The sequence below is a fragment of the Lemur catta genome, chromosome 1 (genome assembly GCF_020740605.2).
Source record: "Lemur catta isolate mLemCat1 chromosome 1, mLemCat1.pri, whole genome shotgun sequence".
NCBI lineage: Eukaryota > Metazoa > Chordata > Mammalia > Primates > Lemuridae > Lemur > Lemur catta.
In genome coordinates this window covers 232,574,871-232,719,049 of record NC_059128.1, presented here as the reverse complement: position 1 = coordinate 232,719,049, position 144,179 = coordinate 232,574,871, and the positions used below count along the sequence as shown (strand labels likewise).

General features: G+C 36.0%; 1 protein-coding gene across 2 annotated transcripts; it reads left to right on the top strand.

The window, feature by feature from the left end:
• Positions 1-22,992: 22,992 nt before the first annotated feature.
• Positions 22,993-134,540, top strand: NECTIN3 (nectin cell adhesion molecule 3). Of its 2 annotated transcripts, XM_045540335.1 has the most exons (10): positions 22,993-23,229; positions 64,461-64,802; positions 68,311-68,607; positions 71,652-71,769; positions 75,440-75,591; positions 93,224-93,362; positions 95,554-95,635; positions 125,443-125,505; positions 126,270-126,469; positions 133,880-134,540. In XM_045540335.1, the coding sequence occupies exons 1-9, from the start codon at positions 23,070-23,072 to the stop codon at positions 126,447-126,449; spliced, it is 1,533 nt and encodes a 510-aa protein (XP_045396291.1). In that variant the 5' UTR covers positions 22,993-23,069; the 3' UTR covers positions 126,450-126,469; positions 133,880-134,540. The 2 variants fall into 2 exon arrangements, with proteins under 2 accessions (XP_045396291.1, XP_045396290.1); XM_045540334.1 differs by lacking the exons at positions 93,224-93,362; positions 95,554-95,635; positions 125,443-125,505; positions 126,270-126,469; positions 133,880-134,540 and adding an exon at positions 81,803-83,589.
• Positions 134,541-144,179: the final 9,639 nt, after the last annotated feature.

Here is a 144,179-nt window from a genome sequence, read left to right as displayed (position 1 = left end):
CCCCATTTTATAGGAAACTGAGGCCTGGAGTGGTAAAGGACTGTGTTTCAATTTTCACATCTAGTTAATATCAAGGTTGATATCAGTATCTAGCTTTTCTGACTCTTCATCTAAGGTAATTGCCACTAAATTTTATTGTTTTGAGGTTGCAACAGAAAGACAAAGACAAAATTAAAGAACTTAACTAGTGCTCCTAACCACATAAGTACTAGTTGTGCCTTGATGCCCCCAGCATATATAAAGCAGGGTTCACTCTGCCTGGTGGCAGTTGAGTCACTGACAGAACTAGAGACTTGGAGAGAGAATTTTTCCGGGGAGAGAAGATAATAAATTAGAGTTTTAACCATGGTGGTATATAGTGAAACATAATTGGCTACATCTAGTAAGTACTTGAAAATCTTTGCCAGTAGCCAATTTTACATAAGATATCTCTTGGTTTATTGCTGCTATAAATTAATGTCAATTTATTTAGTCTAATTAGTTTACTGGATCTATTATAACAACAACAACAAAAAGAGAGAATTATCATTATACATTTGTCAAAATCTATAGATGTCACAACATAAAGAATGAACCCTAATGTAAACTCTGGACTTTAGTTAATAATGTATCAATATTGGCTCAATTGTAACAAATGTTCCACACATGGAAGATATTAATAATAGGGGAAAATTGGGGAAGGAGGGGGAGGAAATGATAATTTTCTGTACTTTGGGCTCAGTTTTTCTGAAAACATAAAACTACTCAAAAAATAAAGTCTGTTAATTATTTTTTAAATTATATTAGTGGAAAAATCTACCAGTAAAATATTTTATTTTGAGGCTACAAAATATCATCAATTCGTTCCCTCAACAAAGCTCTACTGAAAATGTCTTCTAAAAAAAATGCACAAATGACTAAATGCCAAGCCAGATTTAGAGTAAATGTTACATTTTGCTTCTGAAAAAAAAATTGTAAGAATGCTTTAAAAATAAATTTTGAAAAATAAGTGAAAATTTTTTGAAAATTAATTTTAAAAAGAGAATTGTTTGAAACAGATACACAGTTTTTGAGCATTATTCCTGCTGGAATTTGACCTATTGGTCATTGACATTATCAGGAAAATCAGTCTTTGTACCTGACAGAGGTTTTACACTATAACGTAGATTGTAACATATGCTCACTGATACTACAGTGAATGGCTGTACAATGTATGCATAATACAAGCTTGCTGAAATGAGTCATATCACCAACCTAAATGTTTAAATCCTCTAGGAAATAAATACTGATATCCAAAGCTGTACTGATTATACAGTGGTCCACTTGGGTCATTACAGTCAGAGTAATTAAGTCAACCCAGGGTTAAATGACCTTCACATAATAATGTCATCACATTTTTGTGATTAATTTATCATTCATGTTTGTTCTCCACTGCCACTCCAAAAGTACTTCTTTTTCTCCTTCTCCTCCCCCTCTTTCTCCTTGTTTATTATGTTTTAAAAATATGTTGCTTTATAACCACAAGGAAGTGAATGAGAACATACATAGACACTGGCTTTGTTATGGCACAGATTTAGAATATTGTAGTGTTACAACTTCAAGGGAGTGACTTAATTTATTTTTTTCCAGTGGGTCTCAACTGAGAAGCTTCCACTCACCCACCCCCCTTTGACAGTCATTGCTGTAATCCAAACTTTTCATTTTAAAATAAGGAAACTAAGACCCAAAGAAATTGGCTAATTTGCTCAAGCTCTTTAGTGATAGGTCCTGAACTTGAATCCATTTCTCCTGTCCTGTATAGCATCCTCCCTTTTACATCATGTTATCTTAGGTCAATTGATTCAGTTCTGTGTACACGTGGCCTATGTCAACAAAAAGCAAACGTATTGGAATGGGATGATTTCTATAGCCCGTTACAGATTCTAAAATTCTATGTTTCAGTAAACTGTGTGTGGGTTTGTGGAAATGGATGTTGGGGGAAGAGGTGGAAGTATTTGGCTTCAATTTTTTCCCCTTTCCCTTAACTATAAAGCAAACAAGGACATAGAGCATATTTGATCCAGCATACCTATGGAAGTTATACTGTAGCTGGTCCAAAAAGTGACTCGCAGAGTTGTTCTGCATATTACCTCAGGCACCATGAGACTTTCATGAGATTTCATGCTTTGTAGGTAGACTAGTCTACCACTCTTCACCTTCTACCTAACTATTCCCCAAGGGTTTTCAGTTAATAAAATATAGACTGGCTTGAATATTCAGTCTCAAAGTTCTACTTGTTTCCAGAGCACTCAGGCTGTAAACAACTGTTAGAAATACCATTACTACTTCACATGGGGTTAGTTTTAGATAATTCTCTTTGTACAAATTAAATAACTTCTTTATGACTATCTTACCTCTCTCAATTGTTATGAGAAGATCTCATCTACCTTTTTGCCTTGTCAAGTCTGGGAGAAGCTTTAGGAAGCCTGGTAAATTTTTCTTTCTTTTATACCTGCCTCAACTCCATGCCTTATATTCCTTCCTCATCATACAAGGGAGATTCCTTTTCAATATACTTCCAATTTTGATAAAAACAAACTGCTAGGAGCTGAATTGCTGCCCTGTGACCAACAGGCGATTTCTGGCTTCTGGCTCTAGCTTCTCTCTGTGTATCTCTTTGAATTGTAAAGATTAGTGGCACAGTAGGTCAGATAGAAAATTTCCAGCTCCATTATAATCTCATGGGACCACCATCAGATATGAGCTCCAGTATTGACTGAAACACTGTTATGTAGTGCATGACCGTACTTGGTGTTTGAGGCATGCCTTTGTCCCTAAGAATTCCTGCCATATTGTTTGGTTCAGGGGATAACTAGGATGATACATATACCCAATGGCCTTCTCACAAGGTAAAACAGCCTGCTCCCCTCAGTTTATTAGCATTGGATCATATGCCCTTTGTCCAACTATACTTCTTCATGACTATCTACTCTATCAAACCTAGCATAATGTATACAGAGGTTTACCTGTTTCTTTGGGTCTTCACTTTTTTAGGAAGACTCCTGTGTCACGTATAATTTATATTAAATAAATTTGTTTGCTTTTCTCTTGTTAATTTTTCCTTTGTTATAGGAGACTCAGCCAAAAACCTAGTGATGGGTGAGAAAAAAAAATCCTTTCTCCCTAACAAGGCTGTTTCCATGTGTATAAAGTGGAAGCAGAAGATTGAACTCTTTCAGATAGATCAAAGAATTCTCTGATTCAAAAAGTACATTGGCCCTATTGTGTCAGAAACAAATTTTGAAAAGATACTGTATACATGTCAAGTTTCTGTTAATTGTTTAAATAGCATTATCTTTGTAGTGCCATGGGAATATGAAACAGTACATATTTTAAATATATTTTGCTGTTATTTGCTTACTGTTTAAATGGTTACATAATTTTAATGCAAAATGCTTTGTATTTTCATAATTCTTCAGAAGTGTGGGTCCTAGTCAATGCAATGGGACTTTTCCATTGACCTATATGGAAAGCCAAAGAATTTTTGTTGCTATAAGAATGTACAATTTATATTCCAGCATACAAATACATATAGAACTATTGGCCTAGCACTGAAGAATACCTATTTTAAGAGCACTAAGACTTAATTACAAAAGGATTATCAACCAAATCCTGAGTCTGAGCCCAGCACAAGGAAAATACCTTTTTCAATGACAACACTGAAGAAGGCTTTTTATTGTTGCTATTTAAAGATCACTATGGGAGATAATGCTTGGTCACTAACAAGGAACTACCTCTGTGGGGCTTTTTAAAGCACTTCCTAAGAAGAATTTCAAGGACAGACTTTCAGGGAGTGAATATTCAATATTCACTCGTTTTCAATAGGAGGGCATGTTATCATAACAAAAATAGACTATTGTGTCTTCTCACATATAATTTTAAGGGTTTTAAGTAATAGAGGAGCCTTAGCTATGACTGAAGATGAAGTTCCTGAGAAATTCCATTTCTTTTTAATCTCAAAAATTAGGATTTTTCAAAAGCAGTTCTATTGAACAGAATCAGAGTGCTATATTCAAGGTGGAAAGCTTAAAAATGTATTATTACTTTTATGTGCTTCAATTTTTAACAGTTTAGTGTGTCAAGAACAGTGAATACACACAGTCTTTCTTCTGTTAACATTTTAACAATGATGGATCAGCATGAATCAGGATATAGTTCGACTTCTAAGTTTGGCTTAAATGGTAGGATATCTTAAAAATTCAGTTTATTATACTATTCTTTTTTTAAGTACCTTTTATAAACCTCTCAAAACAGATTCATATTATACTGAATTTAACATGAGTAACAAATAGATAAAAAAGAGTTTGCAAGCTGACAACCTGTTTATACATGAAGCTTGAACTAGTCAGGATCTTACAAAATGTCTGAGAACTTAAGAAAGTCAAATAGGATTTGTGTAAGCAAATCCTTGTAAATTTGTTCTTGTCTCTGTGTGACAGATGATGGCAAACAGTCAAATGGTACTTTTCCCTACCAGAGTGGCATTTCCTGGCACCTTAACCATTGATTCTTAGGGTGTGCTTCCAATCACAGAGATCATCCCATCCTCAGTCTTTCTCTTAGCAAGAAAAGTGAAAAGTTAAACATCTCATTTTCATGAACCTTTTTGTCTCACCCCAGCTAGCTAGGACTTGATGGAGAAATATCAGACAACTGAACAGGTAAGAATTAGTTTGGATCTCTAATGCCCAGCTTAATGTTCTGACCCTTAAACTGCCTTGCAATTTTACATTCCTACAGTCAGCTCATCTCCTACACTCATAATAATTACTTCAAACTTCTACTCTTCTCACACACCATCTTTGCTGTACTTCTTATACTTTCATGACTTTGCATCCTCCCTTAACAACAAAAAAAGGCTTCTTCTATAACATTTTCTTAAAAATAAAAGCTCCCGTGAAAAAATCCTTCAACTCTTCAAGCTCCTGCACTAAATCAATGCTTCATTTACCCTCTCTTCTTTCTGATCTGTAAAAAGGGAGGGAATGTTTTCTCTTATTATGCAAGGCCAATCTCACTACATATTCTTTAAGTCTCCAGTCTCCAACCCTCCGGCTGCAGACTAGTACAGGCTACTGGTCTGTATCTTGTTAGGAACTGGGCCACACAGCAGGAGGTGAGTGGCTCATGGACTAGCAAAGCTTCATCTGTATTTATAGCTGCTCCCCATCGCTTGCACCACCTCCTGATTCCCGCCCCCCGAGCTCCTTCCCCTCCCCCAGTTCATGGAAAAATTGTCTTCTGTGAAACCAGTCCCTGCTGCCAAAAAGGTTGGGGACCACTGTTGTACATTCTTTGTATGTTTACAGGAAACTCACAGGCCTTTTATCCTCAAGTTTTAATTGTGTTGAGTAAGCAATATATTTAAGCAGTTCCAAGTTCAAAAATTACAAAAGGGAATATGATGGAAAGTCTTTTTTCTATTTTTGGCCCCATTCACCTATCTTCTCCTAGGGGTAGGTGTCCTGCCAGACATATCCTATGTATCCACAAGTAAAAGTATACAAACATTTTTTCCTGATTTGGAAAAAAAAAAAAAATAGCAACACACTGTACATACTGTTATGCATCTTGCTTTTTTCATTTAAAAATATATCTTGGAGATGGTATTAATTCATAAAATATTAATTAATTCTTTAAACTGCATAGTATAAATTAGGATTATTCCATAATTTATTTAACCTGATCCTGTTGATGGACATTTAAGTTGTCTCCAAACTTTTACTATTAGAAACAACATTGCAATGAATAATTCTGTGCAACGTTTCACATGTGAAAATATATCTATAAATTTGTAAAAATATATAAATCTATATAAATATAAATCTATAAAAATATATCTATAAATTCTTATTAATGAGATTACAGGGTTAAAGGGTAAATGCAATTGTAATTTTGATAAATATTGCCAAATGATCCTCCATAGAGGTCAAACCAAACTACAATTCCACCAAAAATGTGTGAGAGTGTAGGGTCCGAGGGAAAACTTATCCTTCACCTCTGCAGGTTCACTGAAAATCACTAACAAGAGGTAGATTAACAAGAAAAAAAGCATACAAATTTATTTGATCATAGTTTTATGTGGCACAGGGGCCTTCAGAATGAAGACCCAAAGATACAGGGCAAACTGTTCACTTTTATGCTTAGGTTAAACAGTACATACAGTTGTACATACTGTACAATATAATTGGACAAACAGTATATAATCTAATGCTAATAGACTGAGTGGAGAAAACCTAGTAAGACCTGTTTGTCTAGATTCTTTCTGGCCTCTCTGAACATGCATTCCTTCCTCCTGAGTATGGGGCAGGACCTTCTCAGGAATGGAGGTCTTAAGATCTGCAATCAAAAAGGTAGGTCAGATAATTTCTTTATGGACAATTTTTACACAGAAAGGATAGGGGAGTTAGAGTAATATTTTTAGGTTTTATGGCTGGTTTAGGGGAAAACGGGGTCTGGCTTCCAAGACCTTCTTTGGGAAAGAAGGATTCTAGTTTCCATGGCTCATTTCAGGGAAGAATGAAAGGCCAGAGACAGGAGAGCAGGAGGTCAGAGAAAAACTCTTGCTTCTGGGGCTGCTTCTGAGGCCTTCATTTATGAGATTGAGTATCTTCAAGTATTTAAAAGCCATTTGTGATTCCTTTTCATGGTTCAAATCCTTTCTCTATTTTCTCATGTTGTATTTTTTAAAAATTGATTTGTACAAATTATATGTATATGTAAAAATAGCTTTTGTAATTTTGGGTTGCCATGCACGAAAGTCTTTGTAGTCAAATGATTTATAAAAGTTTTACTTATACGGCTTCTGGCATTTGTGATAGAAAGTTCTCCCCAAGCCCAGGATTATGAAAAAAAAATTCTATGGTTTCTTCTACCACTTTTATAATTTCTGTTTTAAAATTTTCTTCATATAGGTTTTATGTATTTCTTGTTAAGATCATTTCTCAATATTTTATCATTTTTATTGCTATTGTAAGTAGATCCTGTCTTTTATTAGATCTCCTAATTCATGGTTGTTTCAATATATGAGGGTTACTAATTTCCATGTATTAATTTTGTAGTCACCTTACTAAATTCTGATTTTAATAGGTTTTTAGGTAATTGTCTTCGGATTTCCATATATTTCCATATATTCCATATATATCCAAATAGTGATAATTTAACCTTTTCCTTGCTCATATTTAAATCTCAAAATTCTCTTTTTGGAATACTATATTTATTATCCTCAGAATAATGTTAGACAATAGTGTGATAGTGAGAATTCTTGTCTTGTTACTCAAGTAATCTTATATTTTAGTTTATCTTCTAAATTCTTAATATCATTAGCTTCTCTCTACTTTCTAGATCCTTCTAATCTTTTTTTTTTTTTTCTGAAACAGAGTTTCACTCTGTTGTTGCCTGTGGTAGAGCGGAGGAGTGGTGTGATTATAGCTCATGGCAGCTTCGAACTACTGGGCTCAAGGGATCCTCCTGCTTCAGCCTCCCAAAGTGCTAGAATTATAGGCGTGAGCCACTGCCCCAGCGATCTTTCTACTCTTCAAAAACTTTCTGTGGATACCATACTGCCCTCCAGCTACTGCTCTCTCACTTTTCTTTCAAATGCCTAAAAAAGGTATCTACATTGACTCTTGAACAATGTGGGTTTGTACTGCATGGGTCCACTCATACACAGATTTTCTTCTGCCTCTGATACCCCTGAGACAGTAAGACCAACCTCTCCTTTTCCTCCTCTTCCTCAACCTACTCAACGTGAAGATGATCCACTTCCACTTAATGAATACATATACTTTCCCTTCCTTTCAATTTTCTTAGAAACATTCTTTTCTCTAGCTTACTCTATTGTAAGAGAGTATAATATGTATAACGTACAAAATATGTGTAAATCCACTGTTTACGTTATCGGTAAGGCTTTCACTCAACAGTAGACTATTAGTAGTTAAGCTTCAGGAGAGTCAGAAGTTATATGCAGATTTTTGGCTGTAGGGCAGGGTGGGGATGGTTGGCACCCTATCCCCCACATTGTTCAAGGGTCAACTGTATTCTTGTTTTTTCATATCCTCATCTTCTATTCATTCCACCGTTAGTTTCAGTCTAACATCTGTTTCCAGCACTAGGCAGGTCAGATGCACTGGCCTATGAATCATGTGGTGCTCAAGAAACTCTTTGGTGTGGTGATGGTGGCAGCAGTGTAAGAGGTGGTGTCTGATGTACAGTTTAAGTCTTATCCTTGGTGCCAAATGTGGCAGCTAGTGTTAAGTGGTTGCATCAATATTATCTTCTCTTGATTACCTCTGCAGCTACCTCTGCAGTGTGATTTTGGGCATTGTTTCTGGTTTGTGGTTTACCATGTGTGGTTTACCATGCCTTCTAGAGATTTAATAAATTCTAGGGACTTATTTAATATCGTTTAAATAAATTCAGTGTCTGCTTATATTAGCCACAGTTGGTTTCTGTTACCTTGCTGAGATTACCAATGTACTTATTTAATCACAGCATTCAACCAAAGTGATCATTTCCTCTTTCTAGAAATATTCTTATCTCTCAGTTTCTATGATATCACATTTTCAGTTTTCTTTTTCATCTCTGGCAACTCTTCAGTTTCTGTTGCTGACACTGCCTTTTCTTCAACATGTCATTTAAATATTTCCACTTCTCAGGATTAGGCCTTATCTTTTCACAATATGTTCATGTCCTAAGCGATCTCATATACTTACAGGGTTTGAAATAAATCAATTGGCTGATCACTTCTAAATTTATTTCCCCAGCATAAACTAATGTTATGAGTTCCATATCTGCTTATTTAACTGTACTCGGTATATTTGCTGGGATTTCTCATATGTAACTCCTAATTAAAGTTATGATATTTGCTCCTAAAATTATCTTATCTCAGTGAATTACATCATGATCTAGCCAGTGGTCATGTCCCAAATCTTTGAATCACCCTTGGCTTTTTATCTCATGCTCCCTAAATTCAACCTATCCCCAAGTCCTACCAATTCCTTTTCAGCTCTGTTATCTTCTCTGTTTTCATCACTTTGGATCTAATTACTGTCACTTCTTGCTTGAATTCCTATATTCACTTAACTGATTCCTGAAGTCACTCTTATTCTCACCAATCCATTCTCTCTAGGGTAATCAGATTGTTCTTTACAAAAATGGAAAACTGATCACGTCACTTCTCTATTGAGAATCCTTCAATGGCTTCCCATTATTGTTAGATGTTGTCCAAAATACTTAACCGATGACAATCTCCATTATCTGGCCTCTTTTGACCTTTGTAGCCTCTTTTGCCCTTCTTCTATTCTGTATTAGTCAGCATACAGCTAGAGAAACAGAATCGAAGAACCATTTCAATGAGTGAGATATTACCTGGAGGTCAAGAAGCTGCTATTCCCTCTTGGCTAGAACTCACTATCCTTTACTTTTCTTCAATGTGCTGGAGGCGCTGTACCTGCTCCTGCTGCTGTTGGAAATAAACAGGCACCTTCCTTTATGCAGACGCTGCTAAAAAACTTTTACTGACTACTGGATCCCAGAGCCTTCTACTTCTATTGCTGCTACCAGAGGCTCCACTATAAGCAGAACAAAAAGGTTTCTTCATTGCTCTTACTTTCTAATGTCCCTCCAGTCCTGCCTATTGGCAGAAATTAACGGGAAATGTGCTTATAAAAGAGTTGCCAAAATATAGTTTGCAGGTTTCCAGTCCCTGTGACTGAAGGAGAACACAAGTAATTGGCACATGTTCCTACTCTAATTTTTCAAATTAACTAAACTCTTGGCTTTTAAACTGAATGCTATTAAGACAAGACACACACACACACACACACACACACACACACACTCACTCATCCACACAGTTTTCATAGCATTAATACAAATTTACATTTTGGGTCTTAGCTTAACAGTTCATCAATAAAGCTATTTTTGGCCCAACATGTTAATCTGGGTTTCTCAAAATATACACTATGGCACCCTGCACCTTTCTTTATAACATTCATAAAATTGAGATTAAATAGGCTGGAGGCAGTGGCTCAAACCTGTAATCCCAGCATATTGGGAAGCCCAGCTGGGAGGATCTTTTGAGGCCAGGAGTTCAAGACTAGCCCGAGCAAGAGTGAGACCTTGTCTCTACAAAAAATAGAAAAGTTAGCCAGGTGTGATGGCACATGCCTATAGTCTCAGCTACGTGGGAGGCTGAGGCAGGAGGATCACTTGAGCTCAGGAGTTTGAGATTGCAGTAAGCTATGATGATGCCACTACACTCTAGCCAGGGAGACAGAAAAAGACTTTGTCTCAAAAAAAAAAAAAAAAGAGAGAGAGAGACTAAATAATTAAATGCATAATTATTCATTCAATATCTACCTCCCATGCCAAACTGAAAAGTCATTGAAGAGAAAGACATACATATATGTTTTCTTTATTGCTACATCTCCATTGGATGGAGAATGGACGATCTGGAATAAATATTTGCTAAATAAATGAAGTATATCTTTGATTATAGCATTCAAAAGGGTGGTTCTTTCATTCATTGTCAATAATCCCTTTAGGGAAGAAACATTTACTAATTCTGAACAGTTATTTTATCATTAGGCAAAAGAGTCAGTTTCTCAGGGATTTCTCCCATGTTATAAATAAAAAGATTGACAAAAATGACATATTAGTTACTCTTGGTAAGTTGTTGTGGTGGTTAATTTTAGTTGTCAACATGACTGGATTATGTAATACCTAGAGAGTTGGCAAAGCATTATTTCCAGGTGTGTTTGTGAGGGGGTTTCCAAAGGAGATTGGCCTGAGTCAGGCTAAGTGGGGAAGATCTGCTCTCAATGTGGGCAGACACTATCTGGGCTAGGGGCCCAGAGAGAACAAAAAAGGAGAGAAAAGTATTTCCTCTTTCTCTGTCCTGGAGCTGAGACACTCTCCTCCTCCTGCCCTGGAACATTAGAACTCTAGGCTTTCTGGGCTTGGGACTCCAGAACTTACACCATCCCCAACCCTGGGTTCTCAGGCCTTTGGCCTCAAACTAAGAATTATGGCATCAGCTTCCCTGGTTCTGAGGCTTTTGGGTCTTGAACTGAACCATGCGACTGGCATCCCAGGGTCTCCACCTTACAGATGGCCTGTAAAGGGACTCCTCAGTCTCCACAATCACATAAGCCAATTCCCCTAATAAATCCCTTCTCATCTACCTACCTACCTATCTATATATCTATGTAACCTATTTATATATCCTGTTGGTTTATTCTTTTTATGAAACATTAACTAATACAATTGTATTGGAAGTATGAACACCTAGATATTTTTCAATAATCTAATATATTTCACAGTAATTTAAGTAACCCATGAAGATAGTTAGGGCAATAGGTAGGAAAAGACAACTTGGTCATTGTGAATGAACTGTTAAATTATTGCAGAAAGAGGAAAGGAAGACAAAATACGTTAAATTAGAAGGTGATTGATGTAGTTCTTCTAGGAAGACTTCATTATTTTCAGGGAAATAAGAAGCAATGTTATCCAATGAGAGTTGATGGGCTAAAGAAGATAGTAAAGGCTTAAATAGAAAGGGAAAATTTTGAAGCAGTCATTGCAAAGGCTTCAATAAAGATAACTATAAGAATTTTTGCATAGCTTTGAGAACCTGAGGAGATGTTTGATACCATGAAATTTCAGGAATTATAATTGGCACCCTGTTGACATTTTATCAAGTAACTCCTGATGTTTGGCAGGAATGCTGAATGTCATTAGTGAGGGTTAGCAAGGCAAACAAGGGCTGGTGAGTGCATTACTGAAAAGTTTATCATGAAGTCCAGTCTGAATAAAAAGGCAGAATGGGAGTAATGGATTTGGAGATAAGTGGTATATGACAAAAATTGGAAGACAATAAATTCAACAGTGATAATAAATTGGTAGGAAAATAGGAGGCTAGGTTAGAAAAAAAGCTCTTCAATGAGAAATTCCCACTAAGACCAAAGGTTCACAGAAGGTTGAAAAGTACTGATGTTATCAAGGACTTCAAGTAGAAGCAGAATAAAAAAGTATACACAGAGGTTCAAAAGATGAGAGGTTCTCGATTAAGGGCTACAGAACAATGCTCTAGAAGTACGCATACCTAGCCCTGTTCTAGACAACCTGGGTTGAACTAAGTGGAAAAAACAGAAGTTTTCTTTTAGAAAAGGATGAAAAATATCTTACTTTTTTACTGATACAAAATATTTTACATGTTTATGGGTTACATGTGACTATTTGTTACATGTACAGAATGTAAAATGATCAAGTAAGTGTACTTGGGGTATCTATCACCTTGAGTATTTACCATTTTTATGTGTTTGTAAAATTTCAAGTCTTCTAGCTACTTTGAAATATACAATGCATTGTTGCTAACTACAGTCACTCTACTCTGCTATCAAATATTGGGGTTTGTTTGTTTTTTCAAACTGTATATTTATACCCACTAACCAACCTCTCTCTGTTCCCCCTCCCAACCATATGCCCTTCCTAGCCTCTGGTATTTATTATTCTACTCTCTAGCTCCATGAGATCAATTTTTTTAGCTCCCACATGTAAGTGAAAACATACAGTATCAGTCTTTCTGTACCTGGCTTATTTATCTTAAGATAATGAGCTCCAGTTCCATCCATGTTGCTTCAAATGATATGATTTCATTCTTATTTATGTCTGAATAGTATTCCATTGTGTATACATACACACCACATTTTATCAATTTGTCCCTCAATGGACAAGCTTACTTCCCTAGCTTTGCTATCATAAATAGTGCTGCAATAAACATAAGAGTGCAGGTACTCCTTTGATATACAGATTTCTTTTCATTTGGATAAATACCCAGCAGTGGGATTGCTGGATCATATGGTAGTTATACTTTTAGTTTTTTGAGAAATCTCCATACTATTTTTCATAGTGTTGTAGTAATTTACACTGCCACCAACAGCATATAAGAGCTTCCTTTTCTTAGCATTCTTGCCAGCATCTGTTGTTTTGTTTTTTTAATAATAGTTATTCTAACTGGAGTAAGGTGATATCTCATTGTGGTTGTGGTTTGCATTTACCTGATGTTTAGTAATGTTGAGCATTTTTGATATACCTGTTGACCATGTGTATATCTTCTTTTGAGAAATGTCTTCATGTCCATAGCCCAATTTAATGGGGCTTTTTTATTTCCATCTTAATTTCTTCATTGACCCAGTGGTCATTCAGGAGCATGTTGTTTAATTTCCATCTATTTGTATAGCTTCTAAGATTCCTCTTTATGTTAATTTCTGGTTTTACTCTATTGTGGTCTGAGAAGATACTTGATATGACTTCAGTTTTTAAAAATTTGTTAAGATTTGTTTTATGGCCTAACATATGGTCTATCCTGGAGAATGTTCCATGTGCTGATGACAAGAATGTATATTTTGCAGTTGTTGGATAGAATGTTCTATAAATGTCTGTTAGGATTATTTGGTCAGGAATCCAGTTTAAACCCAAAGTTTCTTTGTTGATTATCTGTCCAGATGATCTATCTAATGCTGAGAGTGAGTTGTTGAAGTCCTTCACTATTATTATATCAGACTCTATCTCCCTCTCTAGATCTAGTAATATTTGTTTAATGACTCTGGGTGCTCCAGTGTTGGGATATATATATATATATATATATATATATATATATATATATATACACACACACACATATATATATATAATTATATAATTATTATATCCTCTTGGTAGATTGATCCCTTTATCATTATAGTGATGTTCTTTGTCTTTTTCTTTTTTTTTTACAATTTTTGACTTAAGTCTGTTTTATCTGATATAAGCATAGCCACTCCTCCTTGCTTTTAGTGTCTGCTTGCATGGATTATCTTTTTCCATCCTTTTACTTTGACTCTACATGTGTCTTTGCAGGTAAAGTGTTCTGTTGTAGACCGCACATAGTTGATCATGTGTCTTGCATCCATTCAGCCAGTCTATGTCTTTTAAATGCAGAATTTAATCCATTTATATTCAAGGATATTAATGATTATGTGAGGTTTTGTTACTGTCATATTGTTGTTTTCTGGTTGTTTTGTATGTTCTTTTTTTCTTTCTTTTTCTCGTGTTGATTGTCATTGTGGTTTGGTGGTTTACTATAGTGGTAACATTTGAATCCTTTCTCTTCCTCATTTGTGTGTTTGGTTTACCAGTGAGTTTTATTCTTTCATGTGTTTCCATGGTGGTAAATTTTGTCCTTTCACTTCCAAGTTAGGACTCTCTTGAGCATTTCTTATCGGGCTGGTCTGGTGGTAATGAATACCCTCAGCATTTATTTGTCCAGGAAAGACTATTTCTCCTTCATTTATGAAGGGTCACTTTGCTGGATATAGTATCCTTGGGTGGCCATTTTTTTCTTCCAGCACTTTGAATATGCCATCCCATTCTCTCCTAGCCTTTATGGTTTCTGCTGAAAAATCTCCTGTTTTTCTGATAGTGGTTCCTTTATAGGTGACTACACACTTTTCTGCTGTTTCTCACATCCTCTGTCTTTCTGGTGGTACATTCAGGCACTGGCTGTGATAGGCAGGGGCAAGATGTTCCCAGGCTGTTGGTGGAATGTGAAGTGTGAGGGCAGTAGCAGCTGCTCTGTGGGTCTGCCACCAGGGACAGTGGGGCTACTCTCAGTGGGAGCAGGGTAGGCAGGCAGCTGTGGGATGCATGGCTGACTCAACCCTAGGTCCCACAGCAGCCCACAACAGCAGTAGTGGAATTTGTCCTTGAAGTGCATGAAATTTCTTGGCCTCCCTTCTTTCTCCTTGGCCCAGTGGTGGCAGTAGCAACCCCAGGCCCTAAGGCAGTATACCAGCTCTTAAATTTCAAGAGACAAATTCATGTTACATTTAGTTTGAGAAAGTGGGAATGTTAAAGGGAAAGATATGGGAGTGTTTTTCATGGTGAAATAGGGTCCTAAAGGGTCTCATGAGGAAAACAAAGAGACTGGTCAGGGATAGAGTAGGCCTAGGACCTAGAGAGGCAAGCTAGATAAGGTGATTAGAAATGAGCTGAGTTTTATATTAAGGTCTTTCAGTGTTGGTCAAAGGAATTAAGGTAAGAGGGTGAGGAGATGTATTAGTTTTTTACTGCTACTGTAATATTGCCACAGACTTAATGGCTTACAACAACATAAATTTATTATCTGTTCTGTAAATTAGGAGTCTGACATGAATCTCATCTGGCTAGAATCAGGGTGGGGGGCAGGATTGTATTCCTTTCTAGAGGCTCTCAGGGAGAATCTGTGTCTTTGCTTATTCAATCTTCACACTACCATATTCTTTGGCTCACTCTCCTGTTCCTCCATCATCAAAGCCAGTAATGTTGCATCTCTCTGACCATTCTTCTGTAGTCGCATCTCACTCTGATTCTTGTCTTCTGCCTTCCTCTTTGACTTTTAAGGATGCTTGTGATTACATTGTGTTCACCTGGATAATCCAGGATAATCTCCCTAAATTCAGCTAATTAGCAACCTAAATTACATCTGCAAACTTAATTTCTTTTTGCCATCTAATGTGGTATATTTACAGGTTTGGGGGATTAGGATGTTGACTTGAGGGGTGGCATTATTCTGGCAGTAAACTGCAAAGGTTTGTAAGCAATAAAGAAGGATGCTGAATTAGCACAATCTAGTTAATAGAAGGAAAAGTTTATCAGAACTGGTTTCAAGCTTTCTATTGGATTGTTGGGAACATGAGCCTTATCAAAAGCCCACTCCCAGGCTCCTACAATTGATATGTAATTCTTGAATGCCTGTTTAAAATACTATTACTACTGACTGCAACTACTACCACAACTAACACCTCTTGGGCTTTATATGTTAGACCGGTTCTAAAGTCATTTCATGAACTAATTTTATCTTTAAGCAATACTGTGAGGAAGGAGTAATCCTTTTCCCTATTTTCACATGAGGTAACTAAGACAATCAGCAACTTGCCCGAGGTTAAACAGTGAGGATTTGAACTGAAATCTAGGCAGTGTGGCTCCAGGGCTTTTAATATTACATCATACAGCCTCTTATGTGCATCTTTCTGGATTGGAGGGCATGGAGTGGGTGATGAGTATGTTTTGGATTAGAACCCAAGAGATACAGGTTAAAAATAATGCTTTAGGTGATTAATTAGGGTTGGATACATTGAAATACCCATGGGGAAAAAAGTGGCTCTTCATTGTACTGAACCTATACAGACAGCAGACTTCTTCAGTTCAGTTCAATCTAAATATAATAGCAAAATCATTTACAAGGCTACTCTTTCTTTTCCCTCTCTTCCTGCCATACATTTAACAAATATTTAGTGATTATTGACAATGTAAAAGAAACTGTACTGGACATTACACAGACCTGGTTACTGAGACATGAGACTCAAAGTAATATTCAGTGGAAGAAAATTATAAAATTTGTTCCAAAATTTTGCCCAATAATTTAAAAATCATCAGTTGCATTATTGCAGCCTTTGTCATTTGGATTTTACTTCCTACTTTCTTCTCCATGTTCTCTCTTCTTTTAATATCCCTCTGCATCTACCTATATTTTCATTACCTTCTTTGACTCTTTTTTCATTCCTTTTTCATCTCTTTGTCCCTTTTGCCTCTTGCTTCTCTCAGTTGCCTACATTATTATCTCCTAGCTAGTCACGCCATATTCAACCCACTTTGGAAAGAAATTATTTTATTTTAAAATACTAAAATTCTTCTGAATTCGTTTTCTCTTTTCCATTCATTTCATCACTTTATTCCATCCACAAATGAAAGTTCAGACCTTTATTCATTCTACTCCTTATAACTTGCTTAATAAACTCCTGCTTATAATTCTCCTAAATCCCCTGAGAATCCACCCATCTTCACCTTCACATTTCTCTCTGACTTTTCTAGCACATTTAATCTTGTCATTCTCCTATTCAAATTCTTCAGTTGTTCTCATGATCCACCAGATAAAATCCAAACTTCTTTACAAGGTTTAAAAAATTCCTGTCTACCCATCTAATTTCATTTTTACCTTATCCCCTAACTCCCCTTTGCATGCTACCTTCTAGCAGCGCAGACATACTTGTGGTTTCCAGAATACATCATACTTTGCCATGCCTCTGTAACCTGCCATGTATCATTCCCCTGTTCCCTCTGCTGCTTTCCCCCCATTCATGTGGAAAACTCCTAGTCATTCTTTAAGATTGTTTAAATGTTATCTCTGCTCTGAGGCCTTCCTAGTCTCTTTTAGGCAGACCTGGGATTCTCTGCTCTCTCCTATACTGTCCATCCCTCCAATGTTTGCAAGAATATTATTATTAGCATTTGGAGTCAGGACTTGGGGTTTTCTATTCCTAACACCTAACATAGAATCCAGCATACAGTAGCTTAATCACCTTTGTTCAATTAACCTACCCTATTATTTAACCTACCATAATGGTATAGTATAGCTCTTCTTTCTGCTTCATTATCAGTTTCTCAAACTATACTCTTTGGAACACTAGCACCTCTACAAAAGAGTTGCATAGTATAAACAAAGTTAGGCTCCAGAGAGTTATGTAAAATGTATGTTTGTTTTCATTGTAGGTATAAGAGAGAAGTCCAAATCTTCTTTTCCCAAATAATCCTTTTATTTAAAACATTTTTTACTGATACATAAGACATGCATATTTTTGGGAGTACATGTGATAATTTAATACATTCATATAATTTGCAAAGATCAAATCAGTATAATTGGACATCCATCACCTTAAGCATTTGTCTTTTCTTCCTGCTAGAAATATTTGAATTATTCTCTTCTAGCTATTTTGAAATATACAATTGGTTATTGTAAACTATAGTCACCCTACTGATCTATCAAATATTGGGTCTTATTTCTTCTATCAAACTGTATATTCCTTTCATTTTAAATTTCATAATGATTCTCAAGTGCAATCAAGGTCCATAAAAGAAATAAATCAGCTAAAGCATCTAAAATGAGAAATTTATGTTTGTTTTGCCATGGAGGAATGTCAACTAAAATACAAAGCATACATATATATGACTGAAATGATAAAATAATTACTTCCAAATTTACTTATTTCAAACTCACCTCAGCTTAACCTGGATTATTGCCAATGAAAGAACAAATTTTGCTCATTTGCCTTATTGCTTTTATTTACACTAATTGATAGAGTGATGTTGTTTCTGTGATTTTAAACAGTTTGACTTAGAGAAAAATAACTGTAACAGCGAAGGTTTGGGGAAATGAGCATTGAAAAACAGAGCATCAATTGAAGTTCAATCAGGACTACAGAAATCATATGATGTAACCAAGGGAACTTAATATAGGGAAACGTTACAAAGGGGTGGGAGTCGGTCTCCAGATCAAAAAGGGAACACTAAGGTGACCCAGAGATATTAACTGTAGGAAATTGTCACTACTTTTAGAGCTGGGAGAACAAAGGGAAAAGTTGGGTTATTAGAACTCAGAAGGTCAGAGAAGGGATCCTTCTTAGCTGGCTCTTGGACCTCTAAGAAATAGGAACAGCCTGGCTGGGCCTGGTACCTTTGAGGAGTCATGATGAGTCTGGCTTTTAGAGTGTAAAAGTGGGAGGCTGAAACCAACTGCTAAAGACAGGGTGACAGGCTATTACTGCTGAGGTGATGCTGAAAGGAGCTAGACTCAAAGTCCCTTCTCTCTTACTTTTGCCTTCAACACTCCCTCTGTTGATAGAACCTATTGACAGAACTCATTAGGAAGCCAGTTGGTAAAGGAGACACATAGTTTACAGAGTCCTAGCCCCAGCATTACAAAACCAGTGTAGAACTATGAATATGGAGTGGAGAAACAATAGTTTGATAGCAATTATATCAAGAGTTTTAAGCAATGGTCAGCTTAAAACTTCAACGTGATCAATCATATACTCACGACCTTAAAAAATTAATACACTTCTATTGAGTTTCCATTAGACATGCACTTGAGTATGGTATGTCACAATAATTATCATTAAATCACCAAATATGAAACCTATATGGTAGACATTATTCTAGGTGCTTGAGTTTTAACAGTGAAAAAAATAGATACCTGCTTGCCCTTGTGGAACTTTCATTCTAGTGAAGGGAAATAGGACAATAAATAGAGACATAACATGTCAGATGGCAAGTACAATGCAGAAAACAAAGCAAGGGGATAAGGTTAAGGGGACAGGGATTGGGATGAAGGCAGCTCTTTCATATGGGGTGGTCCTAGAAGGTTTCAATGACAAAGTGAAATTTTAGCAAAGATTCAAAGGAAATATGAAGGAGAAAGTAGTATGAATATATAGGGAAGATCTTTTCAGTAGGATATAGTTATGATTGATAAACGTGAGTGTAGTGAAAATTTTGCAAGTAGGTGGACTTTTTCATGGGTTTGCAGTTTGTCTTTAAGTATTTGCATACTTTAAAAAGTTCTCTTAGAAGACTGTGGTTCTAGCTGGGTAACATCAGCTTATTATCAAATATAGTACCAAGTTTAAACATTCCACAAAGCATCGCTCATCTCTTCCACTGAGGGAAAACTATGCTTCTTCACACAGCAGGTTATAAAAAATATGCTGATGGTAAGGAGAATTAGCTGAAGTATATATAATAATATCCTACCTCTCCTATAAAATATTTCCTTTGGTTCAGAGTTGGCTATGAAATTCTAATAATAGTCTCAAACCTTTCACTTAGATGATTTGAGTAAATGTAAAATGCCCAGCACTGTACATAACTACTTCTTTGTTAAGGTATCAACCTTTGTTTTTTAGTTAAGAGTTAATGAACCTTGATAATCAGCAAACAGTCTTTGAGGCGGAAAGTGGGATGCACACCATCAGAACTCTTAGCCCAAAACAATGAAATCACTGTTGGTATTAGGACTATGTTGCTTTTTGTTCAGATAGTTTTGTTTTCTGGGAAAACACACGCATACTTCAGTATTCAGTAGAGTCAGAAATATTAATGTTAGCTATAATTAAGTATTCCTTCAACTAATTTGTTACTAATAAATGTGAGCTTATCTATAAAGTTAGAAAACTAAAAATGGTGTAAAACCCAGTTATACTCTCATGTTAAAGGTTTTTAAAATATCAACAGTAATTCTGGTTCTTGAAAAAAATGCATTGTATATATAATATAAAATCTTTTTCTGTAGCCAGTAAAAATTTCCAACAGGAAAGCTTGGGGTGGGCTCATCTAAAATTCATTCATCTGAGGAGAAGGTAGTTTAAGACTAGACAGTTTTAGAAAGTAGAAATTTGAGTTACCTCAGTAAATTTGTTTTTAACTTAAGGAGTAATTTTGAGAGGTAAATGGTGCCCATTAAAAGGCAAGAACTTGGTTCTGGCAGGAAACTCCACTGTACATGGCTGGTAGTATTTGCAGAGCACATAACCTCTGTGCCTAGGTTCTTCCACCTGTCAAGTAGGGATAATAGTAATTGCTGTCTTTCCTCGGAAGCGAGCATGTGCTTTGACATCTCTGGTTCAAGATGCTATATCAACACAAATTATTACTATTATTATAATATAATGCCTTATACACATAAAACAGTAGCATGGTGCTCTTTTAATGCTTATATAACATCTATAAATATTGTTCTTTCATGCTCTCTCTTCACTTTAGGTCAGAGAACATAATTATAGCATGCCACTAATCAATTTCACCAAATATGGAGGAAATATATTTTTTAAAGCTTCATATCCTTTTGAGAAGCACTAAACCTGCTAATCCCTTATGGACTCTATAGCAATCGCACGATGGCCCCTATATTAATCCTTTCCTACCTTTTAAAATGTGGGCTAAATTACTTTTTCTGCAGACGGGAAACCATCAGGGAAAGCCTGGGGTAATGAAATTGGCTAGTGATAATAAAATCTTGGTTGTTTAACATTTAACTGAGTCTCAACAATGTGTTAAAGTGCTATCTAAACAGATAATTAGCTAGTCCTTGCACAGTGGGCTCTAAATTTGGCAGTGAAATTAGGTTTAGGGAATGCGAACATAGGAAAAGAAATTTTCTCAAGGGAAACGGTGGTGTCAGCACAGCTGAGGAATGTCACAATAGCTACATTTCGTCAATTATGATCACCATCAGGGGATCTCCCTGAGCGATGCAGGACAAGGTTTATTCATAAGTGCATCTTGAGGATAGGTAATAGAAAGCCTTGCCTGCAGGAGACAAGCTTACATGGGATGACAGAGGCAGGCAGGCAGAGGGAGGGAGAAGAGGAAGGGGTTGGAGGGAAAGAGGTAACTAGATCGAGAGCTGGAGTCAGGATAGGAGGTGGAAGTTAAGGAAGAAAAAAAAGAGGTGGGCAGGGGGTAGAATGACGTGTTGCCTTGGAGGTGAGTAAAACACTATAAGCCAGTGGGCGGAGGGTGGGAAGACCCTAGTGCTTGAAAACTGAGGAAAAGCTTGGTCTGGGCCACAGGCAAGTATTAGTTTAGCTGCGACAGGCTCATCTCTGGGCGGCTGATAATGGTTCAGCTCTCTTCTTATTGGAGTACATTTGTGGCTATCTGGTGGAGATGGTGGGACCTACGTGAAATTAATGGTGTCAGGCCTGAGGACGGTGTCCTCCGCCTCCAGTCCGCCCGACCCCCGACCCCCGGACAGTCCAAACTGTCCCCCCTTCTCCTTCCCCCGCGGAACTGCGAGTGGCTGTGGCTCCAAGGTCAAGCCACTGGAACTGTGCGTGGCGGGTGGATGAAAAGGGCAGGGCTGTCAGCTCTCTGGGGTCATGGTGGACCACAGACGCTCCTCCTACGGGCAAATGTTTTATACTTCCCGAGGTTGCTTTCTGCGATCAGTTCAAAGGAAAACAGGCAAGAAAATAAAACTACACGTGCAAACATGCAAATGAAACAAAATCAAAGAAAAACACCAACGCACTCGAAGCCCTCCGTTGGGGGAATCCATGGCCTCCTGTTGCCAGTCGCCCGGCGCGGAAGGAGGACAGCCCGGCGGCCGGAGAGAAGCAAGAGCGAGAAAACAAACCTTCGGGGACCCCTCTCCTCGCCCAGTTCCGCTGACCCTTCCACCAAGCCGCCCTCCCAGAGAAAGAAGCAGGAGAAACGCCTGTGCAAGCGTGCCTCGGCCAGCGGGGGACAAGCGGGGCTGGGACGAAGGGAGAGATTCGGGAAACACAGCCGTCCCGGGGAGCAGGAAGAAGGAGCAAGTCTCTCCTTCAGTCTCCCGCGCCCCGGCGAGGCGGGGGCCGACCGGTCCAGCAGGCTGCGTCCCGCTTTCCAGACAGGAACCTTTCGCGTGGGCAGCGGAAGGGCTGCCCCATCTTCCCTGCTCCTCCCCAGCCCCTCCTCGTCCCGGTCCCGGCCGGCCCGAGCGCTGCCAGGGAGAGGGGAGCGCCCAGCGCGACGGTCCCACAGCCCTGCGCCTCGGTCTGCGCCGGCCGCGCGGACCCGCGAGGGGCGGAGTGGGCGAGACCACTGGGAACGCCGGGAAGGGGGGAAAACGAGGCAGGAATGAGGGGCGGGGCCGACTAACAGATTCCAGATTTTCTTGTCCTTTTTAAAGCTCTGTTTGGGAGAAACCCTGTATCAAAGTGGATGAGGAGAGGTTTTTTTTTTTTTGAAAGGGGAGGAGCGTGTGTAGGAGTGCGGGGGAGGAGCCGCGGTCGCACCCCGGGATCGGACGGGAGCGGGCGTCGCGCGGGGAGGGCGGGCGAGTGGCAGCGCGGCTCGGAGGGTCGGTTTCCTCTCCCCCTCCCGCGCGGGGCGGGGTGGTGCGTTCCGAGTTCCCAGGAGTTCGAGGCGGGCGGGTGCCGGGGGGAGGGGAGTGGCGGCGGCGGCGGCGGGCGGCTCCCGCCTCAGCCTCGGCAGTGGCGTCGGCGACGGCTGAGTCGAGGCAGCCGCGAGCGCTCGGCTGAGTGTCAGCCTGCGGCGACGGCGCCAGAGCTGGGAGTTGCGGACGCGCGCGCCGGACCTTCCGCCGCCGCCGCCGCGCCGCAGCCGCTGCTGCCGCCGCCCAGAGCCGGAGGCGCCGGGGCCCGGGGAGAAGGCGGGGCGGGCGGGCGAGCGGGCCGGGGGGAGCGTGGGGGATGGCGCGGACCCCGGGGCCGGCCCCGCTGTGTCCCGGAGGCGGCAAAGCACAACTTTCTTCTGCTTCTCCCCCCGGAGCCGGGCTCCTGCTGCCGCCCCCGACGCCACCGCCGCTGCTGCTGCTGCTCTTCCCTCTGCTGCTCTTCTCCCGACTCTGTGGTAGGTGAACCTCGGCGGCTGGCGCGGGCTGAGGGCGGCGCGACTGGGCCGGCCGGGCCCCTCTCGGGGCGGCGGGGCGGTTGTGTTCGGCGGTTGGCTGCGCGAGCGAGTGCCGCCGACTTCGGCTGGAAACTTTTCGCCGTGCCCGGGGCGAGGCCGGGGCCGGGCCGGGCCGGCGAGTGCGGCGCGGGCTGCCCGCTCCCTCCCCCGTGGCCGCGCGGGTCGCCGCGTTGATGGCCAGGGGTCGGCGGTGGCGCCTAGTGCGCGGGGCTCCTCTGGGTTTGCTCCAGGGACTGTTACTTCCTCGCTCATTCGCGGGGAAGCCGAGAGCGTGGACTTTCGGACTGAGGTTAAGGTGCCGGGATGTCCGTGTGCCGCCTCCCTTTTTCCCCTGGTGAAATTTGAGCTGTGAGCCCGGAAACCCTATGGACCAGAGCCCGATGGATGGAATGAAGCCTTCGAGTCCACCCTCATGGTCTCTACCCTGGAGAAGGCACCATCTTAGCCCACCCTGCTGCAGCATCCCCTACAGCCAGTTTTCTATCGTCCTGCGGCCCCTTTCTGCCCTGGCAGCCTCTGGGTCTCTGTGGATTGAGCCCCGTCGCATCTCTTATTTTAGCAAACCCTATTTGTCCCCAAGACCAAGATTTACGTGTTAAATGCTTGATTGCATGGATTGTGCCTTGGCTGTTGTAAGCGAAACAGCCCCGCGCCTTTTTCCCGTCTCTTTCTTCCCCCATGTTAGGTTACTGTTTTCCTGTCACATTGGGGAGCTAGTCTCTGTAAGTTCTGTTCCCAGGTATCGGAGACTAGAAGCCTGCTTGGTAAGGATCCTGTAAAAAACACATCTGCCTTTCATGCGAGGGAACTGGACGTAAGGGATAATTAATGGAAGGCGGTGATTTGGCAAAATAAGGCCACCAGTCTTTGGAAATTAATTCTAAATGCCTATAGGTAATATCAAAACACTGAGGGACGTTATTTGAGGGCTCTTGGTGAGGAAGGTGAAGAGGTAAAGCTTAAGCTTGTTCAAAGACTGGTTTTCAGTGTTTCAGGTAACCTTGAATAGAAGTTTTTCCGATATTCGTTAAAAGCAGAGATGTGTGCGAATTTCTTCGATAGTGTGACTTAGAAGAGAGTCCTGAGTCAGGGTAGTTGGTTACGAGGGATGCAAAGTTTTTATGATGAGATGGAGTCCCCCCTATAGGCCGAGAATTTCCACTACCAATTCACTACTACGTTTCTAGCACTGTAGTGATAAAGTTTATGATTTACACAGAATATAGTGTAATATATGGAATATTATTTAACGTACACTTTCTATATTCTGAGTCCCCAAATATTTGGTTCTCAGTGCTATGCTTCTTTAAATTGATGCAAAATTCTGGATTTAATTTGTGCGCTGTCCTTTTCCATTAAGGAGGGTTGAGGATGCTGCTTACAACTGGGCAAGAGCGTAGTTGGAGGGGATGACTATCCTGGCTTAGTTTATGTTAAGGATTGAGAGAATATTTGTACCTCAGCAGAGGTAGATATAGTTAGGCAAAGCCCTATGGATGACTGAAGCTAGAGAACATGCACATCCGATAGAGGAGACAGAATTTACATAAATTATAGTGATTGAGGCAATGAATTGTTGATTAGGTTTTGAAGGAACACATTGGTTTTCACATGGACACAGAAAAAAGGTTTTTAAAAAATCTCTTCAATAATGTGGTATTGGAGGGACTTGATATCTTAGAGACAAATGGACTGTGTGATTTAGAGCAGGTGTAAATTGAAGTTTTTAGAGTTAACTTTGCTTTTAGTTGTAGAGATAGACACCAGTTTTGTGTTACTGTGCACTGCTCATTTAAAGAGCTGCTTTTTTTGGCTTATGGTGTTATGACACCCTAATTTGTGAACCCTTATGACAAGTTTTTTCCATCAGCCTTTATTTTAGAATTCAGTCTTTGAATAGGGCACAGTTGTTGTGACTTACGGACGCTTAATAGTATCGAAACAGAATTTTTTCAAGTAAGCTCTTGATCTAACAACTTGTTGATCTAACTACTGTTAATATAGTAGTACTAACATTCATAGTACTACTTAAAACGTTTGGCTTGTACTTACGTTTGACCGAGTAGAGCGTTTTAGAATTGAAAAGATAAAAGCTTTAAAAAGACAACTCTATCTGATGATTTGTTGATCAGAATGCTTTACTTGTTTTATTACACACAGATTTTTTTCTTTTTGCTGCTATTTTTGATACGTAGCTTACATTTAGCATGGCCTTAACTTTAACTTTATTATGCTAATTTGACTGTTAAAAATATTCCTCACAACTGGTAGACCTGATATTCTGAAAGTTATAAAAATATTTATATCAGATTTACTGTTTTTTGTGGGGGAGTGAACATTATCTTATTTGGAGAACTGAACTCTTAAAATGAAAATTTTACAGGTTGACAAACTGACAGTTTGTTTTTAAGCCTAAGAAATTCCTAGGCATAAAGGTCAAGGGGACTAGGTTCATAATATCATCTGACTTGATAAAGACTCATTTATTTAATTCTGAAATTACATGTTTTTTATGATGGCAGTAATCAATTCATAAATGATCAGATTTACCTCACTTTTTCTTCCTACATTTTTCTTGGGAAGTAGAGAATATTAGCAGGGATATGGCATTGACAAATGAGAAGATAGACTATTTGACCTGTGTAAGGTCCCATTTGACTCTGAGATTCTGTGCGTCTTTCCATTTTCAGCAATGCTTTATCTTAAGATTGATGTTTCGTAAAAGATAGTAAAGAAGATCTAATATGATGTGAAACCTTTAAAAGCACTTTGAACATTTCCTATGTCCTTAATAGCCACTTGGGGTGTAACACATGACTAAGCCAGAGTCTTGGCTTCAAGGTGCTTACAACTTTGTAATAGACATAAAGGAAACATGATTATAGAACAGTTTGGTATTTATGATAGAAATATGCATGAGGTACTGTGAATTGCCTGAAAGGTGGATACTTAACCCATTTGGTAAAGACAGGAATGTGAAATGAGGAAAAAAATCAATCACTTTTTAAAAATCACTTGAGTCAGATCTTATTGAGATGTCCCTTCTCTTTATCTCTCCAGAAGGTTATGCTTCAGTTGCTAAAGAGGCAGTTTGATTCTGAAAAAAGAGTGCCACTTAAGTAAACTTCAAGTGTCTTATCTTTTAAGAAAACAGATAACATTGTCACTTTGCTGATTGGGTTCTTGTAAGGATTAAATGAAAGAATAAAACAATACATTTAGAGTGCATGGAATATAGTAACAATTGTTAGCATTTATTATATTGCACAGCATAAACCAACCAGGGTTGGTATTGGTGATTCTTAAATTCTACACTGATGTCCTGAATAGTTGAGTTTTCAAGTTAATTTACTTGTGTATTTGCACTTTACATCTTTATATTGAGGGTATAGCCCAATCAGTGACTCTAAATGTTTATTTAGTTTACTAAAGATAAATATTCAGATGACCAATTTTCAGTATATTAGAATACAGTCAAACTAACTCAACTGTGTAATTGTATGGAGCCTAGTTGACTCTTCTCTTAATGATGTCCAATGCATTTTAAGATTTGGCTATTCCATAAGGTCACCTAGAATTTTAGTGATTGTATTGAAAATGGGAGTTGGGAAAGGGAGACATAGTTAGCTTCTAGTTTATCATCTTACTGATAGTATCGGGTTGGGGCCTATATTATAGTACATGTTGCCTGTATGAATCTTTGTGCATCCTAAACAGATATTACTGGAGAGTAAAACCAAAGTTAGAAGCAAGCAAAAAAGATCCAGTCTTCCTTACTTGAAGTTAGCTACAGCATCAGAAATAGGAATTGTAAGAGCTGGGCAATTGTGTCTGTGTGTGTATTATATATATGGTTACTGTCCTACCTTGTTTATGTCACACTTAAATATATACAACTTAGTGACTCAGCAACTCTGATGTATGTTTTGTTTCTGTATAGTTAAGGAACAAAATTTATGGGTTATTGCCAATTATTTGAAAATTATTGAAGAGAATCTGTGATAACCTTAAGAAAATAGTATTTAGACATTCTGTAATTTACTGATTAAAATTAGTAAATAATATATTGCTGTAACGTATTCTGAAATCTGTTAAAATATTTATAAAAATTAATAAGCACTATATTTTTTGCAAAAGATGAGATATTTAGTTAATAATTACTATTAATATGTAAATGTAGGGTAAAATAAAATAACCCTTAAGTCAGTAATGGAATTTTAAAGATAATTTGCCAAGCACACAGATGAAAAGTCTAAGCACCATTAATCTGTCATACTTTTGATTACCTTATATATTTTTGTCTAAAATTGTCTTTAAATTCTTGAACCCAAGATTTTTATTTTTATAATAGGCTTTGACATAGTTTAATCATTTATTTAAATAACATTTGTTTTAAAACTTTATTAAGGGTAGGCTTCAAGTTATTTTTCTGAAAAGCTCATTAATTATAATATAGGCCATCAACTTAAAATTTTGGTGAGGGCGGCCTTCTATGAGTCTAGATATAGCCATATGCAGGAACTAAAGTTGTTTTAAAAAGGCTATTGTATACTTACATTGTAAATTTTACCTGTTCTGTTTAATATTGCATCCAGGAGATTGTTTTTCTTGCAAGACTGTTGACTGCCCACCATTCATTCTGCTAATTATGAGTAGGGAAGGCTTGTTACATAATGAGTAGATATTCATAAACTGGAATTTAAGCCATGTGTTAAATTATATCAGCTCATAATTGGATTTAATGGCTAAGATTTGATAGTATACCTTTGAACACTTCAGACTACTATTTTATAGGTTTAAGTTAGTAAATTATATGTATGACTCTATAGATAGAAGAGATCTAATAGTTGTTTTAACTTTATTTGGTTTCCCTTAACTTTAATGGTTAAAAAAAAGAATCAGACTTGTTCTTATTTTAAATAGGTTGGTTGTTGCACCTAGTAGAGGGTCTTCAGGCTTTCAGCCTAGGTTTCTTCAGAAGAAATAAAATAACAAAAAAGTGTGGAGCTATATATCACTATGCTCAGATAGCTGCTAAAGTCAGCAAAACTAGGGTGTGTAGGTGAGTTCAGTCATAGTTATTAGGGGATCTTTTTCAAAACAACATGGCCAGGCCCCACTGTGGACTTACTGGATCACTTTTGCAAGAGGGGGAGATGTGGAGTCTGAGGGTTGGGGCATTTGTGTTTTGAGAGACAACTTCAGATGATTCTTTCTTCCCCTGACCAGTGCTATTCATTTCAGCATTTTTGTTTATGATTTGACCAGATGTGATCACTCTTCTGAAAGAAATACACTTCACTGTTTTGTTTATGATTTGTATTTCCATGTGCTTGGCATACAGTAGGCACCCAAGTGTCTTTATTTCAAGAATTTAATAGCAAAATCAAGTTTAGTCTAAATCACTATTAACCAATAGAAAGACAAGTCACATAATTTTAAGTTTTCTTGATGCCACATTAGAAAAGCAAAAAAGAAACAAGGAAATTAATCTTAATATTTTATTTAAAACAATGTAACCAAAATATCATTTTAGCATGCAGTTGATATTAAAAGTTTGAGATATTTTACATTTTCTTTTATAGTAAGTTTTTGAAATCTGGTAGGTATTTTATATTTACAGATCATTTCAATTTGGACTGTCTACATTAGCAGTAGTTGTACCAGAGTGTGGAATGGCTGGCTCATGGCTGCTGTTTTGGACAGTGCAAGTCTAAACTATTCATTGTCTCTGATGTAGGTTATTCTTCCTACTTAATCAAATTCTGAAGGGCTTGGTTTAAGATTAATTTTCTTCATGAAGAAGAAAATTTACCATTTCTTGAATACAGTGAACATGCCAATTCTATTCATTTTTTTCAACCTTAAAGGGTTTAGAACAATGTTTGTCAAAGTATTTCTGTGGAACACTAGTCTCAGAAGATAGGAAGACTTGGATGAAAGTACCATGATTTAATACATTTGGGAATGGGGAAAAACTAACCATATACCCCTCGTGGAAAGTTACAATGTGCATTAGTTTATTAATGGTCTAAAAATATATTTAGTAAAATACACCATTTTACAAACTAATTAAATCCTTTTTTGTCTAATACCTGCTATGTTGCAGAAGCTATGTTGTGTAGAACACACTATGGGAATATATTCTTAAGAGAGGTTTGTACTCTTGATATTCCTATCTTAGAAGAAATATATATTTTAAATTTGCGTTATAAACTAGGCAAGGTTGATAGAGTTAAAGATGTTACTTGATGAGACAGTTCTGCACTAGTTTTTCTTTCTTTCTTTTTAAAATTTTTTTTGCTTTCTTTAGTTCTCTTTATTTCCCATTGTCTTACCCATTTTGAATTTAAGATGTTTGTGAAATTAATCTTGTAGGAGAATACAAGTCTTCCTCTTTGGTGTTACAAAATCAGCTGTGCAGTTATTTAACTTTTGCTTAAGTGGGCATACCTTATGTGTGAACACATCTTGCTCTGGGATTGAGTTTTAGGAATAAAGTGGGTAAAGTTAAGATAGCTAGTTTGCTTTGTGATGGAAATATGCCAGTGCTCCTACTGGGAAAGACATGAAACATACAAGGTGCAAATATAAGAATAGATACACAGAGCTAGGGCTCCAACTCAGCCTTTGAGAACATTGTCTATAATTAAGAGTGTTCTTGACTTTTCTATTGTTTCAATTCAGAGGATGAATAAAAATATCAACGAAATGTTGGTAAACTGAAATAAGATGAATTTCATTTAGTAACTCTATTTCTGAGTTATCCATGATTGCCGTGACTAAAATTTCATAGCCCATGTTTTGAAGATTATTAATAAAATTTTTAATTTAGTCATAGCTACTGTGGACTATTAAGATTAAGATTAATTTCACAAATGTCCTGTCATTATGAACTCACACTCCCTACTAATTTGATTTAGATTAGAGATAATCATTCATGGCTATATACATTCAATTTAATGCTAAGTCAGAAAATAAACTGCCTAGTTTTTAAACCTGCTTACAGATATTCTAGCTCCTGTATTTCAAATGCAGAATAAAAGAGTGCTTCTCAGTATTTTTTATTTAATTTTTTTGAAGAAATTCAAGTGTGAGAGGGTACATAGCTAACAGTTCTATACTTCTTGCTAAGGGCAGAGGGCTAGAACATCATAGCATTTTTCACTAAATCGTGAGTCTGCTTATGTTAATGGCTACAGCAGCCACTCTAAAACTCTGCATTTCTGCTTGTTTAAATTTAAAGGAGATAAATTACTACTAACACAAACTTAGAGAAACATATGCAAATAATAAAGTTGTATTCAGTAACCACTTTGATAGTAGCTTCCCCATTCCTGTAAGCAATTCTGAGGTTATAAATATATGATTATCTTGATGATGTAATTTGTCTGCCTAGTACATATTAAAAACAAAATGAATTTGAATATTGAAGTAACAGTAAGGACTTCCTATTTTTCAAGTTGTTGCCTTGAAAAGTTTGTTGTTATATACTAGTACAATGTCAAAGGATTTATATTTTTTCCTTTTAAAGCTGGTATTGACCCTATAGTTGACTGACTGATTTTGAATAACAAAAAGGAGCCATATCAAGGCTAGAATAGTAATACTAATGAAGACATCTTTTTTTCTTAGGAGATAAGACTGTCTAGTTAGACTGTTGACAATCTTTTCTGTATTTAAGAAAATAAAATTAGGAAATAGATTATTTTTTACAGTTTTCAATGAGAAAACATTTTCAAACATTTTCAACTTTTAGATTCTTAAAGGAATCAGCGATTATAGTGGCTATTTTGAAACCATGCATTGTTTATCAAACTTGTTTTTCCATATGTATATAAAAGGATCTGGTCATTGATAGATTTTTGTTGTATTTATAGTTGATAGTGAAAATGTTTAAATATTTACGTAGCTGGTGAAATTTGTATGTAGCATCCTCCAATATCTCTTGTCCTCCAAAAGCTTTAATCTTGACAGCATCTGTTAAAATATGAAAACCAATCCTGAAATTTCCTAAGAAAAATAAAACATATTTTTTGAGGCTACTGCTGTTGCTTTGCTGCCCTCTACAGTCATCTAAAATAGTCACTGTAGATTTTCTCCCATCAGATGATTAGAATGGTAAAATTTAGTTAGTTACAACAGTTGATCTATACCTGTTATGCAAAAAATGAGGGGCTTGGAAATTGGAGCAGGGAATAAGTTGGGAACTAGTGAGCATCAACCAGGAAACAGGTGATAGAGCACCAGTCGTGTGCTAGATAGTACAGAGGATACCACGGTAGAATAAAGCATGGTGGGTGGCTCTCTAAAGCTTATAAATCCATTAATAAGATTAATAGCATAAATATAACATTTGTAACCAACATACAAAGTGGTGTGATACAGCTTAAAAAAAGATCAGTAAGGCCTGGAAGAGTTAAGGAAAATGATGAGACTTTTGAGCTATGTCTCCAAGAATAAATAGTTTAGACAGGTAAAACAGGGTTATTTCAAACAGAGAAGAGTGTTTATTTAAAACATAAAACACAAAGCATCTGTTACAGGAGAAGTTCTCTGCTAGGCCCCTTGTAGTCTTTACCCTTAAGAAATGTAAAATTTAATTATCCGAAGATTCACAACTAAAAGATATCGCGCGTGCGCGCTCGCTCTCTCTCTCTCTCTCTCTCTCTCTCTCTCTCTCTCTCTGTTCTAAATCCAGTTACTTCTCTGCCTGTTTTTTTCCTCTGTAAAACTGGCTATATAATACTTCTTTCACAGAATTCTTATGAAAATTAAATTGCAATAAAGCGCTCTACAAATACAACTAACAGTAATGCAAGGGAAAATGAATTATCTTATGTTAGAAATATAAACAAAGTGTTGTGGGATTATAGAGGAAAGAACAGTTTAATTGGGGCTTGAAGAAGACTTAAAAAAGGGCTGATTTTCTAGCTGACTCTTGATGAAAGAGTTTAGATTTCCATTTGTGAGGGAATGTCAATGAAAAAGAGGACATAAGTTAAAAAGACCATTGAGATAAGAACTCTGTAGAAGGAATTAGTGTTCTCATGTGGTTCAAGCATGAACTTTATGGAGGGAAGTCATGGATTTTTAAATATTTTGCTGAGGAGATTAGACTGTGGTAGGCAGTGAGGAGTTTCTGAAGGCAGGTTACTATTGAGTGTATCTGTGACTTGATAGTATTGTATAGCTCTGGCAGCAGTGTAAAGGATATGTTTAGAATTGTGAGAGACAAGTGAAAGGGAAAACCATTGCAGTGGTCCATGGGAAAGGGAGGATTACAGAGATAAATGTCAATTTGGCAGAGGGATTTAAAGGTAGGGAGGGATCTGAGTAGATTACATGGTATTTGGATATCATTGCGGATTAAGAAGGAGGAGTTAGATATGAACTAACATGGATTTCTCCTTTGAAAGGAAAGGCTAATGAAAAGATTGATGACTTTAATCAATCCATTAATTTTTTGCAGCCTTTTTAATTGTGGTGCCTCTGGGCTGTGTTTTTGAACTAGTTGGAAATTTGTTGAGAGGTAGGAGGTAGGATGTGAAATTGGGCATTATCAGGACTGAGATATTTGGATTGTGTGAGTCAGAGAGAGAGAAGGGGATGGAGGGGCAGAGAGAGGAAGGGAGAAGAAAAAGAGAAGTAGAGAGGGAAGGGAAGAAGAAGGAAGGGAGCTGAGAAAAAATTTTAAGATTGAGATCTTTTGATTAGATAAGCTCTTGGAAAGAGGGAGAGAGGGAGGAAGGAGAGAAATAATGTGGGAAAAAATCTTACTTGACAGATAAACGAATGAATACATTTAGTAGTTGGGGGGGAATTGATGATTCTTAGTAATTCTGGTAAATGTGGTTGGGAGAAAAAAGTCAAATCCCAAGGGATTAACAAAGAGAGGATAGTGAAGAAGTAGTGTAGGGTAGGGTCTACTCTTGAGAAAGATGGGAAAGAGTAATTTGAGAGGGAAGAAGAATATATCAGTTGTTATGGATTGAATGTTTGTGACCCTTGTATTCCCCCAAAATTCATATGTTGAAGCCCTAACCTGCATTATGGTACTAGGAGGAGGTGGGACCTTTGGGAGGTAATTAGGTTTAGATATGGTCAGGAGGTTAGAGTCCCATGATGGGATTGGTGTCTTATAAGAACAGGAAGAGAAATCAGAGCTACTTTTCTTCCGCCCTGTGAGGATATAGCAAGAAAGCAGCCATCTGCAAGCCAGAAAGAGGTCACTTACTAGTAACCCAAACATGCTAGCACTCTTATCTCAGACTTCCATCATCCAGAACTGTAAGAAATAAATGTCTGTCCTGTAAGCTACCCAGTCTCTGATATTTTGTATAGCAGCCTCAATTGACTAATACAGTCAAGGTTCTTAGTTAACAAACATCAGAAACTTGACTCTGGTTAAAAGAATATTGGGTGGTTCACGTTGGAAATCAAGAACCAAAAGAGACTAGGCATCTAGAACTGTATCTAGAATGATACCAAGATAATATTGAGGAGCAGTCTGTTAAAGTCATTACTTATTGTCTTGTAGACACTGAATACTGAAGCCTTACCTCTGACACTGACATTGCTGCTCTTAGAAACTAAATGATGTTGTTGCTATAGCCCAAGAAAATATACTGTCCACTTGTGTCCGCTCAAGAAATTTGAAAATCTTTTTATTTTTAATTTTTATGATAAGACTTCTATGTCTTTGGGAGTAGAGTATGAGAAGCACATTGATAGACAGAGTCCAGGAACACAAAGTAAATAGAAAAATTAAACAGATGGGAGAGGCTAGTCTTAGAAATGAAAGACTCTTCTTTCTACTAGATAGGGAAAAGAAAATGACAGGTAAAGATGTAGAGATAGTGCTAGATGTACGAAAGAGATGTTAAAAAGAAGCTTTGACCTTTAGTGATTTAAATAAGATATTTTTAGAATAAGTGAGTGTGGGGTGATGTTGGGACTTAGAATAGAACCTTTGGGGAAAAATGGAGACCAAGTACCAAGGTATACGCCTGTAGTCTGAGCTACTCGGGAGGTTGAGACAGGGGGATTTCTTGAGCCTAGCAGTTCGAGCCCGGGCAACATGGTGAGTCTCTGTCTCACAGAAAAGAAAAACAAAATAAAAAAAAATACTCAAAAACGTTTTTAAAAAGGGAAACAAGAACCTTTGGGGGAAAATGGAATAAGATATCAACTAAGAATGAATGAAATGATGACTCAGCATTGAAGGAATGAGTTGGCATAACATGAACTTGTAAAATGTAAAAGATGGTGTTGGGGTAGTAATAAGTTTTTTGTTGGTGGCTGTTATTATTTAATTGAGCTCTAAGTCTACCAGAGATTATTGGCATTCCTTGGCCTTGCAGCTGTATCACTACAATCTCTGCTTTGTTGTCACCTGGCATTCTCCCCTGTATATCTCTGTCTTGGCCGTTTCTTCTTATAACAGTCATATTGAGTTAAGGGCCCACCCCACTCCAGTATGACCTCATCTTAATTTATATCTTAATTACATCTGTAGAGATTCAATTTCTGAATAAGGTCATATTCACAGGTACCAGGGGTTAGGGGACACAGTTCAACTCCTAATAAAGGGGTTATGATTTTTGTTTCAGCTGTATTAATTGTGAGATTTGAGGCTTGATTCTTGGTAAATACAGCATTTGAAGATGTGAGATATGAGTTTGCACAACACTTGAGACAGATTCATGAAATATTAAAACTTGTTTATTGACATATACATACAGAAAAGTATGCAGAAGTGTGCAGTTGGGTGAACCATTTATTACAAAGTGAGCATGTCCTTGAAAACACCATCCTGATCAACAAATAAAACATTACCAGCACTCCAGAAGTACCTCTCATACTCCTCCTCAATCATAGATCTTCTCTCTTCTCCGGAAATAACTACAATTCTGACTTCTAACACCATAAGTTAGTTTTACGTGTTTTTGAACTTTGTATTACTACTTCGCTGACATTGTGAGATTCATCCATGTTGTTGCATGTAGCAGTAGTTCTTTTTTTTTTTTACTACAGTGCAATATTTTGTCATGTGACTATTCCATAACTTATGTCAGTTTTAATGTTGGATAGACATTTGGGTTGTTTTTACTTTGAGGCTTTTGTGAATGATACTGCTGTACCCCCTTTTGGGGGTAGAATTGCTCGTTCATTTTATTCATGTTTTTGTTAAAACAGTTTTCCAAAGTGTTTATAACAATTTTTACTTCCACCAATATCCTATTAAGAGTTTTAGTTACTCTACATCCTCACCAGCCCTTTGTAATGTTAGCATTTTCTTTTAACCATTCTGATCAATGTGTAATCGCGTTGTGATTTTTAGTTGTATTTTGATGGCTGAGATACAAGGATTATGAGCCATTTGAATATTTTCTTTTGGGAAGTGCCTGTTCTTTCTCTTCCTTTTGTATTCAGTTGGGTTGTCTTTTGTCTTTTTATGGATTTGTAGGATTTGGGTTTATATATGGTAGGCCTGAACTATATTGCAAATATCTTTGGTCGTTTCACTCTGTGAGTGGTTTCTATTGATGAACACAAGTTCCTTAATATAATATCTATTCATGTAGTCAAAACAAATCTTTCTTTGCAATTGATTATTGGTGTCTTGTTTATAAAGTCTTTTGCTAGTACACCATCATGAAAATTTTTCCCCTGGAAGCTTTATTATTTTGCCTTTACTATCATACATCTAGAATTTAGTTTTGTGAGTATATGAGGTAGGGTCCATATTTTTTCCATATTTGCTTACCCAACTGCCACTATTTATGGAAAAGACCCTCTATTATGCAGTGCTGCTTTTTATAATAAATCAAATAGCCATGTGTGCCTGGATTTATTTTTGAGCTCTGTTCTATGTCCATTTTTCTATCTTTGCATAATTATCACAATGTCTCATTGTAGTTTTATAATGTATCCTGGTATTGGGTAGAGTAAGTTCACCTATTTGTTCAAGTTTATTTTACTTAGTCTTGTTCCTCTTTCCTTTCCATGTAAATTATAGTAGCAGTTTTCACAAAAAGCCTGCAGAGTTTTTATTGGGAGTACAGTAAATATATATGGAGTCACGTGGGGCATAATTGGCATCTTTCTAACACTTAGTCTTCCAATGCACTAACCTGGTTTAACTCTCCATTTACTGAGATGTTCTTTTAAGTACAACTTTCTAATAGTTTTTGGTGTGTAGGGATCTTGTATAACTATAAATTTTTAAAATTGAATCGAAATTATTTGAATTATTTATTATTTGTTTTTTGATATTATAAATAATATTAATAAAACATTTTCTGATTGTTTGCAGGCATATAAAATATAATTGATTTTGGTATTGCAACCTTACATCCAGAGACCTTGTTTAACTTCACTAATTTCTAGTTTTTGTAGAATCTTTTAGATTTTCGATGTACACAATCATACCATCTATGATAATGAAAGCCTGTCTCTTTCTAATCCTTATATAATTTTTTTCCTTTGCCTTATTGCACTGGCTAGGACCTCCAATATGATGTTGAATTAAAGTGGTGACTGCAGGCATCGTTGTCTCATTTGTAAACTCAGAGGTAAAAATGTTCATCATTTCACAATTAAATATGTTTGTTGTAGTTTTTTTTTTTAATAGAGCCCCTTTAAAAAAATCAGTTTAGAGCAGTGCTGTAGTTTTGATGTTTGACCCCTTCAAATCTCACGTTGAATTACATCCCCAGTGTTGGAGGTTGGGTCTAATGGGAGGTGTTTGGGTCATGGGGACAGATCCCTCATGAATAGATTAACACCCTCCCTGAAGGGAGGGGATAAGTGAGTTCTCTCTTTGTTAGTTCCCACAAGAGCTGGTTGCTACAAAGAGCCTTGTACCTCTCCTCTTGCTCCATGGCTTCCTCTCTTGCTATGTGATCTCTGCACACACAGGCTCCCATTCACTTTCCCCATGAGTGGAAGCAGCCTGAGGCCCTCACCAATCTTGAACTTTTATAGACATCAGAATCATGAGCCAAATAAACCTTTCTTTTTTTTGAATTACCCAGTCTCAGATATTCCTTTATAGCAACACAAAATGGTCTAAGGCAGGAAGTTTCTTTCTAATCCTAGTTTGCTAAAATTTTTTTATCATGAATGGGTGTTTAATTTTATCAAATGCTTTATCTTAAAGATGATCATAGTGTTTTTCCCTTTCTTTGTAATGTGGTGAATTACAGTTTTATGGGCTCAGTGTGCTTCTGCTGTACAACTTCACTGATGGTGAATTACATTTATGAAAGTATGAAACAATCTTTGTGTTTCTGGAGTCATCCCAGTTTGGTTTTGAGGAGGAATATATCATTTATTATATCACTGGATTCAATTGGCTATTTTTATTTTTTTACATCTGTGATTAAACTGGCTCATAATTTTCCTTTTTTATACTACTTTTGCCAAATTTTGGTGTCAAGGCTATGCAAGACTCATTAAAGAATTGAGAAGTGTTACATCTTTCTTCTGTCTGGTGTAAGAGTTTACGATTGGTATTATTTTTTTCTTTGGTAGAATTCATAGAGAAAGTCTTCTATGCCTGGAAGTTTTGTTTTGGGGTGTGTGTGTGTGTGTGTGTGTGTGTTTGTGTGTGTGTTAATTGGAAAGGATTTTTAGTTATAGAGTTAATGTTAATAATATTTTTTTCTTTCGTAGAATTCATAGAGAAAGTCTTCTATGCCTGGAGGTTTTGTTTTGGGGTGTGTGTGTGTGTGTGTGTTTATGTGTGTGTTAATTGGAAAGGATTTTTAGTTATAGAGTTAATGTTTTAATAATTATAGTAGTAGTCAGATTTTTCTTACTGTGTCAGCATTGACACCATTTCTGTAGGAAGTTTTCAACTTCATGCTTTTAAATATTGACAGGAAATTGTTCATAATATCCTCTTACTAATTTTTTTAATGCCTGGAGGAGCTGTAGTTATGCCCCACCTTTTCATTTCTCTTATTGGTATTTTGTGCCTTCTCTCCTGTTTTCCGGATCAGAGTTTCCAGGAGTTTATCAGCTTTTTTAGACTTTTCAAAAAAACCACTTTGGGCTTATTGCTGCTTCTATTTTATGTTTATTTGTTATTCCATTATTTTCTGTTCTAATTCTCTTCTACATTTTTTTTTGGCGGGGGGGGGGAGGCTGTTTCCTATTCTTTTTTTCTTATTCCTGAGATGTATAGATTACTGATATGCAGCCTTTCTCTTTCCTTTTATGCATTTGAGCCTATATATATTAGTCTCTCTCTCTCTCTATATATATATATTTTTTTCTCTTTAGACATGACTTTAACTGCATTCTTTGTGTATTCAGTTCAGAACATTTATAAATTTCCATGTAATTATTTTGACTCATGAATTATTTTGAATTTTTTTGTTTACACATATGGGGATGTTAAAGTTATCTTTGTTACTGATTTTTAGCTTCATTACATTGTATCAGGAAACTTTTCTTGTGTGATACCCATTAGTCTTTGGGCCAAATATGCAATCAATTTTGGCAATTCCAATTACACCTAAAAGAAGGTACATTGTCCTTGTCAGGTATAGTGTTCTCTCTCTCTCTATATATATGTATGTATCAGTTCAAGTTAGTTTGTGTTGTTCAAATTTTCATCCTTTCCAATTTTTTTTTGCTTCAATTAATTCCTAAGAGGTATATGAAAATCATATACCATGATGTGGATTTGTCTATTTTTTTTTGATTCTGTGATTTTTTTTTGCTCTATGTAGTTGGAGATTAGGTTATGAGGTGCAGTGAGATTTGGAATTGTTATATCTTTCTGGGACTTGAGTCTGTTATCATTATTAAATGGCCCTATATCTCTAGCATTGCTTTATGCCTTAAAGTCTACTTTGTCTAGTTTTAGCATAGCTGCATTAGGTTTATTTTGGTTAGTGTTTGCATTTTATCTTTTTCCCAGCCTTTACTTTCAACCTTTCTGTATCCTTAAATTTAAGGCATGTCTCTTGTAAGCAGTAGTAGTTTGTTTTTTTCTGTGTATGTATGAAGGGGTTTTTATTGTTGATTAATAAATTAGTCATAGCATTTTTTATTGGAAAATGGAAAAAGCTCAGCATACTTGACTGTGAACAGGCTCGCTCTTTCTCAAGGAATTAAAAATATGCAGACCTGTGACTTTAATTTTCTTTTATTTTAATAGATTTAGGAAGTACAAGTTGAATTCCGTTATATGTATATGTTGTATAGTGCTGAAATCTGGGATTTTAGTGTCCTCTTCACCCAAATAGTGTACATTGTACTCCATAGGTAATTTTTCATCCCTCACCCACTCGTATCCTTCCCCCCTTTGAGCCTCCAGTGTCCATTACACCACTTTGTGTGTCCTTCTGTACCTGTCAGTTAGCTCCCACTTATAAAAGAGAACATGTGGCATTAATTTTTCCGTTCCTGAGTTACTTCACTTAGGATAATGGCCTCTAGTTCCATCTAAATTTCTGCAAAAGACTATTATTTCATTCTTTTTTATTGCTGAGTAGTACTCCATGAGGGGGTGTGTGTGTGTGTGTGTGTGTGTGTGTGTGTGTCACGTTTTCTTTATCCACTCATCAGTTCATGGGCACCTAAGTTGATTCCATATCTTGGCAGTTGTGAATTGTCTTGTGATAAAAATACGAGTGCGGGTATCTTTTTGATGTGATAACTTCTTTTCCTTTGGGTACACACTAAGTAGTGGGATTGCAGGATTGAATGGCAGATCTACTTTTAGTTCTTTGGGAAATCTCCATAGAGGTTTTAATAATTTATATTCTCACCATGAGTACATAAGTGTTTTTTTCCACCACATCCATGCCAACATCCATTGTTTTTTTGACTTTTTAATAGTGGCCATTCTAACTGGAGTAAGGTAGTATCTCATTGTGGTTTTGATTTGCATTTCCTTGATGACTAGTGATGTTGAGCATTTATTCCCTGTGTTTCTTGGCCATTTGTATACCTTCTTTTGAAAAATGCTTATTCATGTTATTTGCTCACTTTTTAAGGGGATTGTTTGTTTTTCTCCTGCTGAGTTGAGTTCCTCTAGATTCTGGATATTAGTTGTTTGTCAAACACATAGCTTATGAATATTTCTTCCCATTCTGTAGATTGTTTACTTTTTAAATTATTTCTTTTGCTGAGCACAGGTTTTTTTAGTTAAGTCCCAGTGTATGTTTTTGTCTGCTTTGTTGAAGATCAGTTGGTTGTAGATGTATGGTTTTATTTCTGGGTTCTATATTCTGTTCCACTGATCTATGTGTCTGCTTTTATACCTGTACCATGCTCTTTTGCTTATTATAGCCTTGTAGTATAATTTGAAGTCAGGTAATGTGATGCCTCCACTTTTGTTCTTTTTGCTTAGGCTTGCGTTAGCTATTTGTGTTCTTTTTTGTTCCATATGAATTTTAGGGTTGTTTTTTCCCGTGAAAAATGACATTGCTATTTTGATAGCAATTGCATTGAATCTGTAGATTAATTTGGGCACTATGGCCTCTTTAACAATATTGATTCTTCCTATCCATGAGCCTGGGATATTTTTTCCATTTGTGTTGCCTACCATTTTTCATCAGTGATTTGTAGTTCTCCTTGTAGAGATCTTTTAACTGCCTTGGTTAAACTTGTTCCTTTTTTTTTTTTTTTTTTGCAGCTTTTGTAAATGGGATTGAGTTCTTGATTTGTTTCTCAGCTTGGTTGATGATGTATAGAAATGCTATTGATTTTTGTATGTTGATTTTATAACCTGAGACTTTGCTGAATTCATTCATCAAATCTAGGAGTCTTTTGGAAAAGTTCTTAGGGTTTCTAGGTATAAGAACATATTATTAGCAAGCAGAAATAACTTGACTTACTTTTTTCCAGTTGGGATACACTTTATTTTTTTCTCTTGCCTGATTGTTCTGGTTAGCGCTTCCAGTACTAGGTTGAATAGAGGAGGTGACAGTGGACATCCTTGTCTTATTCCAGTTTTTAGAGGTAACACTTTCAACTTTTTCCCTTTCAGTATGATTCTGCCTGTGGATTTGTCATATATGGCTTTTATGATTTTGAGGTATGTTCCTGCTATGCTAAATTTTGGGTTTTTTTTTTTTTATCATTAAGGGGTGTTGGATTTTATTGAATGTTTTTTCCCTGTCTGTTGAAATGATCATATTTTGAAAAAAAATTCTGTTTATATAGTGAATTGGGTATTTATTGACTTGCGTAAGTTAAACCATCTCTGCATCCCTGGATGAAACCCACTTGATCGTGGTGAATTATGCTTTTGATGTGCTGTTGGATTGGATGCTAGTATAGTGTTGAAGATTTTTGCATCATGTTCATCAGAGCTGTAGTTTTCTTTTTTTGTTTCATCTTATCCTGGCTTTGGTATTGGGGTGATACTGGCTTCATAGACTAAATTTTGGAGGATTCTCTCCTTCTCAATCTTTTGGATGAGTTTCAGTAGGTTTGGCATTAGTTCTTTGTATGTCTGATAGAATTTGGCTGCAAATCCATCTGGGCTTTGTTTCTTGTTCTTGGGAGGTTTTCTTTTCTTCCTTTTTTTAATTTTTTAAACTGATTTAATCATGCTACTTGTTATTGGTCTATTCGGGAGTTCTGTTTCTTCCTGGTTCAATTTCATGAGGTTGTATGTTTTTAGGAATTCATTCATTTTCTTGTTTGTGAGTGTATGGTTGTTCATAATGGTCTCTGATGATCTTTTTTATTTCTGTGGTATCAGTTATAGTGTTTCATTTTTCATTTCTGATTGTGTTTATCTTCTTTTCTTGGTTAGTCTAACTAGTGATTTCTCTGTTTTGTTTATGTTTTTGAAGATACTACTTTCATTTTGTTAATTCTTTGTTTTTTGTTTTTTTTTCTTTTTTGATCTTTATTTCATTTAGTTTTGCTGTGATCTTTGTTTCTTTTCTTCTGCTAACTTTGGGTTTGGTTTGTTCTTGTTTTTTAGTTCCTTGACATGTGACCTAAGGTTGTTAAATTTGTGAACTTTGTACTATGTTGATGTAGGTATTTAATTCTATAAAATTCCCTCTGAGCACTGCTTTTTCTGTATAGCACAGGTTTTGGTATGCTGTGTTTTCATTTTTATTCATTCACAGAATTTTTAGATTTCCATCTTTATTTCTTTGTTGACCCAGTGATCATTGAGGAGTTTGTTGTTTAATTTCCATGTATTTATATAGTTTCTGAAGTTGTTCTTCGTATTGATTTCTAGCTTTATTTCTCTATTATCTGAGAATATCCTTGCTATAATTTCAGTCTGTTAAAATTTGTTAAGACTTGTTTTGTGGCCTGACATGTGGTCTATGTTGGAGAACGTTTCATGTGCTGATGAAAAGAAAGTATATTCTGTAGTGGTTGTGTGGAAGGTATGTAATGTCTGTTAAGTCCATATGGTCCAAAGTCCAATTAAAGTGCAGTGTTTCTTTGTTAATTTTTCTAACTTGATGATCTGCCTAGTGCTGTGAGTGTTGTGTTGAAGTCCCCCACTATTATAGTGTTGCTGTCTGTGTCTTTCCTCAGGTCTAGTAAGACCATTAATAACAAACCCAAACACTTGGAGGAAATTTCACTCCTGATTAAAAATTCCATTTGTCTATGAGCTGAACCTGTTTTAATAAAGTGAAAGAGAAATGAAACAGACACTCCTAGTTCTTTGCCTCTTTTAGATGAGTCACAGTGAATTGAATCTATACAATTTTTTCAGTCTTCTTTAGGCTGCTTAATCATGTATTAGTTTATTAAGTACGAAATGTCCAATTTCCTTAAGTACTAAGTTTAACAATTGATATTGCTGACGTTTCACTTTGACACTTCTTGTTTTATATTTATTGTGAGGATACATCCTCAGTCTTTCAAACATGTGTTTTGGCTTGTGATATTCTTTGAAATTTTCTTCAGAGCAATTTTTGTGTAACCAATGGATATGTCAAAAATTCGTGTTATTTTCAAATACAAGTTTTCTTGTGGAACCTATACAGTGCAGATGGCTCGAAATATCAAGGAAGTGTTTGGGAAGTATGTGGCTAATGAATGCACAGTGCGTCCATGGTTTGAGAAGTTCCATTCTGGTGATTTTAATCTTGAAAATGAGCCACGTGGACGACCTGAGACCAAGGTGGATAATGATGAGCTGAAAGCTGAAGCGAATCTTTCTTAACCTACACGTGAATTAGCAACAAGGTTTGACATTACTATTCCAACAATACTGGACCATTTGAAACAAATTGGCAAGGTAAAGAAGCTGGATATATGTGTTCTGCATAAATTTAACAAGCGTCAGAAGAGAAATCGTCTTGAGCTTGCCTCTCTTTGCTGTTACAACATAAAGGTGAACTATTTCTACACCGTATTGTGATGTATGATGAAAAATGGATTCTTTTTGACAATCACAAGCATTTGGCACAATGGTTGGATAAAGATGAAGTGCCAAAACAGTCCAAAACTGAATATCCTCAAAAAAAGCTAATTGGTGATCCGGCACTGGTATTACCCATTATAGCGTCATCAAACCTGGTCAGTTGATTACAGTGGATATCTACAGCATCCAGTTGGATGAAATGATGAGAATGCTTGTAATTAAGCTTCCAAAAATGGTCAATAGAGATAGGCCAGTCCTCTTGCAAGACAACGCTTGATCACATATTGCACAAATAATGCTGCTCAAACTATAGAGACTGGACTTAGAAACTCTCTGTCATCCACCGTATTCACCAGACCTTGGACCAACTGACTACCACTTCTTCCAATCTTTGGACCACTTCTTGCAAGGAAAAATATTCAATTTTCAACAAGCTGTGGAAAACACCTTTCGTGATTTCATCACCACTTGCTCGCCAGGCTGCTTTGCTGCTGGCATACATGCTACCTTTAAGATGGCAAAACTCTGTCAGTAGTTTAGGTGCATACTTTGATTAATTGTACTGTTTCTTGTTTGAGATATTAATATAATAACATACACTTTTGATTCAAAATTGGACATTTCATATTTAATGTCTTAAATATTTGTGAGTCCGGGTGCTCTGATGTTGGGTGTATATGTATGTATTTAGGATTGTTATATCCTAGCAGCAGGTATTTTTAAAATTTCAATCTATGCTTTGTCTTTTATTTGGCATATTGAGTTATTATAACTAACTTAATTATTTACATATTTGAGTTTGGTTTTAGTGTCTTAGATTTTGCTTTCTATTTGTCTATATCTTGTTTATTTCATTCACTGATTCATTACCAGTTTCCTTTGCATTATTTTTAATTCTCTTTTCCCCCTTGTTAAATTGATGGTGTTATATTCTTTTACTCTTCACTGTGTGGCTACCCTAGAAGCTACAGGATGCATCCTTGACCTATTAAAGAAATATTAACTATTACATGTTATTCCTGCCCAGATAATACAGGAACTGTCAAATACCAACTACTTTTATCCCCATTTTACCATTAGTGCTAGTGCTAGTATGTGTGTGTGTGTGTGTGTATCTATCTCATAAGACATTTTTATTATTTTATACATTGAATGTTTATTTTACCTATGTGTCTACCTTTTTGTAGTCCTTTATTTCTTTGGCATCATCTTCATTTCTTTAGTTCTTCATTTTTTCATGACATCTTAAAATTGCCATCTAGAATTTTTTTTCTTTTGCCTGAAGAACATCCTTTGTATTTTTTTAAGTGAGAATGTGCTGAATAAAATTCTCTCAAGTTTTATCTTAAAATTATTTTATTATTACAGTTTTAAATATATAACAGCTTTATTGATATAATTCACATACCATACAATTTACTTATTTAAAGTGTATATTTCATTGGTTTTTATTGTATTCAGAGAGTTGTGCAACCATCCCTTCAGTCAATTTTATCACCCGCTCTGAAAAAGAAATAATTCTCCTTTTTACCCCACCCTTCCCTATACTAGGAAACCACTAATAATTTACTTTTATGTCTTTATAGATTTACCTATTCTGTACATTTCATATAAATGTTATATGTAGTCTTTTGTGTCTGGTTTATTTCATTTAGCATAATGTTTTCAAGGTTCATCCGTGTTGTAGCATATATCAGTATTCCATTCTTTTTATTGCATATAATATTCTATAGAATGGATACATTTTATTCATCAAGTCATCAGTTGATAGACATTTGGTTTATTTCCCCTTTTGGGCCATTATATATAATGTTGCTGTAAACATTGATGTACAAGTTTTTGTGTGGACATATGTTTTTTTCCTTGGGTATTTACCTAGCAGTGAAATTGCTGGGTCCTTTGGTAATTATATTTAATCTTTTGAGGAACTGCAAAACTGTTTTTCAAAAGAACTGAACCATTTTACATTCCCACCAGCATTGTATGAGGCTTTTCTGCATTCTTAACAAACATTTGTTATTATGTCTCTTTTTGATTGGAGCCATCACAGTATGAGGTGGTATATCATTGTTTTTTTTTGATTTGCACTTCCGTGATGGGTAATGATGCTGAGCAGATTTTCGTTCGCTTCTATGCCATTTATATGTCTTTTTTTTTTTTATTTTTAAGAAACAGGGTCTCCTGTCACACAGGCTAGAGTGCAGTGGCATGATCATAGCTCACTGTAAGCTCAAACTTGTGTGTGCACGTGAGTGTGTGTGTGTGTATGTGTGTACGCACGCGGGCGCATGCTCAATTCATCCTTGTGCCTCAACCTGTTAAAGTGCTGGGATTACAGGCATGAGCCATCATGCCTGGCCCATTTATGTATCTTCTTTGAAGACATGTCTATTTATAAAATTTGCCAATGTTTTCATTGAGTTATTTGTAATTTTACAATTGACCTCTAAGAGTCTTTTGTTTGTTTTTATATTCTAGAGACAAGTACCATAGGTATGTTATCTGCAAATAGTTTCTTCAGTGTGTAGATTGTATTTTCACCTTCTTATGTTGCCCATTTTAACACAGAAGTTTTTAATTTTGATGAGTTCCAGTTTATCTCCTTTTTGTCCTTTAGTTGCATGTGCTTATGGTGTCACATCTAAGAAGGCTTTGCATAACACAAGTTCATGAAAATTTACTACAATATTTTCTTCTAGGAACATTATAGCTAACATTTTAGCTCTTACATTTAAGTCTGTGATCCATTTTGATTTTTGTATATGGTGTGAGGAAGAGGTTCATCTTTTTTTTATATGGATATTTAGTAGTTGTAAGACCATTTGTTGAAAAGATTATTCTTTCCGCATTGTATTGACTTGATACTCTTATGGAAAATAAATTGATCATAAATGTGATCATATCTTTCTGACTCTGAGTACTATTTTGTTTCATGTATCTGTCCTTATCCTAGTATCACACAATTTTGATTACTGTCGTTTTTGCTTCATAGTTTTCATCACTACAGTTTTGCAGAGTCTTGAAATTGGGCAGTGTTAGTCTTCTATCTTTATTCTTTTTTTCAAATTTGATTGGCTATTCTTAGTTTCTTTAATTGCCATATGCATTTGAGTTTGAACTTAACTGATTTCAGCAATGGTACCAGGCAGTATTTGGTTAGAGATTGTGTTGAATCTGTAGATCAATTTGGAGAATGTTGCCATTTTAACAGTATTAAGTCATCTGATACATGAATATGGGATAACTTTTCAATTATTTAAGTTTTCTTTAATTTTTTCTAACATTGTTTTACAATTTTCAGTGTAAATTTTGTACTTCCTTGTTAAACTTATTCATACTTACTGTTTTTGATGGTATTGTCAGTGGGATTGTCTTCATTTTTGAATTGTTCGTTGCTAGTTTATAGAAACACAGCTGAGTTTTGTATCTTGATCTTATATTCTGCAACCTTGACAAATTCTTTTTTAGTTCTAATAGCTGCTTCCTCCTACAATATTTATTCAGTGCCATCTCCTGAGAAAGCATAACATATGTTCACATTAAAGAAGCAGTACTTAAAGGAATTTCATTTATCACAGAGCCTATATAGAAGGGTGCATTTGAAGCTGAGAGGCAATAACTTGATACCATACTGATCTCCATAGAGTGAAGGTATTTTAAAGGCATTCCAGCACAAGATTGGAAGCTAAGAATGTGTTTGGTGTTGCTCTTAAACCAAGTGAAATCTGTCTATATTAATGTTTTTCTAGAATTATAGATAATGATTCATGTAGTAAAGAAAACATTTTAATTTAAACATTTAGAAGGGATGTGAAATATAGAAACAATATAAGCAATTCTTTTTAAATCTCCATTAGTTTGTTTTTTGGGTGTCATAAATTGTATTGCCTTGTCACTTATGTGAGATACTTATTCTGTAGATGTTGACTTACTGCTTTAGGATATCAAATTGTGACAATTACTGTATTTCATTGAATATAAATGGTTATCAATTTCAAGATATATTATGATTTGATATACCACTAAGGAAGGAAAAAAACAAAACAGAGTATTTCTTTTATATGTATTGATTTATATTTACTAGACTTTTATTTCATACGTTTTAATTGTTTACCCATGGGTGTAATTTTTTTTATCATCATAACTTGTGTATATATCTGAAAAGGAAAATATAATTGGAAAATATTTAACTTATTCCTATTACTTCTTCACATTCAGAGCTTTTTTTTGTATTGCTTTGCCCGTCTGTGCTGTGTTTTTCTTCAGTGCTATGAAGAGTTCTTTGATGCTGTCTTTCTTAAAAGATATATCAGAAGACTACCCTCACATTCACTAATTCTTTGGGAGGACTTAGAGGACTCAGCGTGGAGTCATACACAAAGCTGTGATTTATTACAGTGAAAGGATACCAAACACAATCAGCAAAGGGACATGAGGCAAAGTCTGGGGAAAACCAGGCATAAACTTCCAGAGTCACACAGGGTGCACTTAATTCCCCCCCAGGACAAATTGTGACATGGGTGAAATGTTGTCAACCAGGGAAGCTCATTAGAGACTCAGTGCACAAAGTTTTTATTGGTGGATTATCATGGAGGTACTCCCTACCTAGCACTTACCCAAATTCCAGACTCCTAAAAGGAAAGTAGGTATTCACCATAAACGATATTTGTACATAGAGTTTAGGCTCAGTGAACCACTGTTAATCAGTTATGGTAGAATCTCTCCCAAAATCTAAATTTCCCAATGTCATTTAAAGGCCAACCTTGCAAGAAGGCCTTTTCAAGGGTAGCAGTTTAGGCTTGCTGTATTAACTTATTAATACATGAAAGACCATCATCTCTGAGATTTTTCTTGCAAGCCTCTAATATTTATTCTGCAAGTTTTCATTCTAGTGCTATCCTGATCTTACGGGAAGGAATTAGTGGAACATAGAGCCTTTGTTGACTTAAAGGTGATAGGTCATAGTATTGCATACTGTCAGTCATGCCACCAGGAATAACAACCAAGTTTGCATATGCATAGACCACCTGTATCACTATTTAGAGATGTGGGGGAAAATCTGCATATTGGAGTCAGTGAAAAAAAGTAACCTAAAAATTGCTTTTCTTTTGAGATCACTTGTTTGTTATATTGAATGCCATATTCAAGAATTTAACCAGATTCAAAGAATAATGAATATTTGCTGTTAAGATACTTTATGGAAATTATGGCAAAAGAAAATAGTATAGTTGGATTAAAGTATAAATTTCTGGGGTCTACCTTTGATTATCTGTTGTCCAAAATGCAAAAGAAAGAACAAATTGCCAAATAATGCTGAAAAGGACTCTAGACATCTAATCTGGTTATATTTAGCCTGTTTTCCCTACCTTTTTCAAAAAATTTTACATGTATAAACATTTTACATATATAAAAGTGAAGCTGCTCTGGGAGAGCTCTAAGCTCTGTCCTTCAGAAATTCTCTTGTAGTACTTTCTTCTACCTTTTCCTTGAGTTACATTATTAGAATTGGACAAGGAGAATAATTTGAAAACTACTTTTTCTTGTCCAGATTCTTCCTTACCTAGATGAGAAATCTGAGACCTATGGAGGTTATAATTATGCTTTTCTTTGGTTTTAATCTGTAAAATTCTTCTCTGAATTTGGAACAGAGAAGAAAAAATACTTCTAAATTAGCACAGTGCTTCTGGGACTCAACAGTCTGCAAGTGTGAACATTTTCCTTGTTTCTGTTCATATGGTCACTACTCTTGTTCTATATCTTACTACCTTATGCCTAGTTTAGTGCAATAGTCTCCTGTATTAGATTCCTAGGGCTTCCATAGCAAACTACCATAAACTTGGTGACTTGAAACAAATTTATTTTTTCATAGTTCTGGAGTGGAGAAGTCCATAATATGTGCTATGCATCCTGCATCACAATCAAGCTATGTTCCTGCAAAGGTTCTAGAGGAGATTTAGTTCCCTGCTTCTTCAAGGTCTGGTGGCTACAGACATTTTTTGCCTTCTCGCTGAATAATTCCAGTTTTTTCCTCTGTCTTTACTCTGTTTCCTATAAGGAAACTTGTCATTGGATTTAGGGCCTACTTGGATAATCCCTTCATTACTCTGCAAAGACTCCTTTTTCCAAATAAGATCATATTCACAGATTCATATCCCCTAATTGCTCTTTCTGAATCTGTGCTTTCTTGTTTTCAGTATAATATATAAACTGGTAGATTAATTTTCCTAATATTCCTGCTATGTTTTTGGCTTACTGTATTTTCACCCCACAATATTCCTTATTTTTCCCCCTGATTATTTACAGTTTCCCTGACTAGGCTTTAAACTCCTAAAGGATGCCTCCTCCTTTGTCCTTCCTTAGCATAATACTTGGTTAGATAGGTTATTAAATAAGTGTTAGTGAAAAAAATGGATGTGTAAACAAACTGAATTCTTTATGGCTTTATCTTCTGTTATTTTGTTACCAATACTTGGATTTTTCCGACTGCTTAAAACTTTACTGGCATTGTCCGTTTCTGTGGGTCTTTGCTTTGAATTTTCCTTTAGTGCCCTTTCTCTGCTTAGAAAACCCCACCGCACCTAAAATTCAGCTTAGATGCCACTATTGTCCCAGAAATCACCCAGATAAGATTAGAATCACTAGGCTTAGCTGAAGGAAAATATCACTGTCTAGAGGTAGCTTTTCTTTACATACTTTTCTCATTCCCTCTCCCAAGTATCTTTTTAAGTTTGTTTCCTTAACAGGGTGGCTCTCATAAGGGTGATATGTCCCAGCTGTTATTTGGCATAATTATGAATAATGTTTCTTCACTCCCCTTTTACTCTTAAAAAACATTTTGGCTTAGATGACAAAGTGTATGGTTACTCCACCCAGAATATTCACTGCCTCGTATATCTAATTTTTTTTATTCTCAGTTCTTAGAAGTTGCAAGCTATACTATTTTCTACCTTATAGTACATAGTATTTAATATTCAGTGAGTGAAAATCAATAAATATTTGAGTTCTTAATATATGCTGTGAATCCTGTCTCTTGTCTATATTAGCACACTTTTTGTTTTCAACCTAGACTTGTCTTAGAATATCTAATTGCACAACCCAGTGTTTTTCAGTTACAGCAGCCTTGCAAAATGTAACTCTTAAGTCCTGCTCTGCTCTCCACATTCTCTGTGATTACTTCCCAGTTACTAGGGATGCTGGAGGTGGTAGGGAATCATATAACCATGCAGATTAGTGCCAGTACAGAATCAGGCCTTAGTTTCTACTGGCCCTCAAGCAATTCTAGCAATTCTTCCTTTATTGCTTAGTTAGTACCCACTTCAATGTTTGAGTGTTTTCTTTTACATTTTACTGAGGCCTTGTTAATTAGATAATAATAGTCCCATTTTGTAGGTGATAAAATAGCTCAGGTACCCAGAGTCACAATGTGTTCTTGAATGTAGTTTTTAGTCTAGTTCTAAAGTTGTTGCTTTTTTTCCTCCATGCTGTTACTTCTCCACAGTTTTTTTTTAATCAATAACATTTAATATCAATATTTTGTTGTTTACTTTATTTTTTTTTTTATTTCAGCTCTTCATGGGGGTACAAAAGCTCGGGTTATATGCATTGTCTGTGTCCCGCCCATCCCCCTGAGTCAGAGCCTCAAGCGTGTCCATTCTCCAGACAGTGCGCCTGCGGGGTGGGGGGAGGGGATGGATGTATGTCCACAGTTTTAAGTTTCATTCTTAGGTCTGAGAAGTATGTATACTGCTGAACCATAAGTCCCATGTACTTGTGTAGACATGCCTCTTTAAAACAATAAGTTTGAGATTTTTGGATTATTAATGCATGTTGACACGTATGTACAGATTTTTACCTGGATCATTACACGAGGCTATCATTTATGAAAATTGATGGATTAGTGTCTTTAAAGCATTACTTGCTTGCAATGTCTGCTTCAGAGAATGATATTATTTACATGTCTACAGGCTGTCTGTTTTTAGGTACCACATACAATAAGTTCCAAGTAAATTAAAGATTCAGAAGTAAATTCATAAGTATGGTTGAAAAAACTTAATTCCTTTGTTTGAACATTACTTACTGTTGATTATAAATTTTACCACTGGAATTACAGTAAAGCCTAAGAGTCAGACTGAGCTTCCCTCATCCGAAAAGCCATAATTCAAAATGCTCCAAGATCTGAAACTTTTTGGGCTCTAACATGACACCACAGTGGAAGTTTCCATACCTGACACCTTTGCTCTCTGATGGTTCAGTGAACATGAACTTTGTTTCATGCATAAAATTTTTAAAAATATTGTATTAGGTCATTAAATATGAAAGGTCTGATTTTGAATCAAAAGTTTAGTTTATTATATCTCAAACAAGAAGCAGTGTAATTAATCAAAGCATGCACCTAAACTGTCGACACAGTTTTACCCTCTCAGTGGTAGCTTGTTTATGCCAGCAGCAAACAAGTACAGAGAGAAAGTGGTAATGAAATTGCAAAAGGTGTTTTCCACAGCTTGATGAACATTAAGTATTTTTCTTTGCAAGAAGTGGTCCAAAGACTGGAAGAAGTGGTAGTCAGTTGGTCCAAGGTCTGGGGAAAACGGTGGATGACAGTGAGTTTCCAGGTCCAGCCTGTGTTGTTTGAGAAGCATTGTTTCTGTGACACTGGTCGAGCATTGTCTTGCAAGAGGATTGGCCTGTCTGTTATCATGGCTGCTTAATTGCAAGCATCCTCATGATTTCATCCAATTGGTTGCTGTAGACATCTGCTGTAATTGGTTGACCAGGTTTGATGAAGCTATAGTGGATAATACCAGTTCTGGACCACCAATTAGCTTTTTTTGATGAATTTTCGGTTTTCGACTGTGTTTTGGCACTTCATCTTTATCCAACTATTGTGCTGACCACTTGTGATTGTCAAAAAGAATCCATTTTTCATCACATGTCACAATACGGTGTAGAAATGGTTCACTTTCATGTCGTGACAGCAAAGAGAGGCAAGCTTCAAGATGATTTTTCTTCTGATGCTCATTTAATTCATGTGGAACCCATCTGTCCAGCTTCTTTACGTTGCCGGTTTGTTTCAAATGGTCCAGTATTGTTGGAATAGTAATGTCAAACCTTGGGGCTAATTCACGTGTAGGTTGAGATGGATTTGTTTCCACCACAGCTTTCAGCTCATCGTTATCCACCTTGGTCTCAGGTTGCCCACAAGTTTCATTTTCAAGATTAAAATCACCGGAACGGAACTTCTCAGACCATCGAGATACTATGTGTTCATTAGCCACGTCCTTCCCACTTTGTTGATATTTCAAGCTGTCTGTGCAACATTCGTTCTATGATGGAACTCATATTCAAAGATAACATGAATTTTTGGCTTATCCATGGATTCATAAGAATTGTTCTTAAAAAAAACTTTGAAAAGAATGAGGATGTACCTTCACAGTAAACAGAAAACAAGAAGTGTCAAGCTGAAATGCCAGAGATATCAACTGTCAAACTTAGTAGTTAAGAAAATTGGACATTAGATACTTAATAACCTAATATAAAATTACATTTAAGCTGGTATGTATAAGGTATATAAGAAAGATAAAGAATTTGGTGTTTCAGCTTTGGTCCTATCCTCAAGATATGTCATCATGTATTTGAAAATATTCCAAAATCAAAAATCCAAATCCCTTCTCATTGTAAGCATTTCAGATAAGGGATTCAGGCCTGTAATATAATTCATGTAAAATTTAGGGAATACATTCTATTACTAGGATCAAAACACATTTGAATTTTTAAATACTAATGCAACAATTTATAGGTTGAAATGAGAATTGAACCAGCAGATTCTTTTTTTTTTTTTATTTCAGAGTATTACAGGGGTACAAACACTTTGGTTACATATATTGCCTGTAGCACTGCCCACTTCAGAGCTACAAGCATATCCAACCCCCAGACATCGCACACCGTACCCATTAGGTGTGAATTTGCCCATCCCCTTCTCCCCGCTACTACCTGCATAACACCCTATGAATGTTACTTCCATATATGCACATGAGTATTGATCCATTACTAACAGTTTAATGGTGAGTACATGTGGTGCTTGTTTTTCCACTCTTGTGATACTTCACTAAGAACAATGGGCTCCAGCTCCATCCAGGATAGTACAAAGAGGGATTAGTTCATCATTTTTTTTTATAGTTGAGTAATACTCCATGGTATACAAATACCGCATTTTATAAATCTACTCATGTATTGATGGACATTTTGGTGTTTCTACATCTTTGCAATTGTGAATTGTACTGCTGTGAACAACCGAGTGCAGATATGTTTTTTATAGCATGTCTTTTATTCCTTTGGGTAAATAACCAGTAGTGGGATTGCTGGATCAAATGGTAGTTCTACTTTGAGTTCTTTGAGGTATCTCCGTATTAATTTCCGTAGAGGTTGTACTGGTTTGCCCACAATCCCACCAGCAGTGTATGAGTGTTCCCATCTCTCTGCGTCTGTGGCAACATTTGTTGTTTTGGGATTTTTCAATAAAATGCATTTTCACTGGAGTTAATTGATATCTAATTGTGGTTTTGATTTGCATTCCCCTGATGATTAGAGATGTTGAGCATTTTTGCACATTTTGGCCATTTGTCTTCTTTTGAAAAATTTCTGTTCATGTCCTTTGAGCGGTTTTTAATGGAGTTGCTTTATTTTTGTCTTGTTGATTTTCCTGAGTTCTATATAGATTCTACTTATCAGCCCTTTATCAGATGTGTAGCATGCAAATATTGGTCCCATTCTGTAGGTTGTCTATTTGCTCTGATGATAGTTTCCTTGGCTGTGCAGAAGCTTCTTAATATGATCAGGTTCCATTTATTTATTTTTGTTTTTGCTGTGATTGCCTGTGGTGTCGTCTTCATAAATTCTTTGTGTAGTCCAATGTCTATAAGAGATTTTCCAATATTTTCTTCTTGAATTCTTATGGTTTCATGACTTACGTTTAAGTCTCTTATCTATCGTGAATTGATTTTTGTGAGAGGTGCAGATCCTGTTTTAGTCTTCTGCATGTGGCTATCCAGTTTTCCCAGGACCATTTATTGAATAAGGATTCTTTACTCCAGTGTTATATTTTTGTCTGCCTTGTCAAAGGTCAGATGGCTATATGAGGGTGGTTGTATATCTAGGTTCTCAGTCCTGTTCCATTGGTCTGTGTCTCTATTCTTGTGCCAGTACTATGCTGTTTTGGTTACTTTAGCCCCGTATAGCTTGAAGTCTGATAAATTGATGCCTCCCAATTTGTTCTTTTTGCTTAAGGTTGCCTTGGGTATAAGGGGTCTTCTCTGATTCCATACAAAGCATAGAATTATTTTTTCTAGGTCTGTGAAAAATGATGTTGGTATTTTAATAGGGATTGCATTGAATCTGTAGGTCACTTTGGGTAGTATAGACATTTTAACAGTGTTGATTCTGCCGATGCAGGAGCATGTTATGGTTTTCCATCTGTTTACGTCCTCCACTATTTCCTTCCTCAGTGTTTTGTAGTTATCCCTGTAGAGGTCTTTCACCTCCTTAGTTAAATATATTTCTAAGTATTTCATTTTTTTGTTGTTGCTATTGAGTCTTTGATTTGGTTCTTAGTTTGACTGTCGTTGGCGTATAGGAATGCTACTGATTTCTGTACATTGATTTTGTAACCTGAGACTTTGCTGAATTTGTTTATCAATTCCAGTAGTCTCATGGCAGATATTTAGGGTTTTCTAGATATAAGATCATATCACCAGGAAAGAGTGATAGTTTGACCTCTTCTGCCCCCATTTGGATATCCTTGATTTCCTTCTCTTGTCTGATTGCTTTGGCTAGGACTTCTAGCACTATGTTGAATGGAAGTGATGATAGAGGGCACCCTTGTTGGGTTCCAGTTCTAAGCAGGAATGCTATCAGTTTTTCCCTGTTCAGTATGATTATCGCTGTGGGTTTGTCATATATGGCTTTTATCATTTTAAGTTAGGGCCCATCTATGCCTGTTTTGTTAAGTGTTTTTTTTATAAAAGGATGCTGAATTTTGTCTAATGCTTTTTCTATGTCTATTGAGCAGATCATATGATCCTTGTGTTTACTTCTATTTATTTGGTAAATTACTTTTATAGATGTGTGTATGTTCAACCATCCCTGCATCCCTGGGATGAAACCCACTTGGTTGTGATGGATTATTTTTTTCATAAGCAACTGAATTTGGTTTGCTAGGATTTTATTGAGAATTTTTGCATGTATATTCATTAGGTATATTGGTTGGTAGTTTTCTATTTTTGTTGAATCCTTTCTTGGCTTTGGCATCAGAGTGATGTTGGTTTCTCAAAACATGTTGGGGAGGATTCCTTTCTTCTTGATGTTCTGGTAAAATTTCTGCAGGATAGGCACCAGTTCTTCTTTGTAGGTCTGGTAAAATTTGGGTTTGAAACCATGTGTTCCGGGACTTTTTTTTTTTTTTTTTAGGAAGGTTTTCTGTTGCTGCTTCAATTTTGGTAGTGGATATTGGTCTGTTCAGGAATTTTGTTTCTTTCTGATTCTGCCTAGGGAAGCTGTGTGTTTTGATGAGTTTGTCCATTTCTACTATGTTTTCAAGTTTATGTGCATAGAGATTTTCATATTATTCATAGATGATAGTTTGTATTTCTGTGGTATCAGTTGTAATTTCTCCTTTTTCATTACTGATTGAGCTTATTAGAGTCCTTGTTTTTCTGCTTCTGGTTAATCTAGTGAGAGGCTTGCCAATTTTTTTTTTTTTTCATTAATCTTCTGTATAGTTTTTTGTTGTTGATTTCATGTAGTTTTACTATTATCTTGGTTATTTCTTTTCTTCTGCTGGTTTTGGGACTGGTTTGCTCATCCTTTTCCAGTTCTTTGAGACAATTCATTAGATTGTTGATTTGTGATTTTTCTGTGTTTTGGATGTAGGCATTTATTGTTACAAATTTTCCCCTCAGGACTGGTTTCGCTGTGTCCCACAGATTTTGGTAACTTGTGTCCCCTCTATCATTTAGTTCAAAGAATCTTTTGATTTCCATCTTAATTTCCTCCTTGAACTGACTATCATTCAGCAGTAGATTGTTTAAATTTATATGACTTTCTGTAGAGATGAGTGCTTCTGTTGATTTCTAATTTTATTCCACTGTGGTCTGAGAATATGTATGGTATAATTTCTGTTTTTTAAATGTGTTGAGACATGTTTTGTGGCCCAGGATATGATCAGTCTTAAAGAATGTTCCATGAGCTGATGAGAAAAATGTATGTGCAGTGGTTTTGGGGTAGAATGTTCTGTAAATGTCTGTTAGTCCCATTTGTCCTGGAGTCCTCTTTAATCCCATTGTTTTTTTGTTTATTTTTGCCTTGGAGGAGCTATCCTGTTTTGTTAGAGGGATGTTGAAGTCCCGGGCTATTATGGTGTTGCTGTTTTATCTTTTTGTTTAGATCAAGTAGGATTTGTTTTATGAATCTAGGTGCACCTGAGTAGGTGCATAAATATTTAGAATTGTTATATCTTTGTGTTGAGTTATTTCTTTTACCATTATATAATGACCATCTTTGTCTTTCATTATCTTTGTTGATTTGAAGACTAAGTTACCAGAAATGAGAAGTGCTATGCCACCTTTCTTTTGGTTTTCATTTGTGTGGAATATTATTTTTCATCCCTTCACCTTGAGTGTGAGGAATCCTTGTGGGTTAGATGTGTTTCCTGAAGACAGCAGATACTTGGCTTGTGTATATTTATCCATTCGGCCGGCTTATGTCTCTTCAGTGTGCAATTCAAGCCATTTATTGAAAGAATTGTTAAGTGGAATGGATTTCTGTTCATCCTGTTAAGTAAAACTTTGTTGCTTTGTGTTATGTCTTGCGCCATTGTGGTATGTGGCCTTTGACCTTTCACTTTTGGATAATTGTACACTGATGAGTGTCTATTGTGCTGATCCAGTTGTATTGCTGTATGAGTACTTCCTGGAGGGCAGGTCTTGTCTTGACGAATTCCCTCAATGTTTGCTTGTCTGAAAAGGTCTTTATTTCTACTTTGTATAAGAAACTTAGTTTTGCAGGATACAAAATTCTAGGCTGGCCATTATTCTGTTTTAGAAGACTGAGATTGGGGCCCTAGTCTCTTCTGGCTTGTAAGGTCTAAGTTGAGAGGTCTGCAGTTAGTCTGCTTGGTTTTCCTTTGTAGGTTGCCTGCTACTTTCCACCTTATGGCTTGTCATTCATGTTTATGTTTGCCAGTCCGATGACTATGTGTTGTTGTGTTTGCCTCTTTGTGATGAATCTCTCAGGAGTCCTTTAAGCTTCTTGCACCTGAGTATCTAGATTTCTGTCAAGGCCAGGGTATTTTTCTTCTATTTTTCCCTCAAATAGATTATCCAACTTTTGTGTATTTTCTTCTTCACCCTCAGGGATGCCTATGATTCTTATGTTAGGCCTCTTCACATAATCCCACATTTCTTATAGGCTTTGTTCCTTTCTCTTATTTCTCTGCTCTGTCTCAGCGACTGACTTGTTTAATTGAAAGGTGTTTTCTTCAGTGTCTGAGATTCTTTCTTCTTCTTGGTCTAACCTATTATTAAAGCATTCCACTGTGTTTTGAAATTCCTTGAATAAATTTCTCATTCCCAGAAGTTTTGTTTGGTTTTTCTTTAATATTTTAATTTGTCTAGTGAATTTTTCATTCATTTCCTCATTCTTTTTGTGGTTTCTTTGTGTTATGTTTCCATTTTATCTTGTATTTTATTGAGTTTACTTACAATACATGTTCGAAATTCTTCATTGCCAGAGTGGTGATGGTTCTTTTTGGGGGTGTCCTTTGCTTTGATTTTTCTTACTTCTGGGGTTCTTTCTCTGATTCTTTCTCATCTGGACCAGCTATTGCTTCTTACCTTTGGATTTTCTTTTGTTTAGGTAATGACACACCTAGTTTAGTGTTGAGCCAATAGGTTGTGCTTGTAGATAGGAATTCACCACACCCTGTATGATGATCGAGTAAATGCAGTAAAAGGGCATGCAAATTGACCTGTCAGTAGATGGCGCTTCTAAGAAGGGACAAATAGCAATGTTGTTTTTATTGGGTCTTCCGACCAGCTCTAATTCCTCAGGAGAACCGTTCTAGTGCCCCAGGTTGTGGCGGGCGCCCAGGGACTTCCAGTTGTGTCTTTATTCTCCACTTCAGCTAGTACAGGTGGGGGAGTAAGGCTGGTGGTGGCTGGATTGGGTGAGCCTGCACTCAGACTCCACAAATGCTCTAACAGGGATCAAAGGTCTGTACCCTGCCTCTGAGAAAAGCTGCCAGGGAGGGGCTGAATTGGCCCCACTCAACCAGAAAGTCTGTGTGTAGAGGTGGGGCTGTCTGAGTCTGGCAGTCTGGTCGTCTGGAGCAGGCCTTGCTCCTTTCCACCCTTCCCTATTCTGCAGTTTCTCCTGGGCCTCTGTCGACAGGCAGAAACTGAAGCCAGCTGAACTGCCCCAGGACTGTGATACTGGCTGGGAGGTTCCCTGCACAGGATCACAGCCTGAGCTGGGACCACGGCCCTCCTATGGGAGGAGGGATGCCCCGCAAGCATGCCGCTGCTAGAACCCACACATACTGCACTCTCCCCCTGATCTGTCCCTTCAGGCTCCCCCACCTCACAAGACTAATTCACACATGTCCCCTCTGTGCCCCTGGGCAATGCTATAGAGACCTGGGTGTATGGAATCTGGCCTGTGGGCCTGTCCCCAGGGCCCTGGAGATCAATCCCTGTCCATGCTAGGGAGAAGAATGCTGGTCCCAAGTCACCGCACATAGTGCCCAAGCTGGTTCAATGTCCCTCCTCCTCAGGATGTAAAACCCCACTCTGTTGGAGTCACCAGGTAAGCAACACAGGAAGGGCCAGCAGTTAGGGAGCTCACAGTCTGAGCACCCCTCAGTCTACTGCAGGACCCCAAAAGTAAACATCTGAGCCCTGTTCCCTGTGGTTGCCTCCATGTGGTGGAGAAATTGTCTATCTCGGCAGCTGCAAGTGGTGATGAGAATGGGAGAATAAAGCTCTAGGTGGAGGAAGGTCTGCACACTGGTTGTCTCTGACCCTCTCTCCGGGTGGCAGTAGCCCAGAATAATTTGACTCTGGAGTCACACATACCACCCAGGACCTACTGGACCCCTGTGGCTCCTACAGTCTGGGCTGGAGTTGGGAAATGTTTGTGTGGGAACAAGCAAGATGGAACTTGAGGGGTAGAGTCCACAAAGGCACCTGGTGGGTAGAGAAGCAATATGGCACCTGCCGACCAGCTCTGGTCTGTGGGGCAGGAGGCGTCCCCCGGGGGGGCTGGGAGCCTGGTGCCCTGTCCGCAAGAAGCTCTCCACTAACTGGTGGCAGCAGGTCTCTCCAGCAGCTCGGGAGCCCACCAACAGTCAGAGATGCAAGAGAGGGAAATTTTAACCACTCCACCTACCCTTCTCACTAGTCTCCAAGCCTCTCAGGGCTTAAACCCCACTGATGCCTTTCTCCTTCCATTTCTGCTCTGCAGCCTCTTCCTGTGGAGTCTCCTGTAGGTTCAGGTGCCCTTCCTTCCAACCCTCATCTGATCTATGTTTGTCTGTGTGTTTCTCTCCTCTTTGATCTAAAATTTCTCCTTGCAGAGATGCTCTGGCTGGTGGTGTCTCTCATCTGCCATCTTTCCTCTATCCAGATTCTTAATAATTGTTAAGTAAGCCCTATCTCTCATGCATTTCACCTACGGTAGATGGAAGTAGTACTAACTGAAGACGTGCATTCCCTCTCCACTTTTTTAGTTTGAAAATCGCTGAGTTTTTGAATGTCCCAACTAATTGCTCTTCTAGGGTGTCTTTCTGTAAAATGTTCAGATTTTACTTATGATGTGCTCAGCATGAGAAAGTTGGGAACAATATTGTTCAAAGCCAGGAGGCTTCTTGTTGTCTATGTTTTGCTACTAATGAGTCATATGATAAGGGCAGATTACTTCACTGTATCTGTAAAATGAGGTTAGATCAGATACCCATGAGGCCTCTTCCTGATATAAAATTTGAGCTTATATTAAATATTTTGAAAATATGAAGAAATTTTGCTTTTAGGCATAAATTCAAATGTTCTATTTAGAACATTTATGTTGGTTGATTAAATCAATATGTTGTCCTTCTTTGAAATTATAAGGTGGTGACTGGTAGAGAAGAGATAGTGAAAACTACATTTTAGAGCATTTTAATAAAGCCTGAAATTGCTACTTGAAGATTATTAAAGATATAATACAATAGATGAACTTTAGTGTTAATGTATAGGAAATATTTAAGTAGAAATTTGCTGTTTTCTGCACCTGCTACTCACTGTATTGGTTATATGTAAGTCATTATTATAGAAATGTAAACTTAAAAAGTAACTATTTGAAAATGAATTTTTTAGCTTTGTAAAAAACATAGACCTATAGTAAGAAAGGAAGTTGACCTTTATGGAAGTACGCTATCTAGCACTTCCTGCAGTGATCTAAATGTTACATAGCTATATTTCTCAGTACAGTAGTCACTAGCCATACATGACAGTTGAGCACTTGAAATATGATAATGTAACTGAAAACCTAAATTTTACATTTTGTTTAATTTCAATTAATTTAAATTTAAATAGCCACACGTGATTAGTAGTTGGAACAGTACCTTTCTAGGAAATCCCAAGCACTGTGCCAAAGGGTAATTAGAAGACTTTAGTTCTAGTTCTTTTTTGTTAATTTTGATTATTGGCCTTCCCCCATGTTTTTATTCAGCCTTTCTTTCTGGTCTTATTTGTACTTCTGTTTTGACTTCATACTGGATCTTTACTTAACTTGGAATGGTCTTTTCAGCCTATTAAAATATAACCCTTCAAGACACAGCTTAAAAGTCACCTTTTGCAAAACCTTCCCTCATCCTCTGGATTATGGCAAATGGCACTGTCTCTTATTATTTATATGACTCAGGGTAAGTCTTAACCTTTTTGATTCTTGATGTGTAATATGGAAAAAAAAATTATGTATATACCTATGTGATTTTTTTGGGGAGGGATGGGGTTTGGAGATCAAATGAAATGGTATATGTAAAACTCCTGACAGTTTTCAAGAATGTACAATTGTAAGGTGATGAGACATTTTATAAATATGAAGACTGAGTCCCAGAGAAATTGACTTTCCCACCGTCCAGCCCTCATGTCCCATTTTCTACCTCATTCTATTTAGCACCTCATTTTCAATAATTTTTAACTATATTGGTTTCTATAATCCTTTGATCCTACTTTTTTTTCTTTCCTTCTTGACCAGCTTAAAGTTTGTAGTCTATCATTAGAAACTACTCCTTTACCTACAACCATCAACTCCTTGCCTATTTTTCTTTTAATTGTGCTTGCTTGGTAAAATGTCCAGCCCACTTTAAAGCTTACTCTCTGCCTTCTCCATGCCTCCACTCAGGCAGCTGAATGCTCTTATTCAATATTGCTAACTTCAGGTATGGCTTGTCTTTTCATTCTGTTGACTGTGTTTTGCAGAACAGGAATTTTAGAAGTCCTGCTTATCAGTTATTTCTTTTATGGACTCTGCCTTTGGCATTGTATCTACAAAGTCATTGTCATACGTAAGGTCATCTAGATTTTTTGCTATGTTCTAGGAGTTTTATAGTTTTGCATCTTACATTTAGATCTGTGATCCATATTGAGTTAATTTTTGTGATGGTTTTAAGGTCTTTGTCTAGACTTATTTCTTTGTATGTGGATGTCTGGTTGTTCAAGAACCATTTGTTGAAAATACTGTCTTTTCTCCAGTACATTGCTTTTCCTCTTTGTCAAAGACCAGTTGACTATATTTATGTGGATCTGTTTTGGGGTTCTATTCTACTCTACTGGTCTGTCTGTTCTTTTACCAATACCACACTGTCTTGATTACTATAGCTTTGTAGTAAGTCTTGAAGTCAGATAGTGTCAGTCCTTATTTTTAAATATTGTGTTAACTATTCTGGGTCTTTTGCCTCTCCATATAAATTGTAGAATTAGTCTTTTGATAGCCACAAAAGAACTTGCTGAGATTTTGATTGAGGTTACATTGCCTCCATAAATAAGTTGGGAAGTACTGACATCTTGGCAATATCAAGTCTTTCTATCCATGAACATGGAATATCTTTCCATTTATTTAGTCCTTTAATTTTTGTCAGAGTTTGGTAGTTATCTGCAAATAGATCTTAAACATATTTCATAACTAAGCATAATCAGGGTGTTAATGTAAGTGATACTGTGTTTTAATTTCAAATTCCACTTGTTCATTGGTGGTATATAAGAAAGTGGTTGACTTTTGTTTAGTAACTTTGAATCCTGCAACCTTAATGTAATTGATTACTAGCTCCAGGAGTATTTTGTCACCTGTGAACAAAGACAGTTTTTATTTCTTCCTTCCTAATCAGTATACTTTTTATTGCCTTTTCTATTCTTATTACATTAGCATGGATCTCCAGTATGATGGTGAAGCGAGAGAAGATATCCTTGCCTTGTTCCTGATCTTAGCAGAAAGGCTTCTAATTTTTTTGTGTTTTTTTCTTGTTTTGTTTTTTACAATTTTAAATATGATATTAGTCGTGGGATTTTTTGTAGACTGTTCTTCGTCAAGTTGTGAAAGTTGCAAAAGTCTATTTCTAGTTGGATGTTCCTTTTTATTGGCCAGTAGTATTTATTTTCATTCGACATAACTAAGTTTTAAATATATTGTTTATTGTTTATACGATTTCCATTTTAGCGTGCTTATTATGGTTTACTTCTTAGTCTGAATATTTTTTTTTTATTTTGTCAGGCCTCATATGTGATTGGTAAACTTTCCAAGGACTTGTTACATATGTTCTAATATGCTTGTCAAATGAGCAGTATCTTGCTTGACTATAATATTCATGAATGTTAGTCTTATTTCCCTCAAAAAAAAAGTAAGCTTTGCATCATTGCTTTTAGGAATGAAATAAATATTATATGGAAGAAGTTTTATGTCATTTCATTTTAATTTTTACTTGTGAAATTTTTTTTCTTTACCCTCAAATGGAAAAAAAATGATTTCAAATTTATATAAGCATTTCTTTGTTAATGTTTTCTGGCAATTTGTCTCTAAATTAATTTTTAATTAGAGAATTTTGATATTGGGATTCTTCAAAAGAAGATACTTAGGTATTATACTTGGTTTGAAAGGTCCTATATACATAAGTTGTCTATTGCTGTGTAAAAAATTGCCCCCAAACTTAGTCGTTTTAAAACAATATTCATTTATTATCTCTCAGTTTCTGTGGGCCAGGCATGGCTCAGCTGGGTCTTCTGCATCAGCATCTCACAAGGCTGCAAAAGTTTCAGCGGGGGCTGGGAACTCAGGTGATAGCTTGACTGGGGAAGGATCTTGTTTCTAAGCTAATTCTTGGGCTAAATCCAGTACCTTTTCCATTGTAGTACATATCAGTGGGTATCTGATTAAGTATAGTCACTGAATATTCAGTACCTTTCTGTTATATCCTCAGTCATCCCTTTGATGGTCAAATATGTCCTTTAATTTACTTTTTGTTTTTTCTTCCAAAAGTGTTCATGAAAATAATATTATATACATGTAGTACATATTGGCGGGTATTTGATCCTGACTTTTTGAATCTCACATCCAGCCGAGAGAACATCTACTCTTTTCACTTCTTTTTATTATTCAGTCATAAATGTACACACACACACATACCCCTACAGAGGTGGGGGAGGAAGGGAGGAAGAAAGATTATATGTTAGCATAATTTTTTTCTGTTTTAAAAACTACAGTATTTTCCCCCACATAGGTGCCTTAGCTGGACCAATTATTGTGGAGCCACATGTCACAGCGGTATGGGGAAAGAATGTTTCATTGAAGTGTTTAATTGAAGTAAATGAAACCATAACACAAATTTCATGGGAGAAAATACATGGTAAAAGTTCACAGACTGTTGCAGTTCATCATCCTCAATATGGATTTTCTGTTCAAGGAGAGTATCAGGGAAGAGTCTTGTTTAAAAACTATTCACTTAATGATGCAACAATTACTCTACATAACATAGGATTCTCTGACTCCGGAAAATACATATGCAAAGCTGTTACATTCCCACTTGGAAATGCCCAGTCCTCTACAACCGTAACTGTGTTAGGTAAGTATGCTTGACTTTAATATTTTGGTGATGGTGGTAAGGATTATAATAAAAGTATTTTCAAGAATTTAAAATGGTTTAAAGTTTATTTAAGTTTAGATTTAAAGTAAAAGAATTCAAATATGATTTTTTCAAATTCTGTTTTAAAATTCAGATTCTAGGCTCTCTTAATTTAAATGAAATCTGTCTATACCTACTTGTCTATATAATGCTACATAGTTTTAGCTATTTTACTTCATGAAAGATTGTGCTGAGTTTTCATTATAATTATATACTAGGTGCTTGAGTTTCTATGACATATTTATTTTCATTACTTACCCTCGAATTTTCAACCTTTAATTAAATTATCATCTTTACTTGAGATTTTCCATTTTTTTAAGAAAATGAGTTTGTCTTCTTGGAGCCATTGACACCTCCTGTTTTAATTTTCGTATCAGGTTTTATTCCATCTATTTTAGATTTGCTTAGCTGTTTGAATTTTGTGCTGTTGTTAAACATAATGATATTCTATCATTCTTATCTGATAACTCTTAAAGTTTATGATAAAATGTTGAATAAACGTAAGCATTAAGGTAGCCACTTGTAGTGAAATGTAAACCAATTAGGAAATGCTGATAAGTATTTTTGGAATAATATAACAAGGATTAAGGAATACTAGTAACCTGTGGCAGACATGGAGATATACTGCTCTTTCTCCTTCAGAAAGACTCATTGCCCAGTTGCTAGGGGTATCCCTTAAGATCATGGTTTTTTTTTTAGATTTTACTTTATTTTTTATTGATAGGTGATATTTTATATATTTGAGTTCAAGTTATGTTATTTTCGTGGGTGCTCTCAGGCCAATGACTGAGCAAGGCATTGGTAGCTGAGGGCAAGTTTCTCTTGGGACCAGCAGTTGAACAAGATAGTGGAATGAAGACCTGGACATTTTCACCCAATGTGGGACTCCTTTAATGGGAATCTTTGCTCTGTATCTTTCCCTTGGCCTGACAAGACTTTGTTAGGTCTGCTGATAGCTCCCCCCACTCGGTCCTTCTTCTTACCTTTTCTCCCAGGTATTACTCCCTAATAAACCTTTTATACGCCTTACTTGTTCTCAGTGTCTGGTTTGCAGAGAACTAAACAAGTTCACAGCCCTTAATATTTAATAATATAATATTAGAGCCTCTGGCATACAGAAAAGCAGTTGTATCCAAATTTGTATATTTTTTCATGTTGAGAGATGCTATTTAAAAATAAAATTAAACATTTTAGGATTTAATATGTTTAAAACACTGCCTTAAGAGCTGTGGGAAAATATAATTTACATTGAAGAGATTGATACTTTGGAGAAATTTTCTGATTAGGAGGTAAGTAAGGCAAGAATATTTGAAAAATGAAGTGCAAGACATCAATAAAAAGTCACACAAAGTTCTGTATCAAGAAAATAATAAATATTTTCCATGTAAAAGAGAGAATTCACGAGGATAAAGCTAATTTTTATTTTTCTTTAAATTATAGTAGTTTCCTCTAAATTAATACAATACAATTGGCTTAAAACTTCATTATGTTGCAATATCTGTGATTTTGTCCATGCCTACTTCTGTCTATTCAATCCCTTGCTGCTCCTCTTTCAACAATGCAAATCTTGAAGTCATAATAAACTATTTGCAGTTCTGTTAACCTGTGTTTATGTGTGCTTCTCCTTCTGCCTGGATTGCTGCCTTTTTCCTCCTGTCTCTTCTTCCTGCATTTTTCCTATGTAACTATTATTCAACAAATCACATATAGAAGCCATTCTTGACCCTCTTCCCCCAATCCGATGGGTTTTTTTGCTTTTTATCATTGTGTTTTGAGCATATCTTTATTGTAGCAGTTACCATACTATTTATTATATGTTTTCTCTACTATAAACATGTGGCAAACAGCAGTTGTGCGCATTAAAATTTAATTTTATATCCCCAAAGCCAGTAAGAGTTTCTGGTGTATAGAAGTCATAGAATAAATGTTATTTGAGTAGGATATAGGAATGGATTGGTGAACTTGGTAGTCAAGAAATGTTTTGTAGAAGAAATAATTGAGCCAGTCCTTCAGTGGTGGGTCGGTATTGGGTTGGCAAAAATAAAAGAATGGGGAAATGTTATTCTAGGATTAAAAGTACGTGAGCCAAGGCAGGGAGGCAGAAAACAATATACAGTTGAACCATGAACCACATGGGTTTGAGCTGTGCAGTTCCACTTATGCACAGATTTTTTTCAAACAAAGAGATTGAAAATATAGTATTCCTGGGACGTGAAACCCGCATATACAGAGGGCTGACTTGTCCTATATGTGGGTTCTGCAGGCCTGTCTGTGGGACTTGAGTATGCATAGATTTGGGTATATTCAAGGGCCCTGAAGCCAATCCTTTCCATATACTGATGGATGACTGTACTTAAGACAGAGTTTTTCTTCAAGTTTTTGAAATTTTGGGCTTGAATTCTTTGTTGTGGTGAGCTGCCTGATCCAATGTTGAGTGTTTAGCAGTATCCATGTCCTCTACCCACTAATTGCCAGTAGCAACCTCAGTTGTGAAACTCGGAATCTCTCTAGACATTGCTAAGTATACTCTTGGAGTGGTGGGAGGTAGGGGGAAATCACCCCCTGTTGAGAACCCTGCTTTAGTGGAGCACTGAATAAGTAATTTGTTGACTGTTCAAAAGATTTATATATAGTACAAGAATTAAAGTCCAGAAAGGTAGAGTAGGACCACAGTAAAGTAACTTGAATGCTAGGATGGGGAATTTGAGTTTTATATTATCAGCAGTGCTAGCTTAGTAGACAATGGATGGGCTTCTTTTCACCTCCTTTCTACTCTCAGACCCCTAGCTGTTTAAAATGTGGTTCGTAGAACTGCAGCATTGGCATCACTTAGGAGCTTGTTAGTGATACCAAATTTTAGATCCCTCTTAAATTTATTGAATGAAAATTTTAAAAGGCAGTGTTTTAAATGAAATTATTGAGTCACTCATTGGGTCAAGAAAAACATTTGTCATCTCCTATGGGTATGCTCAGGGAAACTTTTTTTTCCTTTAACTTTTTAATAGAAGTTTTCATAATCCTAGCTTATTTTTTTTTTAAGTATTTGCTTTAAAATTTTTTTGTTGTAAAATGAAGCATTATATATTAAAACTGCTTTTTTCTTTTTGGATTAGTAATATTTTTAATCTGATAGGGAAATTATAATCTAGTTCACAGAAATCTTTGTATATATCAATTTGAAGGGATCTCATTTTTCCTATAATGTATATATGTATCAAGGAGAGCCATTTTTATAATGGTTATATAAAATCTTGGCATCTTGTTTTTCCTAGCTTATGATCTTCTCTTGTTCCAAGAATGCAGTTGATGATGGCATTACCTTAAAAGTGTATGTAGATTTTGTATGCAGTTGTCCCTAAGCTTATGAAATATGTCTAGATGTGGCTTGGAAGGATGTAAATATATTGTTGTTTGAATGTAACTAATTTTTTTTAAAAAATTTAAACAGTTGAACCCACTGTGAGCCTGATAAAAGGGCCAGATTCTTTAATTGATGGAGGAAATGAAACAGTAGCAGCCGTTTGTATCGCAGCCACTGGAAAACCAGTTGCACATATTGACTGGGAAGGTGATCTTGGTGAAATGGAATCTACTACAACTTCTTTTCCAAATGAAACAGCAACGATTGTCAGCCAATACAAGCTGTTTCCAACCAGATTTGCTAGAGGAAGGCGAATTACTTGTGTTGTGAAACATCCAGCCTTGGAAAAGGACATCCGATATTCTTTCGTATTAGACATACAGTGTAAGTAAATGGTAACATTTGCATTTTCAACATTAGTCATGCATTTTATTTTATTTTCTTCCATTAATGCATTCATTTCTTTATCAGACTTTTTAGTTTTAATATGTAGTATTCAGATATTACTAAAGCTTTTCCTTGTTGACATTATTTTTTCTTTCCTCTTTATTTTTTGTTTATATTCTCATGGAAATTTCATTTAACCAGAAAAATTTTTTTATCAGTTTTTTTAAAGATGAACACGTGACTTTAAAGTTGCTCTCCAACTTGAAATTATGTAACTTGGTCCTTTTAAGTCTTAAAAATAGGCTGGACTTAAGGGAGTTGTGGATTTGTACCTCAAAATGTACAATGCTTAGTGATAAACAACTTCTTCATTATAATTAATTGAGCTATTATTCAGTTGCATTGATGCTACCTATGCTGCTTTTAGCAAGAATCTTTTACTTCCTTAGAGTCATATAAATTAGTTTGAAAATCTAATCTATGTATTTTTCCATACTATTTCTATTCATAATCTTATTGATCATGTTGGAAGATTCTCATGTAGATAAAACCATATTTTAAAGACATCATGGGATAATAACCATTGCAGGTAAGGTTCAAAGCTGAGCCATGTTGTACTTGTGAAGGGTTACTTTCCTGTGTGTGTGTTTATATATTCATGTCTATTTACTTTTCCTTTTTTGATAAAGTTTCTCAGTTTTTGGTATATTCTTGGTGATTTGTATACCATTTTAAAATTTTGAGGAAGAGAAAAGGTGATGGTTGCAGATATCTTATAGCAAGGATAATAAAAATTAGGCAGATTAGAGATAAAATTAAAAAAGTATTTAGATTCTGCTCTCATTTTCATCTATGCACAGATTATAAATTTAGATAAGTTTTTGAAGCAGTTCTATTCTTTGTTCCTTTTTTTTCTTGATACGACATGTCCTTGGTACGACATGCATAGAATTTTGAAGTACACATATTTATTACACTTGGTATGGTTGGTTTTTAAAACTAATTCCAGAAATCTTTTTCAACATTTATAGGATTAAATATGAGAAGCTATAGTTATATAATTGTTATTACCATTGTATTCTTAAATGCTAATGCCATCTTTTCTTCTCACTTCTCTGGAGAATCCAATTAAAAAGTTTTTTTTTCCCCCTTTCCTACCTTGCTTTCACAGACTTAACTTTTTCCTTTGTCTTGTAAAATTCCCAATTGTAAGAGTACTATTAATATATTTCTTGTATCTATATATTTTTCCTTCCCTGTGCCTAATAAAGATTGAAATTTTCTTCAATTTGTAATTTTTAATTTTTATTGTTATTATTGTATTTATAATTTTTTTTGTTTGCTTGAGTGCAATCCTAGATATAAGTATTTCTTCTAGTTTAAGTCTTTATAATTACGGATTTGATCTATTGACTTGCTCCTAAAAGAGTAGTCATGACTTCTTAGAGTTGTTATGACTTTTTCCTTTTTTAAATTGGTGATGTATAAAACATGTGAATGGCAATTTAAAGAGATAAGGTCTTATATCTCAAATTTTTACCTCAAAATTTGGAGGTAATCTTTGGGGATACATTAAAGCCTACCCTCTCTCCCTTTTGAAAAAGAGATTAAACTTACAGATATCTTGACTGTAGCAACATTTTTTAGTACCACTTTTAACTTACAAAAACGTTTTTTAATTCTTGGTATTTATCAAAGGCACACATTTCTTTTTTTAAATTACTGAAGTAAGTATACCTTAGTAAAAGTTAATTTTTTTTTACAACTTTTTCCAGGAAACTTTGCTTTCTAGGAAGTCAGGCTTTTTTTGCAGAGTTCAAGACTGAACTGGTCTCTCTCTAACCTCTTTCATCTGGTCATGTGCTACTTACCTGGTTTTCTGCATAGCACACAGAGAAAGATGGAGAGTCTCTACACCATGCGTAACTAGCACTTCCTTAGGGAAGCCTTTCATGACCTCCCCTATCCCCAATCTAAATTAAATCTTTCTTCTTATATTCTCTCTCACCATCCTATTCTTTTTCTTCTTTTCCCTCATAAGAGATTTTAGTTAAATATTTTTAAATGTTGTCTTCCCTATTACTGTTAACATTAGAATGTAAATTTTATGAATACAGAGTCTGTGTAGATACCAAACACTTAGGAGCTAAACAAATGATGGTTTGGATTTTATAGCTTATACATGTATATTGCTACTAGATATGGATAATTTGTTCATTCAACTAGTTGTTTCACAAAAGACCTTTGGGTACATTGAGTGGATAAAAGTTTATGTTTTATTATAGTTGAGGCCCTAGATAATTTACTTTAGTTGTAAATTATCTGTATTAGTCTGTAGTCTTAGAAAGTCTATGTCACATCTCCACATGCCCATAGAATATTAATTAATTGTAATATAGGGAATCCAATCTCTGTAATTGACTTGATATCTCTTAGGAAATATTTTCTTTTAGGTAAATGTCTCTTTAAAGACCATTTTATATGATGACTTGGTCCTACATGGTATTTAAATGCCATGTTGCATTAAATTAAGTATTATAATGTATTTGCTTTGTTCCTATATCTCAACATCTCTCATAGTAGGACTCATAATTTGTTCTTGGTGATTATTGGTTTATGAATATTCTTACATTCAGCATCCCTAATAACTTCACCTGTACATGCTATAATTGCCTGGTGTTGGGATACTTGCCCATTCGTTCATTCAGTCTGTCTTTCTTTCTTTTCTTTCTTTTCTTTCTTTCTTTCTTTCTTTCTTTCTTTCTTTCTTTCTTTCTTTCTTTCTTTCTTTCTTTCTTTCTCTCTCTCTCTCTCTCTCTCTCTCTCTTTCTTTCTTTCTTTCTTTCTCTCTTTCTTTCTCTCTTTCTTTCATCAGTCAACTAATATTTATTGAGTACTGCCTTCCACGTTGGTTATATATATTGAGAGCAAGGAAAAATGATTCCTGTTCTGAAGCTTAGTCTGTTGTGTTAGTGCTTTATCACTGTATATCACATCTATCATTAACAAAAATAAATGTCATGCATTTATTTATTTTATAGATGCTCCTGAAGTTTCAGTAACAGGGTATGATGGAAATTGGTTTGTAGGAAGAAAAGGTGTTAATCTCAAATGTAATGCTGATGCAAATCCACCACCCTTCAAATCTGTGTGGAGCAGGTAATGTTACATACTTCAAAAGAGAACTTATTTAAAAGTGAAAAGTATTCTTATATGCATATTTAAAGTTGTTTTTATCTGTATAATACATGATTATAGTAATAACTGAAAATTTTAATTAAATGAAAGGCTTCTAAGTGTTATCCTGCCCCACCCTTTCCCACTTTCCTCCCTCAGTTCTGTTCTTCAGAGGCTACTTTAGCAATTTATTCTGATAGTTACCATCAGATGTCTTAAACTGCTACTTCTAGATTTACCAATTTTTAACACTGTTGATTTCTTCTTAGATGAAGAATTAATTTTTTATCTACCCCTTCATCCACAAACCCACCCATGTACACATTCCTACCCTTCACAGTCCAAGTGAAATTAGGCTACCTTTAGTTAAAATCTGTAATCACTGTTTGCCTCCCTGTGACAGGTAAATATTATTTACAGAAAGCTAAGAAGTATACCACGATTCTGTTTTCTCTTTTCTCCATTTGCTTTCCCTGTGACCAATTGCCTGTTTTTACATGTGTAGTTTACTGTTTGCATAATTTTTATCTCTGAAATTTCAAACTGCTTTATTAGGGTTTTCATTCATATTTGTCTGTATTTAGGGCCCATTTCACTCTTAAGACTTGTATCTGTCAACTTTGAATAATTTTCTTATTTTTAGGTCATTTCCTTTCCTTTTTTTTTCTGTTCACTTACTGGACTTCCTGTTTATTGTATAATAAATATCCTTTCTTTCATATTTTTCAAATGGTTTTGTGGTTCTTCCTGGAAGATTTTTTTGATTTTATTACTGACTTAATGATTTAAAAAAATTTTTTTGTATATTTTCAATTTATAAGAGCATTTTCTCATTCTTTGTTTTCATAGCACCCTTTTCTTATTTTTTGAGTATAATACCTTTCTTGTTTATTCCCAGGGATACTAGAATTATTTCCTCCCCAGAGAGTTTTTTTTTTTGCTTCCTACATAATTGTCTCTTTTTTTCTCTGAGTTCTTTTGGTTTTCTTTTGGTTTGATCTTTCTTTCATTTTGCAGATAATTCCTTAATTTTCTTGGTTGTCTAGTCATTTCACAGTGAGGCATTAAAATAAAGTGCTTGGTGGACACTCTTTCTCTGTAGTGGGGATTACTCATTAGTAGGTTCCATTTAGAGTGATCAGGTAGAGAGATGGCGATTTTCCTGGTGAAGCTTCAGATGTCACTAGTAGAAGAGTGTGGAAGTGTTTTCTTCGTGGCCATTCAGTTTATTTCTAGAATTAACCTTCTTCATTCTTTTGCATGAGAGATAAATGCCTGGTATAGAGTTGGGAGGAATCATAATGTTCTAACTAATCTCATTTCTAATCCTCTGCCTCCTGACTTTCTGCAGTACAGTGAGTCAGACTTCAGACTTTCTTGGGTTCTTTGGACCACATTAGCTGCTTTATCATCCATATGCTGCCTGGAAGCAACTCTTTACCCTAAAGTAGAGCTTTTCAACCTTGTCATTGTTAACATTTTGAGCTAGATAATTCTTGATGGTGAGCAGTCCTTTGAGTTATAGGATGTTTAGAAGCATCCCTGGCGTCTACCCTCTGGAGCCAGTAGTATGCACCCAGTCCCCCAGTTGTGACAGTGTAAAATGTCTCCATGCCAGATGTCCCCAGGGGCAAAATCATTCCTGGTTGAGAAACACTGGCTTAAAGCATATATTGTTTTCTCCATCTGTTTTCTGTCTTCTAAAAGTTTGTTGAAACATCTCATCTGTTCAGCCTCCTGTTCTTTCTCCTCATAGATTTTTAATAACTTTTTAATTCCTATACTCTGTTTTTGATGGGATTTTATTAGCGTAAGGAAACAGTATATTTGGTCAATCTGTTGTCTTTAAGTAAAGATACAGTTTTAAAAGTACAGAAAGCCTTTTTTCATTTACATTTTCTTAAAAGTGGGAAGCAGCCATTAGTTACAATGTCTGTTGATAGGGTATTTCTGAAAGCCATGCAATTCTGGATTCTCATCCCAGTATTTAAACATCTAGATGTCTTTTTTGAGTAAGTCATTTAACCTCTCTAATACTTAATTTCCTCATCAGTAACAGTAATTCATAGAGTTTTTCTGAGAGTACAGACAATGAATATAAGTCATGGAATGCAGGTACAAGAACATGGAAGATGCTTTTGTTGTGTGTTTAATATGCTATTTAGATTTTTCTAACTGTGGCTTATTTGAGTAAACAACTTTAAAAGATTATAAGTCATTTTCAGATTTCTCAATTAAAGAGATTAGAATTTGGGGGCCAAAGTACAAAGGTAATTGTTAAGACAGGTATAGTTGATATTCATTGTTAACCTCTTAGAAAAAGAACTCACCTTTTGAAAGCTGATGCTTGCAAAAATTTTCTTTTCAAAATCCTCTTAAGAAGAAGGTTGAGTGTTTTTGTTTTCTAAACCATGTAAAAATATTATCTTTGTCCTTCATTGCTAACTTTAAATATTAACAACTCCAAAAGATTTTACTGATTATTTTTCCGCTTACTACCCATGAGAGTGCAAAATGAAATCATTGTACCTATTCTCCAATATTGATTTGCTTCTTTCCACCTTTTTATTATTGTTCTTATTCCCTTTGTAATAAGTAGTTGATTTTCTACTGTACTTACATCATTGAAAGCAGAGATCAAATCTTACTTCCACATCTCAGCAACATCAGCAGAGCAGATATGGCAAATAGTAAGCTTCTGTTAATAGAATGAATGAATGAATGAATGAGGTAATGAACTTCTTAAAAATCCTTTTAGCCTAAACTGTAGTATTTGAGCACCTGGGTTTACTTGATTTTTTTATCCTCTTATCTTAAAAAAAAAAAAAATAACTTCTGTGAGCTTTAAGAACAGTTTCGAGGTAAATACTTATTGGTGTTTTCTTTGGTACCCTCAGGTTGGAAAAGTGATTTTTAACAGTATACTTAGTTCCATTGCAATGAATAGTTTTAGAGTTCTTACAGTGGGACTTAAATATGGTTTAGAGTAATGTATACCCTAGCTATTGGACCTCTTAGCCAAGTTAGTATAGACATTGTTTTAAAAAAGTTGTTATTGATACCAGATGGTGTCTTGGTTTTTATTGTGACAGATGACCACTTTCTAATTGCAATTATTTTCTAAGAAGACTCTTCTTGCTGCTTTAGAAACTCTTTGGAGGGGTGCAGTATAGATTTGTATTAGTATTAAATTATGCGCTATGAACATGTTATACAAGATTCTAGAACATTATTAAATGTTTAAATGAGATACTTTCATTAAGAAAATTGTAGATATATCATGAGTATACCCATAATTCACTGACAATTATAATTTCTTTGATATGGTGGATATGTCTTCAAATAATATAGTTTTCAAGTTTTGTGAATATAATTTTTTAAAATCATATTTTTCTCCCCTTTCTTCCCATTCTATTATGTTGGCCTAGCTTCACTTATATGGCTTGATGTTTTGAAAGAATAGGTGGTCTTAATGGACTTTATGAATTCATCTTTATTAAAATTTATTACTTTTTACATACTTTCATAGTAAATTTTATCTAAAAGATACTTTTTAAAAACTAATATCTCAAAAGTGTAATGTCTTTTAACTAGGTGTTAATAAATATAATCTGAAGGTATTTAAAATAATTTCATGCTTTTTAAAATTTAGGTTGGATGGACAGTGGCCTGATGGTTTATTGGCTTCAGACAATACTCTTCATTTTGTCCAACCACTGACTTTCAATTATTCTGGTGTTTATATCTGTAAAGTGACCAATTCCCTTGGTCAAAGAAGTGATCAAAAGGTCATCTACATTTCAGGTAAGTTACTGTTAACTTGCAAAATGAGTTATTTAAAATATTCCTATAATAACAATCATAACATGATCTTAGGGCAGTAATTTACACTTGCAAACACACAGATTACGGTGTGAGGTTTTTCCAAATAATCTGTAAGTAATATGGTAATATGGTAAAGTAATCCTATCTGAAATACATTTGTATTGTGGTATTCCTTTACTTAAATAAATGTCAAAATGTCTGTTCAAGTTTATATACACTTTGATACCTATACACACAGTTTATTTTTCAGTTAAACAGTATTGAATAATTTCTTTAGTAGGTAGTATGCCTTTCTAGACTCTTTAGTTTTTATACCAAGAACAAGCAATGATTTTTTTTTTCTTTTCTTTTGCTTTGAGGGCTACTTTGTACACAATTGTCTGATAAGTAAAATAGGATATTAACTTTAAATTACCTGGCTTGTTAAATAACATTGTTTGCCACTTAATATGGGACTATACCTTATTGTGTGATTGAGAGGTGAAGTAGGAATGCTACTGAAAATTTTTTAATGAAATAAAATTTAAATGTTTCTTCTTGTTGGTCCTTAAGCCATTAACAGCTTAGATTTTCACATTCTATTTGTTTCATGTTTCACTATGAATTTCTTTTTAACTTGGCTAAGTATAAATTTGGGCATTCATAAAATATATAAAGAACTAAGTATATTTTTTACTGGGTGTGCCTATAAGTAATAAATTATCCATGGAATGCTTATTTAGAAAAATTATATAAAATATTTTGAGCATCTCCTTACTGACTACAGTCTTCATGTCTAACAAATGGAAAATTAAGGTGGAAAACGAAGAGAACCTTAAGAAATTCAGGTTTGTATGGTAAATATGTAATGAGTACTTAACGTTTTTATTTCTGTTTAAATCTAAAACTAAATAAGAGATTTTAGAGAAATGTTATGCTTGTTTAAATATTATATTCTCAGTCCTTATGTGATCATTCAGTATAAGAATAGTTGCCTGTATTATTTTCTTATAACACTCACCATAGTGTGTAGTTGTATGCTCATTTCTTTGCTTATTATCTATCCTGTCTGTTAAGCAGTTTGCTTTATTTGTGTTTGCTTTATTCACCACTCTAAACGCAGCAGTTAGCTTAGCACCTGGCATGTGATAGAGAGTCAAATTTTTTTGGCGTAAATCTAGCAAGAAGCTTACAGCTGTGTATAGCCCTAGCCCTTTCTGCCAGTGGCAGTGCTTTGGTGGAAATCTGAGTGAGGTTACATATTAGTATATTAGTCTCTCTCCTTTGGAGGATAAGCCACAGGAACTGCATATTTAAAATGTATTTACGTAAGAACTTTTTTTTTCTGTTGCACAATTTGATGTGGGATATTATTTGTAAATCTTAGGCTCAATATGTTACAGTTAAATAATCATTTAAATATCAAGGCTCATTTTCAGCATATTATGTATACTGATTCCACTGATGATATTCTAAATTTATATCTTCTGACATTGTGGGTCCACTTCCCAGTACTCCTCACTTGTGTGTCCAACTGCCTATTAATGATCACTAACTCTACGTAGAAGTCTAATAGGCATTCACAGTTTAACATGTTCAAAAGTGAAGTCCCAATCTTTCTACTGCCTCTTTACACAGAACCTGTTCTTCTGCTAGTCTTCCTCCTTTCAGTTACTGATAGTTCCATCCTTACATTTGCTCAGAGTACAACTCTTGATAGTTATCCTTCATTTTGCTTTTTCTTTCATACCCCACCCAATCCATCAACAAATCATTGTCAGCACTCCCATCATGTTATATACAGAATCTTACCAATTTTTCACCTCTTCTACCACTATTACACTGGGCGAAGCCATCAGCAACTCTTACTTCACTATTACAATAGCCACTTAATCTCCCTACTTTAAATCTGTCCCCCTCAGTCTGTCATCAAATGAGCAGCCAGAGTGATTCTTTTAAAGGGCCTGTCAGATCGTGTCACTTCTCTCCTCAGAGCCTTCCATAGACTTGCTATTTCACCCACAATGAAAACCAAATCTTATAAAATTACTTAGAAGGCTGTATACATGCTCTTGTCCCAGATTCTCTCTCTGAACTAGTTTCTTATTATATGCCTCGCTCACTGGCTCAGCCACACTGGACTGTTTTTTGAACACATACGCACATTCCTACTTCAGAGTCTTTGTATTTACTTTTTCTGCTGGCTGGAATGCTCTTCTACTAGGTATCCTCCCTCATAGCTGTTTCCCTCGTTTCCTTTAAGTCTTTACAAAAATGTCACCTTTTTCAGTGAGGTCTTTCTTCCTTTATGACTGTATTTAAAATTGACAACCCTCTCTCTTCACTCCTTTACTACTCTTCAGTCCTCCTTCTCTGCCTTGTTTTTCTCTTCAGTACTGCCACATGACCTACTATGTATTTTGTTTGTCTGTTTTTATTCTTACTAGAACATAACTCCTAAGCAGGCAGGATTTTTTTGTCTGCTTTAATCACTTCTATATTCCCACCATCTGCACTGATGTTTAACCTGTAATAGGTGTTAATACACTTTTGTTTCATGAATGGATAAATCTAAGAAGAAAACAATCAGAAAATAATTTAAAAGCACAGAATCTGCTTTTAGGTAACTTTATTTTCTTTGATGAAGGAACTGATGTAATAAAAGTGATAAACTTTACACATTTTTTAATCAGCATCTACTAAATCTTATAAGAAGGGAAATCAAATTTTGAATAAATATGAAAAATCACAATTAATTACCTCTAAGTACTTCAGGAGAAGATAGTGTTATATGAGGTGGCTTTCGTAAAGTAATCAAGAATTAGACTTTACTTTTATGTCCAGACTCTTTTTCATTGTTATATGTACTCTTTTTTCACTAGGAAAAAAATTTTGCCTCAATATTAAAATTGATATTTTAAAATTTTAGAAATGATTTTAATAATATATGTAAAAGAAATGTATCTTATGATTAGAGACTAAAAGTTCTACTCAGAACAGAGTGGAGAGCTTCTGGATAGCTGAACACAGGGAGGTTCCTGGAAGGTGGCACGCCCCTTCCCTCATACCTTGCCCTAGGCATCTCTTTATTGGTGTCCTTTGTAATATCCTTTATAATAAACCTGTAAATGTAAGCACATCTGCTCCAGCACATTAACTGAACCCAAAGAGGAGGTCGGGGGAATACCCTTCCCCCCACAAAACAAGAACAGAATGGAGTTAGCAACTCTGAGGGAAATTGTTCTTGATTTTATTACACATTTTCTGATATTGATAAATATAAGATTTTTGGTTAAGAAGTCATTGATTCAAGATTTCAGTATTTAACTGAATTGTACTCTTAGTATAGTAACACTCTCAAGGGATGTGGTAGCTCTTTGTCGAGTACTGCCTGAGTGCTGGAAATTGTGTTTTGTGGTTTGCTTTTGGTGTGTATTTTTCCTCTAACTGGTATCTGTCACTTCTTTTTGAAAATAGAAAAGCAGATTTTTATATATCAAATAAGCCTCCCAATTCCTAAAACTCTTATTCCTGCCAAAACTTGAATTTTGGGTCATACTGATTTTAGGATCCAGGCATAGCATTAAACTTTAAGAATTCACACTTAGCAATCCTTAAACTTTAAAATGCGTGATTTTGTTTATTTAAATAACCCTATAAAGTCTAAAATAAAAATAAGTCAATCCGTTGAAATTTTTTTAACACAGTAATTATTAAGCCAAAATATACCTTATAGCTGCAGAGGCCTTATCTGACTATTTGTTTTCCTTTTTGACAGAACTCGTTAGTTAGAAAAACAAACTTACTCATTTATCACACATTTATTCAGCAAAGCATATGAAAAATAATGTTTGAAAAAATAAGGAATGCTGTTGGGAAGGATTTTAAATCATGATAAATAAGTAGCTATTGGTGATTAAAAAATAGACTTGTTTACTTACAGGAATTGTGACTCTCTAAATTAGAAAACAGAAATAAATGTTTTATATGCATTGTCATATGCCTATTGCTTAAAATATAAAATAATAAAGTATTAACAATAGTCTCTCTTTCATGGAATGACAGTAATAGTAAAATTATGCTGTTTTTAATACTGGTTAAGGAGGGGATGGATAGTGGATTGAAACATTTCTAGACCCACTAACCAAATAAAGTAGCATAAGATTTTTAAATTTTTTTGGTTAGATTTTTCTGAAAGCTATATTTTGTTAATTTGAGGGAAATGAGTAATAAACATCTGTTTGTGTACGTATAAAGAACTTTGCAAGTAGATATAAGAAATGTCAGGATTTTTTTCTTTTTGTGTTTTTTTTTTTTTTTTTTTTTTTTTTTAGGGTACTTGGTAAAAATGTTCGCTTGTATCTTATATTTGGTGAGAGTTCAGCTGTATTCAATGTTCTGAGAACTAGCATGTCAAGCAAGAGCTACCAAAAACTTTAAAAATCTTACAGGCACAAAAGTGTGTAAATTATAAATTTACATAGATGATTTGTACTTTTATTTAGATGTGTTGATGCCATTTTATTGTAATACTTTTTCTTTGGGAATCATTACAAAGATGACATTCAATACTTAAAACTTGACTTTCCTCTTACTCCTGCTCCTTCAGAAAATACATGAGTTGTCTTACAAATGATTTAGTTTTTAGTCTATTTCTTTAGTAGCTAATTTTGTGCAGTTGAATTACATGAAGATTTACTACTTTTACACTCTACACATGATCCTTCTATTCCACAATTTTTTTTTGAGATTGAATTTGTTCAGTTAGTGAATATGTTCTCATAAATTAAAACTTCCTTGATTTACTTACATTTACTATGAAAGCTAATATTCACTTCAAAGTAGTTGACAGGATTACCTGTTATATTAGTTTGAACTCACAGGAAATTAGTTATACTATACTTGTTAAACTTTATACTGTATTTGCTAAATTTTTACCACATTCTATACATATGGCATTCCGTGATGAAACCTGTTTCAGTAAGTATTTTTCTTTAGCTTGTAATATTAGAATAACTTACCCCATGTAGATTTAGTATTTTTCTAACAATCATTTTTTAAAAGCTCTATCAGTACCACTCATTTAAAAATTAATTATAGGAGGTTACCATTTGGGTCATTTTTTTTTCATGTCTGAAGAAATTCAAGATTTTTAAACTTATCATTTCTTCAAATTCTAGAATTTTGTGTAACATGACCTACAAATACTACTTGATAATTAACCAATCTTTAATTTTTACTATTTATATTTAGTTGCTTTTTAATATTAATGGCTACTCTATAATCTAATGTCAATATGCAGGTTCATTTGCATCTAATATTTAAATATTAGAATGTTCTCTCTAAAATATTAGCTACTCTTTGAGACTCCATCATAAAGCAATGACATTAAATTTTGCAGATATAGTTGAAATCCTTAATTTCCTAAATGTTCAGTTATCTGTGGGGTATTAGAGAAGATGATGACATTTTTATTACTTTATAGTTTATAATATATTTTTACTTTATTAGTTTCATTTGATAATGGCCCATCTGGCTAACAGTTTAAACATATGCTTTTTATTTTTTAATTACTAAATAATGATATTTACTATACATCTCCTTTCTAAATATTTTTAGAGTTTATTTAAGGAAAATATTTTTGAGAGAATTATTAAACCAACAGCTTATACTATGTCCACTTAACAAGCATCTATAGTTTTTCATTCTTTTAAAGATAAGTTCAGATCTTACAAAAATAAACCATATTAGGTAAAAATGGATATTAAGAAAACTTTAGTTTTTCCATTCTTTCATTTTATTTTCTTGTGCTACTGGCTAAGAAAATGTACATTTGATTTTGATTTAATTTTTTATGATAATTCTTCAGCCAGCTGTGTATAGGGCACTTAAGTAATACTCTTCATTAAAAATATAAGTACCTATTTTCTGGAGTACAATATCACTATTAAACTTGGAATAGAAGAATTTAGGTTTTATACTGTAAGTTTTGTTCCTTTGTCTTCATTGGTAGCTGACTTAGTGTCAGTTTTTTCTTTAACATATATAAGTACCACTACCGTCTAATTGTAATAAAATTAAGAATGAAAAACTATTGTTACTATGAATATATATTCATTAACTGTGCTGTCTTTTCAACTTGCTGCTGAATCAGCCTGCATTGACATTCTTTGCCTTTCTGTGTCTTGTCTATCTTTACTGTTTCCATTAGATCCTCCTACTACTACCACCCTTCAGCCTACAATTCAGTGGCATCCCTCAACTGCTGACATCGAGGATCTAGCAACAGAACCTAAAAAATTGCCCTTCCCATTGTCAACTTTGGCAACAATTAAGGATGACACAATTGGCACTATCATTGCTAGTGTAGTGGGTGGGGCTCTCTTCATAGTACTTGTAAGTGTTTTGGCTGGAATATTCTGCTATAGGAGAAGACGGACGTTTCGTGGAGACTACTTTGCCAAGAACTACATTCCACCATCAGATATGCAAAAAGAATCACAAATAGATGTTCTCCAACAAGAGGAGCTTGATTCTTATCCAGACAGTGTAAAAAAAGAAATCAAAAATCCAGTGAACAATCTAATACGTAAAGACTATTTAGAAGAGCCTGAAAAAACTCAGTGGAACAATGTAGAAAATCTCAATAGGTTTGAAAGACCAATGGATTATTATGAAGATCTAAAAATGGGAATGAAGTTCGTCAGTGATGAACATTATGACGAAAATGAAGATGACTTAGTTTCACATGTAGATGGTTCCGTAATTTCCAGGAGGGAGTGGTATGTTTAGCAACCATTAAATGTGACTTAACTATGTACAATGTTTCATTCATACTAGTTGATCATTTTCAGATTGTTCATACTTTTTCTTGAGGAAGAATAAGCTTTTTCAAATTGATTTTGAAGCTTTTTATATTCTAATCTGATAAATGAAAATGTAAAATCTGGGTTCAGTGTATCTAAGCTGCTTTACAATTTTTTTCAATGCTGTACTACTGTCTCAAGATTTAAATTTAATGCAGAGTACTTTATTGGTCTGAGGCACACAGGTAAGAAGACATGTCAACATAAAGTGTATGACTTTTTTGGTACAAAAATTAAAAAAAAAAAGGAAACTACCTTGGCATTGTGTATTAAATGTTTACCTAAGACTATAATCTTAAGTATAATGTTTGTTAAACATATACCTCTCAAAATTTATCACCACTAAATGATAGTGCATCAAAATTGACTATAAAAGTAATTCAAGAAATGTTTATATATATTTTTAGTATACAAAAAATATTTAGCCTGATGGAACATCTTTCCTTTTCAAACATTATTTTCTAAGTTTCTATACAAATGGAATCTTTACCTCTGCATTTTAATGAGCCTTGCCATAATTACTGTAGAGTGGCTTTTCAAAGATATTTTGTTGCACTAAAACTGTGGTAGTAAACTCAGTGAACATTATGTGTGGAAGAGCATTATTAGCTGGTCAATATTTTTGTCTAAAATATCTACAAAAGTAATAAAATACATGCCTTTTAAACATAATTACTACAGTTTTTTTCATCTCTGGAAAAAAATTCTTATATTGTCATGTGAACATGGATTTTGATTCATTAGTGGTAGTCTTACTTTAATGCTTTATGTCCTAACTATACACTTAGTAATGAAAGATGGTACACAGTTAAGTACAGTGCAAAGAAAGCATTTCAGTATATTGGAGTACTAGTTTTAGAAATGAGGCATTTCAACCAAGAATCTATAAAAAGAATTTTCTACACCATCTTGTTTTAGTCATTTAATGTTGATGTTCAAACGGGTAAATGTACAGAAAAAATACTTAGAATAAACTTGGAAATTTGGGATTTAACTAGAAAAATCTGAATTATAGAACCAACCAATAATACTTGCTGATGGATATTGGCAGTTCATCTCTTTTTTCCTCCTAAATGTATGTATGTATTTCAAAAGTTTTGTTTTTCCAATTAAAACTGGAAACATACCATGAGGTTTTTTGTTTTTGTTTTTTTACCTAATTAAGTATATCCTTTTCAGAATCATGTATCTTTCAGAAAGAAATGTTATCTAAATCTTCAAATGTGGATCTTCTTTGTAAGGTAATATTGCTCCTACAGTGGAGTCCTATAAAATTGTAATAATGATAACTATTTTGAAGCCTAAAGAATGTTTTTTATTGATGATTCATTTGATAAAAGGATTGTTACTCCAGGGCAATGAAGTGGAAATAAGTAGGAGAAACATAAATAAATTATTTTTTAAATTAAAAGGCAAAGTAGGTACTTTTTTTAACCCTCCCAATTACCCCCCCTTCGAATCCACATCACATCTAAAAAAATGATTTAGAGGGCAAAATTCTGACATTGTCTTAGTATATTGCAAGTACTGAAAGCTTTATTCTAAGGGATATAAACTAGTTTCCTTTATTTTAACTAACAATATTTTGTGGGAATTAGAAACCTATTTTATTTCTCTTTCCATATAGTTAGTATAAGACTGTAATATCAGGTTAAGGATATAGTTAAGTAAAGTTCACTGATATCTTGTTAAAAATGTCTGGATTTTATAACCACTTATATACAAATAGTAAGACTCTTTATTCCAAGTCACTGGAATAAAACTTCTGATAAGTTTTGTGTTTGAAGTGACCTTTATTTTTTCTTTAAATATCAGCAATGATATGCCCATAAGAAAAATGGTTCTAAAATTTCTCACCATGAAAGATGTAAATTTGTGCCTTTTTTGATCAAAATTTCATCATTTAAAATTAATAGTTTAAAATACTGTATAAATCTAAGCAGAACAATCACATTTAGGGATTCTGTATAAATGTTGAGTATAATCTGAAGGCAATGAGCAACGTATTTCAAGAACTATATTTCAAAAATATAAATATCGACTTACTAATTATAAACTTCCATTTACATTGTGGCCATGTTGTGGATAGGTTATTTTATTTTATTTTTTTGTGGGAGAGTGTGACCTGGAAAACTACAAATGAGTATTTCACATATCCTGTATCCTTAATCATTTGGCAAGCTAAAAGGTTTGCAAATATTAAGAATCTGATACTAGTACTTAAGATTTTTGGAAGCATTGCACTGTTGTTTATTAGAACTTTACGTATGTTTACTGTACATAAAGACTTGTTTGTAAACATAGTCATATTAAATAAACATTTTGTTAAATTAGTTTTTGAATACCAGTGATGTGTTCAGCTACTTGACAGGTATATGTGAAAACCCTACTGTCTTGGAAAAGATGAAAGGATATTTTTACTATTTTTTGGCCATATTTATATTTATTTCTTTCATATAGGTTTGAACGGTTTTTGCATTTTTGTATTCACTTGAGGGTTTTCTTTCATACTGGTTAAAATATTTCAATAGTACAATGAAGATGAATGCAACTCTTATTTTTCCTGCCATTTTTATTAAAATATATTAAACCTTTGATAAGGGTAGGAGTTAACTTTAAAAGTGATATTTAAGAAGTACTGTGTAGCTGAAAGATTTAGTATTTTACCATGTGCCTAATAGTGTTCTATTTGATAAGTCTAATAAAGAAACCATTAGAGTTTTTCACTAATATATATATTGTTTCTGACAGCCAAATACAGGAAAGTTTTAGAAGGTAACTACGGCTAAATGTTTTGCATTAAGGGGCTGTAGGAAGTACAATGTATAAATGCAAAAATTGAGAGATGTAGTTATTTTACATGTGAAAATATTTTATTTGAGTTTGATTTTGCTTTTGGTAAATACTGCTAAAACAAAGTATATGGACAAGTAAGAAGTTGTTAATGTGTGGAGTAATCAATGTAAAATATAAGAAAGGAGGAAATGCTACTCAGATTGAATTTTTAATTCTAATAGAGTAGATTACAGATTGAATTGTCTTTCCTGTTTACTTGTTAATTAGAAATGCACCGTCCAGATAAATCTTCTTTCTCAAATTTTTGGTGTATTGGGTTTGGGTTTCATTTAAGTTTGTACCAATAATAATTTTTTTTTTTAACCAAGTTATGTATTAGGCGTTAGCCCCAATAGACATGCAATGAATCTTTAAATAAAAATTTTTGAAAATTCTTTAGAGGTATATTTCTACAGTAAGTCCATGCTCTGTATTACCTTTTTTGTCCTCATTATGATATTTGGTAGAATGCATTCGTGTGTGTTTATATGTGTGTGTAATCTAATTTCCTTTATTTTAATTATCAAAATTTAATTAATAGTTGGTGGGAATTGGAAACCTGTTTCATAGTTCTCTTCCCAAAACAAAATATAATATCAGGGTAAGAATAATTGGCATGTTGGCCATTATAAAATTTGATTGTAATTAACCATTTAATTCTATTTCATATATATTAATACATGTTAAATAACATTCTCCATAGTCATGAATTAATCTTGTCTCTATAGCCCTAGCAGTTAAACCCTATTATAAATGTTTTTGCTGTTAGTTTGGTATAAGTCAAATTTTATATATTTGCTTTCAGTTCAGAATTAACACATTTCATAAGATATTTCTTAAGTTGCCATTTAATGCTTTTTACTTATTGTTAGCTGCTTTGATTAGAAATGCCATTGTTTTGAATTGTTTGTAACTACCTTGTTATGCATCATCCTGTTGCCTATTTCTGACATTTTAGTTGTGATACATTTTTCCATACTTTATTTTAGAACAGCAGTTTTGTTTTTTTTGTTTTTGTTTTGTTTTCAATAATATACAATTTAACTGAGTTGTTTGGTTTCCCTCTTGGTATACCAATAAAAATACAGGCATGAAAGAGACTTTGAATAGTGTACATAGTACACCAACTTCGATATATTTTTAAATGCTTTCTGTGTATATATTTGTTTTCTTCTATTATATTCCAGTCAGCTGCCTTTTTTTGAAAAAAAAATATGTATCTACTTTGACTTGACTACTTTTACTTGAGTAGTGATAGGTTTCCCTCAAGAGCTTGAAACTGAACATTGTTTACAAAAGTTTTTGCCTTATATGCCCTTAGGCATCATTTTTTTCCCTCAAACTTTGGTAGTAGTTATTTATATTCATTTTAATTTAGAAGGATAAAACATGATTCAATTTGGGGATAAATTTTGTTTCACCTGCTTTTGGTTAATATCTGCTGTTCATTCTGACTGGGCAGTATGGATGAAGCAGACTGAAAGTGACCTTTAGAACAATAACTTTAAAATATGAGTAATCCTCAAAACTTGAAAGTAATTCAAAGCCTCATTTCCTTACATGTATAACACTTCTATCCTATACACATGATACTTAATTGGACAGTCTCAGTTATGAGAAATATCCCAGGGAAAACCTAATTGTGAAGGGACAGTTTTGTCGAAAAGCCAGGTGTAACTAGATCTAGATGGCTAGCCCACTCCTTTTTCCAAAAAAAAAAAAACCCTTTATATTGTGGAAAATTGCACAAAAAAAGCTTCAGTTATTACTAATTTGTGGTCTATCTTATTTCATTCAAACACCACCCCACATAATCCCTCCTGACATACTTCATCTGTAAATAAATCAGTATGTAGCTCTAAAAAATAGGGACCATTTAAAAAACTAACCACAGTATTATTAATACCATAAATTAATAATTCCTTAATTTCAAGTATCCAAGGAGTATTCACATTACTAATCATGTACATTTTGCAGTTTTAATCAGGACCCAAATATGATCCATGGTGATTGCTAGAAGTATCTTTTAATCTTTGTCTCCCCCCGACCCCATTTTTCCCTTGCAATTTATTTGTTGAAGAAACCGCTTGGTTAGTCTTATAGTTTCCCAGTTTGAATTGTTCTAGTTGTTTCCCAAATGCATCCCTCTGTATTTTCCCTAAATTGGTAGTAAGATCTAGAGTTAGATTCAGGTTTGATTTTTTGGGGGTAAGATTACTTCATACATATTGGTGGTATAGTCTTCCATCAGAAATCACATAATGCCTTTATATATATATACACACACACCCCCACACACACACACATAGCCATTTGATGCTCAATGGCTAGATCTATTAACAGAGAATCTACTCAGTGTCTAGATCTATTAATATAAGCTGTTCTTTTACTATACCGTATGCTTAGATGTCTGAATAATTATGTCCATGCTGCTCCCTTTACTTGTAATTCCCCTTCCTCTACCACACTGGGAAACCAGTCCATATTTAAGCTCCAGCTCAAATGATAGATCTATGAAATTTTCTAATTCCCCTTTAGAATTAATAACTGCTACCTATAACAACTTATAACTACTGTAGCTGCACATTTTATTCTAAGCTTTTGCCTGTCCTCTCTAGATCAGTGAAAACTCTTTTATCTGTACCTATCAGTTAAAAATTAGTATGTGCTCCAATTATATGTGTGCTACTACAGCAATTTGCTGCTTGCATTATAAAATACTCAAAAATGGAAATTTTATCTGATATAAAATATTTTAAACATGTTAATGTTTTTTCTCACTAAATACGAAAACCATAGTATTTCAGGAAATAATATGATTGCATTTCATTTTAAAAGTTAACCTTTTTTCTTACTAAAACATTTTTGGGAAAACTACATGATTATGCTTCATGTATTTTTTAATCTTGATTCTATACTTTTTGATTCATTGAGTCAAAGATCTCGTTCCATGTTGTTTATGTTAATACTTGGTTTTTAGATGTAAGTAAAACGCCACCTCTCAAAAACAGGTAGATGCAAATGGAAGAAGTATCGTTTGTTCCCTTAAGAGTTGTCAACCCAAATACTATTTTTACAGCTTGTCTTCACATTTAATATATTTGGCTTTTCAATATCTTGCTAGTCACAATAACCTCACCTTCACATTAGCTAGTATTTAAGCACAGTATAGGTTTACTGTGAGGCTTATTGTTAGTAAGTAAATGTAAATCTATATTTTAGCTGATCTCCTGATGTATGTGAATTTTTTTGGTTAACTTGTCACATCTCATTAGATTGCCATGGTTTTACTTTGTATTGTAACTAACTGATAAGTTTTGTGTATTAGGAGTAAGATATTCACATTGCCAGTTTTTTGTTATTATTTGTGCCCACGCTGATGTTATGTTCATTCTACCAGTTCATTGTAGGAATGATATTTACAATGAATAAATGCTTGTGAGTATATGATATACAGATTAGCACTGACACCTCCACTGGGTCCATGTGTCAGGTCTTCACCTGTTACTTGGGGCAGTCATGCAATTTCTCCTTTATATTTTTGACTGTTGGTTAAATCTAGATAAGTTAACATTCACCTGAGCTCTCATAAATCATAGTATGTCACAAGATGTTGATTATACTGAGAAGGAACAACCAAGTAAAAGTGTAACTGTCTACTTGATTTTGTTCTGGAGCTATGCCACTCCATTCTCCCCACATGATACCATGGGTGCCCTGTGTGGTAGGTAAACACCTGCTACCTGGACAAGTGGAGCTACCAGTGCCAATCCATGTATTAAATACTAATAAACATTTATTTTTATCAAATGTCTTTTTTTAGATAAGTGGTAATATTTCTGTGCTTCATTGGGTGATATATATTTCATAGATTCTGTCATCCCACTTTAGGCGTTTATACTGTGAGGACAGGGACTATATAAAATTTATCCTTGCGTTCTTAATAGTTAATACTTAGGCCTGGCACATATTAGATTCCTGTTAATTTGTTGGTTGAGAGGCTGAGAAGACTGACCTAACCGAAATAGAGCACTTGTATTAAAAAGTAGTGAGAAAGAAATATTTGGATGGATATAGAGGCTAAGATATTCATATTGAGAATATAAAAAATTAAAGGGGATGTTGAAAAATGAAGAATGGAATTCTTTATAGGGAAAAATTTGTGATACAGCGATATATAATATGGGAACAAATAAAAGGTGGGAAAATAAATTTATAGGCCATCACGTTAACCTGTGAATCATGAGATGTCGTCACTGAAGTTTTGGCAAAGAGACTGAAGGGAAAAAAGGAGTATTATTGTCTCAGTTTTGATGTGAAGTAGATGTGCACAAATTAATACGTTTGAATAGTTTTCACATTTTTAAAAATCATTTGTATCAGTGATAAACTTTAGTTATCTGTAATATTTAGTTTATTATCTGTAATATTAACATATACATTTTTCCCAAAAGTTCTTGCATCAGTATTAATTTTTTTTGTTATAGTTTGTAACTGGTTACATTTTAAACGTTTTTCCCAGAAGATATATGCATAATATCTTTAACTTGGGGCAGTGTACTTGTTTTATGTATTGGATAAAGCTATTTTTTATTTTTTGGAGGTGAGTTTCTAATGAATGTGGGTTACCATAGTTGCTGGGATAACAACGAGCTGTTCTTTTTAGAGACACATTCACCAGTCTTTTAATGGTGAATATTATAGCACTTTTGTCTTTTTGTTTTCTGTTGCTTGTAAGCATATCATTAGATTTCGTAGAACATCTCTTTAGGTGATGGTAGTGTTGTTTCGAGTTAGTTACTTAGTAAACTACCTAATGTTTAAAAATGCCATATGTTTATACATTTGCTGACTTAATTTTTTTCTTTTGTACTGGTTTTGTTGGAATTTAGTCTATGTAGTATTTGTGTTTATATGGACAGGGATGTGGGGGAAACAGTTTTGTTGTTAAATTCTCAATTTTTATCAAAGTACTTAAATTCAAAATATTTCAGCTTTTTCTTTGCATTTTATACTAATTTTCATCAACTGTTAATATCCTTAAATTGTTAACACCTTAAGTATAGTACTGCTTTCTCTTTTTTTCTCAGAAGAATCAGAAAAGAAAATACGAAATCTATATTTGTAGATATATGTATTTAGCATAATCCATATATGTATTTAGCATAATCAATTTACTCAGTGAAGTAGATTATCTAGTTGGCAAATGGATTCGTACCTAGTTTTTCTTCCATTTGCTCATTTCAGCATTTACCAACCTGTTCTGATGGCAAGAATTGATATGCAAAAAAGAGAGGATAAATACGAGCAAAGAATGAGTGGAACCAGATGAAATAAAGATGCTCAAATTAAGATAGAAGGATGTGTTGTGGTATACATGCAGTCAACTCTCAGTTATTAAATCCTAGAAGCTAGAAATTATGACTAATCTGATGCAATTGGATAAGTAGATCATAATTAAAATGTTGTGGAAATACTATTTAGACTTGAGAATTACTTGATATTAAAAATAGTATATTTAGAGTTGAGAATTAATTTAGGATATTAAAAGTCAATGAGATTATGTTTTATTACTTACAGAGCACTACCAAATTTCAGATTATTGCTAATTAAGTGAAAAACTTTCTTAAAGGAAATGTATCACTTGATACAGAATTTATAATGATCTGTGGATTGAGATCATTTATAATGATCTGTAATTTGGGCTTATTCAAAGGATAACCTGAGGTTTTGAAAAGTGATTTTTGGAAGTATTATTATAAATATTAACTTTGTCATTATGATGAAAATAAGAACACAACATTTAAATTCTGTATACTTGGGCAAACATGATAGGGTTCCTTTAGCAAAAGAAAAATTTCCATGAAAAGGAGAACTTTACAATAACTAGTGCGAAATAAGTAGTGTATTCAGCAATTGAGATTTTTTATTTGTGCCACTGATTAGGTATATGACTTTAGTCAAATTACATAACGTTAATAGTTGTCAATTGGTCAATTGGCTTATTATTAAAGACTGAATAGAATCATCTATTTTATCGCTATATACAGTGGTCAAAGCTATAATTTATATGGTGGAAAAAATGATAATGTAGAATAGATTATCCATAAGTAATCCCAGATTTCTTTTTCACATTTACAAGTGCAGAATAATATTTGACGATACTAGATTTACAAATCTTTTTCTCATCTAGCACATACTCAAGTGGAGATACTAGGGATTAGAGAAACGAGCAACAGTAGGCTTGTATTAGCAAATGATGGTGATGCCAAGAATGAAAGTGAGTTATAGTGTTTCAAAATAATTGTATATTAGTTTTACTATTCTTAGATTCTGTTCATTGTTGGAAAGGTTATTGAAATGGGTGACTTGCGCTTACTGGTGTAAGATTTGTAGTCTAGAATGATGCTAACAAAATGCCCCATTAATAAGTAAACCGAGCATTGTTAGTTTGCTGATGACATTTTTATAATTGGAAAGAAAGTAAAACATTCTTTTTAGCAATCTGAAACACCATGTGACCCGCATTTTAATAAAAACAGAATTGCAAAATGCTTCTAATATGTATTTATACAGAAATGCTGTGATGGTAAGTAGGTGAAACATACTTCAAAACCAACAGTGCTTTAATTCCATGAATTTGCTGTGTCTAGATTTCAACTTACTGCAATTATGTGTGAATACGTCAATTTAAGTGAAAACTAAGATCTCTTCGTTACCAACTAGGGGACCCAAATACTGAGTCTACATTAAATGTTAAAAAATACATTCTTCTCTTCCAAGGCGTAGAGTGGAGGCTTCTACCCTACCCTGACCTAACTTTATTTCACTCTGCGTTCACTACAATTCATTGATTGAATGGTCTTAGGCAGATTATTTAACTTTAGAACTGCAGTATCTTTATTTATAGAATGTTATCTTTAATATCTTTCTTATTGGTTAGAAAGATAAAACAAGATCATGTATATGAAGGAACATTGTAACTTATTAATCACCCCACAAAATTTAGTTATTAGATTTAAGATAGCTGAAATTATCAATACTTACAAAGGCTTGATGGCTTTGTCATATCTCTTAATACATATATTTGAAAATATATAGTTAATTGTAATAATTTCAGTAGACTTTCTCACTTGGAAGTTATGAAATAGAGGGACTCAATTGTCTAGAAAAATGTGAAATGCTAATTGCTAAATATGTTTTTTTAATTCTTTCTTACAAAGTTTGTGGTTATAGTCTGGAAAAGAGAAATTAGTATTCAAAAATGATATAGGGTGTCTATAGCCAGGAAATAGGAAAGGATTACTATTTAATTTTGTAGTAGAGAAGCTATTTTAAGTGCACTTTGTATTCAATGTGCATGAATTAAGGGAACCTTTGTGCAAGTCCTATTTTAATATTTCTATTTTAAAATATTTAAAAGTGTTGTAATATTCAGTGTCACTTTTTGGTATTTATTTGATCTGAGATTTTTTTTCCTCTTGAAGGGTTTTGTTTTCATTAATAGATTTTTTTATTATTTTATCAGAATAAAAATGATAAATGTATTGGTCATTTCTCTTAGAGAATACTGATTTTTTAAATCATCTTTTAGAGTAAGAACATAAATTATTTATATCTTTTTCTCCATTTCCTTTTCTTCTCCAGACATTCTTTTTCCATAGAAAATAGATTCACTTGTGGATGTCTGACTGGAGTTATTTATATAATTAAAAAAAAACAAACCTGGGGTACTAAGCTAATATAAGTAAGAAGGAAGGATGCTAGCACAATGTTACTAAAATTAATGAATCAAACTTGGCGTCTTTAAGCTGGCTGTTGAATAACATACTTCAATTAAATAGTCTTTGCCCAGTGTAGAAATTAAGGTGTGCAATTTTAAGAACTCTTTTTAAAATTGTTTGAAAAGCCTAATTTTTATTACTTTACAGATGTTCCATTTAAGCAGACCTCTTCCATAGCCGTAGCTGGAGCTGTAATTGGAGCTGTCCTTGCCCTTTTCATCATTGCTATCTTCGTGACTGTGTTACTGACTCCTCGAAAAAAGAGACCGTCCTATCTTGACAAAGTGTAGGTAACTTTTTTGCCTGTGTTTAACGGGGAATATTCAGTATGTATCAATCTTTATACCTACCATTACAGCTACTCATATGTAAAGTGTTTAAGGATAGTGTTTAAGAAGTAAGGATAATGACTGGCCTTTGTCAGATGACCCTGGTTTCATCAGAACATCTCAAACTACATCTTGGTAAACTGAACAGTGTCAAGGGCCTGCTGGAGACAAATTACGGTGTCTTTCTAAATAGAAACATAATAATACTTTGTTGTCTTGCCTTCTGACTGGAAATGTAGGCCTTTGATGAAGTAGTATTTGAAAAACATGCAAAAATATCTTAGAAGTTTTATTGTAATTGCTTTGTCAGATTATTTGTGTGTCTTACGTATAGATATATCTTTCAACTATCTAGAGTTATTAAATTCATAGAGTTTTAAAGCTTTTTCCTTGAAGAATAATACTTGGTTTTGGTGAATTATAAAATATACACCTTTTTATGTAAAAAATAAGCAATATTTTTGGTCTAATCATTGAGATAGAATTATAAAGCAGAAATAGCACTTTGCCATAGAATCAAATGACCAATGTCTACAATTCTTTTAATTCCATCAATAGGTTTGTTGCTTCATCTGTGAAATGTGAATAATACTTTTCCTACTTACCTCATGTGATTGTGATGAGAATCGTGAAGTCCTATACAAATGGCTTTATTTCTTGTATGGTTTATTAATGTTTTTAAGACATAAGCCTGACTTTCGAAAAATGTATTTCTTCTGCCTTCATAAATGCTAGTGTATGTGTTTGCTTCTCTAATCTGGCACAGTTGTAGCACTAGTCTTTTTGGACTAAAGACATCTGGGTGTCAGTTTTAGCTCTATCACAATCAAATCAGTAGTATCGCCATGAACAACTCACTGTACCTTCATGAGCCTCAGTTTTTTTACTTAAATGGCCTATGGCACCTTTGGAGCTAAAAATTCGCTGTGATTTTCATTGATGAAAAGAAACAATTATTGTAAATAAAAGATGGTGAAATGCTCTTTGAGTGTAATGCTTATGAGACTGGAGTGCTTTAATATTTCAGGAGTGACTGACATGTGGTTAACTTCATCTTAGTTCCCAGGTTATCTCAGGCTTTTTTTTTAGTTTCAAAAACAATTTACTAGTAGGCTAATAAATTACTGTAACCATTTTATTTATTGTTTAAATTCTATTTATTTAAAATATTACCTTATGCCCATATTGAGAAGTTTCTAGACAACAGAATTTATTACTTCAGCATCTATAGCTTTTATTCTCTTTAACCTTTAATATAGATAACCATTTATTTGAGTCAATAATGATAAGTACTGAAAGTGTTATCTGTGATCTTCAAAAGTGTGAGAAAATATATATATATATATATATATATATAATCATTTTCTAAAATCCAGAGAGCAACAAGGCATATTTAAATGTATTTTTGTTATAACTAAACAATGTTTAAAATATATGAAATACTAGGTTTTTTATAGATTGTCATTTTGGCAAAAATGAATGCATTCCCTAAGGATGTAATGGTCCTTTTGTTTATTTCAGGTGACAAAATGTATAATGTTGTGTAGGTTGGAAATCTTAATTTGTATGGTGAATATTCCAAGAGTGACCAGGACTTTTAAAAATCAGTCTTGGAAGTATTCTCAAAATACAGTATAAACTTTTTTCATTATCATTGTAAGATACAGTCTTTTAAATTACTTTTATGACACTTTGAAGGAAAGTGTAATGACACACATATTTGACATCTTTAAAATGTTGGTAGCCACAGTCGAATGGAAAAACATGCAATACTTAAGTAAATTGGTCATGTACTAGATGACTTGCTTAATAATAATTTCCAAAGAAATTCTTCTATTTGAATTGCTTCTTTAAGTATGAGTTGATTAGATTTGTTGCACACATTGGAACTTTCAGAACCAGTGTTTCCTTTTATTTTTTATCTTTGATGGATTAATGGAAATATAAGAACTGAATTAAACATGTTTAATATAAATATTATCTATTTATGTAGTGTGAGGAAAATATCCTCAAAACTTACGATTTTCTCTGAAGGCTCTACTGAAAAAAATTTTTTAAATCTTGTGAAAACCTCAATTTTTATCCCTGTTCTTTTTTATTTTTCCTTTGATAAATGTAGAATCCCAATTCTTAACCTTTTTAATGCAGGATCGACCTTCCACCCACACATAAACCACCTATGTATGAAGAACGATCCCCACCTTTGCCTCAGAAAGACCTTCTGTATCAGGTATGTGTTCATGAGCACACTTAAAATAATATAAAATACAATAAAAAATACTAAGCCATTTTTATAATTTCTTCAAAATGTTTTACAGTCATTATTTCTTAAATATTCTTTAATGTATATAATACATAATTCATAGCATGCGTAATTATTTCTTTGAAACATTTAAGGGATCAAATTTTGTCTACACACTGTTAATAGTAAGAGAAGTTATCGCCAATATAGCTAAAACAAATCAACATTGTATTAGGCTGTTTACTAAAAAGCTTATGGATGAAAACTTATTGTTAATACGGTTTTATTGACATACGTATTCATTGTTAAATATGCATTTTTATGTAAAATAAAAAGTAGAAAAGTTGAATATCTTTGGTAGATTATGAAGCGTTTCTTTTTCTTGGAGTACTGTATTTTATTTTATTTCATGATTTTATTTTATTTTGGAATCACTTCACAGTAATTCGTGTGCAAGTATTGATGCAGTTATTTTATCCTGTGTTCTATACCTAGATTAATATGTCTTATGTGGTATTTTGGAAAGTTTAAACTATCAGAATATTTGAGTTCTTTTATTCTTAACTATGGTTTTGGGGGTTTTTCTGTTTGTTTTTGTCTTTTTCTCTATCACCCATATAACATATTGGAACACTAACCCTGTATTAGGGTTTTATTACCTTTGGGAATTATCTGTAATATTTTCCTTCTAAAATATATCCTGTATCTTATGCCTGAATAAGGCAAATCATATGTCCATCAATTAATTGATTTAATTTGGTGAAAAGAACTTCAAAGGGATGTTTCTGTCAAGATGTTCTTAGTTTCTATTTCTTAGCTGGCCACATAGCTAGTCTACTGCCCAAGCATGGGGCAGGAAAGAGCATTCCCTGGCATGTGCATCCTCTGTCGATACCACCAGCTTTGTCATCTTACCCAGTTAGGTGTCCTGAGGGTGAACATATGTCATCTTTTCAGACCTTGTTCCTACATAAAGAGTGTAGCCTAACATCTCTTTTGGCAAATAAATGAACTTGACAAGTTGTGTGAAATATCAACAAAATACTTAGCTAGAGTTGTTGTTAACTGCAGCAGAAGGATAGCTCTCTTCCTCCCTCAACAAAGCTATTAATTAATCAGAAAATTTCTTGATTTCGTTTTGACAGCTTTTTTAGAACATTGTTAGTGATTTTCTAGGACAGCTCTAATTGCGTGTAATTTTAATCTTGTCAGTAAAACCAGTTGGTTATATAACTTGTTATTTATATTTTCAAATTGAATATTTACAAGAGCTTCTGAATTAGAAAAAAATATTTGACTCAGATCATGTATCCTGGGTTTTAGTTAAGAAAATATGATTGCCATACATAGAAGTATCAGTGTATCTAATCCCTCTCAGTGGGAGAAATAGGAATATCTTAAGAAAAAATATTACATAGCTTACTTATTTGTAATAAGTTATAATATTTCTTTTTTGCAGATTAAATGTAGATTAAATGATTGATAAGAGCTGCCTTCATTCTAGTCACCGTTATCAATGCCAAAAGAAAACGTACATGATTAAAAGGAAAGAATTAAATGTTGGCTTTTTAAGACTGTTTTGAGCAATCCAGAGAGGAGAGCATGTAATTTATAGCTTTTCATAAGACTAAAAAGTCTGTGTTATAAACCCCTCTCATCTTCTTTCATCTTTTTGGATCCTTAGCATTGAATTATAGAAACTCAGTTGTTATAAAAATTACCTACTCACTATTTGTACTTATATATATATTTTTGGTTCTCCTAATTTTCTATTTTCTCAATTATAAGTTCTTTAGAAGCAGAAACTATGGCTACTACTTCCTTTGTAACCTTTGTTGATATCTAATAAACTCCTCTGTACTGAGGCTATTCAGTAATTGTGGTTGACTTGTGGTGTTAGTGAAATTAATTGTTTATAAAATAAGTTTCCCAAGCACGATGAAGGTAGTATCAGAAATTTGGGGGGACAGAGAAGACAGTTTCAGTTCATCCTTATACTGTGTAACACCTAGAAAATTGGTTTCAAACAGCCTGGAAATTTCATAGCCCATCATTATTTTTGAGCAAGGTAATACAACTTTGGAAAAGGTACCAGTTTATAATATCATTTCCAAAGTATTATCACTATCAACTCATAATAACTAGGAATGAACTTCTATGTTTTAACATTACCACCAAAAATATTTTCAAAGCACTTCATAAGCCATAGTATTAATTCAGTTTTTATACTAAAACTTAAAAACAAAATAAAACAAAACTATTTTAATGGCTTATGCTACTTGGAAACTCATGCAAAAAGGTATTGTCCTAACCATTAATTGATTTATATTGTGTTTTTTGCCTTCATTTTTTTAAATAATTAGACTATTCATACTTAAAATACAATCAGAACATTAAATGTTGAGTGGTTTGTTTGAGACTTATGTTAAGTTCACAGTACCATCAGGGAACTCTAAGTCTTAATTGGGGTAACTCTTGATTGACTCAGTAAGTAGAAGTAAAAGAACTATTGAAATTAAAAGCAGTAAGCCAAGTACAATGAAATTTCCTCCCAAATTTCGGAGGACCTAGTAGTTTTCTTTCTTTAAAAGCACTCATTATTTCTTTATTGAGAGCTATTCCTTTTTAAATATAGAGAAGTCTGGACAGAGAACTGAGCTATTTTAAATGTACAAAACAAAACAACTAAATTGTTTCCATAGAATAGACTTATTTAATATTTGTGAATTAAATTTTATATAGACATTATCAATCTAATTTTACTTTGAATTAGGCCATTTAGTCTTGATGTTAGTCTGGACAGATTATTTTGTTGAAGTTCTTTGAACATGTTAAAAATCAAAAATTGGTAAAGGCCACATGGACTTTTGAGAAAATAATATAAATATAACATATTATTTAAGATAAATGTTACAGATCTGTCTAAACTTAGATGTTCACTCATTCATTCAGTAAGTCGTAGTAAGGGTTGCTGAGTGACTTTTTTTTTTAAGTAGATTCAGTTATGGAATCCTTGTCTAAATTAAGGCTGACCTAAATGGAGAGTTGCCTTAGGCAGCTACCTTCATATCATGATGCAAGCAAAGCCAGTGGGACCTCAGTGCCTGCCATAGTGCCCGACATCTCACCAACTAGACATTAATAATATCTGTTACTACTTATTTACCTGAAAATACCAATGGAGAGACTATCTCAGGCTGTTGATTATTGTCAAAACCCTCCTTGTATATTGGCACCATAATTTTATATCCTAGAATTTCCAGGATGGTCCTGATTTTATGTATTTGTGTCTTAGCGTCAATATGTATTTAAGTTGACGTAACCCAATTTTGTGTTCCTAAATAAACATGGTGTTATATTAACTCCTGTTCATAGTTATTCCACAGAAAATTTGATCTTTCTTTTAGATGTTTATCTCAGATCGCCAGCCTTCATTTGTGTTTAAAGCTTTCTAAGATACTTCACTTATGCTCCAGAAGTGTCTTAAAGCAGATTTACTGAATACTTAGCACAGTTTTGATGGCTTTTGAATGTATTCAGATGTCTTAAATAAAATGAAATTAGGATTAACATTTTAATTAAAATAAAATAAAATTTTATTTTAGAAACATCTTAAATTTGAAAACATTTAAATAAAAATATACCTCAATAATAAAACATAGGTTATAATTTAAAAAAAACTATAAGTTAGAAATACTAAATTAAGTTCAAGATGAATTTTGATTTAGAAAGCTTTAGAATGCCAAAAATTAAGACATTTAAAAAAATAATTGAATAGTTGGAAAAACATTCAAAAGGGTTTATTTTGGGTAGTCATGACCACAGTTTATCCTTGAGCAAGTTGACCGTAGTCATTTGACCTAAGCCACTAAATTATTCCATTTTCTTATGTAAGTATGGGAATTTTTCACCCAGTTTGCTTTGGCAACCTGTCACATGAGTTTCCATAGTTACAAATTTCCTGTTCCTAGGCATGATAGTAGACACAGTTACCTCTCTCTCCCCAGAGTCTTGTTTTCACCACTGTTTAAATTTGGTTGGGGATGATCTAAGATTTAGTTTGATTCCTTGGTGCATATTCTCAAACCAAGGTCTTCATCCACTTAGTTTTATATACAGTAATATCCCTTTCTTTGATTTATTGGTATTTCTTAATTGGTAGTATGTTCAGGGCAAACCATTAGCCAATTGGTGACTCAATTTTTCTTTTATGTATTGCTTGCTATTTAGGAATCTCATTCTGAGGAATAAGCCCCAAAGTGATACATATATTTTCTTGGGCATGTAAATTAAAACTTTAATCTTATAATCTCTAAACAACACTTTATTATTGAGAAGTTAATAAGACCTACTGTTTGTAAAAACATATCTGGACTGGTACTTCAGTCTGAATCATTGATGATGCTTTACAAATATTTTTCAAAAACCATTAGGCCTGTTAAAATCATTTTCATATTTACAAACATAACTTACTTTCCTACTTTCCTTACCTTTGTGTGCTGATAACTAGCAAATACATGTGTAACACATTCATATTCATGATCATTTTTATGATTAGTTTCCATGACAACCAAATAAGAAACTTAGAATTTAAAATACATTAAATTCTTTTAGGCCTACTTCTGGTTTTTCAAGAGATCTAGCTTGCGTTAATTTAACATTTCTCTACCTACATATTTACTCATCTGTTTTTTCCAGAGCCTAACTCCATGATGATTTCTTATTGTTCAGTTGATTTGGAGAGTGTAATGTTTCTTACAGGTTTGGAAAACAGAACTGGGTCCAGAAGGGGAAGTTCACAGGAAGATAGATTTGAATACTCAATATGAAGAAGGCCTTATCAATAGTTAGGTCTGTCTGATAATGATGCTGATACCTCAAGAAGTATTAATAATACTGGCATTGTTTAGAGGACTCAGCTGTTGTCCTTTGTTGTAGGTTTTAGGAGGCATTTCTGCATTGGGAATAAAATTAAGTGTTATGGTCTTTTCCATTCCTGCTTCTTGGGTCTTTTTTTCACCCTGAGAAAATAATGCAGGTGATAGGCTGAAAAGTAACATTGGTGTTACTTGAGACCAATGTTTTACATAAATGTCTTCATGTGATTCTGAGTATAACATTTAACCCATATAGTTGATTAGTTAGCTAATGAATTACTAAAAGCATACACAGTAGAGGTAACCACCTCTATTCTATAGATGTTTTCATTGAGTTTAATTTAAAAATCTGTTGCCAATTCCAGATACCATTAAATCTTTTTGAAAAGCAACTTATATAAGCAAATATTTTAAGATTTTCTCACTTTTTTTAAGAAGATTTCTTAAAAATGCAGATTATACATTGTTTTATGGTTAGTTTACAATTATGACCGACTACTCACATAGATACTAAAAGCTTAAAATGCACTTTGAATGGTATCTCTACAGCAGCTTTAACCACAATGAATATTAAATGAGATATAAAACTTGCTAGCTGCAGAATATTTTTTGTATATTAGTAACTTTGGAATAATGAGAATTGTTAAAGGCTTTTTAAAGGAATGCATAGCTTTGTGATGATTTCTATTTTAAATTCATTGGCACTTTAAAGAAGGTAATAATCTCAATTTCAGATGTTTGGTGGGCAATAATTATTTAGACTGTCAATTCTGTTCATTAAAAGAAGTGGCATGTAAATGTATTTGACACATTTTAAATGCCTTATTATTGATGTATGTGTTCCCATGGAAACCACAAATACCCTTTTTGAAAAATGTTGTAAAATAGTAGCTTTACTTTTAAGTAGAACCTGAGAAAATTACAGGCTATAGTGAAGAAAAGGTAGCTACAAAGTTGAACAGTTTTATTGTGGTTATTTCCCATTGAGATATGAACTACATGAAAACTGTAAAACCACGTGTACATGTGCATGCACACATATACAAACTAATTGTACTAAAACATAAAAACATGAAAACTAAAAGAAAAAAGTGATAAATTGGACTTCATTAAAATTAAAAACATTCAGTCTTTTAATTATACCATTAATAAAATAAAGGCAAATCACAGAATGCCAAAAAAAATTTGCAACACATGTATCAGACGAAAGAATTGTATCCAGAATATATGAAGAAGACTTAGAACTCAATAGGAAGAGAACAATGAAACTTTTAAAAATGAGTACATGAAAAGATACTCAGCACTATTAGCTACCAGATAAATACAAATTAAATGACAATGAAATGCCACTACACATTCATTAGATTTGCTAAACTTAAGACTGACTGAACTAAGTGTTGATATTATAATTAATAATTTCCACTTTATCTTTTATGCCTGTTTTTTATATTTCTTTGGCTTACATAAAAGGAGTTTATACTTAAATTTATTTTCCATTTTTGCTCTACTAGGTTTATTTTTGGTTATTATTTTCTGTCCCAGAAAATATGTCTCAAAGTACTGCATGTAATTAGAAGTCCAAATACCAAAATTGTTCTTAAGAAGTATTCCTTCTCATCACCTAAGAGCAATCTAGGAATAACATTAATCGGGTGTCAGGCAGATGTGGGGGAGGAGGGGATGGGTGTATACATACATAATGAGTGTGATGCGCACCATATAGGAGATGGACACGCTTGAAGCTCTGATTCGGGGGGAGGGGGACGCAAGGGCAACATACGTAACCTAAACTTTTGTACCCCCATAATATGCTGAAATTTAAAAAAAGTATTCCTTCACCCCTACTTTCATTACGGTTCTTACATATACTTGGATATAATCAATATGAATTCATATTATAATGAATATGATTGGCTCATATGAAATGACTCAAGTTTTTTTTAAGTCCTCTGCAACAATGGTCCCCAACCTTTTTGGCACCAGGGACCAATTTCATGGAAGACAGTTTTTCCGTGGACTTGGGCAGGGTGGTTTCAGGATGATTCAAGAGCATTACATTTATTGTGCAGTCAAACCTCTCTGCTAATGATAATCTGTATTTGCAGCCATTCCTGATCACAGCTTCAGTTCCACCTCAGATCATCAGGCATTAGATTCTCATAAAGAGTGAGCAACCCTAATGTAGGGTTCGCGCTTCTCTGAGAATCTAATCCCACCACTGATCTGACAGGAGGTGGAGCTGATGTAAGGGATGGGAAATGGCTATAAATACAGATGAAGCTTCGTTTGCTTGCAGGCCACTCACCTCCTGCTGGGTAGCCTGGTTCCTAACAGGCCACTGACCGGTACCGATCCCCAGCCCAGGGCTTGGGGACCTTAGCTTTACAACTGAGTAATCCTGTCCTTGATGGTAGTTTTGCATAATGAATGAACTGGAATTAAGTAAGTTATCCACTATTCTTAATTTTTTTTAAATTGAGGAATACCATATTATGGGTTACATAACTTGCCAAGGGAAAGAGTTCTCAGCCCAGCACATAGTAAATCTGAGTCACTGACCAGGAGTTTGAAAACACCATTTGAGATCTCATAGCCTAGCCTTCTGTTCAAGGTAAAATTTCCTCCAACTCCACCTCAAAAAGGTAGTCAGTCATCTAGCTTTCAACTTGTGTCAATAATTTTACTGCTTCACAAGATATTCTATTTTGATAGATAAAGGTGCTAAAAAGTTAGAAATCTAGTCTTCTTTCAATTTATTTAATTAATCCTGATGATCTCTGTAATTCTTAAAATTCACTTAAATATTTTAAGCTACAGTTATTAACATTCTTTTTATTCAGGTGCTTTTTATACATACCTTACGTGCTTACAACAATCCTTCTAGAACTGTTTGATAGCCTTTCAGATATTTGAAGTTCTCTGACTTGCTCTTACCATTTTTTGAAACCAACTTGAGTGCTGTCAGTGTTTTTAACCATTTCTTATATAATGTACTTTATCTCCTTTCCCTGGTTCCCCTCCCCTATCAAACTGTAATATTTCTCATAAAATATATTGTCTAGAACAAAATAGAATATATCAGGATGGTACATGCCAAATGAATTTAGACTATACTTTCTGTTTTCTAATCCCTGTACTTCTGTTAAAATAGTCTGCATCCATTCCTCTGTGTGTGTGTCTGTGTGTGTGTGTGTGTGACAGCCAGTTACAATCTTTATATTTTGTTCTTTCAGACCCCTGTCAATCCAGACATCTTCCATGCAGTTATATTCATTTTGTTAACCTAATTGTGTTTCTTTCAAATTTAACTTTTATTTTAGATCGATATTCTAACCTATTGCCATTTTTTTGCTTAATGCAATCAAGATTCAGAAATTTTGATTCTTTAGTGCCCTGAGCTGATGTGAGAAACAGGAAACAAAAATGAATAAGACTCAAAAGTAAAAGGAGATGGCAAGACTTAATTGAGATATCAAAATCAGTTATTATAATGCCCTTTTCTCTATATTTAAGTTTCCTGCTATTTTTAACCCTTGTTCTACGTCAGCTTTTTTTTTTTTTTTAACATGTTTGGGTTTTCTGTTGTTTTTTTACTTTATATGCCTTTCCACTATGGATTTTATTTTCTTATTATGACCAAAATTATGGTTGTATACTTTCTAATTTTAAAAATTATTTCTGATGAAATAATTAGAACTAGTAGGAGAGAAAAATAGAATGGTATTTAGGGAAGATCAATTTTTAAAAACAGAATTAGAGAAAGAATGAATTTATATCTCTAATGATCTTGAAAGTAAAAATAAGTGTAAGAATGTGGAGTAAAAGTAGAATGGGGAAGAAATGTTAAATGTGGAGTTATAAAGCTTTTCAAGCACAATCTGATGACATAGGATATGTAATACTAATGATGTAGAGTTTCAAACAAAAATTCTTATTGGAATTGGGTGTGGTGCTAACACCATGCCCACCTTGTTCCTGGTGGTTAAGTGCTTCCACTTGTCCTCTGTCACCCCAAGGTGTCATTTTCTCCATTTACTTGAGGGATTCCAGTTCAATGACAAGCAGTACCCACTGTCATGCTTGGCCCCCAGAGAACAGCCGCCAGTGAACTTTTCAAGGATGTCAGAGCTCCCTATTGGAATGCATTTCATACAGATTTGGTAAAGGGAATGTTCTCAGGACCCTCTGGAGGACAAAGCTAAGGGGTGGCCACACAGATCTTACATGAGATAAATTAACTTTAGCATTTGATTTCCTGAAGTATATGGATACTTTCCCGTATACCAAGGAACTTCTAGAATCTCACCTTCGTTTATTGTAGTATGCCTTTGGGCTTGGATTTCAGTGAGCCAACCAACCTGTTAGAGCCACTACTAGCCACTCAAACTAATACGTTGAATCCGGAATCTCGACTTAGTACATCTATATAAACAAATTTTAAGTCAACAATATATTCTTTCCACCCTGATCCCAAACCCTTAGGATCCCTTTCCATGGAGGTTCTTAAGGTTTCTGTCTTTATGAATTGTCAATATCTTGCAATTTGGGGGTCATACTCTGTAGTTTACCTCCTGGGGTAACTTGATCCAGAAAATTAAACAATTCCTTAAGAAAAAAAAAAAAAGAAAAGCTCATCTCAGTTATATACAGCTAAAAGAAAATGGTTGGTACTTACATCATGCTGCCTAGAAATTGTGAGTAAATTTATCATTTTGTTATATAATTTTTTTCCATATCACCATACCCAACAGTGTTGCTAAACTTTCTCCCACTATAAAATAAGAATTCCCTTTCCTCCAACTCCAATAATATTTTCTTAACCTTCCTTTAAGTTCTTACCAACAGCCTCCTTGAAGGCCACCAAAGTTCTATTAGCTATCTTGTCAAGGCCCTTCCAACATCTGCCTGGTCCCAAAGCCACTGCCACATGTTTTAGGTTTTGTTACAGTAGCACCCACCCCACTTTCAGGTATAAAAATCTGTTGATTTTCTGTCGCTGCATAACAAGCCACCTAGATTTAGGGCTTAAACAAAATTAGCCATTTTATTACTACTTCTCATGATTCTGAGGTTGACAGGGCACCTCTGGGTGGTTCTTGCTCAGGATTTTTCAGAATTGCAGCCCGATGGTGTCCGGGGCTATGGTCTTCTGAAGGCGTATTCATTTGTTTGGTTTCTGGGTTGGCAAGACTCCAACAGTTGGGGGCTTGGACAGTTTACACTCCTGCTCCCTGAGGATGTCTTTCTCTCGGGTACCTTCACATGGCCTGTCCAGCATGGTGGCTGCAGGGTGGCCAGAGTTCTTACGTGGTAAGAAGCTCAGGATTCCCGAGGTACATGTTCTCAGAGAGAAAGGCAGGCGAAAGCGGTATTACCATAGTGTCACTTCCACCATGCTCTAATAGTTGAAGCAACCACAAAACCCCACTCAGACATAAGGCAAGATGGCAATATTCTGGAAAGCCATGTGTCACTGGAAATGCTGCCGCTATTATTGAAAAGTACATCGTTTCTTCTATGTGTTCTCTTGTATCCAGAACATTTTGAAGCATGAAAATATAAAACTAAAAGGCAGGGTAATTAGCAATATGGGTAAGTAAATCTTTGCGAGGCTTGTAATGTCACTTTACAACCCATTTGCATTGTATTGCCATACATCATTAGATGGTCACATCTGTTGACTAATGAGAGACTGAAGGCAAAGATTTTAATGTTGATGGGAAGGAATTAAGTAGGGAAGGCTATTTGAGGATTCATTTTATAAGTGGTTATTTCATTAATTAATATTTTTAGTAATAACAGCAGTGATTTTTTTCTTCATTTAATGTCATAACTGCAATTACTTGAATAAATACTATTTTGAGAAAGAAGATTTCCTGATTTTTATAAATTGATAGAGGGGATCTATAAAGAAAATGGACAATTCAGAATCAGGAAAAGATTTTTCCATGAAACAGATGGAATGAGTAAGAGCTGGGATTACTACCAAAATAAATCTGAAAAAAAAAGTCAAATAAGAATAAAGAATTAGTATTTATGAAACAAAAAGGAAAGCTAAGTACAAAAGAAAAGTACAAAACATGAAATGTAGTTGTATTTCAGAATTGATTGTGCTTGCCATCAAATGTTAGTGAAACTTTTAACAAGAATTAAGATTTGAAAATTAGCAAAATACCATAATTCCAAGAACCAATTTTTGTAAATCTGTACTTTGTATGTCTTTGTTGTTTTTTAAAAGGCTGATTATGAAGATGTCTTATTATTTATATAAAATTCATTTAATCACATCAAATATAATTACATTAGCTAAATATTTAGATGCTATGTCTTGAAACCATCTCCCATGTGGAATCTTTTGGCTTTATTTCTCTCAGTTACAGACCATCATGTCCCGCCTTGGGTTTTGCATAGTCAGCCTTCAAAGGTGTTTTCTTTCCCCATGTTCCACCATCAGCAAACACTGTGACTGAAATATAAGTACATGACCGTGTATCTTAGCTTCCTAGGCCTGTCTTAACAAAATAGCAAAAACTGGGTGGCTTAAAACAACTGAAATTTATTCTCAATTCTGGAGGCCAAAGTCCCAAATCAAGGTGTTGGCAAGGTGTCTGAAGACCCTGAGGGAGAATCTGTTCCAGGCCTCTCTCCGAGCTGCTAGTGGTTGCTGGAAATCCTTGGCATTCCTTGTAATCTTCACATGTTGTCCTTCCTGTCTATCTGTATTTGTTCTTCTTATAAGAACATTAGTCATTGGATTAGGGCCTACCCTAGTCCAGCATGACCTCGTTTTTAACTTGATTACATTGGCAAAGACCCCATTCCTAAATAAGGTCACATTCAAAGGTACTGGGGAGTTAGGACTTGGATGTATCTTTTTGGGAAACACTGTTCAACCTACCACTCCATATAACTCAAGCACTGTACTTATGACAAAAGCATATTTAAACGACAGGACATTTCATGCTTGTTTCATCTTTTATTGTTAAAATTTTTACTATTAAAACAGCTAAGCTTAACTTTAATCAGGAAGCAGATAATTCTTTCAAAGCATTCTTTTTACTGTCCACATTATGGTCCTTTGTCAATAAAGTTCTTCAGCCAAAAGGAGTTGTGTTAGATCTTTACTACTTAGAGAATGAGATGGATTTTTTCAAAATGGCTTTCCTAAAAGAACTGGAATAACATACAAATGGACAAAATATTTGAAGGAAATGTAAGAAGATTGAAACTGGCCATACTGCCCGCTTATGGTGTAGAATTGACTAACTAGACATTGGCAAACAGCAGGGAAGTCTTTTAAATTCTGATCTTCCCAGAGGGCTAACTTAGACTTTTCACACATGCTTATGAAATTAAAAAGCCTTCACAAATAAGCAACTTGGCTACTTTGCGTGACCATCACTACCACATAAACTGGTTAGTTACACAGTAGAAGACAACAGTTACAGAATAGTTAATTATTAACAGTAATGATTAAAATACTCTATTTTAAGAAGGTTATTTGAGAAATTGCCTGATCTGAGTTGGAGCCAAATGTTCTTGTGTTGAATAAAATAATTTTAAAACTTCTTCTGAGATTAAAATTATATATATATGCACACACATATATATGTAATTATATATCATGTAAATATATAATAAGATGCATTTATTTACTTATTTTTATCTTCATGTAGGATATTTTAAATGATTGAACATAAAACTTTTTAAGTGGTCTTATTTTCATTTATATTACTATAACTAATTCTTAACTATCCATAATAGGAGGGAGTGAAAACTAAAGATAATTGAATTCTACCAGTAATTCAGAAACCAATAATCTGAACTCATCCTCCAAAAACTCATCCTTCCACTCAAGGTTTGCTGCAGACCTTGGCAATGCTCCAGATCAGCTTTCCTCTCGTTTGCCAGTTCAAAGTTGGAGTTCCACGGTAACACATGCTTCCACAGTCACTGGGATGGGCAAAGGACAGGCCAGAGAACTGAGCTCAGCAATTTTAAATACTTAAAATTGTAAGTGCATATCTCTTTTGCTCCCATCTTCTTGGCTCCAGAAAGTCACATAACTTCAAGGAGATAGGAAAATATAGTCCAAGTGCCCAGAAAGAGGAAAACTACATAGCAATGAATGTTATATGTCCATGCTCCTTTTCTGATCCCTGTCCACTTTTCTTGTGATGTAATCCACAACCAAAGAAAATGAGCTGTAAGGAAATTAAATAATCTCCGAACCAAACTCAGAACTAATAATCTACCTGTTTCCTTTGTTGGACATTTAGAAATCTCTCATCTGACTAGGATAGCCCTATGAGAGTTAATAAGTTGGAGTTAAGGCTAAGAAATCAGCTTAAGATAAATGACTTTCTTATTTTCCTATTTTCTGTGCCTATCTGATGTTCTTGTAATTTGAGATCCTCTGAGATCCCATCTAGATTAAGGTCTGTCTTAAGAGACATTTTGGTTACAATATGAGGATGGATTGTTAGATATGTATAAATATTACCTTTGACAGACTTGGAGAAAATGAAATTCACTTGATAGTAATGGTCCAAAGCTTTGGGTTCATACTCTTTGGTTATATATCAGGCCTTAGTAATCTTCTCAGAATGTGTATCACTTAAGCTACATACTGTGTGTATATATATAATGTAGGAATAATATATAAATAGTGTTTATATCTAATATAGAGAGATAGATATATACCTAAAAGTGATTGAACCAAATGAACAGATGGATGATTCACCCATTTGGGCTAAGTAATTTTGCATTCTTATAACCACATTCAGTTTTTTACAAAATGTAAAATTGAAGGTGAATTAGAAATGAATTTCTATAATGAGTGAAAAGATATTTATGAAGGTCAAACTGTACGTACATCTGGGGTATATTTCTACAAGAATAAAGACTAACAGATTAGTAGTGCTATTTTAAGAGGGGTAATGGAGTCAGTCTGGAAGAGACTTCAGAAAGCACATTGTCAAACCCTTTTTCCTCTTTGAAGAACATCATTGCTATCTAAAACAACATGCAGTTTCTTTTAGTATTGAGAGTTGTAACAAAACACTAGCAATTCATGAGTAAAAGTGCTTATTTTAAATAGATGGATGAAGCAAGTTCCTTTTAAAAACTGACCTGTTCTTTATATTTATTGTTATAATTACAAAAACAATAAAAGCTCAGTTCTTTCACGTTGAGTGTAAAGGATAGGTGCAAAGTAAGAAAGTAGATAGATGAAGAAGTTAAAAATAAATGTGCCTACCTAAAAATAATACAAGCCATATATGACAAACCCACAGCCAACATCATACTGAATGGGGAAAAACTGAAAGCATTCCCACTCAGAACTGGAACCAGACAAGGCTGCCCACTGTCCCCATTACTTTTCAACATAGTATTGGAAGTCCTTGCGAGAGCTATCAGACAAGAGAGCAGAATCAAAGGTGTCCAAATAGGGACAGAAGAGATCAAACTCTCACTCTTTGCTGATGACATGATGTTGTATCTGGAAAACCCCAAGGACTCAACCAAGAGACTCCTGGAATTAATTAACGAATTCAGTAATGTCTCAGGTTACAAAGTCAATACACACAAATCAGAGGCATTCATATATGCCAATACCATTCAATCGGAGAACCAAATTAAGGACTCAATACCTTTCAAAATAGCAACAAAGAAAATAAAATATCTAGGAATACATTTAACTAAAGAGGTAAAGGACCTCTATAAAGAGAACTATGAAACGCTAAAGAAGGAAATTGCAGAACACGTAAATAAGTGGAAATCCATACCATGCTCATGGATTGGAAGAATTAACATCGTCAAAATGTCTATACTACCCAAAGTAATCTATAGATTCAATGCAATTCCTATTAAAATACCAACATCATTTTTCACAGATTTAGAAAAAATAATTATACACTTTGTATGGAATCAGAGAAGACCCCGTATAGCAAAAGCAATCTTAAGCAATAAAAACAAAATGGGAGGTATTGATTTGCCAGACTTCAAACTATACTACAAAGCTGTGGTTCTTAAAACTGCTTGGTATTGGCACAAGGGCAGGGACACAGACCAGTGGAACAGAACAGAAAACCCAAATATAAAACCATCCTCATATAACTATCTAATCTTTGACAAAATAGACAAAAACATACTCTGGGGACAAGAGTCCCTATTCAATAAATGGTGCTGGGAAAACTGGATAGCCACATTCTACAGACTGAAACAGGACCCACAGATTTCACCTCTCACAAAAATCAAATCACGGTGGATAACAGATTTAAACCTTAAATGGGAAACAATTAGAATTCTAGAAGAAAATGTAGGAAAGACTCTTACAGACATTGGTCTAGGCAAAGAATTTATGAAGAAAACCCCTAAGGCAATCGCAGCAACAACAAAAATAAACGACTGGGACCTGATTAAATTAAAAAGCTTCTGCACAGCCAAAGAAACAGTCATGAAAATAAACAGACAGCCTACAGAATGGGAAAAAATTTTCGCATACTACACATCAGATAAAAGACTGATAACAAGAATCTATTTAGAACTCAGGAAAATCAGCAGGAAAAAATCAAACAATCCTATCAAAAAATGGGCAAAGGACATGAATAGAAATTTTTCAAAAGAAGACATAAGAATGGCCAAAAAACATATCAAAAAATGCTCAACATCCCTAATCATCAGGGAAATGCAAATCAAAACCACAATGAGATACCACTTAACTCCGGTGAGAATGGCCTTTATCAAAAAATCCCAAAACAACACATGTTGGCATGGATGCGGAGAGACAGGAACACTCATACACTGCTGGTGGGAATGCAAACTAGTGCAACCCCTATGGAAAGCAATATGGAGATACCTTCAACAGATTCAAGTAGACCTACCATTTGATCCAGCAATCCCATTATTGGGCATATACCCAGAAGAACAAAAGTCATTCTTTAACAAAGACACCTGTACCCGAATGTTTATAGCAGCACAATTTACAATCGCAAGGATGTGGAAACAACCCAAGTGCCCATCAATCCACGAATGGATTAGTAAACTGTGGTATATGTATACCATGGAGTACTACTCAGCTATAAGAAATAACAATGATACGACATCTCTTTGGTTCTCCTGGAGAGAGCTGGAACCCATTATACTAAGTGAAGTATCCAAAGAATGGAAAAACAAGCATCACATGTACTCACCAGAAAACTGGTTTCCCTGATCATCACCTAAATGTACATCAGGGAAGGATACCAATTGGATATCAGACTGGGATGGGGGGTGGGGGGAGGGGATGGGTGTATGCCTACATGATGAGTGCGTTGCACACCCTCTGGGGAATGGTCATGCTTGAAGGTGCAGACCCGGGGAGGTGGGGGGGGGGAGGGGATGGAGGTATGACTACATGATGAGTGCCAGGTGCACTGTCTGGAGAATGAGAACGGACGCGCTTGGGACTCTGACTCAGGGGGATGGGTGGGACATGGAAAATGTATATAACCTAAACTTACGTACCCCCATGATGAGCTGAAATAAAAAAAAAAAAAAAAAAAAAAATTGAATTTTGTGAAATACAAGAGTACACTGGGGATTAATAAGGGTGGATTAGAACTTTGAAGGTGAGCAGTCCCCTTTGCTTGTGGTGTCCGTGTGCCTCCTGCTGTATAAGCTTTATATGCGCCCCTACGCCAGGGTGGGCCACAGACATAAGTGCATCTAGTCATTAGGAAGAAGCCCCATTGTCTTAGCAACAAGATTAGGACAGCATTCTAATCTTAGACAGTTTACTTTTATTTGTTGTATATAATGTGCCGGCCTCTGTGTTAGGTACTTCGTGTAGATTGAGTATCCCTTGTCTGAAATGCTTGGGATCAGAAGTGTTTTGGATTTCAATTTTTTTTTAAACTTTAGAATATTTACATTATACTTACCAGTTGAGCATTCCTAATCCCAAAATCCAAAATCCGAAATGTTCCAATGAGTGTTTTCTTTAAGCATCATGTCAGAGCTCAAAAAGATTTGGATTTTGGAGCATTTTCAGATTTTCAGATTAACATGCTAGGAGTATGAAGAGCTGTAGTAGTCCAGAGGATGGAGTATTTAATTCTATGTACGAATCTGAGAAGGGTTCACTGAGAGAGACTAATTTAAAGAAGGTTTTTAAAGTAGGAAGAATCCCAGTAGGCAGAGAAGAAAGAGGGAACATTCCCAGGAAGAGCAAATAGGTGAGCAGAGGCAGGGAGGCAAGAAAGGGGCTAGACATGCTCACCCCCAAGTGTGTGGCTACACACGTGTACACTGACTTCCTACCCTTCTTCCCCCTTTATTTATTCCCCAGCACTTATTACTATCTAACATACCACACGTATATTGTTTGTTTTCTTTCCTGTTACAATGCAAAGTCTATTAGGATAGGGACTTTTGTCAGCACTGTTTCATCTTCAGCACCTACAAAAGTATCTGACAAATGGTTGGAGCTCAGTATTTATTGAATGGATTAATCAGTCAAAGATTTGAGAAGGGCAGTGACATGATCTAACTTGTATTTTGGGAGGCTAATTCACAAGGTGCTATAGGGATAATTTGGAGAAGCAGGAGATTAGAGGCAAAAGGAAGTTCAACAACTACCAAAAGAACTTAGATTTTTAAACCTCATCACAGTTGAAAATAGGAGCATACCTTAGTTATTTGAGTCTTCTACTACTGGCTTCTAGCACATGTCTAGCACATGTTAGACATTCAGTAAATGGATGGATGGATGAATGGATATGTAATTGAGTAAGCTATATGTACCACTGAGCTCTTAATTCTATACTTCTCCCTATATTACCTTGTCATGGACTCTGTAAGTTTTCTGATTAATAAAATAATAATTAGGGAAAAGAAAGCAAATACATTTTTCTTTATTCTAAAAGAAGGAAATCCATAAGATAAATGCAGTTTATACTGGTCTATCAGGACTATTAAAAAGTTTGTAATAATAAGTACAGTTGGATATTGAAGATGCTTAATGTTTTAAAATCAAAATTTGACATCAAGCATCATATTGCAATATTGTCAATAAATATTTTTCCTCTAACAAATTATGCTCAAGGATAAGTAAAATGCACTATCATAGAAAATTAATAGATTATAAGGACAGTTATCAGAGCATATTTTAAAGTTGATGATTATTCCATTTACTTAATTTCCAGGGTCTAATGTGATGATATCATTTCTGCATTAAAATAATTTAGCAACAGATACATTCTGCTTTATCTCCTAACTACTGAAAAGATAGCTAGAATCCTGAACCAAGAATTAGAGCAATAGTTTTATATTCAGCTGCAATGATTAAATTGTTAATATGAATTTTCATACATATGGGAACATATCTGTCAGATGAATCCCTTAGATGTGGAAATTCATGGATATATGGATTTTAATTTTGATGGTTATTGCCAATGAATGTATACTTTATACCAACGTACACTGCTACCAATAGCATATGAGAGGAAAGCATGCCTTTTAGGTCACTTATTAGCCAGTGCTGCATTTAGCAACATTATTGCTGTACAACTAAATGATATACTGATCAGTTGAAAGTGTTCTCATGTGCCTCTTTTTTTCTCTATCCAAAGTGTGTGAGCTCTTATCCTCTGATATATGGGATAAATTTGGCTGTTTATCTATTAAATGAAATCCTCTTGAAACTTTTATCCTTCCTTCCCATGTTTAATGTTGAAGCATAAATCCCCTGTACTGTTCTTTCTTCGGCATGGGGGTGAAGAAAAGTAAAAGGTAGAGGGAGACATCAGTGAGGATAGGGTGGAAGTAGGTTGGAGATAAAAAATTAAAAGTTTGTATTGAACTGTATTGTGAATAATATCTGTTATTTAATGATCACTACTTATATGCCAGGCACTGTTGTAAGCACTTTACATGAACTGTCCCATTAAATCCTTACAATCACCCTCTCAGGTAGGAATTGCTATTTTCTCCCTTTTGTCAATGAGGGAATTGAGACTTTGAGGGTAGTAAAGAAGAAAATTATTCAGTGACACTTTTGTTAAAGCATGGTAAGGCAGACTTTATTCTGGACCATTGAGATGGGTATAGAGACCACTGTAATTGGGTCTTGCAGTGGGTAAGAGAGATTGGGTTCAACTCAGAATACAGGATGGGCAAGTGGGAATTTATAGCCAAAGAGCTGGAGGAAGGTCAACAGATGGAAAATTATTACAAGAAAATGGGGGCTGAGGGGACATTCTAGCTAAACGAACCTAACAGAATCCACTCACATTTATTTAACCTTTTTTGAATGTAAGGGATTGTTCTAAGTGCTTTATACATATTCATATAATGCTCATAACAGCCTTGTGAGGCACATGTTATTATCCTTACCTTGCAGATGAGCAAACTGAAGCCCAGAGAGTTAAATCACTTCATTAGTGTCACCATCTGTGAGAGGTGGGGTTAGAATCCATGCAGTCTGGCTCAAGAGCCCACACTGCCTTTCAGGTACAGGAAAGATCACTGGCCTGGCCTGTGAGTCAAGAAGCATGGATTTGGAGTTGTGTCCCAGCTCTGTCATGAGTGGACCCTTGGGGAAATGCTTTCCCATCTGTGGAATTCTTTTTCCTCATGTGAAAGGAGGGCATTTGTTTCTGGATAATTCCTGAGGGCCTACTTGCACTAACATTAGAATTCCTCAGATGAAAGAGCTGAGCAGATTTGCTACTTCTGATTCATCAATTGCTGAGGACAATCTTAGACTTTAGTAGCTATGTTATCCCACAGCCTCTTGTACCCAGAAGATGCTCAGCTGCTGCAATTTAATACACCATCTTTTCCCAACACATCAGGTGCCTTTGCATCTCTATGGGACAGGGCTCCGTACACCAGTGCACATTGACATTTGACAGCTATTTATAGGGAGATACCATATGACCCTACTGCACATATGGGTGGAACCTCATAAGGAAAAAATACTTCTTAAATTAAAAATAGTTGAAAGCTATATTTGTCATCTCCTGGTAAGTTAAAGCTACAATGTAAAGCACACATATTTTCTCAGAACAACTCACTTTGTTGTCCACCTTACCCTGTTAAAGGTCTGTTGTATAGATTTGTAGCCAAGAACTTGAAGGAGACTTTTTTCTCAATGTTTCATAAAATAAGGAAACATTGAGGCATTTTTGCTGACATTAATCAGCTAAATATTCTGCATCTTCTCATTTTGAACTGAATGCAGATTCTACTAAAATGGTATTTTAAAATAAATAAATTGAGAACGTTGCAGTGTTATGCCTCCTTTTTCTTATGGACACTTGCCATATTTTAAGACTTCTCCATGAGTTCTACAAGTAGATTTTTAAGCTCTGCAGTCTTAGTGCTTGTGTTTTTCCCTTGTATGTGTAGCAACTGCTGCTTTTTATGAACTTCTTTCTTCTAACTTCCCTACTGTAGCACCTCTCACCATCTCTCCCACACCTCTAGTGCACACATATGCATGTGCACACATGCACGCCACACAGCATGTGTTGTTCTGGGCCCTCGTCACTTTATTGCAGAAGCCTTAAAGATGCTAAGTTAAAATACATATGAAGTGTTGCAAACATGTTTAATGGATGAGGAAGGATAGAAATAAAAATAAGATCCTTTCCCTTTACTTTTACACATTTAAAGAGTCCAAAGTTAGCCTGATTCTATTTCACAGAAATTTGGATTACCCAAGCTTCTTTATGTACTCATTTTTTTCTTCAAACCATACTATATATGAGATGGTATGGTGCTCAAAAATGATTTTAGAAGGAGAAAAAGAAAGTGTGTCTTTAGGTTGAATTATTGAATGTGCTAAGAAGTTAAACTTTCGTCTTAGTGGTGCCATAACATTCATTACAGAATTCTCCACCCCCAAATTGTTATCAGGTAGATATTTTTCCTGTTGGCCTGTTTCCTTATTTTGACATTTACCATGCATGTTGGTTGGAGGCCTCATTTTTCTGTGAACACTGTAGAGTACCTAGACATATTTGTGAAACCCTGCACAAGTCATTCTGAGAACCTTTGTGTTCTACCCTATGTTGTTCAGTGTTCCTCACATCTTTTGAGCTAAAAATGAGATTGCAGCAAAGCACTCTGAGCTGCTTTGGAAGAAAAGTGATGAGATTTTTGCAGCTTTTGAAGTCCCTTAACATCCAGTATGATCTTTCCTTCCTCTCCTCCAAGCAACTTACATACAAATGCCACGTTCTTTTAAAAACCAGGCTACAATCAAAAGCAAACAATTATGGCCTTTTTCTTTAATACACAGATGGTGCTCCTTCTCTTTGATGTGTTACCCATTCTGGGTCTGTTAGGAAAACATGACTCCTCTTCCAAGTGCATGCCACTCTTCTTTAATACAAAATGCTTCGTCTCCGTGAACAAGGAAAATCTATTTCTGAACCTGCAGCTGTTCCTCATCTTTACATGAGCAGCAGTCTTTTCCTCCATGTGATAATATTTAGCTCCTCCCATTTTCTTACATCTTACTTTCAGGACATGAGCAGCTTTCACTTCTTCTGAATCTTTTACCTGTAATCATACATGATCTTTTCAATCAGGATCCATACAGGGGCCATAAAGTCTCCTCATCTGTTTCAGTGCATGGCAGTCCTGTACTTTCTACTCCACCTCCCTGCACCTCACAGTTGGTTCGATGTCTGTAACATGAGCTACTCGCTCAATACCCAGGGATTTTACAGGCTTTGTTTTCTCCTGAAGAACAATTATTTCTCCCCTTAGTCGTCCCCTATAATACCCTCCTTCCTTCGATTGAGCTGGCATTCCTTCCTCCTTTCATTGTTCTTTTGAAAAATCTATGTTCTGTTTTCCTAGATGGAATATGATCCTTCTCACTCTTAGACTCAATATATAGTAATAATCTTCTTTGTTACCCACACTGCTATCCTTTTCACAGAAAAATATACCCTTTTGTCCCACAAACCTTTAATAAAGTGTTCGGCCAACGTTCTTATTTCTTCTTCTCTCTCTCTCTTTTTTTGTGTGTGCCTCCATGGGTGTTTTCTGCTTTCTCTCATTTTCCCTTCTTTGCCTCCTACTATAAATAGACACTTCTGGATTCTCCTGGGCTCTGAGAACCTAGCCATCATCATCATCATCATCATCATCACCAGCCAGACTGATGTTTCTCAAATCCTGCTCTCACTGTGTTGCTCCCACCTGGGATCCGGGTGGCTCTGGAGGCCTGGGCTCTCAGTCTGGCCATAGGTGGTCTGACTCCCACCATGCCTAGCTCAGTTCTCCTAGTGTGATCAAGTGAGATAATACCTTTATCTCTTTATAGCTTATGTTGATTGCTCTGGCCTTTGAACTCCTGTTGTTTCTGCAATCTGTATTACAGGTTTTCAGTCTGTCATCTACAATTTCAAAAAGCTCTATGCATTGTTAAGTTTTTCCTAACCCATTTTGCACCCAAATCTGAGCTGAACTGATTCTCACAGTGTTAACTTCTTTTCTATTTGTCTCATTGTTTCTTTGTTCTTTTTCTCTTCTTTTTTTGCCTTGTTAAAAATTAGCTGAGTAATTTAGTATTTTTTATCTCCTTTGTTGAATTATTAGCTATATCTCCTTTATATCTATATCACTGGTTTTAGTGCTTGACCTAGTGTTTAGCGTATGCATTTTTAAGTAATCATTATCTATGGAATGACTCCTATGTTATATTCAATAAGACTTTTCTACTTTGACTGGTTGTAACTTAGTCACTCAACTCTAATCAAGCTCTGATAATTGGTAAGATAAGAGCTCCCTAGCAATTTTTCTTTCTCTAATAGTTGTTCTTTGCTCTTTGCATGCCCAGCCTAGTGTGCAGCCAAGGGCACTTTCATGCAGATTTCTGGAGCTTTTTCCATGTGAGCCTCCCTCTTCTTCCGTACCCTGTCCCACAGATTTTAGCCACTTCAACTTCCTCAAATGCTGAACTGTCTTCTCAGCTCAGCAAAACCCTCTGCTCTTCTTGAATTTTTCTCTCCTTATGCCAACAGAAACGACTGTCAGAGGATAACCTATGTGTCGTGTCTATGTTTCCTATTCTCTAGGATCCCAGTCCTGTGCAGCACAGTTGTCCAGTGTCTGGAAACTGTGGATTCTTATATTTTGTCCAATTTTCTAGTAGTTTATGACAGGAGGGCTAGTCTGGTGTTAGTTCTCCATTATGACTAGAAGCAGAAGTCAAAATGTATCTCTTGTCAGTATAAGGAAGAAGCATGAGGGCAAGATATGTCAATAGAATGAAATCTTTTAAAATGCCTTGTGGAGGCAGAATCAGAAGAGAGAGAGAGAAGGCCGGCAGATACCGAGCACCTTGTAGAGAATAGACCTGATGAAGAAGAAGAATGAAGGTCATGGAGCAAGGACTCAGCCCGGAGAAAATGACTGGGTTTTCTGTGACTCAGTAATTCCAAAAACTCTGTTTAGAGTTTAATGGAAAGTAATTTCAACACAAATCCTAGGTATTAACCTGAAATTCTGATCAGGTGGGGGGAAAAAAGAGACAATACCCCTGGTCAACAGTAGAACTGGAAGAATAACAGAAGCACAAATAGAAGTGAACTGAAAGAGGAAAGTGTAATATAAGGATGTTGTATTATCAAGGGTTCAGAGATTCTTGACAGGCATAAGAGGGCAGTGTACAGTAATTTGTTCCATTTTTCTAAGAAACCAGACAAGAATTTGGGCAGAATCAAATCAATGTATTAAGTAACATATTCATTATTCATGCATTCTTCACATAATCTGTGTTCTTTTCATAAAAAATAGCGCACATTAAAATATTTAGTTATGTCTGGTGTGCTGTAACTGGCAACGGAAAGTTACCCAAGGATGTGACAGGAAAGCTTGGCAAATGCTTGAACTGGGAAGGCAGCAGTGGAGGACAGACCAGTTACGCACGGCGTGTGAGGCTGTAGAGAGCTGAGGATGTCTTCACTTGTAGCCTTAGGAACTGAAGGAAGAGGGATGCCCTTACTCCGGAAGGCTATGGGTTTAAGGTATCTTGTTAAGCTGAGGTTTTGAGAGGTAAGCTAAGGGCCTTTGAGAATTTAGAAAAGATAGATACTATCTTTTCATTTCTGTTTTACCATGGGAAAAGCTTGAACGTGTTTGTATGCCTGGAGGGAGGGATCAGTGGCAAGAAAAGTTAAGAGAGCTGAAAGATAAGAGAGTGATATGGAAGTTTCTTGTAGGTGCTGGAGTGATTTGCTGAAGTGGAGAAAAAGGCCAAAAAGTAGTGAGATGGTGGCATGAGATGAGTCATTTTTGTGAACATCTAGGTGTCTCAAGGTGACAGCCCAAGCAGAGTGGAGAAGACAGTAATTCAGGTGCCAGAGTCCTCGATAGGAATCCTATTGTGACCATAACAGATGGTAGCTAGGACAAGTTCTAAGAAAATCCTGAAAAAGGTAGATGTCAGTTGGTGCTAGAAACTGGAGGGAGAAGTTTGACAAGGTAGGAGAATGTGTTTAAGAAATAACAGTGTTTAAGGTTTATAAACCCAATGAAAGAATTAGAGTAAAAAGAAAGTATGGTTCTTAGGAAGTAAGTCAAGAGCTGTTGGGGGATGAAATTATGAAAGAAGGCAGAAGACCAGAGAGACTTAAATATGACATCGGGGACAACAGTTCCAAGTGGAACTCTAGTATGAAGTTTTGCCACTGCCAGAACAAGCAGTGTTTAGGGTTATTGTAGGCCCCATGACAATAGTGGCTTGAAATCTTAGTTCTGTCATCATTGAGAATAAACCTTAACTCTGAAAGCTCTGCTTATGGGATTTTAAAACATTATGTATATGGAAACAAAATAAGATATAATACCCACTGAAGAGGGGGAAGTTCTGGTTTATTTGTTGGGTCAGAGAAGGTAAAATGTTTGTTAAGGTAACAAAACCTGGAAAACTAGTGTTGTTACTTAGCGCCTTGGAAACTAAGAATGAAAGTCTACATGACTTCAGTAAATCAGGAAAGTAAGTATGGATTATAACTCAAATAGAAATTGCTGCAATATAGTACACGTAAGTAGGGAAATTGAAATGTGTATTAAAGATATAGAGTCGCCCAAAGTTTTCTAGGAATAGATACAAGAAAAACAATACAATAATATATGCTATGTATCCATCAGTTAAAGTGTTATAATTTTATTTGCTACATATATATTATACACCAAACATATGTAAGGTATAAGATGCTTTTCAAACATATATAAGTATTGTGTTAATTTTTTTAAAAAACCACCAAATACTAATGATGATGTGGGGCAGCTGGGACTCTCATTCATTACTGGTGGGAATGCAAAATGGTATAGACACTTTGGGAGACAGTTTGGCAGTTTCTTACAAAACTAAACATATGCTTACCATACACAATCCAGCAATCCTGCTCCTTGGTATTTACCCAAATGAATTGAAAACTTATGTCTACACAAAACCTGCACATGGATGTTTATGGCAGCTCTATTCATAATAGCCAAAACTTGGAAGCAATCCAGATGTTCTTCTGTAGGTAGATAGATAAATAAACTATGGTTCATCCAGATAATGGAATATTATTCATCCCTAAAAAGATAGGAGCTATCGAGCCATGAAAAGACATAGGGGACCCTTAAGTGCATAATACCAAGTGAAAGAAGTCAGTCCAAGAAGGCTATGTTCTGAATGACTCTAACTATATGACACTCTGGAAAAGCCAAAACTATGGAGACAGTAAAAAGATGAATGGTTCCCAAGGGTTGGCTGGGAGAGGAGGGATGAATAGGGGAGCACAGGGGACTTTTAGGGCAGTGAAACTATTCTGTAAGATACTAAAATGGTGTATCCCTGTCATTATACATTTATTAAAACCCAAATAAGGCACAATACCAAGAGTACCAAGAGTGAACTCTAATGTAAACTGTGGGCTTTAGATGACAATGTATATGAAGGTTTATCAGTTATAACAAATGTACCACTGTGGTGCAGGTTGTTCCTAGTTGCGGGCTTGTGTGTGTGGAGGGCACAGGGAATATATGGAAATCTTTGTCTTCATACTTTCCACTCAACTTTTCTGTGAACCTAAAACCACTAAAATGTTTATTAATTAAAAAAGAAAAATTAGTATATGCAACATTTCAGGTAGTTTACAGATTGACAGAAAGAGCACATACTCATCTGTCATCATATTAAAGTAAGTTTCTTATGTGTTGAGCCAATGATACAAAATCTTGTCAGAGGTTAGAGGGCCACACACAGTAAAGAAACAGATACATAATGCTTTCCATAGCCCCAGTTCCCTTATGCAGGGCCTTCCCTGGGGTGTGTGGGGTCTTTGTCTATATAAACAGTTAAATTAAATGTTGTACTACAAGGGTGAGGGCAGTGACTCATGCCTGTAATCCTAGCACTTTGGGAGGCCAAGGCAAGAGAATTGCTTGAGGTCAGGAGTTCGAGATCAGCCTGAGCAAGAGTGAGACCCTGCCTCTACAAAAAATAAAAAAATTAGTTGGGCATGGTGGCATGTACTTGTAGTCCCAACTATTTGGGAGGCTGAGGCAGGAAGATCACTTGAGCCCAAGAGTTTGAGGTTGCAGTGAGCTATGACAACTCCATTGCACTCTAGCCAGGGCAACAGAGTGAGACCTTGTCTAAATAAAATAATTAATAAACAAACAAATAAAATTTCATGGGCTCATGAGAAGGTATAGTGATTTTATAATGAGGATTTAGAATATGGGATAGAGAAGAGGAACTTACCCATTCACTTATTGTTTAGTCAGTACTTATGATGATTGTAGTGTCCAGGTACCATTTTTTTCTGTTCAGGTCTGGAACTCTCTGTTCCTGTCCTTTATTGTCAAATGTACCACTTGTGGCTAATTTTATATCTCCTACTGTGAGAAAAAGACAGGAATGTTATTATTACTGATAAAGCTGTGGCCCTTTGAAATCTGTTTGTATTGAAATAAAATAGGCAGATTGTTTGCCTCCACAGTTCCCTAATACTATTAACTTAATACCGATTATATTGTTACTCATGACACTGCATTATTGGCTTCCAGGGACTTAAAGGTTGTTACTGTGTTTTGTTGATGTTGACCAAATAAGTCTTATATAAAGTGCTCAGCGTGAACAATAATTTATTTTCTGGCTATGTTAAATTTACCTTTTGCAATTTTATGGCATATATATAGAACAGCACATCTTCCCTTGAACTCTTGAGGCCATAAGCATCGTACTCTCTCTTTCAGCATTGGCTGTACCCCCCTCCTGCCCGTTTTCCCCACACTGCCACCAGTGGGGAGGAATAGCCAAGGGCCATCCATATTCATGGACACCTTTTATTGCTATCAGAGGCTGTCATGTTCAAGATTTCTTTTCCAATTTCTCTTCACTTTTCCAAGTGATGGGATTGTTAAGTACGGAACAGAAAACAACCACCAGAAATCTTTGGTTGCCCTCTATTTGGTAGATGCTGTGCATTCCTTCTTGGAAGTTGAGGTTGCTTAGAATGCTATGTAAGTTGCTTTTCCCTTCTAAAAAGTGTCAAATGTAGAAATTAAGTCACAGTATTAGACATGAGGGACTAGCGAAGAAAACAGTATGTGCAGACTGTGGTATGTCTTTGTCAGAGGTTCTTTGATGATAAAAGAGGTAGTGGATTATAATGGCTTTAAAAAGAATGTGCTTCTAAAAATGAACACAAATATGTTTAGGTTTTATTCTTATAATACAAGAGATACTTGAAGTGGGGGAAAATGAGTTTGTAAATAAGAGATTTTCTTTTTTTAATTTTTAATTTTTATGGGTACATAATAGTTATATATATTTATAGGTTACATATGATGTTTTGGTACAGGCAATGTGTATTAATCAAATCAGGGTAATTGGGATGTCCGTTACCTCAAGCACTTATCATTTCTTTATGTTAGGAACATCCCAATTCCACTCATTTATTGAAGAGACCGTCTTTTCCTCACTGTATGTTTTTGGCACCTTCGTCAAAGATAAGTTCACTACAGATGTGTGGATTTATTTCTTGGTTTTCTATTCTATTCCATTGGTCTTTGTGTCTGTTTTTATGCCAGTACCATACAGTTTTGTTTGCTACAGCTTTGTAGTGTAAGTCAGGTAATATGTCTTGATGTGTGCTATCATAGAGGTACAAACAAGAACAACAGGAAAACTGGGAGCAAAGAAACTTTGAGATGGCATGTGGAAAGTCCTTATGGAAAAAAGAATGACTTTAGTCAGGTCATGATCGATGGATACTTGAACTGCCAGAAGTTAAGGGGCAAACCTTCCAGACCAAAGGTTCAGGCGGCATAAACCAAGACAGCGAAAGGCAGAGCATGTTGGTCAATACGCCTACACACTGGGACGTCCATTGCATTCTGTTATAGTTGTTGAACATCTGTTTTCCAGGAACTGAGCTAGAAGCAGGGACATAAGAATATAGGATTTGGAATTAGACAAAACCATGTGTGAATCTACCACTTACTAGCTGTGTGACCCTCCGTCTTTCTTAACTACTCTGAGCCTCAGTTTCAGTCATCTGTAATACAGATACCAGTTTTGTAGAATTATTTGTGAAGATTAGATGAGATAATGTTTGTACAATACTCCAACCAGCACTCTCAATCTAGTAGAGGAGACAAGCAAGTAAACAAATAATTGTGATGATAAATGCTGTGAAGGCATAGGGAAGAGAGTGGCTATCTCTGCTTGAGGGCCTTGTGCAAGGCTTCTTGAAAGAGGTGATATTTGAACCAAGATCTGAAAGGGAAGTGCGTGTTTGCAAGCCAGAGGAAAGTGGAGAAAATACCCTCTTAGGGTGAGATTTGAAAATGATAAAGCCCCTTTGTAATTTGTGTGGGGTGAGAGTGAGAGTGGAGATAGGGATACAAGAGTAATAAGCAAGAAGAGAAGGATGATCCTATATATGTGCAGTTCCCAACCCCTGGGCTGTGAACTGGTACCAGGGCTGTGAACTGTGGCCTATTAGGAACCAGGCTGCACAGGAGGAGGTGAGCGGCGGGCAAGCGAGCGAAGAAGCTTCAGCTGTATTTGCAGCCGCTTCCCATCCTCGGATCACTGCCTGAGCTCCTCCTCCTGTCAGATCAGCAGTGGCATCAGATTCTCATAGGAGCATGAACCCTACTGTGCACTGTGCACTCGAGGGATCTAGGTTGTGGCTACTTATAAGAATCTAATGCCTGATCTGAGGTGGAGCTGGGGCGGTGATGCTAGCGCTGGGGAGCGACTGCAAATACAGGTTATCATTAGCAGAGAGGTTTGCTATAATAAATCAATTGCTTGCAGACTCATATCAAAACCCTATTAGTGAGCGGCAAGTGACAATGTAATAATAACAGAAATAAAGTGCACAATAAATTTAATGCACTTGAATTATCCCAGAACCATCCCCATGCCCCCCACAATACCCCCTTGGTCCGTGGAAAAATTGTCTTCCATGAAACTGGCCCCTGGTAGAGAGTTGGAGACCACTGATATATATGTCATCTGCAGATAAAGACAAAAGTAATGTCTCATTACCACCCAAAACCACTTTTACCTGATCCAAAATGTCAGGCTCTTGCACTGAAAAAGTCAGTAGGCCTCCTGTGCTGAGCTCTCCCTCGTGTGAGATGTAAGTTTGCATGAGGGCTTCTGTGGAAGATGTTCTCTGTTTTCTTCTGTCCAGAAGTCAAGGGCCAGGAGAGAAAGAAAGCCAGGCACACACTCTCAAGAAATAGAGTTGCTTTTCCTATCCTCACGTGGAACATTTTACTTAGTAGACATTTAACAAGATGTTACTGGCTCTTTTAAAAGTGGGAGTCTTGGTGGTGTTGGTTGGTATGTTTTACCCTGTACTTGGTGCTTTAAAGTGCATATCTTTTTGTGTCTTCTTCCAGACTGAACACTTGCCTTTGCAAACTCAGTTCAAAGAAAGAGAAGTTGGCAGTCTTCAGCACTCTGTAAGTAACACGGTGGAGCTGGTGGCTTACATGCTTATTAAAATATTATTTCATTTTCATAAAAATTCATTTTTTTCATCTCTCCCCTGTTTGAGTGGCTGTCCTATGATTTGCAGAAGTCATTGAACAAGGTTAGATTACTTCTAAATAATCTTAGAAGTAATCAAATTTTGTGAAACCAATAACCAGGCAGTGGGGTCTGTACCAAAGACACCACAGAACATCATGGGGGATTCATTTTATAGGTGTCAGCTGTGGCCCAAGGTCAAGACAAGAGGATATTTTTGGCAGAGTTTCTTATTCTCAGTTTTGTCAGGCATATGGTTAAATGCCAGTTCATTTTGCTATATCCTTTCCCCAGCTCCCCAGTGCTGGATGTTGAGGTTTATTTTTGTTTTGTTTGTTTGATTTAATTCTCCGCATCCCTCCTATATTCATTCCAAACTGGAGCCTTGCTTGAGAGTCTCCTGAGATTTACAACCCTGTCCTTCTCTGGTTTAACTTAACTGATACCAACTCTAAATTTAAAAACCTGAAACTAATTCTAGTCCCCATTAGTCACAATTTTGTATTTAGGAGCTGCCATTATTCTTATTCAGGTATTGTAAGCGAAAAATGATAGGTTGTTGAACTTTACCTTAGCTCGTGAGGTAATGAGTCAGGGACACAGACCGTAATGAATTCTATTCTTGCCTGTTTTTACTAAAGTGCTTGAAAAGTGTAAACAGCTGCTCTGCTAATGTAAGCAATGTTTGAATTTTTAGAATGGACTAAATAGCAGGAGATTTGACTATGAAGACGAGAATCCAACAGGGGAAGATGGGATTCAGCAGATGTACCCCCTTTGTAATCAGAAGTGCTACCACGACCGCAGCCCTGGCAAACATCATCAAAACAAGGACCCCGAGAGAGTCTACATCAACCCCCGAGAACATTATGTGTGATGCTTCTCTCTTTCCAATGGGTATTCTAGCAAATGTTTATTCTTAGATTGGGGAGAGAAACTGAGGCCAGTGGGTATTTTATTCTCTCTCATATAAAACAGAACCAGTCGAAGTGTATTGGAAGTCTTGATGAATGACTTAAAGCCAATAGCGAATTTCTTTACTTCATTAAGGGTTTCTTAACCACCAGCTGTGTTTGTGAACTTGACTATAGCTTTGTGTGTTTCTGTGACGATGGTGTTTAACTACTAACATTTGGCCTACAGTGGCATGTTCATTTGAAAGTACAGCATCTGCCTGTGATGACTGCAGTGATTCTCCAGAAAGAAAGTCCCCAGCTGGTCCTCTTAACTTCGCTGGGTCTCAGGCAGGCCAGCCTGTTCATCTGTAATTCAAACGGGCAGAAAAATGAGTTCAGAATCCATTTCACTAATTATTTAGCTGGGATTTGGATTTCCCTGATGTACTTAATACGATTACAATACCTGTGTACAAACAGAGGCCCGAGAAAAGAGGCAAAATTGGCTCTTTATCCAAAAAACAGCAACAACAAAAGACAATTTAAACCTTCAAGCCTTTTGGTTGCTTTCAGATCCTTGTGTTATTGTGACATATGCTCCTTCTTGATCACCAGGGTCCTTAGGGATACGTATTTCTTGCTGTCATCTGCCTACTCTCGACTACTGTGTGTAACACGGGTTCTTCTTCTACCCTGTCATGGCTCCTGCTGTCCTGTTCTTTACTTGCCAGATTAGCCTATTTCCCACCTATTAAATTCTAAAAACCCCATCTAAATGGTATACAGGCTTTAGCCTTGTCCCTCTTTTCTCTGGTATTGTACATAACAGCTCAGCTTTCACTTCTGAAATTTCTTTAAAACTAATCCCATCCACACAGGCTTTACCTACCCTTCTGCATTCTTCAGACTACTTATCGTCTGTTTTATCTACCTCAGAAAAGCCTGCTGGAAAGTCACCGTGAAATAACTCCTGCTCTTAAAAGCCAGGTGAAAAATTTGAAAACTTGAAAAAAAAAAAAAATAAGCCACTTCAATATAGCACGTGTGTTAAACCCTCACACTCTTTATCCCTCCTTCCCTGCTTTACCTGGTCATCCAGAGTAAAGAGATGCTAAAAAGCAAATAATATAATGACTTATCTACCAGGATATTCTGCAACACGTTAGTGCCTACACATGTCTGTCTTGTGCCTTCCCGTCTCCCTTTGCCAATTTTCCATCACCGAGACTGATGATGGTAATTACAGTAGAGCGTGCAGAGGTGGGGGACCACAGTTACACGTGCAAATGTCCATCACTCACCCTCACATCTTAAGGAGAGTGTTTCACCGTGTGTTCTGGAATATTAGAGGTGTGTCACAGATATAAAAAAACACTACAAACCTGTCATATGTTAGGAAAGAGTGGCATAAGCACTAAAATAAATAGTATACATTTCCAACCCAAACTGCAAGGGGAGAGGAGAAAGAAGATTAACATAGATTTCTAATAAGATACCAAAGATACTTTATGATTTATGTTACACTGGCTCTGGTTCTTGTTTGTGTGTTCGTTTCCTTTCTTTTTAGTTTCTGTGCTTTGTCAGAGAAATTGTCTCGGCTGTTCCATAGCAGTAATATACTCTTCCCTCATATGACCAACAATTCTGGAAAAAAGAATGCTTAAATTTCAACTCAATGTTTTAGCCAGTTAATTAGCAATTTTAAAAGCTATAGCTATGTAGGATCAAAGGGTAAATTCCAACGACCCTCATTGCTGTATCACTGTGCCACCTTGGAATTAGAGTTTACTGCCCTTTGTAGGAAAGAAGATATTCAACTTAATTACTTAGAATGGCATCACTGAGTTAGTATAACAGAAGGTATAGGAACCCTGGCCATTGTTTTCCAACAGGAAGATGACTGTGATCAGATCTCTCCTGACAGGGAAGTGTTTCATAAATACCAGATGTTACGGAGGCAATAAGGTGTTGCATCAACCCCTTTAGAAAGCTTTAAAAAAAGTCTTACATGGTGGGAATGGTTTCTAGGGTCCTGCTGGGAAGCAGGTTGTTGAATTAGCTTCACAAAAGCACACCAGGGGAACAGAGATGTCCTCATTTGCACCAGAGAAAAGGATTTGGAAGCACTGGGTCTCAAGAGCCCTTTGGCCTATCTTTAGCACCCTCCCTACCATGAAGAACCTACTCTCCACCTTTTAATACGGAAAAGAAATTTCAGGACGTAGACACCTCTCAGGCAGCCAGCTAGTTCAGTATTCTGTTTGCCTTTCTGTCAGCTGTGATATTTCTTTAACAAACTGGTAGATTTTATAGCTGTTGGCCCTTTACATGGGTCACATAAGCTCTATAATAGCTTATCCTGGTGCCTTCCATCTGTTCTCTCTAAAAACTGAGCAAAGTAGAAAGGAGCTTTAAAAGGGTTCGATCAACCAGCCCCCTCCACCAAAAGATGCCATCCAAAATTACCCTGTTGATCTCTAAATTTAGAGCCTAGACTACTTGACGATGCCATTTAAATTTGGAAGTTAGACTCTTAAGGGCAGTGAATGAGGTTGAGGGATATAATCCACAGCTGATATTAGATACTAGTCCCATAACTGGTTTACTAAAACACACTGAAACAGAAATAAATCCCCAGAGTGCTTATCCACTTACGGTTGCAGCTTTGCATTTCAGGGCGGGGTGTGCATGCTCACCTTAAACACACAGCCTTTCCTGCTATTTTTGTAGGCAGCCCAAGCCCCAGGAATGTGCATTGTTGCTGCAGTAACAGATCACCAGGTTCTTTGCACACCACACTGAAATGAAGCATCCCACCTCCTAGGATTGGCCTGACATAATGGGATGAGACACCTAAATGGCAGTGATTGATTATCTATTCTATGAAGGTTCCCCCATCACTGGCCTCATATGTTCTGAATTTGAAGAAGTACATGCCCTTTGGGGTACACAACATACCGTTCTTCCCTATAACTACAAAATGCCTTTCTTGTATGCTTAGATGCACATAATAGATGCTAAAGAAGTATACTGTAAACTAAACGAACTGGTCCCCTCATTAATTTAATTTTCTATGGCTTTTGTTTACTTATAGGGAAAGGACAGTTTTTTCAACCTTCTTTTGAGAATAATTTTCCTAAGACCTCTTTCATAGTAGTCTAAAATTCACTATTTTGTTTTTTGTTGTTCAGTCTTTCCCTGTACTGTGCTAGTCTTCTGGTGCTGTTCTGAATATACTATAAAATCTGCCTTGCCTCTTATTTCCAGGAGTATAGAGGATAGACCATTATACCAAGAATCATCAGAAGAGATTCTGTTCTCAGCTTCACCCCTTTCTAGTCATGGAAATGTAGGCAAGTCACTTAACCTGTCTGAGTGTCAGTTAGCCCCATCCATAAAGCAGAGATTACATTACCTTCCCTGCCAACCTCTCAGAATTGTGGTAAGAGTTAAACAAGACAATAATGGATGGGAAATTGGGGATGTGTGAGTTCTCTTCAACCTGACAAATGCCTATGACTCTATTATTGTTGCATATTGAACCTAAACTTCAGTGCCCTTGCCAGCTTTTAGAGTCCTGCGGTGTGCCTGGGGAGAACCACGTGGCAAATTAGGTCAATCTCAGTTTGATCTAATGTGAGTATAGCCAAGTGCAAGTGTGACATATTTCTTTTACAACTATAAATATTTGTCACATGGAAAGCTTGTTATCTGAATCTTGGTCTTTTAAGCTTTAACTAGAATTGAAAGTACGTGTTGCTATAACCAGTGGTTGCTCTTGTTTTACAAATTGCTAATAACAGCTGATACTACTGAGTGTGTGGTATGGACTGGTTTCTGGGCAAGTACCTTACGTGAATCATCTCACAGAACAGGACCAGGCTGCTGTTTTGTCATCTTTCCAGGAGCTCCTATGGGGACAGACAGTCTCACACTCCCGTGCTGCACAATCACAGGTCATGCTGATCATCAGTTAGCTGTTACTTCTTTCAAATCTGCTTCTGGGGAATGGTGTTAGGGAATATAGTTTTACTGATTTTTTTAAAGCCGAGATATAAGAGGGTACATGGAATAAAACCGTAAGAAATGTTTATTAAGATAAAAGGAAGTGCATATGCTCATTTTTTACTTTCTCTTGAGCTTATTCACATGCTCAGAATGACAGACTCTCATATTCCTTAGATTAACCATAGCTACAAAAATAACAAACCAAAAGTTAAAACCACTCCATCCCAGTTGCTTCAGTTTTAGTGGGCACGAACTTCTGTCTAACATCCCTTCCTCAACCTAGTTCTTTGATATGCTTGGTGCTCTGTTTGTTTGTTTTGCCTTTACTGAACTCCCAGGTGTGGTAACACTCATGTGGTGAACAGCTATTAATAGAAAGCAAGCTGGCTTGGGTAGAAAGCCAGAAGGGTAGGAAGGCATGAAGTAAAAATGTCAGGGTCCCCACCTGTGGCTCAGCTCTGTGCTTCTCTTCTTCCTGTGCTTGACTGTCAGGCCCTGCCTTAACTCTTGGGCCACTCACAGACCTTACAGAAGGAAAAAGAACTTTCATCCTGTTCAACTAGAAACTGTTGTTTGACCACTTGCTGCATCATGCATGTTTACAAGCAAGCAGCCACCAAAACAGTCATCCACCCTGTCCTGTAAGCTTAAAAAAGTCTCAACTCTGTCCTTTTAGGCAACCCAACATTATCTTACATAGAAAAGTTATTAGAAGCAAATCCAGCAATATTCCAACAGATATAATCAGTCAACTCAGTTCCTGGTTTGACTTCTAACAGAATGAATTAGGGAATCCTAGGTCTGTTGCTTGCTAGATTCTTATATGCTACTCATGGAAAGGGTGGAGTGCCCTACGATATTTGGGCCAATCCACATATCTTTAACACTATTAATTTGACCATGGAAAATATTCACTTATTAAGTAAGTCTCTGGTGTTGAACTGCAAAGGAAGCTTTTGTGGTAGTAGCCTCTGAAGTGAGGAGAGTTTTTCTCAAATGCTAGCTAATAGCGCCTGGAGGGTGTATTCCCAGTTAGGATACTTCAGATATTAACCAGGCACCCCTAGGGTGTATATTAAGTCTGATTAACATATGCCAAAATAATTTAAAGAAATTATATCAAATGTAACAATTTGTTAAGGGTTTCTCAGGTTATCACACCTTCACACTAGTAGAGCTCTTTTTGGCTCTGAAGTCAACAACCTGCTGAATAGAGTTTTGCACTGGCATTTATTCTTAGTGACAGCCTTTTCTTTCTTAGGGTCATGTGTGTGTGTGTGTGTGTGTGTGAGAGAGAGAGAGAGAGAGAGAGAGAGAAGTCTACTTTAAATTTGCAGCTCAGTGAACATTTTGCAGTTCACATGTACAAGAGAATCCCATACCTGCAAGCCTCTCACTAATGCAGGCACATTTTACTTTAGCATATTTACTTTAACGTTATCTCTGCAAAAAGGTTAGAGACAGGAGGGAGGGGCCCACATTTACCTTGCCAGCCTAAATACATAAAATATTAGGTTTATTCCTACTGTGTTTCCATTATTGGATTAGTTATTCTCCTCGAGTTTCGGTTTGATGACAGAAGTTTGAAGCAAAGGAGACTAAAAAGAGAACAAAAATTTAGAAGACACTAAACATTTTTTTATTGTACATTATCAGTCAGGACAATGATGTAGAAGTTCCCTCTGAATCTCAGGGAGAAGGGAAACTACCATTGACAAATAAAAACATTGAATAAATCCATTTCATTGATTCATCCCCCAGAATATTACAGTCAGTATTTGGGGGCTACGACTATGATAGATATCAAATGACATACCTTTATACATCAGAAAGTACTAATTACATTCTGTATCCTCAGGCTGTGAGTTTTAAGGCTGACTTCCTGGGTTTCAGAGGAACAGTTGTGAGTATTATTGCCATGTATGTTTATGAAAAACAGCAACATCTCCATGAATAAAAATAGGCAGAGTCCTCTACGTGCTCCCATTCTGTAGCTGTGGTGTTTATAGTTTCTGCTACACACGATTTATTATAGGAGGCATGTCAGTTGAACCCAAGGAGACATACTCTTTGACTTAAAATTATTATTAGATTATAATTGCCATCCCAGACAATCTTCAGTAAACAAAAAACAGCTTTCTTAGGTTTGTCACTCTCTCTGCATCTAAAGGTGGCAGACCAAACAGTGGCCCTCTTGGGGAATTTTCCAGCATTACCATTTAAAGTTTCTAAATCAAGTGCCCTGTGGCCCAGCAGGACCCTTGATACAATGACCGAACCTGCTTGTTTTGATTATCATGGCATGGGATTTCAGTGTGCAAGTCGATTCGAGGAAACCTTGAGGGAAAGTCTCCCTGGGAATCCAGAACATCAGATTTGCTACACTGGTTTAGAACTGTGGCCTATCCTGCTACAGATGTGTCTGACAGCCATGAAGAGATGTTTTATGTGCCTCCTCCAGAAGTTAATTTCCCTTAATGACTCACAGTGAATCTATGAATCCCAGAGTTACACATGATTTTCCAAATGAATGGGTACCATCGTTTTGGTTTTCAATACCCTTTCTAATAATGACTGGTATTTTTTTTTAAATCCACCCCAGCATATTCTCTCTCAAGCCTGTATTAATGATTTGGTACTTACTGTGTTTTACTAGAGGTAGCAGCAGTCTGTCCTAAATGCACTAGTTTTACCTGCCCTCAGAATGGCTCATTTATTTCTCTGCATTTTTCCACATGATCTTATGAGAGTTTGCGTGTATTTCCTTCAGCTGAGCATTTCAACTCAATACCCCGATGAGTGTCATTTTAGGTTTCATTGTATACTTGAAATTCAAAGTCCTTTGTAAAAAAATGTTAAGTAGCTGGTGTTGCTGCTGAACCCCTGGATTATTCCAGTTGTCCATCCATGAAAGTTCCTGTTTATTCTCTACCTTCTGTTTCTATTTCTAAGCCAATCCTTTAAGACGTAACATCTGCTCCAGCCAATTCACTCTCCATGGGGTCTTAACCTCTTGACTTCTTTACTTCTTAGTTTCACCCCTGTAAGTCAGTGCTCTCTACCCCACAGGGGTTTTATGAGGGGAAAAAAATAAGATGTTTAAGGGTTGCCTTCAAGAGTGATCCTTCTTTTACAGTGATTCGATAACAGGCTTAGAAATGAGAAACTTTGTAGCTATTATTTTTTTTTCCTATTCTTGTTTTGCTAAATGTTTCTGAAAAGTTATCTCTGTGTGAAAAGAGTCTTTACTCTGGTTTTAACTTTCTCATTAACCCTTTTCACACTGAAATCTCGACCTTATCCATGCTCTGAACGTTTTACTTATTGAGCCAAAACTAATTCTTCCACAACAAATCCCACATACTTTTATTCCTATCATTAAACAAATTAATGTCCTCCACAGAGAAACATTCTGGCTCTTTCCACGAGAAGTCAGAAAGTCATGAGGTCTCACTGTGGCCCTGGCAAGATCTCACCGTGTGCCTTGTTCTTCTGTGTAAACGGAGGTTAGTCTGCCTATTTCACAGCACCCAGGTGTTGTGAGTCCCGAAAATGGTAAAAAGTATTTTGAAAATGTCTTGAACTATATAAATGCATAGTGGACAATCTGGAGAGTCTTCAAGTAGAAATATGTTCTAGATCAATTCAGAATACTAATTCACCCATTGTTTTCAAAAGGAATGTTTTACTAACTTGTTCTTTTTTATTTATAGTGAATATTAGTTTCTAGACATTTGAACTACTTTAATTTTGGTGTGTAGGAAGTGACCAGTAGTATATATTCTTTCTTGTCAGAAAATACTCAAGTTGTATTTTTAAGTATTAAAACTGAAAGGGTTACATAACAGTGTAGTTGGGTAGGGAGGAGATTCTAGCTCAAATGTTACAAAATATGGAAATACAAAGATTAGCTTTGAATTTGAGATTGTATTATAAATAGTAGATGTTAATGTGGTTGTTTTTAGATATTCTTTATTTTTACGTTACCAGAAATTGTCTTTTATTTTTGCAGTTTTGAACTATATGGTTCTTTACATGTTTTGAATAAAGTTTTCATCAACTAAGGTTTTCTATTTACATTATTATCAATAAATTTGTTATTAAAATACATATAAAAATTAATAACCTAATTACATGACTGTAAAACTTAAGATTTAAAGAATATCTTTTATGGCAACTGTAAGTTTCTATACTTGAATCCTTTTATTAAAAAGATTTTAAAAATAGTAACAGAACTGCTTTTATGCTTCAAGCAGTATTATAAATGTTTTAAAACATGGTAAGTTACATATTATTGTAATTACCTATGAAAATGACTTAATACCTTTTTTAGTGAAGCTACATTTATTCTACTGAAAGTGTTGTTCTTTATTCCTGATTGCTTCTTAGGAGTTAAAATGTCCTTTCTTTTATGAAATCATACTGGTATAAAATGATCATTAAATTTTCGTATCTACCCCACCCTCCCCCTCCAAAAAAGTTGATATCTATAATAGATTCCTGAACTTTGTCTTTGGGGGCAATGCTTTACTGGTCTGTGAAATCCCAAAGTTTGTTAAATAACATTGTTTTGAGATACCATAGCATTCACTCTTTTATAGTGTTAAATCCAGTGGTTTTTAGTATATTTACAGAGTTGTGCAATGATCACCACAATTTTAAAATATTTTCATCACCCCAAAAAGGAACCTATGCACATTAGCGGTCATTGACCATCCACCCCTCCCTCAAGTCCCTGGCAACCATGTCTTTTTTCTTTCTCTGTGGATGGCGTCTAAGTGGAATCACGTGCTACATAGTTCTGTGTGACTGGCTTTTTTACTTAGCACAGTGTTTCCAAAGTTCATCCATATTGTAGTATGTATCATTTCTTTATATTCCATTGTATGGATACACTACATTTTATCCTTTCATCAGTTGGTGGATGTTTGGGTTGTTTGCAGTGTTTGGAAATAATTATGAATTATTATGAAGAATCCTGCTATGAACATTTGTGTGCAAGTTTTTTTGTGAAAACATGGTTTATCTCACTTGCATATATACCTAAGAATGGCATTACTGGATCATATGGCGACTCTGTGGTTTAACCTTTTGAGGAATTGCCAAACTCTGTTCCAAAGCTGTTGCACCATTTATATTGCCCTCAGTAGTGTATGAGGGTTCCAATTTCACATCCTCACCAACACTTGTTCTGTTTTTTATTATAACCATCCTAGGAAGTGTGAAATGTTATCTTGTGGGTTTTTTTTTAATAGGAATTCTCACTTTCATTTATTCTTCTTGGGTAGGAACAACAATGATGTCTGTCTATTTTCTACAACGCTTTAAGAAGATAAAGTCATTCTTAGCCCCTGGGCTGTGTGAAAACAGGCTGCAGGCTGGATTTGGTCCACAGCTAGCCAACCTCTGACCTAGCAGATAGAACTAATAGTAAACAAATACATTAGAATGGGTATTTTTAAATATACTCTATATGTCAAAGAAGGTAGAGGAGAGCATGAGCCTGCTAAAGATAGATGTGGAAAATTAAAAACAATACACAAGGTAAAGTGTTAATAAATTGGCTTGATGGATTTAAAAAAAAAAAAACAAAACCTTGACTTGCATCATTTGCTGATTTCCATGGTGTACCTACTTCCACCATGGCCAGATTTACCAGCGCGACACCACTGAACCTACAGTTGGGGAGCGATGTGCACAGTCAGCACTTGCAAGCTGACTTTAGCACATCACTGATGTAAACCGCTTCTGAATGCATGTCATGTAACAACCAGTAAATATAGCTAACATCTTTAAGGCTATTGTGGGTCTTCTCCACTCCTACAAGCATCCAGTGAGAGGGAGAATATTTGCTTCTTCCTATTGTATTATTAGGCTCCCGAATAGCCATTTTCTTTTTCTCAACGTTCATTGTCTAGAATCATAGCTACATTTCTACAAGGTAGAATAAGTGCATAAGCATGCAACCAAGGGGAACATGTTCTGATCCTTCCAGAACACTTCCTGGAAAATGTATTTTAGTTGGGTGTTGAATAGATGGGAATTGGCCATATATTCCATAGGATGGTTTGTACAAGAGTTCAAAATTAGAGTCAAAAAAGTTGAAGATTTGTCTCAGTACTTAGATATGCAGCATGTGATCAGATATTTTGCATGGGCGTTTCTTCTTTCCAGAGGTTCCAGGAAAAACTTCAACTTTAGATCGCTGTTTCCACCAAAACAGCACAATGCAAGGGGAAAAAAATTCCTTCCACACCCTCTGAAATTGCTGCAAGAAAAGTCTAGAGAAATTTCATAGTGAATCATCCAGAAAATAAGTAATTTGTTTCTTAGACTTTAAACAGCTGTTTGAAATTGTCTACTATGTTTCCAAATTGGTATCCATGTACCATACTTAAGAATAACTGAGACTTCTTGTCCACAGTCTCCACGAGGGATCCCCCTATCTTTTGTAAACAATTCCCTTCCTACTGGTAGTAAAAGCCAAAGTTCAGTGAGAGATTGATGCTTTTGACCTATCTTCCTCAGCTCAAATCAAAGCAAAGAATGGAGTAGCTTTACTGGGCGGAAGTGGTTGTTACCTTGCTCAGTGTAGAAGAGGTAGAGCTATCTATTGCCAACCAAGAGACATACTGATAATTTAGTCAGAACTCAAAAGTTGCTGATTCTCCAATGTGAGATTTCCCAAGTGGGAATGTGCAGGATAAAGGGACTTGAATAATCTATGACTTCACTGCAAACTCCCCTATTCTTTTCTTGGCTAAAGAAAAAGCAAAGCCTTTTCTAAAATGCAAAGGCCATTCTAACACAGGTGTGCCCTGCTGAGATCCATCCAGACTTCCTGGATTTCCTGGCATAGTCCTACTTTGCACAGTCAGTATGGTTATCCCTATAAGTACACCTGTGCATGTCGAATTGGGTGTTTCCGTGCTGGGTTCAACACCCAGGGTCTGGGCTGTATACCCTAGTCCAGAGCATCACTACTGTGGAGTAGTTTAATATGGGGCAGGGTCTGTGGGAATGTGGCATCGATGTGTTCTCAGGCAATCTTGTTTTCTCCTGCAGTTGGCCTACAGAAACACTCTCCCATTCTATGTTCTGGCTACAGAGGATCCCAGGATCCCACTCTCCACTGCTGCTTGAAGCAGTATTTCCAGGTGTGACATACACTGTCTCCAGGACCTGAAGAGGCCTACCAGGCCTTGTACTTACCTCTTCCTGGTAGAAAGTGCAAGATACAATGATTTATTTTTCACTTTAGAGGAAATATTCCAGCTGCTTCTGGTCACCAGATTCCTAAACATTTCATTGACATGTCAGGCTCTAGAATCTTTGTACATTTTATCTCCTAAGCCCTGAAGTGCACGTTTCTTGCCAAAGTCTCCAGGCTTCTAGCCATTTCTTGCTCATCCAGCTCAGTAAGGTCTATTGATGTGGTGGGTCAGTGAGACAGTCTATGGAATGAATGTCCAATGAGTCCAGATCTCTTTTGACCACATTAGGACAGAGAACAGGGGGGTTAATATAGTCCTGAGTCAAAACTGTAAATGTATATTTTTACCCATTCCACATAAATGAACCCTTTCTGATCTTTTTTGGTCAGAATATAAAATAACATGTTTGCCAGATCAGTGGCCACATACACCACAAATTCCTTATTAATCTTCTCTAATGAAGATACCACATTTGGCACAACAGCTATAATTGGGGATACTACTTGGTTGGGTTTGTAGGAGTCTAATGGCATCCTCCAAGGTACATCTTGTTTCTTCAAAGACCAGACTGGTGAATTAGATGGAAATATAATAGAGACCATCATCCTTTAAATTTTTATGTGTGGCACAATTTCTGCCATCTCTCCTAGGCAACATCATTTTATACTTACTATTTGGCTCAGTGGGAGGCAGTTTTAGGGACTTCCACTTGGTCTTCCCTACCATAATAACCCTTAACCCAATGTGGGTGTTGTGCCAACTATATGTCAATACCTTTGACTGGGCAAGTGACTGTCAAGTGGCTCCGGAGGGCTTCATTAATTACCAGTTCCTCATATGTGCCCACTATAATGAAGAGAAGGGCATAGTAACACTTAAGGACTACAGCTATTAATATCAACTTGGACCCAACAGTCCTTGAAATGCCCAGTTTCCACAGCATAGAGTTGCCCATATGTTTCTTTGGACAAGAACTGGGGGAATTCTTACGTAAATATTTGCTGTGTTTCTGCAGGGTCCTTCATCATGGGGACCTGTAGTTATTCAATCAACTATGGGTATGAAAACTATCTCAAGTTCAGAAACTGGACAAAAGATGTTGACTTTATTTGTTAGCCTCGTTAATCATCCCTCATTTCTTCTGGTGGTACAAAATGAGAAGTTCTTTTGCCTATCCACATTTTTAGTCCTTAAGAGGCCATGTTCTATTAATTCAGGGGCTCTCAAACTAGCTTGCATTAGAATCACCTGGAGAGCTTGTTCAACCACAGATTGCTGCATCCCATACCCAGGGTTTCTGATGTGATAGTTCTGGAGAGGGTCCTGAGAATTTGCATTTCTAACAAGTTCCCAGGTGATACTGATGTTCCTGGTCCAGGGACCACTGTAATCATCTCCATGAGTCTGCAGGGCAAGTGCCCTTGGCTGCAACTCTGACCTTGCTGCTCATCAGGGTAATTTCATCCACCTGGATTGCTTCAGGTAGCCACACATCAATACCTGGCCTCTGTTATTTTGGGGTCCTCTCATCACCACCATTATCACCATCTGAGGTCCTTACATCATTGCTGGGCATTTTAGTGGGGCTGGAGCCCCTCTCACCAGCTTATTCCCTGTGACCATGGTTAATGATCTGTCGTCTCAGCCTTTCTATGGAACATACTCTTTAGGCAGGTTTTTGGGCCTCACATAGTATATAATATATCCAGTCCAGCACATCCACTTCCCTGAGCCTTTTAATCCCTTCTTCCTCTATCTGCCAAGGGAATTCTGGCATTCCGGCTCCACTTAGTATGGGCCATTGCTTTCTCCTGGGTTCTAGAAGCCATCCTAATAGGAAGGTAACACCACCTCCTGGAGGCCTTGCCAAGGTGTAAATCCTCTATCTCTGGAGACTGGTCCCAAATCAATAAACTCTCCCTTTTCCAATCTTTTATGTTCCAACTCCTCTTGGTCAAGCAGCCTCAGAACCCAGTCCCACTGGTACTACCTGGCATCTGCCAGTATATATTGGCTAGGTAGGACTTGCAGCTTCTTTGGAGTAGAGTTCCTTTTTCCCTTATCAGAGCCAGCATGTCCTGGGCTGATTATGACTTAATCCTACCTATAAGCCTGGTAGCCAGGAGGAGAGGTTGGGGAGATCCTCAGGGGAGCACGTGCTGTCTTGAGGGGCAGAGACTGCACTATTTTCAAGCAAGAGGGAAGGGCTAGGTCTAAGTAGGGAGGGTAGGCCACTTCTGTAAACTCAGAGAATTCAGAGGAGTTACAGGGTGAACAACAGCCCTGAGTTTCCCAGGACTGTCCTAATTTTAGCAGTAAAAGTCCCATCTTACAGGAAAAACCCCAGGCAGTCACTGGCAAACCAAGAAAGTTGGTCACCCTGGGATTCTAGGGATTCAGAATTTTCAGGGGCATCTTCCCGCATGTTCCTATCCCAAGTGTCAGGGTCCCATTTTTCCTCAGGTTGGGATAACAGGTCTGCCATGGTTAGGTAGTCCTGGGCTTGGACCTCAGTTCCTTTCTTCCCTCCTGATGTAGGATATAAGCCTCTTTGAAAATGACCAGGGAAATCCTCTGGCTTTCATATTTGTCTCTCACTTGCCTAATAATTGCCCACAGCTTTCTGTTATCTCTAGGGTATCAATGGCCCTCAGCAAAACTCTTATAATCCCATTGTCTTATAGTTACTATCTCCTCCCTCACTTCTCAAACATCTTGTAAATCTCACCTGCCAATATATTCTTTCCCGTGGCCATGTCATTCCACTTCACCACCCACTGGACAGTCACCTTGTGCCAGGGGATGCCCAGGTTCCATCCATCATCAGCTGAGTCTTCATTGCCCATCGTGTGCCTAGTGATTCAGCTCCAAAATCTCATCTTATTAGCCGCTTTGTAGGATTACTCATGAACAAACTGTCGCAGGCAGGGTTCTCAGGAATCAGCAGATGTGGAGATGGAGTTTAGCATATAGCATATTTTCCTAGAGATGAACACCTGTGGAAGGAAGGGTCAGAAAATAAGACTGGGCAGGAAGGCAGAACTGTGGTGCAGACAGAGCCTCTACCCACCCCACAACAAGTTCTGGAGCATGTATAGCCCTTCCCAGTTGTCCCACATTGGACTGAAACACCCCTGCCTCCCTCAGTCAGTAGATGTGAGCTGCCATGAGAAGGGCACGTCCTTGGGTGAGCAGCCCCCCTGCAGCAGGGACGACTCTGGAAGCTGAGAGCTGGGGCAGCAAGTCCTTCTTTGAAAGGGGATCTGGGCAGTGAGTTTCCATGTCTACCATACCAGGAGGGGAACTGAAGGAAGCTGGAGTTACTTTCATTCTGACAGGCTGCTGTCAATCTGAATGACATAATGACATTTAAGTTATTAACATGTTTTCTCCCTGTAGTTTTCCCTTTTCACTTTCCCATCCCAGGAGGTAGTTACCTTTTTATGTTTCCTCATCTTAGGGAGGTTTGTTCTCTTCCTTTCTGTATTTTTCCCCAGAAGCTTAAAGCTATTGTTCTGAAAATAGAGAAAGCAATTTCTCTCAAACTAAAAGAGTTGCTCAAAGATAGGAAGCCCCTACAAGAAATACAGACGAGCATGTTGTCTCTCATGTCCCCGTGTGTGTAGCAGAGCCTCGGAGGGACAGGTTACTGAGTAAATATGGAAGCTGGGACTGTCCCGTGTCCTAGTCCTGGCCAAGAGGCTGCACAGTGGTGGACGGACCTGAAGAGACGTGGGCTGACACAGCAGGTGTCTGAGCAGCAGTTTGCAGTAGCCAACCGCCGCCACCGCCACCTTGGCACTGTGTGAGACCCCAGGGCTGTGACACAGCCCTGAAATAGAAAAGGTAAGCAGAAGATGCTGTTGCAAGAATAGCTTTGGATTTCCAGCTCTGTGAGTTGATGGAGGCATGGCCTCAGAATAAGTTGATGAGGAGAAATTAAAGAGATGCGGTATTTGTTGCACACCGAAGTGTATGGACTGATTCAAACCTTCACATATGTGAAGGACTCCGTCATGTCAGTTCCTCCATCGCTTTCCCTCCCTTCATCAGTAGGTCCTCTGGGTCTCCCAGTTCCTCCACACGTACCTTCCGTCTCCAGGCCCCCTGGATCACGTATAGCCAGGAGATGCTGAGTCTGTTAGGTGTTTTATGCAAAACTTCCCTCCAGCTCCTCTCCTGGCGGCCTCAGAGCATGAGCAGGCCCACACCTTCCTCCACCCCCAGCCCACTTACCTTTTCTTGCATTGATCTAGCCTCACTTCTAGTCCCACAGGTGTTTAATTATAGCAGCACTTCAGGAATAAATTTGGCCCCACCCCATTCTTGGTTTTATCCTCAGATTTTTTTTTTTACTCTCACATTTTCCTTTTCCTTCAGATCACTCATGTCTTTTTTCTTCCTTCTATTCAATTTCCACATGTGAGATTCTTTGAAATTCCTAATTGTAAAACAATGAATTATAATATTTTTCATAAGGAACCTCAAAATGCTGTATTTAAAATGAACTCTTAGAGTGAATTAGAACATACTAATCTTGATTTTAGAATTCTGACTAGTACTAAAACGGATCCTTTTGCAGTGATATCAAGCAGATATTAAAGATGGAAGGGGGAAAGTATGTGTTTCAAAACCTTGTTAGATTTACTGACGTAGCAGGTCACCTAATGGGTCTCATTTAGGTGTCTGCCATGGTTCAAAGATAATCCCCCTTGTTAAAACTCTGGTCCTACCTGCCCATGTTTCAGACATGTGAGTAATGGCGGTGCTTCTACTGAAGGGACACGCATGTCCTTAATCCTTCCCGCAGTCATTAAAGGCTCTGGCATCTTTATGCAGTCTCTCCATATTGATCCCTTGTCTCCGTTCTTGCAGCTCTCATCCCCTTCACATCCTCAGCCCTTCTCGCCTTTCTGTGATAGTCATTCATTCACTCATTCATCCATCCATTGGATAAAGATGACAGAATACCTGTGAAGTTCTGCCCTAGGTGCTGAGAATACAGTGAGGGACAAAACAAAAACCTCTGTCTCATGGGGCAGTAGAGCAGAGAGACAATAAACAGCTTAATTTTTTAAAAATGTACAGAGTAGTAAGTGTGAATGAAAAACTAAGGGAAGAGGTTTAAAAGTGTCAGGGCAGAGGATTTATAATTTTAGATGGGGGAGGTCAGGGAGGACCTCACCGAGAAGGTGATATTTAAGTAGAGACCTGAAGGAAAGAGGCACAATACAAAGGGGGAATAATTATCTAAGCAGAGAGAGCAGCAAGTGTAAAGGTCCTGTGGCAGGAATGTGCCCATCATATTATATTTGAAGAAGAGCAATGAGGGAGGGGTAAAATGGAAGATGCCATCTGAGTAGGAATGGGAGGTGGGAGCTGGATCCAATATTCCTTTGTGGGGCAGTATACGAATTTGGGCTTCTCCTTGAGTGAGTTAGGAGCCACTGGAGGGTTCTCCACAGGGAAGTGACATAATCTGCTCATACTCTAACAGGATTGCTCTGGCTGCTGTGTTGAAATTGACCAAAGCAAGGCAAGAACAGCAGCAGAGAGTTCAGTTCAGAGACCAGCCTAAGCACTTAGTTGTGAGATGTGGTAGCTTAGATCACAGTGGTGGCAGGCAAAATTATGAGTTTATTTTGAAGGCATACCCTCCTAACAATCCATGCTGTGATGCTTTCTGTCTTCTCCAGAGTGGAACCTGTCTTTCTAAAAAGCCACTCTTCCCACGCTACTCCCTTACTCAAGAACACCAAAATGAGTCCTGGCTGACCAAATCATCCTCTGTTCTTTTTTCTAGTACTCTAACCTTTTGCAGCTCAGCCTTCCTATCTCCGTTACCCCCTCCCACTTCGCATCATGAGCTCTCTGTTCCAGTCAGCTTATTTACTCCCCCACTGCCATGCACATTACCTGTGACTCTAACCTCTGCCAGGAAGGCCCACACTCTGTTCTTTGCCTAGAACTGTCCATCCTGAAAGCCTATTTCAAGTGCACCTTCGCCATGTCTTCCCTAATGACGGATATCCGTCTGAGCATCTCCGTTCTCTGGCTTGGCCCTGAGACCGACCCTGCACCTCACCTGCTCACAGTTTAGCTTACACTATTTTGCACTATTTTCTTTTTTTTTTTCTTCTTTCTTTTTTTTGCGGGGAGGGGTAGAGATGGGGCCTCACTATATTGTGCAAGCTGGTTTCAAAGTCCTGGCCTCAAGCAATTCTCATGCCTCGACCTCCAAAATGCTAGGATTGCAGGCATGAGCCGCCACACTAGGCCTATTTTCTAATTTACTGTTTGGTGCTTCCATGAGTTCATAAGCTCCACAAAGGCAGGGACTGGATATAATATATTTTTGCATCCTTCATCCCCCACCCCCTCAGCACAGATGAGGCATATAATATGTGTTTGGCAAGTATTTGCTGGACTGAACAAAACCTAACATACTCTTTTCAAAACTAAGTTACCTTTCTCATAGTGATCTGGCAA

Coding starts and splice junctions, on each gene's coding strand:
- NECTIN3 (XM_045540334.1), top strand. CDS start 23,070: ATGGCGCGGACCCCGGGGCCGGCCCCGCTGTGTCCCGGAGGCGGCAAA. Junction 23,230..64,460: donor GCTCTTCTCCCGACTCTGTG/GTAGGTGAACCT, acceptor TCCCCCACATAG/GTGCCTTAGCTGGACCAATT. Junction 71,770..75,439: donor TTCAAATCTGTGTGGAGCAG/GTAATGTTACAT, acceptor TTTAAAATTTAG/GTTGGATGGACAGTGGCCTG.